Source organism: Leguminivora glycinivorella, chromosome 26 (assembly GCF_023078275.1).
Source record: "Leguminivora glycinivorella isolate SPB_JAAS2020 chromosome 26, LegGlyc_1.1, whole genome shotgun sequence".
Taxonomy (NCBI): Eukaryota; Metazoa; Arthropoda; class Insecta; order Lepidoptera; family Tortricidae; genus Leguminivora; species Leguminivora glycinivorella.
Genome location: NC_062996.1, coordinates 9,408,246 through 9,518,774, shown reverse-complemented (window position 1 = coordinate 9,518,774; position 110,529 = coordinate 9,408,246). Strand labels below are relative to the sequence as shown.

At 38.6% G+C, this 110,529-nt stretch overlaps 5 protein-coding genes across 8 annotated transcripts; 2 read left to right on the top strand and 3 right to left on the bottom strand.

Annotated features, from left to right (window-relative positions):
- Nucleotides 1-15,734: 15,734 nt before the first annotated feature.
- Nucleotides 15,735-28,563, bottom strand: LOC125239972. The gene is made up of 3 exons (XM_048147766.1): nt 28,425-28,563; nt 17,803-17,893; nt 15,735-16,089 (listed from the first exon to the last, which is right to left on the bottom strand). Exons 1-3 carry the CDS (start codon nt 28,450-28,452, stop codon nt 15,762-15,764), a joined length of 447 nt encoding a protein of 148 aa, XP_048003723.1. The 5' UTR covers nt 28,453-28,563; the 3' UTR covers nt 15,735-15,761.
- A 13,935-nt stretch (nt 28,564-42,498) lies between these two features.
- LOC125239899 lies at nt 42,499-62,754 on the bottom strand. Of its 2 annotated transcripts, XM_048147664.1 has the most exons (10): nt 62,636-62,754; nt 60,844-60,935; nt 58,783-58,815; nt 54,353-54,491; nt 52,895-52,963; nt 49,582-49,692; nt 47,856-48,034; nt 45,589-45,728; nt 43,683-43,817; nt 42,499-42,813 (listed from the first exon to the last, which is right to left on the bottom strand). In XM_048147664.1, exons 1-10 carry the CDS (start codon nt 62,641-62,643, stop codon nt 42,685-42,687), a joined length of 1,035 nt encoding a protein of 344 aa, XP_048003621.1. In that variant the 5' UTR covers nt 62,644-62,754; the 3' UTR covers nt 42,499-42,684. The 2 variants fall into 2 exon arrangements, with proteins under 2 accessions (XP_048003621.1, XP_048003623.1); XM_048147666.1 differs by lacking the exon at nt 58,783-58,815 and having other exon boundaries at nt 42,503-42,813.
- A 1,174-nt stretch (nt 62,755-63,928) lies between these two features.
- On the top strand, nt 63,929-80,331 carry LOC125239862 (trypsin-like). The gene is made up of 10 exons (XM_048147585.1): nt 63,929-64,032; nt 65,288-65,391; nt 69,350-69,447; nt 72,325-72,458; nt 73,223-73,374; nt 75,075-75,184; nt 77,358-77,510; nt 78,610-78,739; nt 79,293-79,424; nt 80,143-80,331. Exons 1-10 carry the CDS (start codon nt 63,978-63,980, stop codon nt 80,308-80,310), a joined length of 1,236 nt encoding a protein of 411 aa, XP_048003542.1. The 5' UTR covers nt 63,929-63,977; the 3' UTR covers nt 80,311-80,331.
- A 9,009-nt stretch (nt 80,332-89,340) lies between these two features.
- On the bottom strand, nt 89,341-97,488 carry LOC125239820. Of its 2 annotated transcripts, XM_048147527.1 has the most exons (6): nt 97,388-97,488; nt 96,133-96,408; nt 95,090-95,230; nt 93,437-93,628; nt 92,041-92,262; nt 89,341-89,685 (listed from the first exon to the last, which is right to left on the bottom strand). In XM_048147527.1, the coding sequence occupies exons 1-6, from the start codon at nt 97,437-97,439 to the stop codon at nt 89,519-89,521; spliced, it is 1,050 nt and encodes a 349-aa protein (XP_048003484.1). In that variant the 5' UTR covers nt 97,440-97,488; the 3' UTR covers nt 89,341-89,518. The 2 variants fall into 2 exon arrangements, with proteins under 2 accessions (XP_048003484.1, XP_048003485.1); XM_048147528.1 differs by lacking the exon at nt 93,437-93,628.
- Nucleotides 97,489-99,384: 1,896 nt separating this feature from the next.
- On the top strand, nt 99,385-108,511 carry LOC125240025 (tetranectin-like). Of its 2 annotated transcripts, XM_048147844.1 has the most exons (7): nt 99,385-99,531; nt 100,695-100,772; nt 103,738-103,869; nt 104,547-104,687; nt 106,590-106,790; nt 107,574-107,795; nt 108,263-108,511. In XM_048147844.1, the coding sequence occupies exons 1-7, from the start codon at nt 99,468-99,470 to the stop codon at nt 108,427-108,429; spliced, it is 1,005 nt and encodes a 334-aa protein (XP_048003801.1). In that variant the 5' UTR covers nt 99,385-99,467; the 3' UTR covers nt 108,430-108,511. The 2 variants fall into 2 exon arrangements, with proteins under 2 accessions (XP_048003801.1, XP_048003802.1); XM_048147845.1 differs by lacking the exons at nt 99,385-99,531; nt 100,695-100,772 and adding an exon at nt 102,733-102,850.
- Nucleotides 108,512-110,529: the final 2,018 nt, after the last annotated feature.

The following is a 110,529-nucleotide window of genomic DNA, read 5'->3' as shown; positions in this document are numbered from 1 at the left end:
CGCCACCGCCACCGCCTGGGGCCCGTTTCTCGAAAGGTACAAGCCTTGTATTACAAGTGGGCGAACTGTCAAATCGTATGGGTTGTCATGGAAACACACTTGTAATACAAGGCTTGTACCTTTCGAGAAACGGGCCCCAGGAGGCGCGTCTTCCGTCCTTCCTATACAAAATGTACTGAGGAGACGTTTTTTGAATTACATTCGGGCGGCGTGCGGAGACGTCCGTTGCGCGCCGCAAGACATGCGTCTCATGAGTGTGGATGGTCCCTACGTTGTCGACCTGCCTTTCATTCGCACGAAGAGGTTTGCCTCTTTTCCTAATGCGAACTGCTGAAGAATGGAACCGTGGTGACCACCTTCGGGAAATCGAAAGAAGTTCCGGAGTTTTGTCGCATTCGCTCATAAACAAAACGTGATAGTGTGTTGTGAGTAAGATTCATGTCACCATGCTCTTATTTTAGCATGGCTTCCATGCTTTAGTTATACTTCCGTGGAATGGAACATGCTCCCCTCATCTGTATTCCTGGCTGAATACAATCTGGGTGTATTCAAGTCAAGAGTGAATAGGCTATTACTGAACCAGTGAGCTACAACTTCGGCCTTGTCGACACTTTCCATCAGGTGCGACTAAGATCAATCACTGGCCAGTTTATAATAATAAAAAAACCTCATATTATCTTTTAATCACAGACCAACCCCTATAGACATCCATTACAAGACGACTCGCGGTCGCCAGCCTTCCTAGTATTTGCACTGATATAAGCGCGGGCGCTCGCCGTGCCCGATCAGTAGCGACCAAGTAACAGACCCGAAAGCAGCGCGTGTTTTTCGCAGTAAAAAAATTGAAAAAGGGTATTTTGATGTCTTAAAGATGTCCACCTGTAGTGTGAAATGGTGTGGAAAGGTAACAAAAAGCTCAAATTTAAAAACAGACCTCATTACATTCCACATAAAAGTCATATTTATAATTTATTCAGAGCCGGCATAGGTCAACTTACATTGGCCACTTACGCGTCAGTAGAGGGACAGTCCCTTTCATCTGGCGCGACTGCCCGCCGTCCTTGAAACGGCCAATCACAGCGCGCTTAACACATTCCCCGCCCGCTCCTCGCACCCCAAACACTGGTGACTCGTATCGCGAACAAAATATACAAGAATGCTACTCTATAGGAGGTTCTCTGTGCTTTTAATGTATGCAAAAATCTGTATTTTATTTCAACGACATACACTAGAAATTGTATGGCATGATGCTACTTTTTTATAACCCTCGACGCAAAAGGGTGTTTTTCATAAAAAAATCCCGAATATCGAATTTCACCAGATCTGGACGTGTTTGGGCTCATTCTTCTCAGAATTACGAGCTGATTCGACCCCGAAGATAGAAAATGTCCCAAATTTTCCATACAAAATTTGAGTTTCCAATATAACCTAACCACAAAATTAAAATTTTGAAAAAACCCCCGACTGCGACATAGTAGTCCGATTTTCATGAAACATGGCTAATAACACTCCCGACTAACTCAGCTTTCAGACAAAAAAAACTAAATCTAAATCGGTTCATCCGTTCGGGAGCTACGATGCCACAGACAGACACACACACTGGCAGACAGACAAACAGACAGACAGACAGACACGTCAAACTTATACCACCCCTCGTTTTTGCGTCGAGGGTTAAAAATGGTGACGTAAAGGAAAAAAATGAGAATACGTTTTTTATCGTCGAGATCGAATCAGCTCATGATTCTGAGAGGAATGAGCCCAAACACGTCCAGCCGGCCTACCATGCTTACAATTTTATCACTTATCCACGTGGATAAGACATCTGTCACTCTCACACTGACATACTTGCTAAAGCGTGACAGATGTCTTATCCACGTGGATAAGTGATAAAATTAGAAGCATGATACGCCGGCAGGGTATTTAATATTCGGGATTTTTTTTTTAAAACACCCAAAAACGACGACTGTCTCTCTGTCTGTCAGTCTGCCTGTCTGTGGCATTTGGTAGCTTTCAAACAGATGCACAGATGTAGATTCAGTTTTTTTTTGTTTGAAAGCTGAGTTAGTCGGGAGTCGGGAATGTTCTTAGTCATGTTTGATGAAAATCACTCCACTATGTCGGGGTTTTTTTCAAAATTTATTTTTTTATCATGGCTACTGTTTAATTTAATAATAATAAATCATTTTATTGATCAAAAGGTACATGGTACATGGTACAATGGCGCCCTGGAGACTGCGTTAGTTTACACTGTGTTGCAGTCCCAGTGGATGCCCGAATTACATGCTCGATTAGATAGGTATTGAAAAGAACAATTTGACTTCATTTGTAACAAAGAAACGGAAATTAACATATATTACTAGGTTGGTACAACAGCATGCATAATTGTGTGAGAGTGTGTGTGTGAGTGTGTGTGTGAGTGTGTGTGTTTTTTTTTTTTTTTTTATAGAGGTAGAAAAATACATTTGCGTATCATCAGGCTTGCGCCCGGTATGTCGGACTCAGATGTTCAATACCGACTAAAAAACCTCCTCTGTCTTCGGCCTCTGTTTCCCCCGCGGCACTGCCGTTAGGTATTACTTCGCGGGGGGAGGATCTAGTAATGATACTCTTCCTTCGAGTTTATTCTTAAGTGCCTGTTCTACTAGCTGCTCGATCCCTTTCTAAGCAGCGGAGTTTCTTGAGGACTTCAGTCGCAAAAGAGCTTGTCTCTTCCCAGGCGGTCTCCGATGACAGCATGATGCTCACCAAGGTCTCTGGACGAAGCTTCTGATTTAACGCATCTTCCCAAGTACTGCGGGAGGACTCAAAACGAGGGCACACAAAAAATACATGTTCCGCATCTTCGTTTACGCCGGCGCAGGATGGGCACTCCGGAGACGTGTCGTGCTTAAAACGATACAGATACTCCCGGAAGCACCCATGACCTGATATCATCTGCGTCAGGTAGTAATTAACTTCTCCATGCTCACGGTTCACCCAGGTGTCTATTCGTGGAATAAGACGGTAAGTCCATCGGCCATTTTCCGAGGAATTCCACTCTTTTTGCCATCGTTGTAGGCTGATTTTCCTTTCTTCATCCGTGAGTTCAGCTTGGCTTAATTCGGTAGAACGTTTTCTCCGGTAGAGGGCCTTTCTCTCTTCAGCAAGTAAGCTTATAGGCAGCATACCGGCTATAACGCACACTGCGTGTGTGTGTGTGTGTGTGTGTGTGTGTGTGTGTGTGTGTGTGTGTGTGTGTGTGTGTGTGTGTGTGTGTGTGTGTGTGTGTGTGTGTGTGTGTGTGTGTGTGTGTGTGTGTGTGTGTGTGTGTGTGTGTTTGTGTGTATATGTATGTATGTGTGTTGTGAGTACGTTTTTGCTTAATATCTAGTAGTTGTGTGCCTATAATCGTACTAATCCTAACACCCGAATAAACCTTCACTCAATAGTTTTTCAGTCTCATCGTAGTTCATACTACATATCCATGTCCAGATTGTCTTTTTAAAATCGTAGCCAGTTAATGTTTTTATACTCTTGTGTTTTAATTTTAGTTTATTATAAATTAACGGTGCGTTATAATTAATGTTCCGTCTTGCAAATTTAGTTTTGTATTTCGGTATGGGAACGCGTTCAATGCGCTTGTTTGATGTTGGTAACAACGGGACTATTTTATGGTGGTATCTTTTTAGGCATTGCATGATATATAATTTACGGACGGAGGGAACCATAGCTATGTTATATAATTCAGTAGTGGGATATCGAAAGGGTAGGTATAGCATGACTTTTAAAAGTGCACGCTGCGCTCTTTCTACCTCTATCATGTGGGTCTTAGCAGCACCACCCCAAGAACAAATACAGTAATTCACAATGCATTGAACTAGTGCTTTGTATGTATTGATCAGCATTTCCTTACTTGCCACAGTTCGTAGATTTCTAAAAGCGTATATGAGTTTCCGAACCCTGGATGCGACAACATGTATGTGATTATTCCATTTTAGGTGTTCATCGATCTGTACACCTAAATATTTAAGATGATCTGTACGTTTTAGAAGTGTACATGTACAATCCGTGACGTTATTCCTATTACATGGGAAGGTGTGTATTCTAAGATCAAGATCTATTCCCGGTTTGGAGGCTCCTGTCTTGCTAAAGCAAATGTAATTCGTTTTGGAGATATTGAGTGAGAGCAAGGAATCTTCCAGCCAGGAAGTGACAAGTCTAAGGCCATTTTCTGCAAGCGCACGTACTCTGTCCCAACTCTTATCATGGAATAGCAGCACAGTGTCGTCTGCAAACATGAGTGTTTCGCAGCCTACTATATTATTTTTGCATAGTCCGTTTACATATATAAGAAAAAGAGTAGGAGCCAAGGTACTGCCCTGTGGGACACCATATTGTAAATAAATAAATAAATATTGGGGACACCTTACACAGATCAACTTAGCCCCAAACTAAGCAAAGCTTGTACTATGGGTGTTAAGCGACGACATACACAGAGAAAATACAACCAGTTTTCATGTTCGTTCAACAAGTTTTTTGGTTAAAATAGCGCCTACGTGCTCTTTGGTTCAAACAAGCTACTTGTCATTTGAATCGGCAATATATTTGAATCAACAAGTGGATTTTATAAAAACAACCTGACACATATTGTTTTAAACATACGTTTGGCTGATTCAAACGGATAAACCGCAACAAGTCGAACTTGTTAAATTCACAATGCAAATTTCTCTCAGTGATATACTTGAATAGACTATAAACTATAATTAAAGATAAACTCGTACTGATTTGATAGCAACCTCGCAACGGTATCAAATAAGATAACATATACACTTTAGAGGTCAAGAAATTGCTTGAGGAAAACGGTCAGAATAATATTAAACACATTTTTGTAGTCACTGCCACTGTTACCAGGGTATGTATCCGAATGGCACAAACGCTCACGAACTGACGAAACGAAACGCTCGTAGATATCTCTCTCTATCGCTCTTGCGTATTGGCGCGACAGAGCCAGACTACATTTCTGCTGCGTTTCGGTTTAGTTTCGCGTCGGAGATATGCCATTCGGCTTCCATTTGGATAGCCAAATGGCACTTCTGCGACGCAAAACGCCACCGAAACGCAGCAGAAATGTAGTCTGGCTCTGTCGCGCCAATACGAAAGAGTGATAGAGATAGCTATGAAAAAGATATTATCGTGGACGTTTGTGCATTCGGTTACGCACACTCATTCCAATAAGTCTCTGTCTTTTATTTTTGTATAAGGACCTCATTATTTATCATTATCACGCAGAAACGTCTCTGACACGGTGTTTTCAGTCAAAGGAAATAGTAAATCCGATGTACTTAGGATATGTTTAGGAAGCTCAACGATAGAGGGCGTGAAAAACAATTATATGCCGTAGTGCAAGTTGTTCGCTAGATGTCACTGTTACCCCCGCAAACTGGCTAACGACATTCTATGGTTAATTTATTTTATGTAATTAAATTGTAAATTTTATTATTGTCATCGTTTTTGGCAAATAAGACCGTGTAAGAAATAGTTATTTATGTGACTAGTTGGTGAATGATTACATCAAACCTATTTAAAAATCCCGAAGGAGTGAATTTAACCCAATTTTTCCTTTAAATCTAAAATATGTATGAACCTCTTCCTCTTTTGTGAAAAAAAAATGTATTTGGCATTTTTGACTTGTTTTTGACATAGAAGTCATATTATATTATTGAATCCCTTCGGTTTCTCTTAATTACTAGATTTTGTTGCTTTTAGAATATCATAATGAAATAAGTATTACTTTTTGTAGATATGATGAAATAAACAAAAATGTGACTTAAGTACTTACCTTACATTGTTCCGTAAGTTTTAGTTTTTTTGTATATAAAATTGCATTTTGGGCACGTTATAAAACCCTGTGAAAGTATTGTTTTATGAGTGCTCTCTGTAAGTTTATTTACTATTGAGTTATTGATTGGAGATGTATATAACCAACTTTATAGGTTAATATTATATATCTGGGCGACCGAGCTTCGCTCGGTTCTATTTTAATATATCACGTCTTTAGATTAAAAAAAAACTCTTATAAATACAAAAACAAAAAAAAAGCCAAAAAACAAAAACTTAATTTCTGGCCGGGATTCGAAACCCTGACACCTACGATCTATCTGCGTACATTAGACCGACCTCGTACGACTGAGCTAAGCGGAATCGATGCGCGCGCGGCGAAATTAAGGAACATATTTTACGTTTACAAACGCGAAAGAAAAACTCATGAAAACTCTAACATTCACGTTTTCCGGGATCTAAGGCTACGCTAGATCGATTTTTCACCCCCGAAAACCCCCACATAACAAATTTCAGCGAAATCGTTAGAGCGGTTTCCGAGATCGTCGGTCATATATAAATAAATAAATAAATAAATATACAAGAATTGCTCGTTTAATAGTATAAGATTTATATTTATATTTATTTATATTTATATTTATTTATTTGGAGATCCAACAGCTATGACATAAGTATATAAAATAAAACACAGTAGACACATGAAGCCAATTACAGGAACTCACTGGTAGTGACAATTTGTATAAAATAGGTACTAAAGTTGCGCACTATCGCAACCACAAGTGAACAAAACTGTCGTACATATCAAATTATACACTAGTCAACATAATAAAGTATTGAACTATAAAATGAGATCAAACTGTCGTACATATTAACTTATAAGGTAAAATACCCCATAATGGACGGTGATGCCATTATGGACAAAAAAACACAAATCCTTAAAAATAAGTATCTAGAATAAGTTTCTAAAAACTGACGGCTATGTACCATAAACTAGAGTTGTAGAGCTGGTTCATTTTGAAGTTTCAATTAATTCGGTTATTTCTGAAGGATTTGGAGACAAGATAAAATTCACCAGTTTACTGAAAAAAATATCAAGACGAATTCTTAGTAATGTTGCTAAGAGAGATGAGTTCATGTATAAAATAATAAAAAAATAACGCACGGTGTAATCTAGAATCCGTTTTACTTACTGCATTAAGCATGAGATAAGGTATAAAACATACTAGTTTGTTGCTCCAAAGATATAAAGAAATGACGTTATTTTGCGAGTGTCCATTACTGGACCCGAAAAACTGCCTACCTCCTATGATGGACAAGGAACAATTTACAAAACCAAAATTTACAAGAAACAATCCTATGTTAAAACAACCCAAACTAATTCTATTTATGGTGTATAAAATTGACTCATTGCGTATCAGTTGGCTTTAAAAGTAAAATTTTAAACTTATTTCACTGTCCATAATGGGGGATCCATTACTGGAGAAGTGCCGTCCATAATTGGAGAAAAAACACCTAGTTTTAATTTGTTAACTATGAAGAAACCAATAGGAGTATCTATTCTGCAATACGCTTGAAATGTAGAAGAAGGATAGGACATTCAAGATTTAACACGCTTGGCGGTAGAATTTTTACATTTATCAGTGAAATATCAAAAATAGGCGAATTTTTTTCTTAAACTGTCCATGATTGGGTCCGTCACCTTACACTAACTTAAACATAATTATAACATTTCGTCACTACTTTTAATAAATCTCGTATCTCACGCTGCTCCTCAAAGTTAAAACGCAGTAAGTCTATACGCATTCCATACATACTTGCTACAATTTTCTTTTCATTGACAGACGAAGATACAAGTTTTTTTTAAAGTAGTGACGATTTATTTTAGGCAACCTATATGTAACCTGTAGTTTCAGAATCTATAACTGCCAAGACAGGCCAAGAGAACCCAAGGGCACTTAGTTATCTTTTGTAGAAACGTTTTGGCGTTTTTTAGGGTTCCGTAGTCAACTAGGAACCCTTATAGTTTCGCCATGTCTGTCTGTCCGTCCGTCCGTCCGTCCGTCCGTCCGTCCGTCCGCGGATAATCTCAGTAACCGTTAGCACTAGAAAGCTGAAATTTGGTACCAATATGTATTTCAATCACGCCGACAAAGTGCAAAAATAAAAAATGGAAAAAAATGTTTTATTAGGGTACTCCCCCTACATGTAAAGTGGGGGCTGATATTTTTTTTCATTCCAACCCCAACGTGTGATATATTGTTGGGTAGGTATTTAAAAATGAATAAGGGTTTTCTAAGATGGTTTTTTGATAATATTAGTATTTTCGGAAATAATTGTTCCTAAAGGAAAAAAAAGTGCGTCCCCCCCCCTCTAACTTTTGAACCGTAAGTTTAAAAAATATGAAAAAAATCACAAAAGTAGAACTTTATAAAGACTTTCTAGGAAAATTGTTTTGAACTTAATAGGTTCAGTAGTTTTTGAGAAAAATACGGAAAACTACGGAACCCTACACTGAGCGTGGCCCGACACGCTCTTGGCCGGTTTTTTTGATGACTTGTTCATGAATAACTTACGATTTATCGACTTCTGCCGGCAACCTTCAAATCTAGGGTGAACAGGGTTCAGTCAACCAATTGGAACCCTAGGCCACTCTACATTCTACAACCATGTCAAAATGACAAGCAGTAAGAGATTTCATACAATCTGATCTAGAACGTCACTGTGACATAGTTCTACAGTGGCCTAGGGTTCCAATTGGTTGACTGGACCGAATGGCACAAATGCTCAAGAAACGAAACGCTCGTACATATCTATCTCTATCGCTCTTGCGTATGGGCGCGACAGGGCCAGGCCCCGTAGCCGAATGGCATTTCTCCGACGCCAAACGAAAGCGATACGCCGCTGGCTCTGTCGCGCCAATACGCAAGCGCGATAGAGATAGATATCTACTAGCGCTTCGTTTCGTGAGCGTTTCGTGAGCAATTGTGCCATTCGGCTAGCCACCCAGACTACATGTCGTCGTTTCGTTTTCGATTCGCGTCGTAGAAATGCCATTTGGCTACAGGGCCAGGCATCTTCTGGGCGAATCACTCCATCGTAGGTCACGTCTTTGCCTTTGGCTAGTCTGTGGCGAAGAATAATGCCATTTATAAATAATAAAAAAAAGAACTAGGGAACAATATGGTAGATGGCAGCACCATCTCTCTTGTTATATCGTGATCCTGCAAATGATTAATATTTAGGAAGTGCAAGCACATATTGATCGCCCTTGGAGTTGGTCAAAGGCGCCTAGCTTCAGAGATAAGATACACTAGAGAAATTTCGACGGGTACCTCGGTAGAGGTGGTGTAGCGGTTTAGATCGTCAGCCGCGATAGCTGTAGACTTGGGTTATTTTCCCGGCTTCGTCACCAGTGGATTTGATCGCTTTTATTGTACCTATGGTATCTATTTTTTTAATACTACGTCGGTAGCAAACAAGCACACGGTCCGCCTGATGTAAAGCGGTCACCGTAACCTATGGACGCCTGCAACTCAAACAGTGTCACAACGTTGCCACCCCATTAGAAACTTGTACACTCCCTTTTACTGTGTTAAGTAACAGCCAAAATGAGTGTACAAGTTCTAAGGAGGGTTCGGGTTGCCAACGACGCAAAGGATAATAGACGGAACAAGTTCGTTCCGTAAGTCCTCCCGTCATCAGCACACATACCCTCGTTGAGCTCTGTCAGCCTTCAGTTTACAACCTTCAATTTATTTTATTTTTATTTTTTCAGACCTCACCTTTCCACATGAATCCAAAATGAAGAACTCATGATGACCCCAACATTCTCAGCTGATCTCGCAGTTTTCTCGACTTGACTGTACCTATATAATAACCAAAATATTATTAAAACCGGTAAGTCATTACATTTTTTCTCGTAACTGAGGGAAAAGAATCATTTCATTCTTGAGTTCGCGAGTATAGAACGACAGATTAAAAATGGCGGAGAATTTTAAAAACGTAGGGTTCACTTGTCAATTGGGTAAAGTCGCCGTCAATAGAATTTGTGAACAATGTAAACAAACCTTGTAGTCAAAATGTCTTTAATTTCCATTCTAACTCATCAGATACTGGCTAAATCCATGTGTTATTTTATCAATTCATCTCACATGATGATACTCAACCTTTAAAATAATAAAATTGTGCAAAAATATTGATATTTATATATAATGGTTTGTTTACATTATTGATAATTTCTATTGACAGCGATTTTAGGTAGTTTTTGAAGATAGGCAAATAATATATTTTTCTGATAGAATACATTATAACGATCACGGAAAGGTGGCTATTTTATTTTTATTTCGTATAGTTTATCCATACTAATATTATAAATGGGAAAGTGTGTGTGTTGTTTGTCCGTCTTTCACGGCCAAACGGAGCGACGAATTGGCGTGATTTTTTAAGTGGATATAGTTGAAGGGATGGAGAGTGACATAGGTTACTTTTTGTCTCTTTCTAACGCGTGCGAAGCCGCGGGCAAAAGCTAGTTTATTATCTTTTTAAAAATGACCGAAATTACGTTTGACGTTTATGGCAGATGAGGTGACAATGCCTTTGCGCGTGCTGAACGTTTAAAATTAGAAAAAAAAGCGATGTCAACTGTCAGTGTCACTTAGCTGTCATTTTGTCACGACGACCGGTCTGGCGCAGTCGGTAGTGACCCTGCCTGCTGCGCCGCGGTCCCGGGTTCGAATCCCGGTAAGGGCATTTATTTGTGTGATGAGCACAGATATTTGTTCCTGAGTCATGGATGTTTTCTATGTATATAAGTATTTATATATTATATATATCGTTGTCTGAGTACCCACAACACAAGCCTTCTTGAGCTTACCGTGGGCCTCAGTCAATCTGTGTAAGAATGTCCTATATTTTTTTTTTCTGAATGAATGAAATGAATGGATATTTCAGACCTCTGGATATCAGTTAGAGTTTAGCTACTGTAATAAAGAGTACTATCGTACAGTATGGCCACTCCCGCTCCCCGCTGAAAGCGCCGCTCACCCCCTCTCGGTTACCTCACAGTAACCGCCTGTCAAGAATTCGAACAGTCGACCTGTAATATTTCACTCATACAAGCATAGTACGCGTTCACCTACACGAGCTTAGACTGTGTGCTAGGAATGCGCTTCTTTCATATATTTGATCACCAGTGTCCAGTGTCCGAAGTGTGGTTCAGCGGTATCTTTAGCCACATTCTTATGTTTTTTCAGAAATAAATATGTTAAAATACAAGATAGACCCTAAGTCCCCAAAATCGACGCCAATATCAGCGACCCTATCTTATTCGCACCCTGGAGTAACCCTTTCTGCTGTAAACCCTGTATCATACGGGAATATATCTCCTGAACAAATTGTAGAATACACTGATGTATATCTATTAAAGAAACATCAAGCGAATAAGAAAGAAGAATAAAAATAATCGAGTGGCCTTAATTTTTATGGAGTAACCCTTTTTGGTGCTGTGAATATTGTATTGTATGAAAATCTATCTACTGTACACTTCTAAAACAATAACAAGCTAATAGGAAGATTATAAGTAATGGACCTACATTATCTTGGAGCTACGCTTTCTGCTGTCAAACCGGTATCATATAGAAATATATCTGAGAAAATTGTAGAGGATAATACTATTCCTTTACTAAATAAACATAAACGAAGAAAGAAGACTAAGAATAATGGAGTGACCCAATCATATTGTTATGGAGTAACCCTTTCTTCTGTCAGCCATGTGTCATATGGAAATATTTCTATTGAACAAATTCTAGATAATACTGATGTACATTCGCTAAAAAAACATCGAGCGAATAAGAAAGAACATTAAAATAAATGTATTACAACACTCTCAATATATTTTATTACAAGCTTCTATTCAACTTGCCTTGTTAGTATGTCAGTTTGGGTCAAAACGTAGAAGCTAAATTTGACCCACTTCCCGGTTTCTGAATGAACTGAAATTTTACACACATGTAAATCACGTGACAATACAATATTATGGTATCATGGAGCTGAACTGATGTTGTAATAGAAAGGTGATCATAGGAACTCTGTTTTGAAACGTCGTATCCTTATAGAGTAAGGGGTTTTTACTGCTTTAGCTGACTATTGAAAGAAAGGTGCAGTCGGTGATAAAAGACATACATATTTCCAATCACAAGAGTAAGTAACAAAGTAACAACTTCAGTACAAAATCTGACACGCTCGGGTCCAACGCTCGGGCCCTATATAAATGAACATATTTCTTCTATATAAATATAATATAGTCCTGTGGAGGCAACAACCTTTATGTTGGACGGTAACCTGTTATAAACGCGCGGGCCTTTGATCGTGAAGAAGTTAGTTACCTGTTTAAGCAAGTCTATATACCTTGGTAATAAACTAGGTAACAAGCTTAGTCCGACTAGTAACTAGTAATCATCATCATCAGCATTGCTTTATACCGGCACTTGCCGCGGCTCATAGGAGCCTGGGGTGCGTTATGACAACTAATCCCAAGATTTGGCATGGGCACTAGCTGTTACGAAAGCCATCGCCTTCTTCTTCCAACTCGAAGGGTAACTAGGCCTTATTGGAATTAATCCAGTTTCCTCACGATGTTTTCATTCACCGACAAGCGATTGGCAAATATCAAATGACATTTCGCACATAAGAAACTCCGAGAAAGTCATTGGTACGAGCCGGGGTTTGAACACTTTGAACCCGCGACCTCCGGGTAAAAAGTCGCACTCTCTTACCGCTGGACCATAAGCACCAGCGCCAGGGGCGGCTCACTCCGTGATTCTATCGCCGCGCTACAAGTACATCCTGGCGGCCGCGAGTTCGCGGCCTACTCAGGGGTGGCGCGCGTTCTCACGGAATGCACGTTCGCACTTTCTATTGTTACTTTACGTCGTCAGGTTTTTTAAGCGATGTCCGCGTGTGGAATGGCTAATAATACTTACTTAAATAGACATATATTAAATAAGATAGACCATACCAAACCATAAGACATTCTTACACAGATCTACTTCCCACGGAAAAGTTCAATAATTAAGGCTTGTGATGTTGGAACTTGAACAAAAATATATAAATACAGTATAATTATATAACTAGAAAATACCCAAGACTTGAATATAATAGTATAACATTTTATGTGAGTATTAATTCGTTTGGATCCATTGGTAACCCTATCACCGGACGCCGCGCACGTGCGGCTCGTTTCTTTGTAAGAATTTTGTAGGTATTTAAAAAGGCGGCATTTCGTGAACATCAAAGCAGTGGGCCTTCTGTACTTGTACTATTATATATTCTGTGCCAGCGCTTCATAACCATCATCATATCAGCTCTTCATCGCCCATTGTTGAGCATAGGCCTCTCCTCTAGTACGCCACTTCTCCCGGTCCTGGGCTAGTCTCATCCAGTTGTGACCCGCAGTTTTCCGAATATCGTCGACCCAATGGATGCCAGGCACTTCTTACATTTGTTAGCGGCCATTAATCCGTTAAGATTTTAGTCCGCCTGCCATCACTCTGCTCAGCAACATGTTATGCCCAACTCCATTTTATGATTTTAGATTAGCAAACTAGTAATACATAGTAAGTAGTAGTGAAGCGCTGGTATTCTAGCGGTAAGTACATGCGACTTTCGTTTCGGAGGTCGCGGGTCGGAATTTATGTGCGAAATGTCAATTGATATTTGCCAGTCGCTTTTCAGTGAAGGAAATCATCGTGAGGAAACCGGACTAATTCCAAAAAGGTCTAGTTTACCCTCCGGGTTGGAAGGTTAGATGGCAGTCGCTTTCGTAGAAACTAGTGCCTACGCTAAATCTTGGGAATAGTTGTCAAAATGGACCCCAGGCTCCCATGATGCCGAGGCAATGCCGGGATAATGAACTATTAATACATAGTATTTTGCACGCACTTTGGAAAACTAACCATTTTCATAACAGTATCGAAGCTATTTGGATAACGACCAACACAGCTTACCCATTACTCCCATCTAGGTAATGGCAGCGCCATCTATAGCGTTTAAGTGTTATTAACACTCAGAAAACTATGTTTTTGTGGTATGAAATTGTATTGACCTTTGAGAATATGTTTAGGAAAAATCATTAAGTCAATAATGTGCGTAGGCAGTAAAATTACAATTTGCAAAACATTCTCAAGATTTCCGAAAATTAAATTGTAAGTTGTAAGTAGGTAATATAATAGTAATAAAATCCGTTAAGTATGGGCAAATAATCCATACTAATATTATAAATGGGAAAGTGTGTGTGTCTGTTTGTTTGTCCGTCTTTCACGGCAAAACGGAGCGACGAATTGACGTGTTTTTTTTAAGTGGAGATAGTTGAAGGGATGGAGAGTGACATAGGCTACTTTTTGTCTCTTTCTAACGCGAGCGAAGCCGCGGGCAAAAGCTAGTATTCCATAAAAATAATTGCCATCACTACAAATAATATGATTTGCCATTTGATTCTGGTCAGGCGTTTTATTTATTTCGTTATACCGGGTGCCCGGTAATTTGGCAGGCGACTTTTACTAAACCTTAATGTTGATTTTCTGGACCAGTATAAGGTGCCCTCTTGGTGGTTAAAAGGCACGTCGCCTGGTTTTCGAGATTTTCACACTTTTTAAAATTTTAATACTACCTAAAATTTTAAAAAGTGTGAAAATCTCGAAAACCAGGCGACTTTTACTAAACCTTAATGTCGATTTTCTGGACCAGTATAAGGTGCCCTCTTGGTGATTAAAAGGTTGTCCATTAATATCCATTGAAATTTTAAAAAGTGTGAAAATCTCGAAAACCAGGCGACTTTTACTAAACCTTAAAGTCGATTTTCTGGACCAGTATAAGGTGGCTCTTGGTGGATAAAAGGTTGTCCATTAATTACCGGGCACCCTGTATATACGGCTCCAATAATTTTCGATCACGGTATGACGATTATGGTTATAGTGACCCTGCCTGCTAAGCCGCGGTCCCGGGTTCGAATCCCAGTAAGGGCATTTGTTTATGTGACGAACACAGAATTTTGTTCCAGAGTCATAGTTTTCTATGTGTTTAAGAATAGTTATTTGTTATACAAGGGGGCAAAGTTGTATTTTAACGCCGAGTGTGGAATTGAAAAACGAGCAAGTGAAAGGAGTCTATAGTTGAACCACGAGCGAAGCGAGTGGTTCGAGAATAGAATCCTGAACTTGCGAGTTTTTTAACACACGAGAAGTAAAATACATTTGCACCCGAGTGTAACACAAAACTTTTCCCCTCACTATAGCGAGGAAAACACAACGCAAAAAATGCGTTTATCACTGCTTCCAGTAGTTCCACAGGTGGTATATCATCTTTATTACTAGACTCACCTACTTTTATCAATTTAAAAGCAGTTAATTTGACTTTATTCAAGGTCAAATTACTTTACCCACTAGTGGATAAAATGCGTTTTTACCCACTGGTATTAAAGGACAAAACACGTGTTTCCGAGCTAGTGAGGGGAAAATTGTATATTTTAAGTATCGTTTTATAAGTACCCACAACACAAGCCTTCTTGAGCTTACCGTGGGGCTCAGTCAATATGTGTAAGAAGTCCAATAATATTTTTCATCACACCCGCACTTTAAATGTGCTATTGCACGCAGGCGGAGCGTGAGTTATAGAAAATCGTTCTCCCAAGGGAATAATGAAATTTCTTGTACCGTACTTAACTTTTTTACATCTATTTACATATTTTTTACATTGCGAGTGTGATAAAAAACATTGTGTGTAACTCGGGGAGTATGAATATTACTAACTCGAGTCTTTAAATCGCTCCGGCAAGCCGTCGCGATTTAACTTACTCTCGTTAGTAATATTCAATTTCCTCCCCTTGTTGCACAATGTACTATTATCTATTAGTTTGGTATTAAGGCATAGGTATCAATAAAACAAATGTATCAAATCTTAGACCTTAAGGTATATTTATAAAAATGTTTCCTCCCATTTTCCTTAACAGTTGTCAATAATACATAATCGTAGTGCGTAAAATCTTCATTACCCTTAAAAATACTTAAAAAATCAGTCTTATTTTTATTTTCTTTCCTTTTCTTTGCAATTAATAGTCCATTCACAATAAATTCGTGGAGTGTTGGTTTTTCTGTACTTGGCTGTGTTTTTACAAAGTTTTCAAGACTTGGCTGTGTTTCGTGCGTGTTTTGAGTTTTCTGTTCCTTGGAGCAGTTTTGGCATCTTTCCTGGTCGTTTTCTTGACGTTTCGAATGTGATCTGTAAAGATAATCGAATATGTTATGTCTTTCCTATCACGGAACAATGGTGTTCCGGGCCTTTGGGAGGCGTGCGCGGGGCCGAAGCCAACGCGTAGAGGCCCTTTTGACACTTTAATGAAATTGAAGGGGTACACCGAGCGGATGTTGCCCTTGCCCGTATCATGGGATGGGACACACGCAGAGGCAACACCCGCCAGGGTGTAAGGACTATTTGAGAGTTAATGGAATCTAAAATGAACTCGGGCTAATTGGATGAAAGTGATGGACTAAATACTGGGATATGGGATAAAAAAAACCGGACGCCTGCCTAATATAACCACAAAATTAAAAGTTTGAAAAAACCCCCGACTGCGACATAGTGGACCGATTTTCATGAAACATGGCTAAGAACACTCCCGACTAACTCAGCTTTCAGACAAAAAAACTAAATCTAAATCGGTTCATCCGTTCGGGAGCTACGATGCCACAAATACACACACACACACAGACAGACAGACAAACAGACAAACAGATAAACAGACAAACAGACAGACAGACAGACACGTCAAACTTATGGTGTACCTTTGTTTCGCCGACAAACTTTTCATCGAATAATCATTTCATCGACAACAAATCATCGAAACTTTAGTTCGAGTAAAATTGTTTCGAGTAATTTTGTTTCAACTTCTATTTATTTGAATTTTTCTTATTTATCATAAATACTATTCAACTAATATTTCTTCATCGCTGATTCGTTTCAAAGTACTTCAAATAGCAGAATTACAAAACGTCGCAATTCATTAATTAGACGTATTATTACAAAACTTTCTCATTTGTCGTACTACACATTTATAGTTATTTGTTATACAAGGGGGCAAAGTTGTATTTTAACGCCGAGTGTGGAATTGAAAAACGAGCAAGTGAAAGGATTCTATAGTTGAACCACGAGCGAAGCGAGTGGTTCGAGAATAGAATCCTGAACTTGCGAGTTTTTTAACACACGAGAAGTAAAATACATTTGCACCCGAGTGTAACACAAAACTTTTCCCCTCACTATAGCGAGGAAACAACAACGCAAAAAATGCGTTTATCACTTCTTCTAGTAGTTCCACAGGTGGTAAATCATCTTTATTACTAGATTCACCTACTTTTATCAATTTTAAAGCAGTTAATTTGACTTTATTCAAGGTCAAATCACTTTACCAACTAGTGGATAAAATGCGTTTTTACCCGCTGGTATTAAAGGACAAAACACGTGTTTCCGAGCTAGTGAGGGGAAAAAGATGTTTCTATTCTAGGAAACTTAAAATTATCGATTTTATCGTGACATATCACATACGTCCATAATTAAACTGTGACCATTGGCACACATCACACAGAAACAAACGGCTTACCGAGTAGGTTTAGGTTAGGTTATTTCCGATAGGAGCGATTATTTCCGAAAATATTCATTTTTAAATACCTATCCAACAATATATCACACGTTGGGGTTGGAATGATAAAAAAAAATCAGTCCCCACTTTACATGTAAGGGGGGGGGGTACCCTAACAAAACATTTTTTTCCACTTTTTATTTTACCACTTTGTCGGCGTGATTGATATACATATTGGTACCAAATTTCAGCTTTCTAGTGCTAACTGTTACTAAGATTATCCGCGGACGGACGGACAGACAGACATGGCGAAACTATAAGGGTTCCTAGTTGACTACGGAACCCTAAAAACGAAGTACCTTGACAAACGGACGCTGGCATTGAACCTGCATTCCCAGCCGTCGAAGTCTGTGTGCCAGTCCTGTAGACCTTCTGGTGAAGACAGCGTATCTGGAAAAAAAAATACGTTAATGTTTTATACACCGTGCTTTTTCTATTTCTGTTAAACAGGCTCATTAACATTAAGCTAACTGTGACCAATTTCACAATAGTGACAATAGGCTAGTTTCCTACTAGTCAAATCAGCTTCTTTTTTAGGGTTCCGTAGTCAACTAGGAACCCTTATAGTTTCGCCATGTCTGTCTGTCCGTCCGTCCGTCCGTCCGTCCGTCCGTCCGTCCGTCCGTCCGTCCGTCCGTCCGTCCGTCCGTCCGTCCGCGGATAATCTCAGTAACCGTTAGCACTATAAAGCTGAAATTTGGTATCAATATGCTTACTTTTGAACTATATTTGTTTTTAACCCCCGACGCAAAAACGACGGGGTGTTATAAGTTTGACGTGTCTGTCTGTCTGTCTGTCTGTCTGTTTGTCTGTCTGTGTGTGTGTCTGTCTGTGGCATCGTAGCTCCTGAACGGATGAACCGATTTCGATTTAGTTTTTTTTATTTGAAAGCTGTGTTAGTCGGGAGTGTTCTTAGCCATGTTTCATGAAAATCGGTCCACTAGGTCGCGGTCGGGGGTTTTTTCAAAATTTTAATTTTGTGGTTATTTATCATGCAGAAACGTCTGCGAGCGATATTACATATTTTTAAATTAAAGGAAAAATTCACACCTCCGGCAGGACCTGCGACCTTTGGCCCCGGCAAGGCCAAAGGTCGCAGGTTCGAGTCCTGCCGGAGGTGTGAATTTTTCCATTTTTCCTTTAATTTAAAAATATGTTTTGAACTATATGTTTAAAAAATATGAAAAAAATCACAAAAGTAGAACTTTATAAACACTTTCTAGGAAAATTGTTTTGAACTTGATAGGTTCAGTAGTTTTTGAGAAAAATACGGAAAACTACGGAACCCTACACTGAGCGTGGCCCGACACGCTCTTGGACGGTTTTTATGAACTGTCAAAACGATTTGCTAATATGGAATTAATTCTACAACCACGTCAAAATGACAAGCAGTAAGAGATTTATTACAATCTGATTTAAAACGTCACTGTGACATATACTCTGTCAAACAAGTCAAACAAAGAAAACTATATGCATCCTTCTCTTTAGGGTGCTAAAGAAAAGGATACCTATAGTTTTCTTTGTTCTTATTTACTGACAGACTTGTTTGACAGAGTTTAGTTCTACAGTGGCCTAGGGTTCCAATTGGTTGACTGTACTCTCGTGACATGATTATATTATTTCCGACAACAAACTTCAAAGTGGTAACATTGTAGTAAATTGTGCAACAAGGGAAGGAAGTTGAATATTACTAACGAGAGTAAGTTAAATCGCGACGGCTTGCGGGAGCGATTTAAAGACTTGAGTTAGTAATATTGGTAATATTCATACTCCCCGAGTTACACACAATGTTTTTCATCACACTCGCAATGTAAAAAATGTGTAAATAGATGTAAAAAAGTTAAGTACCTACAGTACAAGAAATTTCATTATTCCCTTGGGAAAACGATTTTTCTATAACTCACGCTCCGCCTGCGTGCAATAGCACATTTAAAGTGCAGGTGTGATGAAATAGTACATTACGATACAAGTGCGTAAAAAAGGAAGTTCGAAACGAGTGGCGATAAATTAAAACACGACCGAAGGGAGTGTTTTAAATCGACACGAGTTACGAATTTCCTTTTCGCACGTGTATCGTACGACGTTTTTCAGTAGGTACAGATGAGCCTCCGAAGTTTCGACCTGGCATATAATGAACCACTTCTCGCACTAGTGCGTAAAAAAACCACCATCTGTACTGAAAAACGTCGTACTCGTAATGTACTATTACGTTATTTCAACATTCATGAATGCTTATCGAACGTGATTCTAACAAATCTTTATATCGGCATGACTTCAATATAATAAAGATAAAGAATTATTTAAAAAATACCTGAACACTGATACGGAGGTAACATTTTTATTCTGTGATTTCAAACAAGGCTAAAGTAAGGTACAGCGGGGCAAATCTCGACTGGGGGGGCAATTGTAACTGGTCCATTTTTTCCATGTTTTACAATATTTACATTATTAAATAGAGTGTAATATGTATATGGTAGGCATGTTCAGTGGATACATATAGAACTCAAAATCATAGTGTAATATCAATGGAAAAAACCGGCCAAGAGCGTGTCGGGCCACGCTCAGTGTAGGGTTCCGTAGTATTCCGTATTTTTCTCAAAAACTACTAAACCTATCAAGTTCAAAACAATTTTCCTAGAAATTCTTTATAAAGTTCTACTTTTGTGATTTTTTTCATATTTTCAAACATATGGTTCAAAAGTTAGAGGGGTGGGGGGACGCACTTTTTTTCCCTTAAGAGCGATTATTTCCGAAAATATTAATATTATCAAAAAACTATCTTAGTAAACCCTTATTCATTTTTAAATACCTATCCAACAATATATCACACGTTGGGGTTGGAATGAAAAAAAATATCAGCCCCCACTTTACATGTAGGGGGGGTACCCTAATAAAACATTTTTTTCCATTTTTTGTTTTTGCACTTTGTTGGCGTGATTGATATACATATTGGTACCAAATTTCAGCTTTCTAGTGCTAACGGTTACTGAGATTATCCGCGGACGGACGGACGGACGGACGGATGGACGGACGGACGCACGGACAGACAGACATGGCGAAACTATAAGGGTTCCTAGTTGACTACGGAACCCTAAAAATGGATCAGTTACAATTGCCCTCCAGTCGAGATTTGACCCGCTATACCTTATAAACTACTTACTTAAAATAGATACCATACACCAAAAAAGTGATCAAGCTGGCACTGGTAGCAAAACCGGGAATCGAACCCTGTTATCCAGCTATCGCGGCTGACATGCTTACCGATACACCACCTCGACCACCGTGGTACCGGACGAAAATTGACATTCAAAAAACATTTGCACCGGCAAGACTGTTAAAATCGTTGCTAACTTATATTAGACTGACTTTCTAAACCTAAGGTCAGTGTGGAGAAGACCGTCTACCCAAAAAGACCTGACTATAATAACTTTTGTGTTTATATATCTACGCCTCTCACACCTTCGAAGGTATACCAGTTTATCATCCTTAATCCATTGGTCTTCGATATACAATATTCAATATACCTACCTACAACTTGATTCGTGTTTCAAACGCAAAAAATTACGCAAAAAATTAAATTAAAATAGAAGCAGTTGGAATATTTGTGCATTATGTATGTAACGTAGTAATTTAATAATCGTTCTTCCTGTCTAGTACAATTAACGCTCTTAAAACGCGTTCAATTTATTGTTTCATGTTCTAATATATGTAACTTCGAAATTGTGCCTAGTCGGAAAGACGCATATAAGAGTAAGCACCTTTTTTAGGCTTTATGGGAAATAAGTCGAGTTTAAAAGGGTGTTGTAGGTTATGTTTAATTATAAGTTTCGACTTTGCTTTTGTCTGGAACTGAAAAAAGAAGGTTAGATAACCTCATTTACGGGACATATGACGGTCTTGCCTTATACATAGAAAAATGCTGATATGTTGAAAATATCAACGTTATTTGTTTTAATATCTATCACATTACTCCCTGTTATTACAGAATATAACAATGAACATGATTTTGATACTTATTTCCATATGAAATTACGCGACAACGAGCACTAGACGGTCTTGCCTTAGCGCTTGGGAACGGTCAACCCGCCGAGCCATAAAAAAAGTGATGTTTATCACATAAGTTTACTTTAATTCACCAAAGTATTATAAAAGCTGTGTAGAATATAAAATTCGCTAGCCCATAGGATCACGCGGATCACTCCAGACTACTTTAATAGTCTAGTTTTATCCACTCAAACTTTATTTCAAATAAAGTATGCCGGTCTTGCCCGCACTGACCTTACCTATTTAAATTTGGAAAATATATAAAACCGACTTGGTAGAGTTGGTAGTCGCTTTCGTAAAAATTAGTGCCAACGCCAAATCTTGGGATTAGTTGTCACAGCGGACCCCAGGCTCCCATGAGCCATGGCAAATACCGGCATAACGCGAGGATAATGATGATGATATAAAATCGACATATTAAAAACCGGAAACTAGCTTCATAATTATGTTATTCGATACAGTAACACAGATAAAAACAATAATAAATTGTCTGATAACCTTGTTTTTCTTTGTCATGAAAAAGATAAATAAAATATATACAGGGTGGAACTTTTCTGCGATCTTTCCTGAAAGTGTTGTGTTATCCAATTGATGTTCAATCAAATTATTAAGGTTATAATCGAGGTTAAGTAACACAATAAACAATAATAAATAAAATCAGTTTGAGTTTGGTGACAACCCTGCCGCTTTATTTACATTTTTCAATGACACATGTCAATACTCAAGAAACACATTAACCCTATTTAGAATTTTTAGAATTTTACATTACACTCGATGTTCACCCGTTCCACCCGGTATAGGTAAAATTATGCCCATTTAGGATTGTAATCAGTAAAATAATTCTAATAATAAGATATTGGATTTTAGGGACCAACATGATATGAAACATAGTTTCTGTGTCGATAAATCCAAATATTTTTTTCCATAATATCATCATCCTCCTTGCGTTATCCCGGCATTTGCCACGGCTCATGGGAGCCTGGGGTCCGCTCTGTTAACTAATTCCAAGATTTGGCGTAGGCACTAGTTTTACGAAAGCGACTGCCATCTGACCTTCCAACCCGAAGGGTAAGTAGGCCTTATTGGAATTAGTCCGGTTTCCTCACGATGTTTTCCTTCATCGAAAAGCGATTGGCAAACATCAAATGACATAAATTATTTTCCATAATATAATCATCATTTAAAAAAAAATCATGTATTAGTTGTTGCATCCCGTTTTATTTGGATTTCTATGTCAATAGAAAAACAAAATATAAAATATTTTAATTAATTAAGGATCAATATTACGCCCTAGGTAATATTTAATTTTGTCACAGGTTGTTGGTTTAACATTTATTTATTTATTTAAACTTTATTGCACAGTAAAAATATACAGTTACAAAAGGCGGACTTAATGCTGCATGGCATTCTCTACCAGTCAACCTTTAGGCCAAACAGAGAAGACCAAAAAAAGGTGCGGGATATCTAAAGAACACTAAAGACTTGAGTTTGCCACGAGCCTTAAATTAACGAGGTACAGTCAGCAGCAGAAGTAGCGTAGCGGGCAAGGTGTTCAAAATGAACTTGACACGATCTTATTTTTAAGACAATAAGAGCGTGTTAGGATCATTGTGAACACCTTGCCCGCTACCGAACTTCTGCTGCTGACTGTAAAGACAACTTTATATTACTTAGCTACAATTTTACATATATTATTTTATTGAAAAAATGGATGGTTTAATAGTAGGTATTTTGAACACAAGAAGTTAATGAAGATCGTTTTAACGAAGTTTTTTTTTAATTGTTAACGAAGAGCCTCCGCTAGACATAAAGCGTTTTGATAGCGTAGCGTTAGCGGAGCGCAATGATAGCAGTGCGCCGGCGGAGCGCCGAACTAACGAGCGCGATGCGCTCGCAATCCGCGCGCATTCCGCTCGCAATTCGTTAGTTCCCGCCGGCGTCCGCTGGGCGCAACGCCAGCGTTCGTCCGGCGCAACGCTATCGTTGCGCTCCGCTGACGCTCCGCTACCGCTCCGCCTACGCTATCAAAACGCGCATTTGTGGCCGAGCTTTAAGATTGTAAAAATTATTAAGATTGAAGTACAAATAACAAAATAAATAAATTTGGTTAGCAGGTAGAAGCACTAGATTTTTTTCAAAAACCTAAAGAAAACTATTCCTTACTAGGAATTTCCTCGTGATTTAGTAGGTACGTAATACCTAATTCGCACACTCGTTGCTTTGTTAAACAAGTTTTTATGCAAAATCTTACTTATTTTAAAAACTTGTATATATTATAACTGAGGTCACAAAGTCCTCTCCAAGGTCAAATATAATTAAAATCCGCAAGTCGCTGTTCAAAATGCCACTCATTTCCTGCTTCCATTTAAGGGCGTTGAGAATGAATGTCTTGGATTAAGTAAGAGTTATTTATGATTTTATATGACTTTCTTACATTTTTTAAATTCTAGCCTACTTATACTTAATCTTAAGAGGACATGTTTTTGTTTACTGTTTTTAAGTAACAAAATTATGCAAATATTCCTAATGAAGTATTTTTTGTATATTGTAATAAATTTACTTGTTACTGGTACCAGTTAGACGACCGATCTTGCGTAGGTAATTAGACTCCACGTATGAAGGTAATACTTAGACCTAGGTTTGAATCCCAGGGAGAACATTTATTTGTGTGATGAGCGGTGTTCCCGAGTCTTTGTTTTTTTTATACCGAACCGAAAACTAAGAACGTATTTTATTGCATTTTAACTGAGATATTTGATATTTCTAAATAGGAGTTTTCTATTCGAATATTTTCGTATCATATCGACAAGTCAAAGAATCGATTGTCTATCTCTGAAAAACCATTTCTAGCGATCTTTTTAGGGTTCCGTAGTCAACTAGGAACCCTTATAGTTTCGCCATGTCTGTCTGTCCGTCCGTCCGTCCGTCCGTCCGTCCGTCCGTCCGCGGATAATCTCAGTAACCGTTAGCACTAGAAAGCTGAAATTTGGTACCAATATTTATATCAATCACGCCAACAAAGTGCAAAAATAAAAAATGGAAAAAAATGTTTTATTAGAGTACCCCCCCTACATGTAAAGTGGGGGCTGATATTTTTTTTCATTCCAACCCCAACGTGTGATATATTGTTGGATAGGTATTCAAAAATGAATAAGGGTTTACTAAGATCGTTTTTTGATAATATTAACATTTTCGGAAATAATCGCCCCTAAAGAAAAAAAAGTGCGTCCCCCCCCCTCTAACTTTTGAACCATATGTTTAAAAAATATGAAAAAAATCACAAAAGTAGAACTTTGTAAATACTTTCTAGGAAAATTATTTTGAACTTGATAGGTTCAGTAGTTTTTGAGAAAAATACGGAAAACTACGGAACCCTACACTGAGCGTGGCCCGACACGCTCTTGGCCGGTTTTTTTTCCTGCTTCACGTATCATAGCCCAGTTTGAACCCACAGTTCTACTGCCACAAAATATTGATCAAAGGTAGTAAGTAACGATATAGCCACGAAATCCGAAATGATTTTTAAACTCGTTTAAAACTGGTTGTTTAATAACCCCGTGAAGGCCTGCGTGTTGCAACTATTTACGATGCAACTACGGAGCTGCGCTATCATGCAAACAGATAGGCTTGTGCCGTTTCGTTCGTTGATCGGAGCGCTCCGATCTCGTTCAATCGCTCCCACGAACTAGTTCGCTCTTTTAGGTCTTTTGCTCATTTAGTTCAGCCAGACCAGCGACCACTGCGGTCGGAAAGATCGGAACGAATGGGACCGAATAGTGTCAAAATGATACGAATAGTCCACAGATAGTAACATTCCGGGCCGAAAGGTTGTAAGTAAACGAAGTTCAATATGAAAACTTGACGTTTTTTGTTGCTCTGCTAAGTAGCTCTCGCTTTCGGTCGGCGCAGTCACACACTCGTTCTCGATCCAAACCGCTCGCGCTCGCCGATCCTATACTGAACTAAATGAGCAAAGACCGATTTTCAGAGCACGGAAAGATTCAGTTCATTTCGGTCATTGATGGGATTTTATTCCTAACAGTTCATAGTTCGTGAACGACACAAGCCTACAAACAGATCTAAAGATCAAACTGGCATGTCTTAATGGAACTGGTATTTAACTGTGTTACTTAATCGTTTTCCGATTTAGTCATCATCATCATACTATCATATATGATGTTTTATGCATTGCACAGTGCCTTAGTGTCTGACTGTAATACTGTGTAATTTGTTTTGAAAAAAAAAAATATCGTCCACTGCTGAGCACCACTCTTCTAGTAGGTTAGGTACGCCACTTGTCCCGGTAATATTGAAAAAAAAAATAGGCACATCCAGTTGTGAGATCATAGAGATAGAGAGATAGATTTATTGGTACTAACCATACACTGTCAAACATTGTTACAATTTTATTATGTAAAAAATAAACAATAAATCATATTATTCATATAGATAAGCAAACTTTGTACTCTGAATATGTATAGTGGGTTTCTCTCATAATTTTGTTTCACGCACATTTTCGTTACGGAACCTTTTCAGAGCATTTGTAGGACAAATACTCAAACGTATGACGTCAAAGGTCATTGTCGCCAAGTTTTTTTTTCAATTGCGTCGTTGCCAGATAAAGTCAATAACAAAAACAAGATATTTTTTACCGATTAGCGAAATATTGATAATATTGATAAAGGTTTTCTATTGATGATTGTATTTAAGAATAGAATAGAATAGAAAACGTTTATTTGGTGAAAATATACAAGTAAAACAACAATAGCCTTAATCTATATACATCTTAAACTAAAGTCACCAAAAAACCGGCCAAGAGCGTGTCGGGCCACGCTCAGTGTAGGGTTCCGTAGTTTTCCGTATTTTTCTCAAAAACTACAGAACCTATCAAGTTCAAAACAATTTTCCTAGGAAGTCTTTATAAAGTTCTACTTTTGTGATTTTTTTCATATTTTTTGAACATGTGGTTCAAAAGTTAGAGGGGGGGGGACGCACTTTTTTTTCCTTTAGGAGCGATTATTTCCGAAAATATTAATATTATCAAAAAACGATCTTAGTAAACCCTTATTCATTTTTAAATACCTATCCAACAATATATCACACGTTGGGGTTCGAATGAAAAAAAAAAATCTGCCCCCACTTTACATGTATGGGGGGTACCCTACTAAAACATTTATTCCCATTTTTTATTTTTGCACTTTGTCGGCGTGATTGATATACATATTGGTACCAAATTTCAGCTTTCTAGTGCTAACGGTTACTGAGATTATCCGCGGACGGACGGACGGACGGACGGACAGACAGACATGGCGAAACTATAAGGGTTCCTAGTTGACTACGGAACCCTAAAAAGGATGCCACTCAGCATAATTATGCCAATGGCTAATTGGTATTAGCCACGGCGCTGGTTTTCAGGGCAACCAAGAAAACAGGATGGGATTGTTATTGGGATGGTTAGTTGTGTTTAATTCTAAATGTATTGCCAATTTTACAAAAGACGAACCAAAAGGCGTTCTCAGTTAACTTTATGCGTATGTTTGTTTGTTTTTACGGGTTGAAGTTGCAAGAATTTTTATGATTTTGATAAAATATTTCTAGTCATAACTTTTTTAAATTCAATAGTATTTCATTGTCATTTTCTGCGAATGACCCTTTGTATTTATTGTTTAACAATTTTTTCAGTACAGATGGTGCTTTTTTTACGCACTAGTTCGAGAAGTGGTTCATTATATGTCAGGTCGAAACTTCGGAGGCTCATCTGTACTGAATAACGTCGTACGATACACGTGCGAAAAGGAAATTCGTAACTCGTGTCGATTTAAAACACTCCCTTCGGTCGTGTTTTAATTTATCGCCACTCGTTTCGGACTTCCTTTTTTACGCACTTGTATCGTAATGTACTATTTCTCAAACATGCAATGAAATATTGTCTTTACGTTCCTTAAAATGGGCTGGGAAGTATCGCTTTTTGGGCGCAACAACTCGAGAGGACTGTAAAGAGATTTCATATTATTTTTTAGGCCTAGGCCTGCAAAGTAACTTTTTTTTTATAAAATATTGTCCTTTAGAGCATTTTTTTTTATTTCATTGTATGTTTGAGAAAAACACTATACATGCCTCGGCGTGAAAACGGATTCCCGGCCTCGTATCCCTATCCGGCCTCGCTCGCACGCTCGCTCGGCCGTATATACCCACTTGGCCGGAAATCCTCATTTTCCCGGCCTCTGATGTAATGTACTATTTTATTGAGTAGGAACTTTTAAAGCCTACAACAGTGCCCTGCTGCTGCGCAAATTCCTTCCACTTTTCCGATATGTAGGTTCAATAGTTAACTATATCATAATACATATATGTTCCTTATAATGTCATTATAACATTCTTACATGTATAGTTGTCGACATGGAAGTATGTGTATCTGTCTGTCCAGATTATGTAATGTTTACAAAAACAAAACATCGTTCACAACATTCATTCGTTAAATATATTGAATCATGCATATAATTAAAAAAAGCGAAATATTTTATGAGCAAATTACACACATATAGTAAAATAAATACAAGTCAAAGTAAGCCTAAAACAAATATATGAAAACAAATGTATTTTTCAGTACAGATGGTGTTTTTTTTACGCACTAGTGCGAGAAGTGGTTCATTATATGCCAGGTCGAAACTTCGGAGTGCCATCTGTACTGAAAAACGTCGTACGGTACACGTGCGAAAAGGAAATTCGTAACTCGTGTCGATTCAAAACACTCCCTTCGGTCGTGTTTTAATTTATCGCCACTCGTTTCGGACTTCCTTTTTTACGCACTTGTATCGTAATGTACTATTTTCTTTAAATAAAAGCACTTATTATAAAAAAATATAATAATACTTACTGCACATATCCATGTCCATTTCACGCATCACAGTCACAATAATGAATATATTATTATTATTGAGCAATTACCGTTAACAATTGTTATGATAACAATGTGCGTTCGTCCCTCTAGATATAAACAAACTGAGCGTACGATAACCAGAGTTCACCGATTAATCGCTAGTGATGTCGATATATCGATAATTATAAACAAAGTGTTGTGAAAGCTGTTGACATTTTTTTAAATAAAATTTTAAATAGGTTTTAGTCAAAGTAAAACAAGTTGCATAAACTGATTTTTGATTTACTATATTATGAATAAAATGTTCTCAGAGTGATTGTAACAATAATTAAAGAGATGAGAATCTCGTGAAAGCTGAGAAGGACAAGTCCAGTAAGTACCTAGACTTGGCTCACGAGATAACCGTCATGTGGACATTTATTTGTAATTTTTAATTTTTTAATTGGTAGAATTATGTGTAATTGCTAGTAATTAAGAATTTATTGTATTAATTTTTAATAAATTGTTCAACCAGCTTATTTATTTAGGATTTTTTTAGGCCTGAGAATAGTTGATACTTGGAACCCATTGTAACGCCAAGTTCGATTCAATTTTAATTAATTATATTTTATTGTAATTATTTTAAATTACATTTTAATTGTAAATGTATCACATGTGCTCACCATTAAAAAAAAGCCTTATATTTCTTACAACTTATAGAACGATAAAATACAATTTAAACTTATTTCTACATAATCTAATCTAATACATTTTACATATTAATACTTTTAACTATTGTGGTTTGTAAGAGCCGCTCGCTACTCGAAGGTGAAGGCCTCCTCTAGTGATCTCCAAGCGTCTCTATTGTTTGCTTTATGCATCCATTGATCACCAGCAAGTCTTACTATGTCGTCAGTCCATCGGGCTTTGGGTTTGCCTTGCTTTCTCGTACCTGACCATTATATCAATTGATTATTTCGTCACCATACAAATTGTTATAAAGTAGTACGTAAGGTTGAACTGTTAGTGCTAATTATTATTGTTATAAAGATTTCTAAAAAAATACTAAAAAAGCCCAATGACATTTGACGTTCACACTTAATTACTACTTACAAAAAAATTAACTGTCATACAAATCATCAAATCAGCGACGACTCTAGTAATTCATAGAGGAATACATACATCAGTAAATGCGGGTTATTTGTATTTGTGTTGCTAGATGGCACTTAAATATGCCTATACAAATAACCCGCATTTACGTATGTATGGAGTTACAATTATTCCTCTATAGTTTAATCGATAACTTATCGACATCACGTGCAGCCCTATCTCTCGTAACAGCCGTGTTGCAGTTGCGTGCGATCGACTCCCGCGCTGCCGTCACATGGCAAAACAATATAAGGCAAAAAAAAACATTCAGTCGAATTGAGAACCTCCTCCTTTTTTGAAGTCGGTTAAAATGCGATTACTATCCTAGTTATATTTGATTGTGTTTTTAATATGAATCATATCCTTTGTTCATAATTTCTTTTGTTTGAAAGTAGGTGTATTTCAATATATTATAAGTACGATATAAAAACGTTCGTTTTATTGTCTCTTACGTTTTTAATTTTCTTTATACATAATATAAGGTCCTAATTTATTAGTTGCAGATATTTTAACACATGATACTTTACATTAAAATAATTATCTTTAAATATAAATTAAGAAATCTTTTCATGTAACTTTTTTGATTTCATTTTCCTAACAAAAAAAATAATTATAATTTCGTCTAAAAAAAAATCATCATGTGCATTATCACATGTCACAATAACACTGTCTGTCATGTCAACAATTGTTTGTTGTAAATGTCGTAAAGGTTCGGCGGGAAAACTGCACATGTCATTGAAGTGGCCAGTTACAGTTAAGTGGTACGTAAAAGAGGTACTAGAATCTGTTCAATGAGTTTTCATTTACATACATACATATAATTACGCCTGTATCCCATAAAGAGGTAGGCAGAGCACGTGAACACTAAGTTTCAGTGCCACTCTTGGCAAAAAGGGGTTGAAAGAAATCCAAATTGTGACATTGCAGTGACAGGTTGCCAGCCTCTCGCCTACGCCACAATTTAACCCATATCCCACAGTCGACTTCTACGACACCCAGGGGAAGAAAGGGGGTGGTGAAATTCTTAACCCGTCACCACACGGGTCGGGTAGTTTTCATTTAATAATCACATAAACAGGGTGTTTTTACGTAGCAAATTTGTTTTTCCGTTTTCGCCAAAAAACATCGTAAAAGCTATAATGTTTCACGGTTTAATATACTCCAGAGACCGAGTACTAAAGTAGCAGCTGTAAAAATATCTGCATCTAATAAATTAGGACCTTATATATATATTTATACCTGTGTCTTATCTATACTAATATTATAAATGGGAAAGTGTGTGTCTGTTTGTTTGTCCGTCTTTCACGGCAAAACAGAGCGACAAATTGACGTGATTTTTTAAGTGGAGATAGTTGAAGGGGTGGAGAGTGACATAGGCTACTTTTTGTCTCTTTCTAACGCGAGCGAAGCCGCGGGCAGAAGCTAGTAATATATATTTTATTTTATCACATAAGTACAAACTATGAAAAATCTTTTGAATGTTCAATACCACCTGACATCAATTTGTCCTGCAGTTTAAAAATTACAGATTTGAGTCGGACTCGACTGGAGGTTTCATACAAATTGCTAATATTTTATTTTTCTTTCATTTACGTTTACTTATTGCGTTATCTTTCGAGCCCACGGATGCCCGGCACTTTTTACACTTTTTAGGGTTCCGTAGTCAACTAGGAACCCTTATAGTTTCGCCATGTCTGTCTGTCCGTCCGTCCGTCCGTCCGTCCGTCCGTCCGTCCGTCCGTCCGTCCGTCCGTCCGTCCGTCCGTCCGTCCGTCCGTCCGTCCGTCCGCGGATAATCTCAGTAACTGTTAGCACTAGAAAGCTGAAATTTGGTACCAATATGTATATCAATCACGCCAACAAAGTGCAAAAATAAAAAATTGAAAAAAATGTTTTATTAGGGTAACCCCCCTACATGTAAAGTGGGGGCTGATATTTTTTTTTATTCCAACCCCAACGTGTGATATATTGTTGGATAGGTATTCAAAAATTAATAAGGGTTTACTAAGATCGTTTTTTGATAATATTAATATTTTCGGAAATAATCGCTCCTAAAGGAAAAAAAGTGCGTCCCCCCCCCTCTAACTTTTGAACCATATGTTTAAAAAATATGAAAAAAATCACAAAAGTAGAACTTTATAAATACTTTCTAGGAAAATTGTTTTGAACTTGATAGGTTCAGTAGTTTTTGAGAAAAATACGGAAAACTACGGAACCCTACACTGAGCGTGGCCCGACACGCTCTTGGCCGGTTTTTTTTGTCCACCTGTCATATCACTCTGCCACAGTATAATAAAGAGTATAGTACAGTATGGCCACTCCCGCTCCCCGCTAAAAGTGCCGCCCACCCCCTTTCGGTTACCTCACAGTTACCGCCTGTCAATAATTCGAACAGTCGACCTGTCATATTTCACTCATACAAGCATAGTACGCGTTCACCTACACGAGCTTAGACTGTGCTAGGAACGCGCCTCTTTCATATATTTGATCGCCAGTGTCGGAGGTGTGACTCTGCTTAGCAAGCTATACCTACCTACGTTATAAGATTTCTAAGTACAATAATGAAAAGGTAAATTAGATGTCTTGGAAATGGTAATTCCGTTTTTATGTTAATTACAGAAATAATTGCGTTTAAGCGGTTAATTGTCTTTTGACCGCACTACATTCAAATTACGGTAATTACCTTAGTTTTCTTGTGAGCGTCAACAAAAGAACTTAGGTTAGATTTACCTTTATACTGATGTCATTTATTTTGTTTCGTTTTATTTTATTTACCTACTAGCTTTCCCGCAGCGTCAAGAAGAAAGAGACAAAAAGTAGCTTGATATCACTCTCTATCCCTTCAACTATCTCCACTTAAAAAATCACATCAATTCGTTGGTTCGTTTTGCCGTGAAAGACGGACAAACAAACAGACACACACTTTCCCATTTATAATATTAAAAATACGACGACGATCCTTATTGGGAGAAACTATTCATTTTATTATTTTCAATTCATAATGTAATTTTTGACGATCATGATGAGAAGATAAACATAACTTTGGCATGTAACAAATTTATAGTGTAATTTTTATCATGAAATAAAGAAATCTAATCTAATCTAATCTAATCTAAGTATACAGAGTGTAACAAAAATGGTGGTGATCCGTTTAAGGGCGTACTCAGTATCGTATTCTTATCAGGAAAAAGTAGAAGAAATTTTTTTTTGCTAAAAAAATTTTCACTTTTGTATGAGCCGGGCCGCGCGAATCGGTCGAATCTCCATACAAAGATAAAAATTTTTTTTGCGAAAAAAATTTTTTATCCTACTTTTTCCTGATGAGAATACGATACTGAATACGCCCTTAAACGGATCACCACCATTTTTGTTACACCCTGTATAAGTATAAGTATGGACTATCGTATTTGTAAAGATTTTTAATCTAGGTAACCTATTATTGAAATTAAAACACAAAATAATCCGTTTCTAGCAAGTACTAAGCCTCACGACTCCGCTGGCTCGGCCACCTGGGGCCCGTTTCTCGAAAGGTACAAGCCTTGTATTACAAGTGCGCGAACTGTCCAATCGTATGGGTTGTCATGGAAACACACTTGTAATACAAGGCTTGTACCTTTCGAGAAACGGCCACCTGGAAAGGATGGGAGAGGATCGAGGCGTGAGAAGAGCTATGGGAAACCCGGGTGGAAAACGTCCGCGTGAGCATCCCAGATGTCGCTGGTACGAGGAAGCCCCCTGAAAGACCTGTTCGCACTTTGAGCACCCAACTGGCGTGAAGTGGCGCAGGATAGGACAGAGAGGCGATCTCTTGTGTCGGAGGCCATGATCCTTTTCGGGTCGCTGAGCCAGTGAAGTTTTTTTTTTTTTTTTTTCAATTTATTTATTTAAAGGTAACATACATTTTATATTTTTAAAGTTCCTCGCCAAACTGCTCATGCAGTTTGTTGGCGAGACAGCGAACAGTAAGTAAGTACTAAAAATACAATAATTCAAGTTACAGAATTTTGCTATTTGACCATAGGCGCTTGTACATTTGCGCAATGGACACAGCTCAAAACAGTTACGACACTTTCTATAACACAATGAATTATACAGAATCATCTTACCATAAGTAGGAACAATCTAAAAAGCATACTTCAATAGGGAACTTGCCTGTACTTGAAATAAAATATTATATGCCATACACAAAATAAAGCACGAAAAACATGAACAGTAGTCATTTTTAAAGCCAATTCCATGCCCGCGACGGCCACAACATCACTCGAGTCTCGACACAATTTTACATTATTTCCATATTCGCAAATCAAATTCGTTTTGAAAGTTCTTAAAAAGAAGCTGATTTGACTAGAAGGAAAGTAGGTATAACACTTTAAGTTCTCGCGCTTTGTACACATATTTAAAGTCAAGAATGTCTTCCGCGACTACGGCCAGTGCAACCTGGCCGAAACGTTGGGAAAAAAGCTAAAATAATGTTCATTAATCGCGTTCGACCTGTATGTGACTTTAAATAGAAGGAAAGTAGCCTATTGGCAATTTTTGTCAACTCATCTTGGCCTGTTTCAACTTTTATTGCAATACCTTTTTATAATTCAGATAATTTTATCGACAATATGGAAATCACTATAACAATGTATTTTGTATGTCTATATGTTAATATAATGTTTAGTAGGTTTTTTATCTTCTTTGTAAAATTGTAAATAAATTATAATTAATTTGTAAAACCTTTAGCCTCGTTTGGAAGCAATTAGCAAATTCTCGAAATAAAAATATTTAACCCAAATGTGAAAATTGAAAAAAAAAATCTTTTGACGCCAGATGTTTACAGTATTAACAATACTGTAAATACAATTAGTTTGTTTATAAATACATTTTATGAATAATTACTAATAATACGGAATAACTGAAGAATAACATTGAGCTCATTCTTTCCAGAAGTATTTAAGTTGTATTACATTCATTTAATAATACTCGTGTATTGTAAAAAACCCTATTAAATACGATGAAAATCTAAATTAATAAAAAATAATGCACTCTTCCATATATTATATACTCTTATGGTTACCGAGTTATTAAAAAAGTAAAATGACGTGTGTGACACGTGGCCTTCACAACGTCCTAATGTTATTTGTTTCTTTTTTGCCATGTGCTGTCAATCAACACTACCTTGAATGTTGTCCGTAAGGGTCTCTCACACTGATTAATTCACAGAACTAAAATTTAATTCTGTGGATTAATTCATATATTATGTACTAGCTTATGCCCGCTTCGCTCGCGTTAGAAAGAGACAAAAGTAGCCTATGTCACTCTCTATCCCTTCAACTATCTCCACCTAAAAAATCACGACGATTCTTCGCTCCGTTTTGCCGTGAAAAACGGACAAACAAACAGACACACACTTTCCCATTTATAATATTAGTATGGATGAAAATGAAGAAATTTTTATTTGCGAATTAACTAAAAGTGATATACAGGATGGTTCCTGATAATGAACCTATAACAACGTGTCGAATTTAACGGAAAACAAAAAAAACACGGTGTATAATATTTATATGGATGCTTCTGATCCACCAATCAGCTTAGTCGAATCCGTTCCCACTAGCACCATGCTTTGTGGAACAATGAACATGATTGGTGGATATCAAACACATCCACGAAGCGAATCTCTGGTGGAAAGGCACCCTTAATCTCACTACAGACGAAAGGTACACTATAAAAAACCGGGAAAGCTAAAAAGAAAAAGAAATCTTCGTAGAAAACTGCATAAAATAATAGTATTCTATGAGGGAAAAAATCCCATTTTAAAACCGGGTAAGCTGAGAAGAAAAAAAAATCTTAATAGAAAATTACAAAAAAAAAAATAATGGTTTTCTACGACGAAAAAGAAATCCCATTTCATAACCGGGTAAGCAAAGAAGAAAAAAAATCTTCGTAGAAAACTGCAAAAAATAATGGTTATCTACGAAGAAATAAAAAATCCTGTTTCACCCAGTTAGCTAAGAAGAATTATTTTTCCTCATACAAAACCAGTTATCAAACTTGGTTATCTACGAGGAACAAGGGTATAAAACACAAACATTTGTAGGAGGTAGGGCATAGCGAATGATATTCCGCTTTGTGTGGTAGGGCACAGCACAGCGGATATCGTCTCGCTCGAATCTAGAGCAGAGCCCAACTGGGGAAGTACCTCCGCCTTACAGAAGACCGCAGCCAAATAGCACTAGACCCTACTCATAGTGTTGTGTTCCTGCCGGTGAGTAAGGCTGCCAGAGCTCAACGAGGGTGCGGTGTGCTGATGACGGGAGGACTTACGGACCTAACTTGTTCCGTCTATATTGTCCTTTGAGTCGTCGGCAACCCGAACCCTCCTTAGAACTTGTACACTCCTTTTTGCTGTGTACTTAACACAGCAAAAGGGAATGAATAAGTTTCTAATGGGGTGGCAACGCGCATGTGACACTATTTGAGTTGCAGGCGTCCATAGGTTACGGTGACCGCTTTACATCAGGCGGGCCGTATGCTTGTTTGCCACCGACGTAGTATATAAAAAAAAACATACTATATGAAAAGTGGAGAAGCTGATCTACTCTGTGCTAGTTACGAAACGCAGTATTGCAGTGGATTCCATCCGTAATGGCCGCGTTTAGGGCTTCCTTGTGTGTTATATGTAACTATTTGGCTTGTACATATATATTTATTTAAGAGCTTTCCTTTTTTTTGGCACTTTTATAAAATGTGATCTTTTTGAAAAAAAAAATGCAATTTTTACTTAGAATCACTAGCTTTTTCAATCCTAGTAGTTAAAAAAAATGTCCCATAAGATTTTTTCTTATTTTCTTATTATTTTCGGTACATGTTGTGTAGGGTAACAAACGAGGAAAGTAACAAAAATGTATGAAAATTCTGGGACACTTTTTGTCTCCCAGTGAGATTGAAAGTACTCGTGACTCTGAGTACAATTGACCTAAAATTCCCTAAAAAAATCAAAATAAAAAATTGGTTGTCTGTAAAGTCGGTTTACGGACGGTAGTTTGACGTGACAACGTCAAACATTACCGTAGTATACCGTTTAATCTATTAAACGATGAGATTTTCAAATGCAAGAATTACACTTACCTACCTCTATATTGCCGCAATTGTATTGAACAAACATGAAAATCACAATAACATTTCACTTCACTTTATAAACATTTAAGTTCACGTGTATCTTTTATGCTAGGCTGATCGAGTGGAAGGGAGATAGATGCAGCACGAACCGAAATCACGCCTCTCTTTCGTTCGTGCCGCGCTCTCGCTTGCGGAACGGGACAATGACGTCATCTTTTTCGTGCATGCAGCCCGTAGTAACGAAATATTAGACGTTTTCACGTCAAAAAATGGCAAAAAAATAAGAAATGCTCTTAAAATCTCTTACCCTTACATAATCCTCTTTTAAGCACACAATCTCTTTCTACACATTGCCTACATACCTTATAAAACCTGTCCCCCGCCGCGTCTGTCTGTGTGTCTGTGCGTGTATGTGTGTTCGCGATAAACTCAAAAACTGCTTCACGGATTTTCGTGCAGTTTTCACCTGGGCCATTTTTTTTTAAAGTTGTCCACCCCACTTTTTTTGGAATATGGGTATATTTTACGCGATTCATACTCAGAATCGAGAGCTCTTTCGATCCTGATAGGAGAAAAAAAATGTCCCAAGATTTCCATACATTTTTTCGAACCTTCCATTCCGTTACCGCCATACAAAATGTATGAAAAAGTGGTAAAACCTTGGGACATTTTTTTTCTCCTATTAGGATTGAAAGAGCTCGCGATTCTGAGTGGAAAACACATAAAAATTTCCAAATCTAAAAAAAAAGTGGGGTGGACAACTTTGAAAAAAATGGCCCACCTATGAATAGTTCTGTGGGCCTAGTGAAAAAGGGTATAACTCAAATTGACTCGGTGAAAAAGGTCACAAGTCCGAGGTGGGACTTGTGCCCTTTTTCACCGAGTCAATTTGAGTTATACCCTTTTTCACTAGGCCCACAGAGTTATTCTTAAGAAAGGGTTGGGTAATTTGTTAAAACTTTCTGTAAATTGGTTGAAATACGACGAGTCAGGTATTTGCTAATCGAGTCGGGCAAAATCCCGCTGATTAAGGGCCACTTGCACCAACGAAAATGGAGGGTTAACCCGCCATTTTAGTAGTAATAGTAGTAGTAGTAGTAGTAACCTCTTTATTGTTTTTTTTTTTTAATTATAAATGGGCTTACTCTTGACCACAGACTAGCCAAAGGCAAAGACGGCCTACGATGGAGTGAGCTCGCCCAGAAGATGCCTGTTCACTCTTGATTTGAAGGTTGCCGTACAATTAATAACAAAAAACACAGTTATTACAGTAAAGAACAGTACAAAGGCGAACTTATCCCTTTGAGGGATTTCTTCCAGTTAACCTTTGAGTGAATGAGAGGATAAAAAGAGATGAGGGTGGCAAATGCAGCAACATGTACAACAAGCAACATTTTATATGGAATTTGACGGATGGCAGCCCACTAACCCTGAGTTAAGTGGTTGGTGCAAGTAGGACTAAGAGTTTAAAAAAAACCGGCCAAGAGCGTGTCGGGCCACGCTCAGTGTAGGGTTCCGTAGTTTTCCGTATTTTTCTCACAAACTACTGAACCTATCAAGTTCAAAATAATTTTCCTAGAAATTCTGTATAAAGTTCTACTTTTGTGATTTTTTTCATATTTTTTAAACATATGGTTCAAAAGTTAGGGGGGGGGCGCACTTTTTTTTCCTTTAGGAGCGATTATTTCCGAAAATATTAATATTATCAAAAAACGATCTTAGTAAACCCTTATTCATTTTTAAATACCTATCCAACAATATATCACACGTTGGGGTTGGAATGAAAAAAAAAATCAGCCCCTACTTTACATGTAAGGGGGTTTACCCTAATAAAACATTTTTTTTTCCATTTTTTATTTTTGCACTTTGTTGGCGTGATTGATATACATATTGGTACTAAATTTCAGCTTTCTAGTGCTTACGGTTACTGAGATTATCCGCGGACGGACGGACGGACAGACAGACATGGCGAAGCTATAAGGGTTCCTAGTTGACTACGGAACCCTAAAAATAATGAAGAAAAATGAATTCATTCATAATTTCTCCATGCAATTTTGCAGCTCACTGTACATACAAACCTTTTGAGCTTCATAGATTCAGGTATATTTTATGGCATATGTCTATCTTTTAAGAAAAAGTAACAATAGGGACTTACTCATTTTTTTTAATTCTTTACTTCCCCATGCAAAGCCAGGGCGGATCGCTAGTGAAGTCAAGAAAAGGTATTACTTAATAAATAAATAAATATTATAGGACATTCTTACACAGATTTACTGAGTCCCACGGTAAGCTCAAGAAGGCTTGTGTTGTGGGTACTCAGACAACGATATATATAATATATAAATATATACTTACATAGAAAACATCCATGACTCAGGAACAAATATCTGTGCTCAGCACACAAATAAATGCCTTTACCGGAATTCGAACCCGGGACCGCGGCGTAGCAGGCAGGGTCACTACCCGCTAGGCCAGACCGGTCGTCAAATCGCAAAAATCGTAATCGATCGGTTATTTTTTTTTTTTGGGATAGGAGGCAAACGAGCAGACAGGTCGCCTGATGGTAAGCGATCACCGCCGCCCATGGACACCCGAAACACCAGAGGTGTTGGAGGTGCGTTGCCGGCCTTTAAGATGCCGCCGGTTAATGCGCAGTAAAAACAAAAAAATCGTGTCATAAATGTAAATTACCATACAGTGCGATGTCAAAGTCCATCGCATATCAAAAAAAAGTATCGGTTGAGTAGGTTAAAATCAACATAATTACTTATTAAATTTGTTTTTTATCATGCAGAAACGTCTGCGAGCGATATTACATAATTTTAAATTAAAGGAAAAATGGAAAAATTCACACCTCCGGCAGGACTCGAACCTGCGACCTCTGGCTTGGCGGGGCCGGGGGGGGGGGGGGGGGGGCGAATTTTCCCATTTTTCCTTTAATTTAAAATTATATAATTACTTTGTATGTCTTTCCCATCACGGAACAATGGTATTCCGGACCTTTGGGAGGCGTGCGCGGGGCCGAAGCCAACGCGTAGAGGCCCTTTCGACACTTTAATGAAATGTAAGGGGTACACCGAGCGGATGTTGCCCTTGCCCGTATCATGGGACACACGCAGAGGCAACACCCGCCAGGGTGTAAGGACTATTTGAGAGTTAATGGCATCTAAAATGAACTGGTTTATTTTGATGAAAGTGATGGACTAAATACTGGGCTATGGATAAAAAACCGGACGCCTGCCTAATAAAACGGTATCCAAATATCTTATACTATTAAACGAGCAATTCTTGTATATTTATTTATTTATTTATTTATCTATTTATTTATTTATACCGACGATCTCGGAAACCGCTCTAACGATTTCGCTGAAATTTGTTATGTGGGGGTTTTAGTGGGTGAAAAATCGATCTAACATATCCTTAGGTCCCGGAAAACGCGAATTTTCGAGTTTTCACGCGTTTTTCTTCGCGCGCCATCTCGTGTGGAGTAGTTGTACTGTTGAGACAGAAGTCTTTCGGTCGATGTAAGTATTATTTACTTCAAAGACTAGATGGCGACACAGGTCAAGGCTAACACGAATAGAAAAATACACTGAGCTTTTGTGACGAAACGCGCGCCATCTCGTGTGGAGTAGCTGTGTTGTTAAGACTGAGAGTTCTTTCGATTGATCGATGTAGGTACTATTTATTTTCGAACTAGATGGCGACACACTACACAGGTCAAGGATACGAAACAGAACCGAGCGAAGCTCGGTCGCCCAGATATTAATTACTTATTATTATATAAGTTTGTTTATAAACAACTGGTTACGTAACGTAGCATTGTTATGTTACTTGCCATGCGGTATCTTTGGAGAATATTATTTGACGACCGGTCTGGCGCAGTCGGTAGTCACCCTGCCTGCTACGCCGCGGTCCCGGGTTCAAATCCCGGTAAGGGCATTTATTTGTGTGATGAACACAGATATTTGTTCCTTAGTCATGGATGTTTTCTATGTATATAAGTATTTATATATTATATATATCGTTGTCTGAGTACCCACAACACAAGCCTTCTTGAGCTTACCGTGGGCCTGTCAATCTGTGTAAGATTGTCCTATAATATTTATTTATATTTATTATTTATTTTATTTAAAGGCACTCACAGGTCGAACGCGATTAATTAACACTATTTTACCGTTTCCTCCAGCGTTTCACCTTTTCAGTACAGATGGCGCTTTAGCTGCGTGCTGGAAATTGATAATAGGAGGGGGCATGGCAGTGCCCCAGCCAAGTCGAGCGCAAAGCAAACACTGCCGTACCATCCTTTAGGGCCAGGCCCCTATTTGAGAACCTCTGGATAAGACCAGAACGCAGAAATTTTCGTCATCCAGTAAGCTATAATCACATAGTTAAAATCCAATTTCAAGTCTATAGGTCATTTAGTTCCAAAGTTAAGAGAAAAGTTTCGCATTTATGACACTCACTCGTTCACTCACTTATGAATATGATCATCAAAATACAACTAGTACTTCAAAAACCTCAGACAGCTGAAATTTGGTACAGAGTTAGGGTTTAATGGCCACATAAAGCGAAAACTATAAAAACTAGGATAATCGAAGATCTGGAGTACCTGGTGACCCTGATTAGAAAATACAAGAGCCCGACCAAACTATTAGAGATCGACATACCGCCTTTACAAAAAATATTCAACTTGGTGGGTCGCTTCATTTCATGCCCACGTTTCTACAAAAACATTCTGTAAAAAACTAGCCAAGTCTCATTTTCATTTCCATTTTCATTTTATGTATTTGGAAAGCAAACAGAAATAAACGAGCAGGAGACAATGTTTCAAACACACAGTAAAACATTCTCTGATTTCCTAAACAGGGTGGCTAGCCGAATGGCACAATCGCTCACGAAACGCTCACGAAACGAAGCGCTAAGTAGATATCTATCTCTATCGCGCTTGCGTATTGGCGCGACAGAGCCAGCGGCGTATCGCTTTCGTTTGGCGTCGGAGAAATGCCATTCGGCTACGGGGCCTGGCGCTTCGTTTCGTGAGCGTTTCGTGAGCGATTGTGCCATTCGGCTAGCCACCCTGGCCCCGTAGCCGAATGGCATTTCTCCGACGCCAAACGAAAGCGATACGCCGCTGGCTCTGTCGCGCCAATACGCAAGCGCGATAGAGATAGATATCTATCTACTAGCGATTCGTTTCGTGAGCGTTTCGTGAGCGATTGTGCCATTCGGCTAGCCACCCTGTTGAGAAAAAGAAAGGCTACTCGAATCTCTTTGATATGCAGCACTGTCTTTACTGACTTTATAGGGGGCTCTTATAACAATAAGTATTCGGTTCTACTTTTTGTTTATTTTTCCCCTCACTAGCTCGGAAACACGTGTTTTGTCCTTTAATACCAGCGGGTAAAAACGCATTTTATCCACTCGTGGGTAAAGTAATTTGACCTTGAATAAAGTCAAATTAACTGCTTTAAAATTGATAAAAGTAGGTGAATCTAGTAATTAAAGATGATTTATCACCTGTGGAAATACTGGAAGCAGTGATAAACGCATTTTTTGCGTTGTAGTTTCCTCGCTATAGTGAGGGGAAAAGTTTTGTGTTCCACTCGGGTGCAAATGTATTTTACTTCTCGTGTGTTAAAAAACTCGCAAGTTCAGGATTCTATTCTCGAACCACTCGCTTCGCTCATGGTTCAACTATAGAATCCTTTCACTTGCTCGTTTTTCAATTCCACACTCGGCGTTAAAATACAACTTTGCCCCCTTGTATAACAAATAACTATTTTACCCCCTTACGAGTAAGTAGTATAAACAAGTATTAATAAAAAATAAGGTATGTAATAACATACAAACATTTATATAAAATGAGAATGTAATCGTTAAAATAACAAGATATTTATTCACAGTATAGTCGTGACAGAGACTAGTAATTCAGAAAACTGATAATTTTCTTTCCATCCAAGCATTTTTATTTTATTTTAATATTGCCATTATTTTAATTATTAATAAAAGATCTTAAACTAATTTAGTGAGATATCCCAAGCTGGTTCTTGATCCAATCAGTGAAATGCCACACGTTCACGTATGTAGTCACGGAGTCATCCTGTTTAGATATGGCCAGACCGTGCAGGATGTATAACGGAGTTGTCACGTGCTGAAACGAACGACCAGGTTAAAGTTTTGTCCTTTAATTACCAGCAGGTAAAAACGCATTTTATCCACTAGTGGGTAAAGTAATTTGACCTTGAATAGAGGCGGATTGTCTGCTTTAAAATTGATAAAAGTAGGTGAATCTTAGTAATTAAGATGATTTACCACCTGTGGAACTACTGGAAGCAGTGATAAACCCATTTTTTTGCGTTTTAGTTCCCTCGCTATAGTGAGGGGAAAAGTTTTGTGTTACCCTCGGGTGCAAATGTATTTTACTTCTCGTGTGTTCAAAAACTCGTTTGTGTTTTTGAACACACGAGAAGAAAAATACAAGTGTTTAATTGAATTGGAATATATTGGTTCGAACTTCGAACCCCGGCTCGTACCAATGAGTTTTTCGGAACTTCCTCCCACGAACGCTCCGGCTGTGGAATGAGCTCCCTGACGAGGTATTCCCGATGAACAGTATGGGGTTCTTCAAAAAAGGAGTGTACAAGTTTATAATGGGTCGGCAACGCGCACGTAACACCCCTTGAGTTGCAGGCGTCCATAGGTTACGGTGACTGCTTTCCAACAGGCGGGCCGTATACCTGTGTGCCACCGACGAAAAAACTTATATGCGAAATGTCGTTTGATATTTGCCAATCGCTTTTCGGTGAAAGAAAACACCGTGAGGAAACTGGACTAATCCCAATAAGGCCTAGTTACTCTTCGGGTTGGAAGGTCGTCAGTCGCTTTTGTAAAACTAGTTCATACGCCAAATCTTGGGATTAGTTGTCAAAGGCTGCGGGTTGGACCCAGGTTCCCATGAGCCTTGTCAAATGCCGCGTAACGCGAGGAGGATGATGAGAGTATATTCTAATTCAAATATACCTGTTCTTTACAGAAGAGGCCTGCAGCCTTCTCTGGTTGATAATCCTTGGGTGGTGCCACGGCACATGTCAGGGAATCCGGTGGGGCTTCGTGAGCCTCCGTGCATGCTGTACGGAGGGGTATTATTGTGTTTAACTGAAATTTAGAATAAGTGTTTGGTTAGTTTTTACTTTAAAGTGATTTCTGTCCAGTGTACGGCAGATATTATCCATACTTCCATCCATCCATACTAATATTATAAATGCGAAAGTAACTCTGTCTGTCTGTCTGTTACGCTTTCCCGCTTAAACCACGCAACCGATTTTGATGAAATTTGGAACAGACAATCTTTAGACCCTGAGACAGAACATAGGCTACTTTTTATTTCGAAAAAAAGGGATGAAGGGGTTGAAAAAGAGGTTGAAAGTTTGTATGGGATTTCTTAATTTTAAATGATAAAACCATGAAACTTTATATTTTAGCACTTGATAAGAAATCATTAAACATATATTTAAAGTCACATACAGGTCGAACGCGATTAATTAACATTATTTTTACCTTTAAAATAAACATGGTGGGAAATAAACATTAACTAAAAGCGGGTAGATTATATTTATTTGTCTACCCCGAACATTTATATAAATGAATATCGGGTAGTTTTGTGTTGTTTACATCTCCGGTGACATTTTGCTGGGACGTCAGTCTTCCGCGACCACGGCCAGTGCAACCTGGCCGAAACGTTGGGAAAAAAGGTAAAAATAATGTTAATTAATCGCGTTCGACCTGTATGTGACTTTAAATATGTGTACAAACAAAGCGCGAGAACTTAAAGTGTTATATCATTAAACATCTTGATAAGGGATAGGGATAGGGATAGGGATAGGGATAGGGATAGGGATAGCGATAGGGATAGCGATAGGGAAAGCGATAGGGATAGCGATAGGGATAGCGATAGGGATAGCGATAGCGATAGCGATAGCGATACGGATACGGATACGGATACGGATACGGATACGGATACGGATAATATGGGTATCGTTAGAGGGATACGGATAATCGGTCGGCGGTCTCTTACAATCAATGTGCTCTAAGACGATCGTTGTTTGCTTGCTTGAAGATTACGTTTACGATAAGTATAAGCAAAATGTAAAAAATTGTAAGGGATAATAGAAAAAAGTACTTTTTTACCCACCGATCATAGTGGTCGATGTGTAATATTTCTACAATCATTGCAAGCAAAAGTATTATGTGCAATCGAAATAATCGCAGATAAATATACCTACAGAGAAACCTACGGTCCCTACGGATCCAAATGAAAATCTTAAGGAATACTTTTATTACGCGGGCGAAGCCGCGGGTAAAAGCTAGTAGAGGAATAAGTATGGGAAAATTTATAACTCCATACATCAGTAAATGTGAGTTATTTGTATAAGTATAGTTAAATGACATCTAGCGACAATCACGCGTCAAATAGCGTGAATTATCTTATCATTTTTGACATAGATTTATGGCTCGAAAGTGACACAACGCCAATCTGCAAATAATCTATGGCAGCAAGGCATTTTTTGCGGCGCCATTTACGTGCGCGTTCTTAGGCCGTTTTCACATTATCCGATCCGATATCGGATGTCGGAAGGATTTCAATAGAAAAAATCCAAGATGGCGCCTGTAATGTATGGGATATCGTTCCGACATCCGATATCGGATCGGATAATGTGAAAACGCACTTAGGCGGTCGCATTTTAATGTATGGGATGGTATGATCCTAGTGAGTATTATATTCTTTGGGTATGATCTTCTTATGTCTATGTCTATGTCTATGTCTATATTTAATCTATGTAGATACGCACAAATGTATCTATCAGAAGTAATGTCAGTAGCATCCACTTTAAAACATGGACGCCATAAATCCAGCAGCAATACTTACCCGTATGTCCCTGTCAGAAGTAGTGATGCAGGACGCAGCATGAGACGGAGGGGTCAGCGGCAGACAGGCTGGGGAGGCCCACGCCGGTGTCGATTCTAGCGACCGCAGCTTCAAGATTGCTATATTGTTGGTCTCCTGACCTGAAACAATCAAAGTAACGTTACATTAGTAATGCTTCCTCTTCTTTCGGATATCCCGGCATTCTGCACGGGAGAAATTTGCATTGTGAATTTAACAAGCTCAACTTGTTGCGGGTTTAAAAGTATTTAGTAATTAGTAAACGGAATAAATCACAATATTGATGGTACAAGTTGAATTTGTTCGAACAACAAGGTCAAACTTGTTAAAAGATATTTGATTGAATCAGCCAAACATATGTTTAAAACAATATGTGTCATGTTGCTTTTATAAAATCGACTTGTTGATTCAAATAAATAAATAATAAATATTATAGGACATTCTTACACAGATTGACTGAGTTCCACGGTAAGCTCAAGAAGGCTTGTGTTGTGGGTATTCAGACAACGATATATATAATACATAGAAAACATCCATGACTCAGGAACAAATATCTGTACTCATCACACAAATAAATGCCCTTACCAGGATTCGAACCCGGGACCGCGGCTTAGCAGGCAGGGTCACTACCCGCTAGGCCAGACCGGTCGTCACATGACATGTAACTTGTAAAATGTACTACTTATAGTTACACTTAACAAAATCTAACTTGTTGTTTGAACCAAAGAGCACGTAGGCGCTATTTTAACCAAAAAACTTGTTGAACGAACATGAAAACTGGTTGGTTTTTCTCTCAGTGTGGGGTCCGCTCTGACAACAATTCCTAAGATTTGGCGAAGGCACTAGTTTTTATGAAAGCGACTGCCATCCGACCTTCCAACCTAAAGGGGTAACTAGGCCTCATTGGGAATAGTCCGGTTTCCTCACGATGTTTTCTTTCACCGAAAAGCGAGTAGAAAATATCAAATGACATTTCGTACATAAATTTCAAAAAACTCATTGGTGCGAACCGGGGTTACTTTAAGAACGCCATCTCTATATCCTCAGGAGAATGACAGTGGAAGGACCGACCAAAGTTTGAGTGCCATGATAGATAAGTCAAGTTAGGCTTCTTTGGCTATTTGACCAAACGAGATCTTAACAGCCTTGAGAAGGCGCTGATCGTCGGACCAATGGAGGTCCATCGTAGAACAGGATTACCCACTGGTTCAGCACAACCAAGAAAGTCATACGCGTTGAGCTCCAGGGATCTTTTAGAAAGGCAGTCCCCGTAGCTGAATGGCATTTCTACGACGCGAAACGAAAAAAAAACGCCGCGAAAGGTAGTCTGGCTCTGTCGCGCCAATACGCAAGTGCGATAGAGATAGATATTTACGAGCGTTTCGTGAGCGCTTGTTCCATTCGGCTACGCACACAGAAAAGATCGGCCTGAGTGGAGGGCACTTGTACGTACTTATGGTGGTCATGAGTGTCACGACCCTTTCTATCAAACCTTTTTGTCTTTTTCTATCAGACCAATACGTCGGAAAGGGACAAACGAACTTTATCGGCTTGATAACTTTACACTGAGAGAAATTTGCATTGTGAATTTAACAAGTTCGACTTGTTGCGGTTTATCCGTTTGAATCAGCCAAACGTATGTTTAAAACAATTTGTGTCAGGTTGTTTTTATAAAATCGACTTGTTGTTTCAAATATATTGCCGATTCAAATGTCAAGTAGCTTGTTTGAACCAAAGAGCACGTAGGCGCTATTTTAACCAAAAAACTTGTTGAACGAACATGAAAACTGGTTGTATTTTCTCTCAGTGTACATTTATAAATAAGGGTGATAGTATTTATTTTACTAGAGTTTACTGTTTGTTATTGTTTATAAGAAATATAATTACTCACCTTGCTCTCCTTAATAGCAGTATATAATAGATAGCCTTAAGCCAAAATTCTAAAACGATGTACTTTAGTTAAGTTAGATACATACATCGATCCCAGCGCGCCCTCACTAACGGCAAAGAGGATGGAACGCCGGAGTGGGTTTAGTGGGTAGGGCCAAGTTTCCCTCCTCTCGCTAGGAGAGGGGAAAGAAACGGCGAGTCCCACACATCGTGCGTAACAGCATCCCCACTCCGTCAAAAAAAAAAGGGTTTCATAGCTGAACAAACCTTGTACTACCTATGGAAGCAATAAAGATTACTGATTACTGACCCTGAGTCATGAGGTTTTGACGGAGAAGAAGAAGATCAAGTTGCCTTACCAGTTTTATAACCACTGTGCACAACAACTTTGGCAACAGCAGCTTTTTGCCCGGCCTTCACGAAGGCCACCTCAAGGCCTTCAGCAGACAGGCCCTGGACGCAAGAAGCGAGGGTCAGGAGAGCCATGGTGTCTTCATGGACGAATGAGGCGGCACAGAGAGGAGTGCGGGAGTTTTTTCTAGAAACAAAAATGTATCGATGTACAATGTATCACTTATGTGACAGGAATTAAAGAAACAGTTTAACAGCGTTAATGCACAACGGTAGTCTAAGAGATTTGGGTTCAATGTCGAGCTGTAGATTTCTATCGACGACCGGTTTGGCTCAGTCGGTAGTGACCGTACCTGCTAAGCCCCGGTCCTGGGTTCGAATCTCGGTAAGGGCATTTATTTGTGTGATGAGCACAGATATTTGTTCCTGAGTCATGGTCCATGACTCATGGATGTTTTCTATGTATATATGTATGTTACATATTTATCTATTTAAGTATATATATCGTCGCTTAGCACCCCAAGGACAAGCTTTGCTTAGTTCGGGGCTAAGTTTATCTGTGTAAGGTGTCCCTGGTATTTATAAATATTTATTATTATTATCAGCTGAGATGATTTCACATGATTGAACAGTAAACTACCAGGTTTCTCCATAGCCTTCTACTCTTCACTAAGGCCATGAACCCGAAGACAGATGTAACTTATAATTTTAGAACAAAACGGGACTTAATCGCGTAAACACTTACATTTATATTAGGCCCGACGTTTCGAACATCACACTATGTTCGTGGTCACGGGTAGACTGGCAATGAATTATGATGATTTATGGGAATTATGAGTGCAAATCGTGTTAGTCTAAATCAATATATAGATGTAACTTATTTAGGTATTTATAAAGCTCACGACCCTGGAACGCCAAGGGATCTCTTTTTGTAGCATGGCGTGCGGAGTGGAACGCCACATACGAGGCTAACCCTCAGGGTGGCTAGCCGAATGGCACAATCGCTCACGAAACGCTCACGAAACGAAGCGCTAGTAGATATCTATCTCTATCGCGCTTGCGTATTGGCGCGACAGAGCCAGCGGCGTATCGCTTTCGTTTGGCGTCGGAGAAATGCCATTCGGCTACGGGGCCTGGACTGCTTATAGTTGGTCAGGTAAATGCTAGGCTAGAGGGATTACGTCAGACCAACTTACTAATTGTTAAAGATATACATACTTACTTACTTCCAGCTGTAAAAGGGTTTCTGTTCCTTTAAAATAGGCTTGTGTCGTTCACGTTAACTGTTAGGAATAAAATCCCATCAATGACCGAAATAAACTGAATCTTTCCGTGCTCTGAGAATCGGTCTTTGCTCATTTAGTTCAGTATAGGATCGGCGAGCGCGAGCGGTTTGGATCGAGAACGAGTGTGTGACTGCGCCGACCGAGATCGAGAGCTATTTAGCAGAGCAACAAAAAAAAGTCAAGTTTTCATATTGAATTTCGGTTCCTTACAACCTTTCGGCCCAAAATGTTACTATCTGTGGACTATTCGTATCATTTTGACACTATTCGGTCCCATTCGTTCTGATCTTTCCGACCGCAGTGGTCGCTGGTCTGGCTGAACTAAATGAGCAAAAGACCTAAAAGAGCGAACTAGTTCGTGGGAGCGATTGAACGAGATCGGAGCGCTCCGATCAACGAACGAAACGGCACAAGCCTACTTTGAAACATGGATAAAAGATATACGTACTTGTAAACCCAGGCTCTCCAAGGGAACTCCCCTTGTAGCACGGCGCGTGGCGCAGAGCGCCGCTTACGAGGCTTCCCGTCCGGGTTGTTTATACCACACGCGTCGCTCAATCTGAAAAACAATATTTTTTTTTTTTTTTTTAATTTATTGAGAAACAAACAGTCTTATAAAACATGTATGTAAATATGCTAAAAGCTAGAATTTCTTATAGAATAGACCTATAGTTTCATATATGTAAATATGATGATGTCCTCCCAGACGTATCCGTCGACGGCGACACCTGGACAATTCAGGTATTTTATAAGTTCTGACGTGCATGGGCTCGAACGTGACTTGCGAAGCCGAGTTTTGTTTTAAACTTCCGGTCGCAAGTCATGCAGTAAAGCTCACCATTTGCGTCATAGGTGTATGTGTAGGAGGGCTTAGGCCGAGATTTTCGGATCTGGCGTTTAGCGTCAAGATCTTCGAGGCGTGCACTTTCGAAGTCGTTGAGACCACTGTTGATCGCAGTTCGCCAGTCCGATCTCTGAGTTGCAAGCTCCTCCCATGATTCACACGATATACCGATGGCCGACAGGTGGCGCTTTAGGACATCCTTGTACCTCAGATATTGCCCACCAGCCTTGCGTTTACCCGAAGCTAGTTCAGAGTAAAACACAATTTTGGGCAATCTTGATGGTGGCATGCGCACAAGGTGTCCACACCAACGCAGTTGACCTTTGATGAGTAGGCATTCCATACCCGTCATACCAGTACGACGCAGAACCTCCGAGTTTGGAACACGATCCTGCCATCTCACCCGAAGAATTGCTCGGAGACACTTTATGTGGAAGGTGTCGAGACGTTTGATGTCTCCCTTGTACAGACACCAGGTCTCCGAAGCATAAAGCAACACAGGCAGAACTATTGCTTTGTAAACGGCGAGTTTAGTGTGAAGGCTGAGATCGCCTCGAGTCTGACATATCCTCCAGGATAGCAAAAGCTGCAGCAGCCTTTGGCGGACTCAACCAACGAGTTTGGAAATCATGTAAATATACTTTTTTATAAACTTAATACTATGAATAGATATATAACGATGCATGGTAATTCTGATGTACCTCATTTTAAAATGTATCATATATATTAATTAAGTTAGTGAATAAGTAACATATCCTATATTGTATGCCCTAGCAGGGTATCATGTACCTACTAAGATCTATGTAAGACCTTTATTGTACTGATGAACATGATAACAATGGATTAAATGAATATGAATATGAATACTGTGAATATTAGTTACATGACAACTGCAAAAAATCTAATACATAATAAATCAGGTTAATTCATAACAATAATAAGTATACCTAGATATTTTTCTAGCGCGGACGAAGTGACACTAGTGACTTCCTTCTGATATTTAGTTCATCGATAACTTACATAATATGTCATTAATTTATAATTATGTCAATAATTATTGCAGTGGTACTGGATCTTGAGTAGTTTCATGAACTCTGCCTACCCCGTTTAGAGAATATAGGCTTGAATTTAGGTGTATATAACATTAATGTTTATACAAATGTTACACGTTTGAAAAAAAATGGATAATAATAATAAAACGAACCATATTTTAATAGTTTACATATGTTCTTACATTATTATTCAAGATTTCAGAGGTTATTATTAGGGGTAAGTATCAGTGGTGGAGCGTCGATACAACTCGATTCCCTACGGGTTCCCTAAAATTCTCTAGTATCTGTAGAAGTCCAAAACAGATGCCAAAAACCCCTCCGGCTTTACCAACGAAAATTTTCACGCCCCGCCACTGGTAAGTATTAACCTTATGTAAGGCTATTTTATCGATGTTTTTATTTTGTCAAGTACTTACAACTTCACGTTCGTGCCAGAAAAATATCTAGGTATAATAATAAGAAACGCTGGTGGCCTAGCGGTAAGAGCGTGCGACTTTCAATCCAGAGGTCGCGGGCTCAAACCCCGGCTCGTACCAATGAGTTTTTCGGAACTTACGTGCGAAATGTCAATTGATATTTGCCAGTTTGTTTTCGGTGACGGAAAACATCATAAGGAAACCGGACTAATTCCAATGAGGCCTCGTTACCCTTCGGGTTGGAAGGTCAGATGGCAGTCGCATTCGTAACACACTAGTACAAAGCGAACCCCAGGCTCCCATGAGCCGTGGCAAATGCCGAGAAAACGAAATGAGGATGATGAATAAGAATGGTATAAATATAACTAAATAAATAAATAAATATTATAAGACATTCTTACACAGATTGACTGAGCCCCACGGTAAGCTCAAGAAGGCTTGTATTGTGGGTACTCAGACTACGATATACATAATATACAAATACTTATATACAAAGCAAACGTCCATGACGCAGGAACAAATGTCTGTGCTCGTCACACAAATAAATGCCCTTACCGGGATTCGAACCCAGGACCGTGGCTCAGCAGGCAGTGTCACTACCGACTGAGCCAAACCGGTCGTCAAAACAAATATAACAAATGTGTGAGTGAAAATTTGCATGTTGGTGACAGATTATCAGAGTAATTTTTTTCTGACAATATCGCCATAGGTATTTCAGCCAAATTACACAAAAAATAACAATACAAGTAAATAATAATGTCTTAGGAAAATACAGCGGTCTCGGCGCCGAATATATTTTTATTCCATTCGGCGTCGAGACCCTTGGTCCGTGGGGCCCTGGCGCTCTGAGTCTCTTCAAGGACTTATCAAAGAGACTAAGAGACGCCACCGGCGACCGAAGAGCTGGCAGCTTCCTCGCTCAGCGTATTAGCTTGACAATCCAGCGAGGAAATGCTGCCAGCGTCTTCGGTACTATGCCACACGGGCCATTTTTAGATTTACTTTAGTTTAATTTTAGATTTATTTAGTTTAATTTAATTTTAATTTTAATTTTAATTTAAGTTTAATTTTAGATTTAATAGTTTAGTTTTATTGTAAGATAATTTTATGTCCCTGATGTTTTATTATAATGTATTTTTATTATACAAATAAATATTTATTATTAAAAAAAACATAAAAAAAATACAAGTAATAAAAGTAGGTACCTGAACCTTCCTAAGATGTAGTGATTTGACGTTTTCCATTAGAAGTGCGCTTGTGGCGCATCAATCAAATACCTTGATAAGTAACGTTCAACGCCATCTAACGAGCTTGTTGGGTACTTTCGTTTATATGTCTGAATATTTTCATGTCTTAAAATTAATTAATGTTCTGAATAAAAATGCATTTTATATTTGAAAATTAAGTTTGTTCTTATTACGAATCTTCATATCAGTTATCCGACTGTACCTGTAATTGACGAGATCTTGTTGTTGCACGCAGCATATCTGAGTGGTGGCACATGATGAGTCTTTCAGTCTGGAAATTGAGAACGATGAAGTTATAGTTATGTGGTTATATCATTCGGACTTAGTATCAGAGGAAGGTGATGGACAGACGGATGGACAATTGGACATAGATTAAATTTAAGTTTAAATAACAGCAAAGACACATGTAACTCTGTAGGTACCTCAGAACTATAGAGAAAAAGGTACGATGGCCTAGATGGCGTTACACCTGTGGGGAACGCTCGGCTAGATGGCGCTAATATTTCTTAGCAAATAAATGTGATTACTTACACACTCTGTAGGAAGTAGGAACCTAATAGAGGAAAATTGTTCAGAGGTATTACAGGAGTTGCTTACTGAAGTTCCACATGCCCTCCTCTGATCCTGCTATCCTGGATGAGGCTGTGGTTACAGAAGTAGCATTCTTGGCATCCTCGCCCTGAGCCTTCAAGGTCATTGCTGCCAGGGAGACCCACTTTACTGTCATCCTCGACCAGGATTTAAGTGTGCCTCTGAAGATTATGATCATCGATTTAAATGATTATGATACTTAATTGCTGTCCAGTTTTGATATAGAAAGGTAGGTTGAAGACGTTTATAAGATTGACTGTAGCTGTGGTAGTTCTTATATTGGAGAAACCAAACGCACCATAGCGGAAAGGATCAAAGAACATATCGCGGCGGTCAAAAAACGACAAATAAATAAGTCTGCGGTTGCCGAGCATTTGCTAGAGTCAGGACCGAACCACTGGATTGAACTGCATAATCCCAAAGTCCTTTCAGCTGAACGTCTTTACTATAGCAGGAAAGTACGTGAAGCGATTGAAATCAGGGTGGCTAGCCGAATGGCACAATCGCTCACGAAACGCTCACGAAACGAAGCGCTAGTAGATATCTATCTCTATCGCGCTTGCGTATTGGCGCGACAGAGCCAGCGGCGTATCGCTTTCGTTTGGCGTCGGAGAAATGCCATTCGGCTACGGGGCCAGGAAACATCGTAATTTCAATCAAAATGAAGGGCAAGGGATTTCATCTTCGTGGAATCCAGTGATTAGCAAGTGTAAACGTGAGAAAACTTCCCGTCTCATACCATCGGATGTCGTGAGTGTTGTATGTAGGCAGAGTGGCAACACTAGCGTAAAAGTGACTGATGACAATCAAGTGCGGGTAGTTCGAAAAACTCGTACAGCTAGAAGATGTTGATACAACTCCCAGCCAGTCTACCCGTGACCACGGACGTAATGTCATGTCCGAAACGTCGGGTTAAATATAAAACGTAAGTTTTACGCGATTAAGTCCCGTTTTAATTTAATAATATGAGTGAAGATCGTGTTAGTTTAAATCAATATATACTAGTAGCTTGTTGGTATCTGGAACTAAACTGAACATAAGTTCTAGGATATTTTCAAGAGTTGCTTACTGAAGTTCCACATGCCCTCCTCTGATCCTGCTATCCTGGATGAGGCTGTGGTTACAGAAGTAGCATTCTTGGCATCCTCGCCCTGAGCCTTCCAGGTCGTTGCAGCCTGGGAGACCCACTTTACTGTCATCTTCGCTTTCTGAAAACGATACAAAGGCCAATCAAAAGATTTCAATGGCAGTCATAAATTTTTACACATCACCATTTCAGAAAGTGTTTTACCGCCCTGATATTAGGTAGCAAATTTATACTTTTCCGTTTAAGGACACATTTTTACATAAAAAAAATTTATGTTTGTATAACATACATACATACATTCAATCACGCCTGTGTCCAGGCAGATCACATGAAACTACTCAAGTTTCAGTGCCACTCTTGGCAAATAAGGGTTTGAAAGAAAACGAAACTGTGACATTGCAGTGACAGGTTGCCAGCCTCTCGCCTGCGCCACAATTTAACCCATGTCCCACAGTCGCCTTCTACGACACCCACGGGAAGAAAGGGGGTGGTGAAATTCTTAACCCGTCACCACACGGATAACATATTATTATTATATATAAATTTCCTCAAAGTTGATGTGAATAACCCAACCACAAAATTAAAATTTTCAAAAAACCCCCGACCGCGACATAGTGGACCGATTTTCATGAAACATGGCTAAGAACACTCCCGACTAACTCAGCTTTCAGACAAAAGAAAACTAAAACTAAATCGGTTCATCCGTTCGGGAGCTACGATGCTACAGACAGACACACACAGAGAGAGACAGACAGACAAACAGACAGACAGGCAGACAGACAAACACACAGACAGACACGTCAAACTTATAACACCCCTTCGGTTTTGCATCGGGGGTTAAAAATAATATGTATAACATGGTAGCAAAATTATTTCCACCTTGGGCTACTTGAATACTTGAATCCCTTACTACGCTCAGGATTCTATTTTTGAATCCTAATTATAGAATCCTTTGCTTCGTTCAGGATTCAATAAATGCCCTCGCCGTAAGTATCTCATTTTGCTCTCTTGTTATACAATCAACTTTTTCATACTCCCGTACTGTTATTCGTCATTTATAGGGTCATGCATAGATCTTTAAAACCCTACATAATAGTACATTGTGCAACAAGGGGAGGAAGTTGAATATTACTAACGAGAGTAAGTTAAATCGCGACGGCTTGCCGGAGCGATTTAAAGACTCGAGTTTGTAATATTCATACTCCCCGAGTTACACACAATGTTTTTCATCACACTCGCAATGTAAAAAATATGTAAATATGTAGATGTAAAAAAGTTAAGTACGGTACAAGAAATTTCATTATTCCCTTGGGAGAATGATTTTTCTATAACTCACGCTCCGCCTGCGTGCAATAGCACATTTAAAGTGCGGGTGTGATGAAAAATATATTAAGATAAGTCTCTAGTCTATTCCCCAAAAACGCATGCAAGCTATAGGGTTTCAATGAAGGAAAAGTGTGGAGAGCGTGTGGCCTTTGCGTCAAAATCTAGGGAAAAGTGCGTGGAAAGTTGTTCTAGAAAAGTATTAAGAAAGCAAGTGCATGGTCGTAGAAATAGTTATTTGTTATACAAGGGGGCAAAGTTGTATTTTAACGCCGAGTGGGGAATTGAAAAACGAGCAAGTGAAAGGATTCTATAGTTGAACCACGAGCGAAGCGAGTGGTTCGAGAATAGAATCCTGAACTTGCGAGTTTTTTAACACATGAGAAGTAAAATACATTTGCACCCGAGTGTAACACAAAACTTTTCCCCTCACTATAGCGAGGAAACTACAACGCAAAAAATGCGTTTATCACTGCTTCCAGTAGTTCCACAGGTGGTAAATCATCTTTATTACTAGATTGACCTACTTTTATCAATTTTAAAGCAGTTAATTTGACTTTATTCAAGGTCAAATTACTTTACCCACTAGTGGATAAAATGCGTTTTTACCCGCTGGTATTAAAGGACAAAACACGTGTTTCCGAGTTAGTGAGGGGAAAAAGTATTGTATGCAACGGTGTTTAACTGAGTGAAAAAATACTCATGCCGTGTTTATTAAAAATTGTCGGCTTCGCCTCAAATTGTTACCCACGCCACTCGCCTTTTTAGGGTTCCGTAGTCAACTAGGAACCCTTATAGTTTCGCCATGTCTGTCTGTCCGTCCGTCCGTCCGCGGATAATCTCAGTAACCGTTAGCACTAGAAAGCTGAAATTTGGTACCAATATGTATATCAATCACGCCAACAAAGTGCAAAAATAAAAAATGGAAAAAAATGTTTTATTAGGGTACCCCCCCTACATGTAAAGTGGGGGGCTGATATTTTTTTTCATTTCAACCCCAACGTGTGATATATTGTTGGATAGGTATTTAAAAATGAATAAGGGTTTACTAAGATCGTTTTTTAATAATATTTATATTTTCGGAAATAATCGCTCCTAAAGGAAAAAAAAGTGCGTCCCCCCCGTCCCCCCCCCCCCCCTCTAACTTTTGAACCATATGTTTAAAAAAAATCACAAAAGTAGAACTTTATAAAGACTTTCTAGGAAAATTGTTTTGAACTTGATAGGTTCAGTAGTTTTTGAGAAAAATACGGAAAACTACGGAACCCTACACTGAGCGTGGCCCGACACGCTCTTGGCCGGTTTTTTTTATCTCTTTTAACCACTAGTTGCAAAATACTTAGTTGTTTTGCAAGGTGGCAATAGTTATTTGTTTTACAAGGGGGCAAAGTTGTCGTTTAACCGCACGTGCCAAAATTGATACACGAGCAAGCGAAAGATTCCAATATTGAACCGCGAGCGTAGCGAGTGGTTCAGAATTTGGAATCTTGAGCGTTGCGAGGGTTTCAAGGCACGTAGGTTAAACAAAATTTGCCACCGAGTGAAACACAAAATTTTTCACCTCACCAACACTAAGAAAATATTCACTGTAAAACATCAAACTAAATCAAATCCATCAACTTATTTAACATTTATGATTCAAAATCATCATTTATACGTGAATTTCTACAGAAAGTTTTGGACATCACATTAAAATATGTATGAAATTACTTTGCACTCTTGTGAATAAAATGCAATTTTGCTATCTGTTTTCGAATAGCAAAGCCTTTACCAGTTGGTGTGGTGAAAAGTTGTTTACCTAACCGTACGTGCCAATATTGATACCCGAGCAAGCGAAAAATTCCAATATTAAACTGCGAGCGTAGCGAGTGGTTCAGTATGTGTCATCTTGACCGTTGCGGGGGTTTCATTTCAAGGTACGATGGTTAAACAAACTTTGAAACACAAAATTTTTCACCACACAAATACAAGGAGAATACCACTGTAAAACATCAAATTAAATCGAATTTATCAATTAATTAAATATTTATGATCCAAAATTATCATTTTCATATAGGTAAATTCTAAAATATTCTAAAATTTGTATGAAAATACTTTTTCTACTCGTCGACTGTAATCTGTCAATTAGGACACCACAGACTAAACTATAAGTGCTAACTTTTCAGTGTTGGATATACTCTATGGCAGTTCCAACTCAACTATAATAATCTCATTATAGTTGACTTTTAGTTAAGTGTAATAATTTCAAAAATAGAATTTCATACAATTTCTATACTAATTTGCGATACCTGGCAATTTTTTCTGCATTTGAAACACAATTTTTTTTATCTGTCGCATTATCGGCCAATCAGAGACGGTTATTACAAACAATTGGTTGCTAGGTAATTCGATGTTGATACAACGGTGAACGACGCTATTAACATTAATTTTAACTTGCATGAATGATGATATTTCTGTCCATTGATGATGAAGATGATGACTCGTAGAAAAAGTATTGTATACAATAGTGATATAATTAAGTTTTTCACTCTCGTACCTTACTATTAGGCAACTCAGCAAGCTTCGTGGCCTAAACATGGTACTCGACTGAAAAGCTTTGTATTATATCACGATTGTATAATAGCGTATTTTATTTATAGTTGAGTTGGAACTGCCATAGAGTATCCAACACTGAAAAGTTAGCACTTATAGTTTAGTCTGTGGTGTCCTAATTGACAGATTACAGTCGACGAGTAGAAAAAATACTATTGCAATCTTGTGTATGAAATGTAACTTTGCTATCCGTTTTTGAAGAATCAAGAGAACTTTTACCAGTTGGTGTGGTGAAAAGTACTGTTTTTAATGGTGCTTTTTTACACAGATTGATATAGTACGTTTTTTTTTAATTATAAATGGGCTTACTCTTGGCCACAGACTCGCCAAAGGCAAAGACGTGGCCTACGATGGAGTGAGCTCGCCCAGAGATGCCTGTTCACCCTTGATTTGAAGGTTGCCGGGTTATATGAGCTCGAAAATATAGAAAATTAGAAATATATATTATTAACTTCATGCAACTATTTTAGAGGACTACCAGCAAAACAAATAAATACCTGGTATCCCGAAGATTTCGCTCAGGGAGGGTTCTGTGACAGTGTCAGCATTGGCAATTATAAATTTTATAAGGGTAAGGGTAAGGGTAATTCCGAAAGTCGTCTAATTACGAAAGTCGCATAAAAATCACCATTATTTCCATCATATCAAGATTCTCCTTTCGGAATTACCAGAGCATTTCTGTCATTCGGAATGACCCTAATGCACCTTACAATTTTTACACATATTGAAATAGTAATTTTATTATTTGTATGTCTTTCTCATCACGGCACTATGGTGTTCCGGACCTTTTGAAGGCGTGCGCGAAGCCGAAACTAACACGTAAAGACCCTTTTAACACTTTTCCCCTCACTAGCTCGGAAACACGTGTTTTGTCCTTTAATACCAGCGGGTAAAAACGTATTTTATCCACTAGTGGGTAAAGTAATTTGACCTTGAATAAAGTCAAATTAACTGCTTTAAAATTGATAAAAGTAGGTGAATCTAGTAATAAAGATGATTTACCACCTGTGGAACTACTGGAAGCAGTTATAAACTCATTTTTTGCGTTGTAGTTTCCTCGCTATAGTGAGGGGAAAAGTTTTGTGTTACACTCGGGTGCAAATGTATTTTACTTCTCGTGTGTTAAAATACAACTTTGCCCCCTTGTATAACAAATTAATGAAATGTAAGAGGTACAACGAGCGGATGGTACCCTTGCCCTTGTGCGTGTCATGGGACGCACGCAGAGGCGGCAGCCGCCAGGGTATAAGGACTATTTGAAAGTTAATGGAATCTAATGGTTAAGGGGCTGACAACACCCAATTGCGTAAAATTGATGTTACTTGCGCAGTTTTTTAAGACAAACTATTAGTCTTAGTAAGGCAAGTAAATTATATGTTATTATTCATTATATTTCAAAGAACATAGCCGTACTCGATACACGATTTAATGAAATCGGCTCGATAGAAAAAAATGGCAAAGATTGGTCTCGAGTTCGTCATTAAACGGTTGTATGTCGTTCAATTATTCACTTAGTTTTCTTTAGTTAATATTATAATAACAAATATATACATATCTAAAACACTAACGAAACATTTTGCACAAATAATGCATCTTTCTATTTTATTTCGACCGGTCTGGCGCAGTCGGTAGTGACCCTGCCTGCTACGCCGCGGTCCCGGGTTCGAATCCCGGTAAGGGCATTTATTTGTGTGATGAGCACAGATATTTGTTCCTGAGTCATGGATGTCTTCTATGTATATAAGTATTTATATATTATATATATCGTTGTCTGAGTACCTGCAACACAAGCCTTCTTGAGCTTACCGTGGGACTCAGTCAATCTGTGTAACAATGTCCTATAATATTTATTTATTTATTTATTTATTTTAATATTTTTCCGCACTTTCCGTACCTATCCGCCCCCTTTTAGTGACATCGCGCTCTCACTTACTCCCATACGATTAGACAGTGTACGCTAGCGTCAAGGCCATTGGGTGCTGTCAGCGTCTTAAACAAACTTGAGTGAAACACAAAATTTTTCACCAAACCGACATAAACAAAATACAGACTATAAAACATCAAACTAAGTGGAATCCATCAATTTATTCAATACTAGCTTTTGCCCGCGGCTTCGCTCGCGTTAGAAAGAGACAAAAAGTAGTCTATGTCACTCTCCGTCCCTTCAACTATCACCACCTAAAAAATCACGTCGATTCGTTGCTGCGTTTTTCCGTGAAAGACGGACAAACAAACAGACACACACACTTTCCCATTTATAATATTAGTATGGATTTACAATACAATACAATACAATAATTTATTTATAACATCGAGTTACAGGTCAATATACATTTATGTACATGTTCTAATAACAATACAGTACATTAAGTACGTACTTAAATTAAATTTAATAATCAAAATCATTAGTTATAGGTAAATTTTACCAGCCAGCTCAAGATATCAAGTTAATTTGTATGAAATTACTTTGCACTCTTGTGGATAAAATGCAATTCTGTTATCTGTTTTCGAATAGTAAAAAGCCTTTACCAGTTGGTGTGGTAAAAATAAGTAATTACCTGATATCCCAAAGATTTCGTTTATAATCTCATCCAGTGATGGTTCTGTCACGGCCACAGTACACTGGGCAATCGCCAGCACGACTAGTAACCTGCAAATCATAATACTTCGTTATATTAAAAAAAACTATTAATTTTCCCATTAATGGGCCATTTTTAGGGTTCCGTAGTCAACTAGGAACCCTTATAGTTTCGCCATGTCTGTCTGTCCGTCCGTCCGCGGATAATCTCAGTAACCGTAAGCACTAGAAAGCTGAAATTTGGTACCAATATGTATATCAATCACGCCAACAAAGTGCAAAAATAAAAAATGGAAAAAAATGTTTTATTAGGGTACCCCCCTACATGTAAAGTGGGGGCTGATATTTTTTTTCATTCCAACCCCAACGTGTGATATATTGTTGGATAGGTATTGAAAAATGAATAAGGGTTTACTAAGATCGTTTTTTGATAATATTAGTATTTTCGGAAATAATCGCTCCTAAAGGAAAAAAAGTGCGTCCCCCCCCCCCCCTCTAACTTTTGAACCATATGTTTAAAAAATATGAAAAAAATCACAAAAGTAGAACTTTATAAAGACTTTCTAGGAAAATTGTTTTGAACTTGATAGGTTCAGTAGTTTTTGAGAAAAATACGAAAAACTACGGAACCCTACACTGAGCGTGGCCCGACACGCTCTTGGCCGGTTTTTTTTTTTAAAGTTGTCCACCCATTTTTTTTGGTAACATGGGTATTCTTTACGCGATTCATACTCAGAATCGCTAGGTCGTTCGATCCTGATAGGAGAAAAAAATGTCCCAAGACTTCCATACATTTTTCAAACCTTCCATTCCGTTACCGCCTTACAAAATGTATGGAAAAATAGTAACGGAATGGGAAAAAAAACCATAGGACTCTATTTTTCTCCTACTTATTAGGATTGAAAGAGCTCGCAATTCTGAATGGAAACCACAAAAATTTCCAAATACAAAAAAAAACCGGCCAAGAGCGTGTCGGGCCACGCTCAGTGTAGGGTTCCGTAGTTTTTCGTATTTTTCTCAAAAACTACTGAACCTATCAAGTTCAAAACAATTTTCCTAGAAAGTCTTTATAAAGTTCTATTTTTGTGGTTTTTTTTCATATTTTTTGAACATATGGTTCAAAAGTTAGAGGGGGGGGGGGAGACACACTTTTTTTTCCTTTAGGAGCAATTATTTCCGAAAATATTAATATTATCAAAAAACGATTTTAGTAAACCCTTATTCATTTTTAAATACCTATCCAACAATATATCACACGTTGGGTTTGGAATGAAAAAAAAAATCAGTCCCCACTTTACATGTAGGGGGGGTACCCTAACAAAACATTTTTTTTTTCACTTTTTATTTTACCACTTTGTCGGCGTGATTGATATACATATTGGTACCAAATTTCAGCTTTCTAATGCTAACGGTCACTGAGATTATCCGCGGACGGACGGACAGACAGACATGGCGAAACTATAAGGGTTCCTAGTTGACTACGGAACCCTAAAAATCACGTCAATTCGTCGCTCCGTTTTGCCGTGAAAGACAGACAAACAAACAGACACACACTTTCCCATTTATATTATTAAATAAGTATATTAAGTATTATGGATAAAAAAACCTACATACGTATACACAGGTATACATATAAAACAGATACAGTTTTGTAAATATCGTGGCATACATTAAAATAATTATATCTGTTCGGTATTTCCCTAACAATTTTCATACAGATGTTTCCTGTTATATTTGAGGTTATGATTCTTTTAGACAAATTATCATCTTACCTTATCATTTCTTACTTTTCTTACACTAATCTATATAAAAGCAATTTAAATGACACTAATATTGACCACTTTAACCATTACAGACTTATTACTCTTAAAAATGAAGCTAAAATAACAAATTATTTGTTTTGTTTTCCCTGTATAACACAAACTTATTTGCTAACACTTATAATAACATACCTTCATTCTTATTTCTTCAAAAATAAGGTGGTTTTAAGCTTAAATAATTATTTATGGATGTAAAAGTGAAACTGGTTACATATTTCTGGTTTGAGACTTGTTCGCAATGCTGCCAACTTAATGAACTTTTTATCGGCTTCAAGCAGTTTTCAATTTTATTGTCAACACTTATAGGATAATTTGGAATGCATTTTTACTTCTTTATAAGTGCAAGAGATGAGCATTTATATTCTGTCAAACAAGTCTATCAGTAAATAAGAACTAAGAAAACTATAGGTATCCTTTTCTCTAGCACCCTAAAGAAAAGGATGCATATAGTTTTCTTTGTTCTTATTTACTGACAGACTTGGTTGACAGAGTATAGTACCGGTTTACCGAGTTCAGATTAGAGTAGGTAATGATTTTAGAATTAGGATTTGTATGGATAAATGGGCCGTTTTTTTTTTCAATGTTGTCCACTCCACTTTTTTATAACATGGGTATTTTTTTACGCTATTCATACTCAGAATCGCGAGGTCTTTCCATATTGATAGGAGAAAAATAAAATGTCCCAAGATTTCCATAAATTTTTTCAAACTTTCCATTCCGTTACCGCCATACAAAATGTATGAAAAAATGGTAACGGAATGGGAAAAAAACCTTGGGACACTTTTTTTCTGCTATTAGAATTGAAACACAGCAAAAGGGAATGTACAAGTTTCTTATGGGGTGGCAACGCGCATGTGACACTGTTTGAGTTGCAGGCGTCTATAGGTTACGGTGACCGCTTTACATCAGGCGGGCCGTATGCTTGTTTGCCACCGACGTAGTATAAAAAAAAGAGCTAGCGATTCTGCGTGGAAGCCACATAAAAATTTCCAAATCAAAAAAAAGTGGGGTGGACAACTCTGAAAACAGACGCACGAGCTTTAAAATACCTATATCAATTACTAACATAATAATTGATAATGAACTAGAAAAATGTGAAACTTCCTCAAACTAAAACATTATATTCGACACCGACAAATCCGATATAGCTTCTAGAGCCAATTCCTAACGTATATTAAACCTCGAATCAGGCTACACCCCACAAAGGACATAATATGTCGGTCGCCGCTGGATCAGGTCTGATATTATCAGACCTGATCCAGCGGCGAGGTCAGTCGCACAGGATCTCGCAAACATGTTCGTCGTCTTAATGTGTTTGTGTTTGTTTGTGGGACATGGACTCGCTCAAGGTACCTACTTGTTTTTAAAATGTTTAGTTTTGATAAGTATAAATTATAAATTTAAATAGATATCATACACGAAAGAAAAAAATGACAGGGCCCACTGGTGGCCGAGCCGGGAATCGAACCCGGGTCTTCAGCTTACGCGGCTAATATAGGACCTAATAAATAGGCCCTGTCGTTTTTTCTTTCGTGTATGATATCTATTTAAATTTATTATTTATGTATAGTAGTGTGACTACTTGAAAAAAGAACAAATCGAAAAATATTCAATAAAATAATTTGATTTGTTCCCTAGTTGTAAGTATACATTAATTAAATGATGGATAGATAAAGAATTTACTTAGACGTATTGAGATAAAATATTGATTCAAAATACAGGAAAAATAATAAAGAACTCAAGTTACAAAACACGAGTTATTTATAGTGCTCGGAAAATTTTAAAAATAACTTATGAACATATACACACCTACCTTAGGCATCTTCTGGGCGAGCTCACTCCATCGTAGGCCACGTCTTTGCCTTTGGCTAGTCTGTGGCCAAGAGTAAGCCCGTTTATAATTAATAAAAGATAAAAATAAAAAAAATTAAAAAAAATGCGGTGGTTTATACCACGTCGGTGAAATGAAATGAAATATTTATTTTTCCAAGTAGGCATATTACAATGCGCATATGAACGTCAAATAAAGCTACGCCGGCTCTAACCCTACGCCTCAGCCTTGAGAAGATTTCAGTCCCCCGTCAGTTGGGGTATCCACTATGGGACCGGCAAGAAACTCGGCGGGCCACTTCTGGTGGCAAACAGGTATACCGTCCGCCTGATGGAAAGCGGTCACCGTAACCTATGGATGCCTGCAACTCAAGGGGTGTCACATGCGCGTTGCCGACCCATTAGAAACTTGTACACTCCCTTTTGCTGTGTTAAGTACACAGCCAAAAGTGTACAAGTTCCAAGGAGGGTTCGGGTTGCCGATGACTCAAAGGACAATAGAAGGAACAAATTCATTCCGTAGATCCGTCACCAGCAAACCGCACCCTCGTTGAGCTCTGGCAGCCTTACTCAGCGGCAGACAACAACACTATGAGTAGGGTCTAGTGCTATTCGGCTGCGGTCTTCTGCAAGGCGGAGGTACTACCCCAGTTGGGCTCTGCTCTAGATTCGAGCGAGATGATATCCGCTGTGCTGTGACCTACCACACAAAGCGGAATATCATTCGCTATGCCCCACCTCTTACAAATCTTAGTCTTGTCTTATGTATTTCAGGTTTAGGTGACAACTGCAACCACAATGGCGTCCCGGGTATCTGCGTATTGACAAACAGCTGTCCCTCCGTGCTGGCAGACCGATGGAAACTGAGAAATGCGAAGGTACCTAATAGCATAGATTAAATATAACAAGATCATACCATCCCATACATTAAAATGCGACCGCCTAAGACCGCGCTTACACTCCACCACACATAGATGGCGCCACAAAAAAAATGTCTTGTAGCTTTCGATTATACTTGTAGATGGCGTTAAGTGTCACTTTTGACATAGATTTACGGCTCGGAATTGACACTTAATGCCAATCTACAAATAATCGGTGGCAACAAGGCATTTTTTTGTGGCGCCATCTATGTGTGGTGGAGTGTAAGCGCGTTCGTAGGCGGTCGCATTTTAATGTATGGGATGGTATGATCTTGTTATATTTAATTTATGCTAATAAGGAACTCGACTGTACTTATAACCTAACCACAAAATTAAAATTTTGAAAAAACCCCGACATAGTGGATTTTCATGAAACATGGCTAAGAACACTCCCGACTAACTCAGCTTTGAAACAAAAAAAGTCTTTTCACCACACCAACGGATAAAGGCTTTCTTTGCTATTCGGAAACAGATAGCAAAATTGCATTTTATCCACAAGAGTGCAAAGTAATTTCATACAAATTTTAACTTGATGTCTAAAGCTGGGTGTTGGAATTCACGTATAAATGATGAATTTGAATCATAAACGTTAAATAAATTGATTTTTTTTATTTATTTTGATGTTTTACAATTCATATTTTCATAGTCTTGGTGTGGTGAAAAATTTTGTGTTTCACTCGGTGGCAAAGTTTGTTTAACCTTCGTGCTTTGATACCCTCGCAACGCTCAAGATTCCACTTTTTGAACCACTCGCTACGCTCGCGGTTCAATATTGGAATCTTTCGCTTGCTCAGGTATCAATATTGGCACGTGCGGTTAAACAACTACTTTGCCCCCTTGTAAAACAAATAACTATTGCCTTTGGCTAGTCTGTGGTCAAGAGTAAGCCCATGCATAATAAAATAAAAAAGAGCTAAATCTAAATCGGTTCATCCGTTCGGGAGCTACGATGCCACAGACAGACACATAAACAAACAGACAGACAGGCATGTCAAACTTATAACGTTTACTTTAAAAATTAAATATTTTTTATCGTGCACGAAATAAATCATCAGATAATTATAAGATAAACATGAACATAAGTTATTTTTAAATCCAATATATATTTTACTAGCTTTTGCCCGCGGCTTCGCTCGCGTTAGAAAGAGACAAAATGTGGCATATGTCACTCTCCATCCCTTCAACTATCTCCACTTAAAAAATCACGTCAATGGTCGCTCCGTTTTGCCGTGAAAGACGGACAAACAAACAGACACACACACTTTCCCATTTATAATATTAGTATGGATATTATCAGATACAAATACCTCTATATAAAGTAAGATCTGATTTAGTCGGCGTGCGAATTCGCATGCGATTTTAGTTACATTGCGGGCTGTTGAGGGTACATACAATTTAGCACAGCCATCAAATACCGCAATGTAATAAAACTCGTATGCGAGTTCTCGTACTGTCTAAATGGGCCCTACCTAAATCAGTTGACCCTGACGTCACTCAACTCGATTTCATATTAATTCCATATTAGCAAGTCGTTCAAATTCGTTTTGACAGTTCTTAAAAAGAAGCTGATTGACTATTGTCCCGGATTTGTAAGTTCACATTTTTGACACATTTGTTTTGAAGTATGTTGCGATGTGGCTAAGACGTATCGTTTGCCAATACTAACGATTAATTTCGAATTGGTTGAATCGATTAGGCCCTATGTACAAGGAGGCGCTTAATAGTTATTTGTTATACAAGGGGGCAAAGTTGTATTTTAACGCCGAGTGTGGAGTTGAAAAACGAGCAAGTGAAAGTATTCTATAGTTGAACCACGAGCGAAGCGAGTGGTTCGAGAATAGAATCCTGAACTTGCGAGTTTTTTACCACACGAGAAGTAAAATACATTTGCACCCGAGTGTAACACAAAACTTTTCCCCTCACTATAGCGAGCAAACTACAACGCAAAAAATGCGTTTATCACTGCTTCCAGTAGTTCCACAGGTGGTAAATCACCTTATTACTAGATTCACCTACTTTTATAAATTTTAAAGCAGTTAATTTGACTTTATTCAAGGTCAAATTACTTTACCCACTAGTGGATAAAATGCGTTTTTACCCGCTGGTATTAAAGGACAAAACACGTGTTTCCGAGCTAGTGAGGGGAAAACAAATATACGATTTCTATCAACTTACTGAAATGTCATTTGAATCGAAATGACAGACTGCCACAGCCCTAGTTTAAAAATAAAAATGAATGATAAATATCATAATAAGTAAATCCTGCGTGATAAATTAATATCGTAAAATACTCACTAACGAAGATCCGCAAAAATGTAACATGTGCTAGATTATGTTTAAAGTAAGCGAAATACTGTTTTTAAGTACTTGATTTTTTAAAATATTATTACATGATTTTATTTAAAATTTCATTAGGTTGCGCGAGTTTACGTATTGTTATTTTACGTTTTAAGTTAGGTACTTTCGTATACAGTCTGAAAAAAAATGGGCTCATAATCCTTGTGTTATCTAGGCATTCGCCACGGCTCATCGGAGCCTGGGGTCCGCTTTGACAACTACTCCCAAGATTTGGCGAAGGTACTAGTTTTACGCTGAGTCCCATAGTAAGCTCAAGAAGGCTTGTGTTGTGTAGTAGCACACATCGGGCACTGGCGGTCAAATACATGAAAGAGGCGCGTTCGTAGCACAAGCACACAGGGGGGAGGGGCACTTTTACCGGGGAGCGGGAGTGGCCATACTGTACGGTAGTAGGTACTCTTTATCATACTGTGGTATTAGTAGACTGGAAGGCAAAAATGGCGTCATTAATTTTTTTAAATCCTAAAACATTAAAACCAAACTTATCAAAAACGAAAAAAAAACTAATCGAACTGGTTATACGAATAAAATCCACTAAAAACACATAAAACTAGTTTTTAATCAGTTTATAAATTGGTTATTATTTTTATGCGTTAAATTATTTGACATTCTGTTTTTTTTTCGGTGTTTTTTAAAATAATATTGGGATAGGTTTGAAAATGGACAAGTCTGAGTTGGACTCGGCTAGAGAAGGTTCAGTTACTAACGATTAACGATTTTAAACATTAACGATTTTACATGTCAAATTTTGTATTTATAGGACTTCCAGGTCAGCAGGGATTACTAAATTAATATTCGCCCATTGAGTGTCAAAATAAACATATTTGGGGGGCAGACGCGCCCACACAAAGTTATTTGTTATACAAGGGGGCAAAGTTGTATTTTAACACCGAGTGTGGAATTGAAAAACGAGCAAGTGAAAGGATTCTATAGTTGAACCATGAGCGAAGCGAGTGGTTCAAGAATAGAATCCTGAACTTGCGAGTTTTTTAACACACGAGAAGTAAAATACATTTGCACCCGAGTGTAACACAAAACTTTTCCCCTCATTATAGCGAGGAAACTACAACGCAAAAAATGCGTTTGTCATTGCTTCCAGTATTTCCACAGGTGGTAAATCATCTTTATTACTAGATTCACCTACTTTTATCAATTTTAAAGCAGTTAATTTGACTTTATTCAAGGTCAAATTACTTTACCCACTAGTGGATAAAATGCGTTTTTACCCGCTGGTATTAAAGGACAAAACACGTGTTTCCGAGCTAGTGAGAGGAAAAATATTTTATGCAGTGAACGAAATAAAGCACCACATAATTAGAAGAAAAATATGGACAGTAGTTATGTTTGAACATAATTTCTACATATTTAATAAGCCAAAGAGAAAGATACAAAGTACCTAAATGAATTGACCGTGACGTCACTCCTCAGTATTTCATAGTAATTCCATATTAGCAAATCGTTTTGACAGTTCTTAAAAAGAAGCTGATTTGACTAGTAGGAAACTAACCTATTATTTTCCAAGGCCTTAAGAAATGTATTGTTTGTCATTCGTTTCCAGCGATGCGGATTTCGAGGTCATGAAGCCATAATATGCTGCACAGATCGGAATGTTGGCGGGACAGATGACCGGTTCGTGGCTACCACGCCTTTTATCCGGTAAATAAACTGATAAATACATAGTAAATACGTCTTACCGGTAATACATATGTACTGTTTGATAAATACATACCTGTTGCTTATATGCCATTTCCGCAAACTTCTCTTGTCAGTCCTGCGCGCTGCGGTAGACTATGTCGGTCTAGCATCGGTCTAATAAAAGTCATCAGAAAAGGTGCTCCTCGAATATTACACTATAAATCGTCTGCAACAGACGTTAAGGCCAATGATGATGATTGCCTATAGATAGTTGGGCTATGTTTTTCAAAATTGACCAGACTTTTTTTGTAACATGGGTATTTTTTACGCGATTAATACTCAGAATCGCGAGCTCTTTCGATCCTGATATAGGAGGAAAAAAATGTCCCAAGATTTCCATACATTTTTTCGAACCTTCCATTCCGTTACCGCCATACAAAATGTATGAAAAAATGGTAACGGAATGGGTAAAGAAAACTTGGGTCACTTTTTTTTTCTCCTACTAGAATTAAAAAAACTCGCGATTCTGAGTGGAAAGTTGGAAACCACATAAAAATTTCAAAATTCAAAAATAGTGGGGTGAACAACTTTGAAAAAAAAAATGGCCCAGGGGGCCGATTTTTGAGTCTCACGGCGTTCGAATTCAGAAAATTGTCACTGAAAATAATAGGCAATTCACCGTTTTCAACCGGTATTTTAGTGACAGTGAGACTCAAAAATCGGCCCCCAGTTACGAGTATAATACTTCTAATAGCGCGGGTTCATAGGTCAAACTATGATGTAATAATAATGTTGTGCACAGATTATATGAAATACACAACACAGCGTTCAGCTCTAACGCCGTGTCTTGCGTGGGCGACGGTCGCGCGACCGTCGCCGTCGCGTCTCATCGCATCGTCTACTTCCATATCGATAAGGTTTGATTCCGCATGCGTCGCATCGCCGTCGCGCGACCATCGCGCGACCGTCGCCCACGCAAGCCACAGCGTAACTCCTGAGGCGGTATTGCTCTTGCTCTATCTTAGATGTAGCTTTTTATGACGTCCAATATTGTCAGGGCGAGTCAGCTTTTGACGACAGTAAAATTGAACACAGGTTCATTCTAAACCAGTCGTCCATTTCTCAAAGCTGAAAGTTACAAGTTACAAGTCTCTTTTCAACTTGTCATATTAGACAGTGACTGCTAGGTTTACACGGGCTCAGTATTTGTCAATAATATTAGCGATTAGGGGCTTGTCAGCAAAGTGACAAGTGGCAAGTAGCCGTCTACTCAGAGAATAGTATTAGTTACAAGATATTGCCATGGTAACGAATTAAACTAATCACTGGAGTAGTTGAACTTCACTTGTCAGTAATGTTTACACCACTTGAAATGTGACATTTTTTTGCCGGAGATACTTGTCGCTTAGTAAATAGAACTGACTTCATTCACTTGCACTCACAGTTGCACTAATGCTAAGCACTTGTACAATGTGTTTACACGCATGTGACAAGTATTAGTGACACGCACTAAGCAATAGCTACTAAGCCCGTGTAAAGCCAGCATACCACTTGTAGTAAATTGTAACTTGCAGCTTCGAGAAATGGGCCATAAGTTCAGTAATTTTATGAAGATTCTTCAACTCACAATACGGTTCTTACACCCAATGGGGTGCTACTTCTGCGTGCGTCCCATGACACAAGCAAGAGCAGCATCCGCACTTCAGTCCTCAACTGTGCGTTTCTCTGCATACTTCCTGGGGCCCATTTCTCAAAATTGAAAGTTACAAATTACAAGTGGAAGTCGCTTTCCAACTTGTCATACGTGGCATTGCAACCACTTGTAAAATGTAACTTGTAGCTTCGAGAAATGGGCCCCTGCCCTTCTATATTAGCTAACCTGTAGAATGAAGTGCCGCCTTGGGTGCCCTTGTGTTCCCGGACTGATTCGATCATCAAGAAAAGGGCGTAATCTTTAAAGGCATTTCCATTCGGTCTTGCAAGACCATGAGAGGTGGTAATAGGCCAGGTGGTAATTACCAGAAGGCCATTCGTATGTACATTTCTCTCTTAGCCTTCGGAGAGATGTTGGCTCTCTGTGCTTGTTCTACCGTCTGTACAACGGGGAATGTTTTTTTTTTTTTTTTATACTACGTCGGTGGCAAACAAGCATACGGTCCGCCTGATGGAAAGCGGTCACCGTAACCTATGAACGCATACAACGCAAACAGTGTCACATGCGCGTTGCCACCCCATTAGAAACTTGTACATTCCCTTTTGCTGTGTTAAGTACACAGCAAAAAGGAGTGTACAAGTTCCAAGGAGGGTTCGGGTTGCCGACGACTCTAAAGGACAATATACGGAACAAGTTAGTTCCGTAAGTCCTCCCGTCATCAGCACACCGCACCCTCGTTGAGCTCTGGCAGCCTTACTCACCGGCAGGAACACAACACTATGAGTAGGGTCTAGTGCTATTTGGCTGCGGTCTTCTGTAAGGCGGAGGTACTACCCCAGTTGGGCTCTGCTCTAGATTCGAGCGAGACGATATCCGCTGTGCTGTGAAATGTTCTGATGAACTCTTTGACTTGATGCCACCGTCGCCGTCGCGCTTCTATCACCGCACCTCCCGCCAAAGAAACAAAGTGCATCCTCACTTTCTCGACACGTGGCAAACCAAGAACAAACGGGCCTCCCGCTCGTTTTCGACAGAGTGCAAGCTGTCGATTGAGCTACCTTCTGAGGTGTTTTCCTTGCGCTATGACATGGAATTCTTAAAGAAGCATGTATTTAAAGTTCTCAAAGATCGGCAACGCATAAGTGGCTCCCCTGATGTTGCTTATGTCCATGGGCAGCGATGACTGCTTCCCATCGGGAGACTGTCATATAGAAGTATGTCATAAAGAATCATCGTGTTGACAGGTCCACAACCACAGAGTATACACCACCCATCGCTGACTACAAGGAGCTGATTCCTGGAGCTATTGGTGATGGCAAATGCGCTCCCGTGCCTGCAAAAAATACTGCTGCTAAAACTGGGAAGAAGGCTTTTGACAGTAAGTGTTTCTATATTCTTCTATTTAACATTATCCGGAAATTATGCCGTGGCTCACGAGAGATCCGCTTTGGGATTTTTTTCCAATAATAGTCCTAGACACTAGTTTTCACGAAACGACTGCCATATTGACACTGCCATTACACCTTCCAACCCAGAGGGTGACTAGGCCCTATTAAACCCATACAAAAAAGTATACCCTTGAGATGTATCTGTGGGTATTTTAGGGATAAAACTAGATGGCGCTGTTTCCCAGCCTGGAAGGGCAAAAATCATTATAATTATTTTCCCCAAATATTTTTGCGTGTTCTTATGTTTTATAAGAACAAATGACATATTTCCTTATTTTTAACCGACTTCAAAAAAGGAGGAGGTTCTCAATTCGACTGAATGAATGAATATCATAATATTATATCACGTCAATGCACATTTCGAAAAAAATAAATTTGTAGGCCTCATCATATTTGTAGGCGTTCTTGTATGTGATTTGTATTTCTTCTGTCTGTTACCCTCCGTGAATCTTTCTCACTTTATGGTCTCATCGGAAGATCAGCGCTGGAAGTCACCAGCAACACGCTGAGATGAGGCCATTTCGTGGCACTTCATTACTTTCTGTCTTGTTGTTATTATGTGTATTTTGTCTTGCCTGTGTTCACGAATAAATGTTTATTCTATTCTATTCTATCAGTGTAGTAATAGGTGGTGCTAAAAAACGGAGGTACGATTCTTAGTATGCCTTTATAAATTGGTGATTTGTTTTTTCAGAGTGCATTGAATACCAAGAGCAGCTAGTCTACCCTTGTGAGCGCGGCGTGGACTACACAGGCAAGAAAAGTAGAGGCAACTACTGCTCCCACAACGCGGATGAGCTGATCGTTGGAGGAATAGACGCTAAACGCGACGAGTTCCCACACATGGTGAGTGACAGAGATGACACTACTTCTCAGTTGAGAGTGACAGAGATGGTGCTACTGCCGTGCTGAAGAAGCAGATGGAACTACTGCTCCTACAACGCGAGTTGATCGTTGGAGGAATAGACGCTTAGCGTGACGAGTTCCCATGGTGAGTGACAGAGATGACACTACTTCCCAGTTGAGAGTTATAGAGATGGTGCTATTGCCCAGCTGAAGAGTAGAGGGAACTACTGGGTGGCTAGCCGAATGGCACAATCGCTCACGAAACGCTCACGAAACGAAGCGCTAGTAGTTATCTATCTCTATCGCGCTTGCGTATTGGCGCGACAGAGCCAGCGGCGTATCGCTTTCGTTTGGCGTCGGAGAAATGCCATTCGGCTACGGGGCCTGCTCCTACAACGCGAGTTGATCGTTGGAGGAATAGACGCTAAACGCGACGAGTTCCCACACATGGTGAGTGACAGAGATGACACTACTGCCCAAATTTCTGCTAGGCAATACTAAGCCAAAAGAAAACTAACTTTACATTAGGTACTTAACTAGTAATCAATTTTAGGCAAGCCTGTGGGAGGTGGGAGTCGGCTTGTATGGATCAGCCGCTGCTGATAAATACATACTTATATACATAGAAAACATCCATGACTCAGGAACAAATGTTGATGTTCATCACACAAATAAATGCCCTTACCGGGATTCGAACGCGGGCTTAGCAGGCAGGGTCACTACGCGCTAGGCCAGACCGGTCGTCTTATATTATTAATACTTGCAAATAAAAATTGGCCTGAATACTGTTCGTTAGATTAGGCTTTAAACCAAGGATTGGGGTTTAAACCAAGAACAAACGGGCCTCCCGCTCGTTTTTGCCCAGAACGTGCAAGTTGTGGAATGAGCTACCTTCTGAGGTGTTTCCCTTGCGCTATGACATGGGGTTCTTCAAGAAGCAGGTATTTAGGGTTCTCAAAGGTCGGCAACGCATAAGTGGCTCCCCTGATGTTGCTTATGTCCATGGGCGGCGATGACTGCTTACCATCAGGCGGCTCGTCTGCTCGTTTGCTGCCTATTTCATAAAAAAAAAAAGGCTATCCCCGCAGCCAAGTGGCGTAATTGCATTTTTCCCGTCCTCAACAAAAAAGAAGCAGCATTGCCCCATAGTAGATCAACAGTAGATCATCATTTATACTTCACGCTGAGCAAATATCGGCCAGCCCTTTTGTCACCAAAAGAATCTAAAAGGCGCTTAGATAATCCTCATAGTTTCCTCACCAATTTAAGTTTCACAACGCACAGGTAGACTGATCTTTGAAAGTAAACACGAAAGAAAAAGATTCATTACTTTCATTTTCTTCAACTGCTTATCACTTTTGACAGAGTGGTCGTGGTGATCCTGAGATTCCTGAGTTCTGAGTCAGTGGGTTAACAATTTTCCGCCATTTTACCCTGACGGCGGCCCTGCGAGTGCCCACATGTAATGGTAATGGTGCCGCCAAGAAGTGGAATGCCCTGCCTGAGTCTGTGTTTCCGCATGAGTACAATCCAGGTCTCTTCAAAGCAAGAGTAAATAGGTATCTCATAGGTAGGCGTGCTCTACCGTAGACCGCATCATCACTTACCATCATGTGTGATCGTGGTCAAGCGTCTACCTATCTATTCATACTAAAAAAAACAGTTTTGTGCTAACGTAGGTATTATTTGCGTGATTACAGGCGTTGCTGAGTTATGGGGACGGTTCGTTCACATCGACAGTATGCGGTGGAACTATCATCAGCGAGAACTTTATTCTAACAGCTGGACATTGCACTTCTGCACCTAAAATGTGAGTGTGCGTGCCTTATTCAGATATCGTGGGTATGTTCTAGTAAAATCGATAACCACTGTGCCTACGCTAAGAATTATATCAAAAGGAAGTTTTAAGGATTTGCTATAACAATTGATGAGTTATAGCAACTATGGAAACGGATTAAATCGCGTATAATGAATAAAAATTCATTATACGCGATTTAATCCGTTTCCATAGTTTTATTTCATGTGTACCTAACTATCGCGGTAACCGAAGACAATATTATGAGTTATAGCAAGTTATAATTAGTAAAGTTATTATTTATCTGTAGCTACTTTTCCAAAAGATAAGATTATCGTTAATGAAAAATCCTCTGTATTATGTTTAGGCAATTATTTTTCATTCGATTTATTGTTATTAAATAAATCAAGTACTGTACTAATGTGTAGCCTTGGTAAGATCAGTTTTATTTACCTGATATAAATTACAGTCACAAATTAACTCCAGAGAATGAATTATGAAAGGAGTTTTTGGTCTGGGGCCATAATGTCAAAACTGGGGCAATAAAATTGGGGGCATAAACAAAAACCGGCCAAGAGCGTGTAGGGGCAACGCTGAGTGTAGGGTTCCGTAGTTTTCCGTATTTTTCTCAAAAACTACTGAACCTATCAAGTTCAAAACAATTTTCCTAAAAACTCTTTATAAAATTCTACTTTTGTGATTTTTTTCATATTTTTTAAACATATGGTTCAAAAGTTAGAGGGGTGGGGGGGGGGGGCACAATTTTTTTTTCCTTTAGGAGCGATATTATTTCCGAAAATATTAATATTATCAAAAAACGATTTTAGTAAACCCTTATTCATTTTTAAATACCTATCGAACAATATATCACACGTCGGGGTTGGAATGAAAAAAAATCAGTCCCCACTTTACATGTAAGGGGGGGGGGGGTACACTTTGTCGGCGTGATTTTTTTATTTTTATTTTTATTTTCTTTATTGGAGAAATAAACAGGAATAAATGTACATAAAACATAACATTCGAGTGGGTATAGGTAAACATACATCTACCCCTTAAAAGTTCTCACTAAAACATATGGGTTATAAAATACTTAACACTACACTAACATTAACAGTAGGTGTTCTAAACTAAAATTAAATTTAAATCATGCTTAGTTTGAATGACGAAGTTTATATTGGTATCAGTAGGGTACTTTCCTGATCTTAAAATAAAATAATTTTCATCATGCACGAAATACAGAACCAGAAAATTATAAGAGAAGAAAAAGTAGTTAAATTTTAAGGTCAATATCTATTTAGTTTTATAAAGGAAATAGGTTGACCGTGACTTCATTACATCAAATTTTGTGTGTGTGTGGATTGAGTGAGCACCCTCCGAAAATAAAAAAAAATACGCTGATCATTCAGTAAAAGTTCCAAAACAATTGCAAAACGAATCTCTGAATCTGCAAAAAGACAAATCAAAAGATACAGCCACCAACATGCGCCCACTCAGCTCTCACAAACCACCAACGAAAACAGCGAATACATTCATCCAACATATAACATTTATATACCAACATTTAGCAAAAAATAGGCCAACCCACCTCCATAAACACTAGATCACCCAGTGACGCATTAAATTTCTCACAAATAGTCTCCTATGCTCACCCAATCCACACACCCTTGAAAAGCCGAATTTCGATGAAAAACATAAGATTCAGACCGCTACCACATGTGTATAGTTTAGTAAAAGCGAAATGGGAATTCGTAAAATACAAAACGAACCACTAACGTGTCAGGTCTTTTCACAATAAATGTTTGCAAGTGCCCACTCAGTCCACACGCTCCGAGAAAGTTAAAAATGTAAATATCCCACGATTTGTAGCACCCAAGACACTCGAAAGCACTTCAACATTTAGTAAAAATTTCTACCAAATATCCACCATCCAATATTTTATACTCGTTGTCTGGCCTCAAAGATACGATTGATATACATATTGGTACCAAATTTCAGCTTTCTAGTGCTAACGGTTACTGAGATTATCCGCGGACGGACGGACATGGCGAAACTATAAGGATTCCTAGTTGACTACGGAACCCTAAAAACTGAGACTGTACAGGGACTCTTCAGGGAGCGACCCACAAATCGAAAAACACTATGTTAACATTGATTTTGCTAAAATATGGATTGCTTTAATATTTTTCAGTGGAAAAGTATCAACGGTGAAGGTAGGGCTTCTCCGTATGACGGAAGATGTACCTGCGCGTCGCATACATCGTGTCAAGAATATAATCAAGCATCCGCAATACAAGCCACCTTCGAAGTACAACGACATCGCTCTGTTGGAGGTTGAACCACCGTGAGTTGTTTTCTCTTTAGTATGAATATGTAGGTAGACGTTTGAACACGACGGTTTCTCTCGTTATAATCATTAATTCTCGTTATAATTCATTAATCTCGTTATAATAAATGTTGCAAAATAAAAAACTCTGTAACGACTGTAACTATAAACTAACTCATTAACTTAACTATAAGATAAAAAGATGTACCTAACTCACTAATTGGGCCTAGCAATATACTAGTCTGTTTAGTTAATAAGAATTATTTATTATTGGAGTGACATGTAAAATTACTTATAATTTTATCAATAAAAATCTCATTTCTCATTTCATTTCTCAATGATAAATGACATAATAAGTAAATCCTGCGTGATAAATTAATATCGTAAAATACTCACTAACGAAGATCCGCAAAATGTAACATGTGCTAGATTATGTTTAAAGTAAGCGAAATATTGTTTTTAAGTACTTGATTTTTTAAATAAGGCCTAATCGATTCCATTAATTCGAAATTAATCGTTAGATTTGGCAAACGATACGTCTTAGCCACATCGCAACATACTTCAAAACAAATGTGTCAAAAATGTGAACTTACAAATTCGGGAAGTCACACACTGGTATTTATTATAAACTCAAGAAATTCCATAAAAATCAAACTTACAGCTTTGTCATAATTTATGTGCGAAAAACTTGAAAAACAATATCACGAATTTTCCATAATAATTTTCCATTCGCAATTTAGGAAACTTCTCTTCCATGAAATGAAATGAAATATTTATTTTCCAAGTAGGCGTATTACAATGCGCTTATGAACGTCAAATAAAACTACGCCGGCTCTAACCCTACGCCTCAGCCTCGAGAAAATTTCAGTCCCCCCTCAGTTGGAGGGGGGTATCCACTATGGGACCGGCAAGAAACTCGGCGGGCCACTTCTTTTCAAAACATTACATCTTATAATTAACATGCATTAAAAAGAACAAGATACAATTTAATAAGCAAAAGTACCTATTCATAAAAAAAAATTAACAGACTAAGTACTTACTCTATGGAAATTAATTTCAATAAATTATACATGCACTGCTATGCTGTCCTTATATTTGTGTTTTATCTAAATTCCAGGATAAATCTAGGCCCCAACGCGATACCAGCTTGCCTGGACATTGGAGAAGTTGTGGATGACTCACGCGCCTCTGCCACGGGCTGGGGACATAACAAGAGTTTGGGAGAAGTCCTTGATGTCCTGCAGAAGGTCTGTGGGTTTACCATGAAGTACTAAAGGGGTTCAGTTTAGGTTGAGAGAAAGGAACACATCTATACCAGTTCTATAGCCCCGTCTTTCTCTTTCAACCAAACGGTCTCAGTACTTCATGGTAACCCCCCTGTTCTTATCTGCCTTAAGCATTTCTAAATTTTTATGAGGTTTTCTCGCATTGACTGTTTATTTCGTCTGAGACGATAGGATTTTTTTTAATAGTAGTAAGTCACTTGTGCACAACAGGTTTAAACACAATTGACAGGAATAGAAGTACAAATGCGAGCTTACTCCTATAAGGGATCTCTTCCAGCTTACCTTAGAGTAGACGGCTAATTTGTAGATGATTATTATTACCACACCAAACCACCATACCACTTTGCAACACTTTGCGGCCAGTTGGGATTTTAACTCATGCCCTTTGGTTTAAAAACTGCACCAGTGAGTCAATCGTGTCGAATTCGAATTAAATATGTATCAAATTCACACGCCATCTATAATGGCACGAACTATCCCGAAAGTAGAGAAACAATATTGGGTCTAATTTCAGGTAACACTGCAAAAATTCACCCCACAAGAGTGCACAGAAAAGTTTCGAAACGTCCGGCATCTTACTCAAGGTTACCACGAACCCACGCAGATCTGCTACGGAGACCATGAGGAGAAGAAGGACACCTGTCAGGTAATACAACCCGGTTTTATTACAAGCTTTTATTCAACTTGCCTTGTTAGTATGTTAGTTTGGGCATAGATAGTGGAATTCCTTGCCGGCGGCTATATTTCCGAGCTCATATAACCCGGCAACCTTCAAATCAAGAGTGAACAGGCATCTTCTGGGCGAGCTCACTCCATCGTAGGCCACGTCTTTGCCTTTGGCTAGTCTGTGGTCAAGAGTAAGCCCATTTATAATTAAAAAAAAAAAAAAAGATTAAATATAAGAAAATAATACCATCCCATACATTAAAATGCGACCGCCTAAGAACGCGCATACACCACACATAGATGGAAGCCTGATGGTATGGAAGATACCTTTCGCGACGTTTCGTTTTCGTTGCCCGTCGTAGAAATGCCATTTGGCTACGGGGTCAGCAATTCAGTGTATAGACCACATGGTCTTCATCTCGTTTAATTTTTTGAAGCGATCAACTGACAGCGTTAAACGCTTAACGCTCAGTGTTGCCAACTCCAATTTTGAAAAAAATGCTAGACTGATGCCAGTAATATGACAATTTTTGAAGTGAAAATCTTGAACTTGCTGCATTTTATGAGTTTATGTCTGTTTTTTAGCAATTAGAAACACGCTAAAACGTGACAGTCACTTCACAGATTGTTTTTAAGGTTACGAAGTTTCACTTCTTCCGCGCGGAGGGACTCCACGCACTATTTTTTTTATTTTCCAGGGAGACAGCGGCGGCCCTCTCCAAATCAACAACCCCCGTATCCACTGCATGTACACCGTTATTGGTGTGACCTCATTCGGGAAATACTGCGGACAAGTCGGCAGGCCCGGCATGTATACCCGGGTCTCCCATTACACTAAATGGATCGAGAACGTTGTGTGGCCTTGAATAAAATAATATTGAATTGAACATTTTTGTTTCTCTACTTCCATATACTACATACATACATACATACAATCACGCCTGCATCCCATAAAGGGGTAGGCAGAGCACACGAAATTACTAAAGCTTCAGTGCCACTCTTGGCAAGTAAGGGGTTGAAAGAAAATGAAACTGTGACATTGCAGTGACAGGTTGCCAGCCTCTCGCCTACGCCACAATTTACCCCCATATCCCACAGTCGCCTTCTACGACACCCACGGGAAGAAAGGGGGTGGTGAAATTCTTAACCCGTCACCACACAGGCATACTGTTACTGTGTGTGTTCCATATACTGTTATTCGTTATTACAGGGTCGTGCATAGATGTTTAAAATCCTATATAAAAGATCTCAGGATAAGTCTATAGTCGATGCCCTAAAAACGCATTTTTATCAGTGTGTAATTTGGATTTTAACGTACTACGTTACATTGCTACCAACTCACTTTCTCGTATTGTCTATAACGACTGAGACAAAAGTTTTGTTAGTTTGTAGATGCCCTTATGATTATACCACAGCAAACCATACAAATTAATGGAAGAAGTAAACTTTTAAGTCACACTTTGCGGCCAGTTGGGATTTTACTTAATGCATTTCGGCCTGAAAGCGGCACCATCTGTAGAGATCGTTTCATAGACGCATGCCTCGGTTTGTATATTATACAGTCAACCAATTACAATCCTAGGCCACTCTAGAACCCTATCCTAGTGACACCGTGCTTTATTTGCTATAGATGTCAGTTTGACTTTTACTGTGAAAGGGTTCTACAGTGGCCTAGGATTCAGATTGGTTGACTGCACACCATTATTGGTGTGTCGTCATTCGGAAAGTACTGCGGAGCATTTCTTTTTTTTTTGCCACTTTTATATTTTGTGATATTTTTGAAAAAAAAATATGCTATTTCTACTCAGAATTACTAGCTTTTTCAATCCTAGTAGTTAAAAAAATTGTCCTATACGATTTTTTCTTATTTTGTTACCATTTTCCGTACATGTTTTATGGGGTAACAAAAGAGGAAAGTAACAAAAATGTATGGAAATTCTGGGACACTTTTTTTCTCCCAGTGAGATTGAAAGTACTCGTGATTCTGAGTACAATTGACCTAAAATTCCCTAAAACAATCAAAATTTTTTTATTGGCAAAAAAAAAAGAAATGCTCTGCCAACAAGTCCCCTACTACACTAGATAGATCGAAAGCGTTGTGTCACCTTGAATAATAAACTATATTGAAATATTAAGTGTTTTTTTTATCCCTCCTATTCAGAAATCCCGCATAAGGGACCGCCCCCACTCAACAGACGCATGTCCTGAGGCGCGGAACGGACGTCCGCGCCACGCCGCATGAATGTAATTTAAAAAACGTCTCCTACATTTTGTATAGGAAGGACGCGCAAGGGACGCTTGGCGCGCGCCGCGTCGCCTGGGGGCACGTCATACGTCTTTCCTATACAAAATGTACTGAAGAGACGTTTTTTAAATTACATTCAGGCGGAGTGGTGACGGCGTCCGTTCCGCGCCTCAGGACATGCGTCTCTTGAGTGGGGACGGTCCCTTATAGACCCATTTTCACACCTAGGACAGTTGGCGATCAAATATATGAAAGAAGCGCCTACGCACACAGTCTAAACACAGAATATAATAATAGTTGGTCTAACTCACGGGGTGTCACATGCGCACTCAAGGGGTGTCATATGCGTGTTGCCGACCCATTAGAAACTTGTACACTCCTTTTTAGGGTTCCGTAGCTCAAACAGGAAAAACGGAACCCTTATATAGGATCATTCGTGGTGCGTCTGTCTGTCCGTCTGTTACAACCAATTTTCTCCGAAACTACTGAACCGATTAACTTGAAATATGGCACACATATGTAAACCTATAACCCAAAGACGGGCATGTAATTCAAATTAAGAAAATTTAATTATAGAGGCCACTTTTGGGGGGTGAAAGTGAAAATTAAAAATCAAAGTTTCTAGAACTATATTGTGTTACATATCAAATGAAAGAGGTTTTTATAAGTATTTCAAAAATATTTTTTTAATAATTTTTAGTAAGGTGATTTTCAAGTTATTTAAGAAAATAGGCAAAAAATGACCATTCGCCCCTTATCTCCGAAGTTACTAAGCGTAAAATTTTCAAAAAAATACACGAGATAGTTTTCCATCTATAGATTACAGCAGGAAAACCTATTAGAAATATACAGTAAAGCGTAAGTCGGACTTAAAAGAAAAAAACTAAAATTACGAATTTCACTCACTGCCGCTGCAAGGAGTTACCAAATCTCTTGAAATTGTGTGAACGCGTTTGAATATTACATATAAACATTTCTGGTTCGTTTTGTTCAAAATATCGATTATTCGCAAAAATGACTTAAGTTCCTACTAAAAAGGAGGCGCTCAAGCCCTTCTTGTACTGTACGGAACCCTTATAACGCGAGTAGGTACAACTCGCACTTGGCCGGTTTTTTTTAAGGACCCCATACTGTATTTCATCGGGAATATTCGGCAAGGTCCTAATTGATTTAGATATACTCCGGTCTTTTGACCTTGTAGCCTTTTGGCACATGCACTAGCCTTGAGCACCATATTCATATTCATATTCAAATTTATTGATATTGTACATATACATATATTGTATTGTTATATTATTATATATGTATATATTTGATTTTGTTACCATGTGTATACAAAATTTGCATTTAATTCTTTTAGTGGTTGTACACTTTTGAATTGGTCACTCATCGTTAATTCGCTTCTACTCATTTCCTCAAAGGTTGACTGGAAGAGATCCCATTAAGGGATAAGTCCGCCTACATTGTATATTACTGACTCCACTCGGCCCCTATACAAATATATGAATTTGTTTCTTCTATCTAAATTAAGTTCTGTGACTGACTCTGTAACTGTGTCTCTTTTGTTTCCTTTATGTACAATAAAGCTTATACATACATACATACATATACATTACACGTCAGAAACATAAACATTCATTAAAGTAATTCCTATTACTCTAAGAATTAACTTATAAAATTTATAAATGTGTTCTATATATTTACATACACATTATCGCGCTAAATATTACATTTCAAGGAGTTCATTAATGTCATAGAAGGCATTATCAATAAGCCATTTTTTAAATTTATTGTAAAGGTCATTTCTCAAAATTTTGCCACCCCCACCTGTCAATACGTTTATGTTAGAACTTTTTTTTTAGTATACAATATCTTCATAAATAAATTATCAATACATATTAAAAGACAGTTTTTACATAGAGGCCTGATGCTTTGAAATCGATTTATTTTATATTAATGAAATAAATAATAATTGTAACTAAGTTTTGTCGTTCACCTTCCGTGTCCCAACGCGGAGTACTCATGTTTCGAGTTGTTAAAAGTACACAAATTATTAACTTTACTTAACTTTATTGCTGTATTTTATTTGCATATATCCTTAACTTTTAAAACTAGACTATCTGATAATAATATTACACTTATGTTCCAAGTTATTTGGCTTTAAAGTTTGTCCACGGCCGTTTTTGTCGTTGACCTGTCGAGACAAACTCGCAAGCACTGTGCGATCCCTACTCCACCTCTGCCGCCCCACCCCGCATGAATCGAAGCCGCCAGTATCGGCCATCACCTGCAAGCAACGGCACGTGCTCACTACGCCTTGATTAGAAAATAGAAAATTTTAATTACCTCGAACGGGAGTTTGTAACGGGTAAGTAGTCGTTATTCTGTCAATCATAATTTGGTTATTGTTTGAGATACTGCATTAACTGTAACATATGTTTCGTATTTTGTTGCTTAATTTTTAGGCACCTAAATATTTAGTTCGTTCGGCAAATACTTCTTGAGTTTTGGCGAAATAACTGGCATTTTGTCGGTCACCTGTGCATCGTTCACCTGGCTAAAATAGGCAAGTGAACGACATTTTGGGGCAGGGTGACGACAATAATGATAAATTTACCAATCGTAATAATACTTTTTTTACACCTTCAATATTTGTTTTGTGCGTTAAATGAGAAAAGTATTACTGTTATATCGGTTTAGGCTGCATTTCTCAAAGGATTGTTGCTTTTTTACGGTGTGTGTCCTTCACCTGTGCGATAAAGCCAGGTGAATGACTCAGTGACAGGAAACCGACACGTCGATCACTTGTCATAAGCCAGATGAACCATTACGAGGGGCGATCAATCGGATCAATAAGTAATGATAATGAGTATTAAAACATAATCTAGAATATGAGTATCCTTATATTTTTATAATTAAAAGTAACTTTATTTACATATTTTAACTTTTTCATTTGTTTTTTGCCCACTTTAAAAAATGAAATCTTAATTATAGTCTAAATACCATGTCAGTAAGCAAGTGCTTGCTTGAAGTGAAGTCACTTCATTATACTTCAGAGTAGCTATTATATTTCAATTTTATTTAAAGGTCGGGTATAAAATATTAATGGCCCTTATATTGCCTTCAATATGAGGTATGTCACTTTTAGCTTTAAATACACCAATTAAGCAGCACCCTCGGCAATTTGAGGGTTCGGCCAATTTTTATTTGATTGTTTAAAATTTTGTTATTTTAACTAATCAATTTTTTTATATAAAAAAAATTATATTCTTCTTTAATACTTGCTGATGGGCAGGTGAATGACGTCCATATCAGGTGAATGACCACCAAACTACAGGTGATCGACTACGGACGCAGGTTAGCGACGCTTGTCGTTAACTTGTCAAATGTGTCATACAAATTTGTACTAATTTGTCGTTAACCTGCTGCTGTTGTCGATAACCTGTGTATATTTATCCTTCACCTGATCATGATGTCGTTCACCTGAATTTTAATCGATCATAACTTCTAAAATAATTAATTGATATCGGTGCCTTTGACATTTTTGAAATGTTTGAGACGCATTCAAACGATCCCTTCAAAAAAAATTTAAAAATACGACATTTAAAAAAAAAACAAATCTTTCACCTGTCGGTGCCAAAATTTTGAGAAATGGCCTAAAATACATTATCATTGGATATAGCAGTTATTTGTTCGGGGATACAATTATAAATTTTAGGGCCAATAGCATAGGTCGTTTTGGTAGATGTTTCGAGCACACCCCTGTTCCTGTTCCTTAAGCATCTCAAGTTACCAACTCTGTGTGGGAATGTGTCAATGTGGGTTCTTACGAACTTTACAATGTATAAAATATAAATAAATAAATATTGGGGGACACCTTACACAGATCAACTTTGCCCCAAACTAAGCAAAGCTTGTACTATGGGTGCTAAGCGACGATATACATACTTAAATAGATAAATACATACTTATATACATAGAAAACATCCATGACTCGGGAACAAATATCTGTGCTCATCACACAAATAAATGCCCTTACCGGGATTCGAACCCAGGACCGCGGCTCAGCAGGCAGGGTCACTACCGACTGAGCCAGACCGGTCGTCAAATGTTAAAAATATATTGCGATGGTAATGTCATAATTCGTAATGATATAAATAGCTGTCGGGCTGGCGAGCCAGAAGGCACGTTGGCTATTATTCTTACCGCTCGCTTCTGCAACACGAAGACACGACGCCAGTCAGCGGCGACCCCCCAAAATTCTAGACTGTAGCTGACTGTAGTTTAGCGCAGAATGGAAAAGGGCAAAATAACTATTCCGCACTTGTGCTTGAGGAAGAACAAAAGACAATCTTTTAAGTGCAAAACAGATTCCTGTCAACTTAGTGCATACTAATTGAATTTGGGTGTCCCATTTTAGCGACTGGTCGAGTGTAACGCCCAAAAATTTGGCAGAGTTGACTTGCGGAAGGATTGTGTTGTTAATGGTAACCACTAGCGGTCTTGGCGGTCTCCCTCCTAGGTTAAAGTGGAGAACCTGAGTTTTTGACACATTGAGGACGAGCCCATTAACAGAAAACCAATGTAGGACTTATATTGACCGGGATATAGACCGTGATTACCTTTTTGATTTTTGTCGCTCCCGATATTTGAGCTCCCGATATTTCGACGCAGTTGCATGCATCATGATCACGGAAAACTGACGAAATATCGGGAGCTCGACAAAAATCAAAAAGGTAATCACGGTCTATATCCCGGTCAATATAAGTCTAATGAAAATAACCGTGAATCATTCAAAACTCTTAACCAATGTAGGAGTTTATGTACGTCACGGGTGATTGACGTCTCTAAGCTGTCTATGTTCGGAGCGGTTATTATGTCGCAAGCGTCGTCATCAAAAACGTACATATTGCCGTCTACGGCGTCCGGTAAGTCATTTACTTGTAATAAAAAACATAGTTATCATAAATGTCTAATATAACTTGACCTCCAGACATACGGCAATTACTGGTCTTTGCGAATTTTCAAGGTCAAGGCAAGGTGGCAATGCTCGGCGATGTAAACAAACTGATAGACTGTAAATCTAAATTAAATTCAACTTTAGTACAAATTATTAAAGCATAAACTACCAAACGGTATTCTTAAAAGAACTTCTATTAATAGTTAACATTGAAATATTTACTCTAATACATTAAGGGCCAGTTGCATCAACCATATTTGACAGACACATCATCGTCACGCAGCAGAGGTCTATGGAAAACTCACCATACAATAAAATTTAACGAACCCTTTAACGATGACAGACGGTTTGGTGCAATTGACCCTAAGTGAGAGTTTAAATTGCTAATAATAGTTCTGGATTTCCCCACCTCTCATCAAAATAATCGTTGCGTAGTTTCCGATTCGGTTTTTCGGAGAAAGGCTTGCAAAAAGTACCTAATGTATGAAGGGTAACTGTAGATATAATTTCCTTTTAGATATAGAAAGGGACTCTATTTCCTACCTCAGTATGAAATGGAGCACAACTGGTAAAATAATGAGGAGATAATAAATAAGATTTAGGCTTCAAGCAAGCGCTTAACGTGGTACGGTCATGTGATGAGGAGGGCAAGCGCGGATCCAGCTTCGTGCCCAGGGGGGGGGGGGGTCACGTGGTAAAGGCACGGGGCCCCAGGGGGGGGGGTGGTAGTCATGTTACGAAACTAGTATTACGGAAGAGTGTGGAAGAAGAAAAGTGGATGGACTGTGTGATATGTGATATGAAGCGACTGCAAGTGACTGATGAGCATACATCGGGGTTTTGGGAGCGGGAATGATTTACACTAGCCCAAAAAGGGTGAAAACGATGAACAACAGACATTACTATAACATTTCTAGGTACATTTGGAGCCAGATACATAGTCTAATCATATACATAGACACATAGACTGTGTGATATGTGATATGAAGCGACTGCAAGTGACTGATGAGCATACATCGGGGTTTTGGGAGCGGGAATGATTTACACTAGCCCAAAAAGGGTGAAAACGATGAACAACAGACATTACTATAACATTTCTAGGTACATTTGGAGCCAGATACATAGTTTAATCTATATTTCAGTAATTCAAGTTAGGTAGTATACCTAAACAGAGTTATAAATACACAAATTCATTCCCGCTCCCAAAACCCCGATGTATGCTGATGAGATGACGTCCGATAGAGAGGTACCTATACTACCTATGGAAGAAAAAGACATGCTGCGCCGACCTCAAGTAATTGGGATAAGGGCAAGCGAATAGTTAATGATGAGACTTCAAGAATAAAAAAGATTCCGCCTTACAGAATACCGCAGCCAAATAGCACTAGACTTGGCGTAAGTAACACAAAACTTATCCCCTCACTATAGCGAGGAAACTACAACGCAAAAAATGCGTTTATCACTGCTTCCAGGGTGGCTAGCCGAATGGCACAATCGCTCACGAAACGCTCACGAAACGAAGCGCTAGTAGATATCTATCTCTATCGCGCTTGCGTATTGGCGCGACAGAGCCAGCGGCGTATCGCTTTCGTTTGGCGTCGGAGAAATGCCATTCGGCTACGGGGCCAGTAGTTCCACAGGTGGTAAATCATCTTTATTACTAGATTCACCTACTTTTATCAATTTTAAAGCAGTTAATTTGACTTTATTCAAGGTCAAATTACTTTACCCACTAGTGGATAAAATGCGTTTTTACCCGCTGGTATTAAAGGACAAAACACGTGTTTCCGAGCTAGTGAGGGGAAAAATTAATTACATAGAACTAGATTTTTCACAAATGAACGGCCTCGCGTGGTCCACACAGTCGATATCGACTAACGCGTGTTCGGCGGTGCCCAGGCCCCGTAGCCGAATGGCATTTCTCCGACGCCAAACGAAAGCGATACGCCGCTGGCTCTGTCGCGCCAATACGCAAGCGCGATAGAGATAGATATCTACTAGCGCTTCGTTTCGTGAGCGTTTCGTGAGCGATTGTGCCATTCGGCTAGCCACCCAGGCTCCCGCAACGCTCCTCGTTCCAATCGTTGGGCTCCCCTGGCGCCCAGGAGTCGCCAGCGCGGACTTAACTCATCAAAAGAGCTATTTTTAAACAATAGTTATTTGTGACAGTTTCAGTAGTGATGTCACAGTTTCGTTTTCTTTCAACCCCTTATTTGCCAAGAGTGGCACTGAAACCTGAGTAGTTTCATGTGCTCTGCCTACCCCTTCATGGGACACAGGCGTGATTGTATGTATGTATGTATGTATGTATGTAGTTATTTGTGAAGCGGACCACAAGCTCCGATGAACAGTGGCAAATGCCGGGATAACGCAAAGAAGAGGATGATGAGTTATTTGTTCAAGAGAGCAAAGTTGATATTATCATAGAGTGACAATTTTGCTTTTAGTAGCTCTAGTTACCAGCTGTCACCTTTATTTTACTTGACAATAGAGGCCATTGAAAATTTTTGAGCAATTGAGTGGAAGCGAAAGATTCTATAATCAAGAACAAAGCGAGTGGTTTTAATAAATCTTGAGCAAAATAATCTTTAAAATAATTTACTAAAAGTCACGAAATGTAAATGAGTTTGGTCTCTTGGCGCACATACATCTTTTCACCTCAACAGGGCAAACAAGAAGGAACAAACGTAATGCAAAGAGAGGAAATCATTTTATTACAAATACTTAAATGAGAATTGTAACAAGCTGAATATGTACATTTGAATCACGTTCCAAGGATTGACTAAATGACTATGTGTCTCTATATAGTTTTCACGCAATCACGATTTCACGCAATAAAGTACCCTTATTCCATCTGATGTGGAAATAATTACATAGAGCTAGATTTTTCACATATAAACGGTCTCGCGTGGTCCACACAATCAATGTCGACTAATGCGTGCCCGTCGGCGGCGAGGCTCCCGCAACGCTCCTCGTTCCAATCGTTGGGCTCCCCTGGCGCCCAGGAGTCGTAACCAGCTTGGGCCAGCGTTTCACCTGGTTCAAAAAAAATATTAATAACAACACTGGCTTTTCTAAATAGTGTGCCTCACGATTCGCTCACGCTTCATCCACGACGCGTTTATGCATTCTACTACGCACACTTTTTCTAAGTAAATTACAATTGGTCATTTCTCAAAATTTTGCCACCCCCACCTGTCACTACGTTTATGTTAGAACTTTTTTTTTAGTATACAATATCTTCATAAATAAATTATCAATACATATTAAAAGACAGTTTTTACATAGAGGCCTGATGCTTTGAAATCGATTTATTTTATATTAATGAAATAAATAACAATTGTAACTAAGTTTGGTCGTTCACCTTCCGTGTCCCAACGCGGAGTACTCATGTTTCGAGTTGTGTAAAGTACACAAACTATTAACTTTACTTACTTTTATTGCTGTATTTTATTTGCATATATCCTTAACTTTTAAAACTAGAGTATCTGATAATAATATTACACTTATATTCCAAGTTATTTGGCTTTAAAGTTTGTCCACGGCCGTTTTTGTCGTTGACCTGTCGAGACAAACTCGCAAGCACTGTGCGATCCCTACTCCACCTCTGCCGCCCCACCCCGCATGAATCGAAGCCGCCAGTATCGGCCATCACCTGCAAGCAACGGCACGTGCTCACTGCGCCTTGATTAGAAAATAGAAATTTTTAATTATCTCGAACGGGAGTTTGTAACGGGTAAGTAGTCGTTATTCTGTCAATCATAAACTGGTTATTGTTTGAGATAATGCATTAACTGTAACATATGTTTCGTATTTTGTTGCTTATTTTTAGGCACCTAAATATTTAGTTCGTTCGGCAAATACTTTTTGAGTTTTGGCGAAATAACTGCCATTTTGTCGGTCACCTGTGCATCGTTCACCTGGCTAAAATAGGCAAGTGAACGACATTTTGGGACAGGGTGATGACAATAATGATAAATTTACCAATCGTAATAATACTTTTTTTACACCTTCAATATTTTTTTTGTGCGTTAAATGAGAAATTAAGTATTACTTTTATATCGGTTTAGGCTGCATTTCTCAAAGGATTGTTGCTTTTTTGTGGTGTGTGTCCTTCACCTGTGCGATAAAGCCAGGTGAACGACTCAGTGACAGGAAACCGACACGTCGATCACTTGTCATAAGCCAGATGAACCATTACGAGGGGCGATCAATCGGATCAATAAGTAATGATAATGAGTATTAAAACATAATCTAGAATATGAGTATTATAATAATAATAATGAGTATCCTTATATTTTTATAATTATAAGTAACTCTTCTGTGATTTATTTGCATATTTTAATTTTTTCATTTGTTTTTTGCCCCCCTTTAAAAAATGAAATCTTAATTATAGTTTAAATACCGTGTCAGTAAGCAAGTGGTTGCTTGAAGTGAAGTCACTTCATTATACTTCAGAGTAACTATTATATTATAATTTTATTTAAAGGTCGGGTATAAAATATTAATGACCCCTTCCTTGAGATTTGGGCGGCGGTTAAAAACTATTATAATGCTGATGGGCAGGTGAATGACGTCCATATCAGGTGAATGACCACCAAACTACAGGTGATCGACTACGGACGCAGGTTAGCGACGCTTGTCGTTAACTTGTCAAATGTGTCATACAAATTTGTACTAATTTGTCGTTAACCTGCTGCCGTTGTCGATAACCTGTGTATATTTATCCTTCACCTGATCATGATGTCGTTCACCTGAATTTTAATCGATCATAACTTCTAAAATAATTAATTGATATCGGTGCCTTTGACATTTTTGAAATGTTTGAGACGCATTCAAACGATCCCTACAAATCTTTTTTTTAAAATGCGACATTTAAAAAAAAGCAAATCTTTCACCTGTCGGTGCCAAAATTTTGAGAAATGGCCAATTTAATTATTAACAACCCTCAATTAGGCACTTCAGTTTGCTGGATTCAGGACCAAAGCACTGGATTGAACTGCAAAGTCCTTTCAACTGAACGTCTTTACTATAGCAAGAAAGTACGTGAAGCGATTGAAATCGGGAAACATCGTAATTTCAATCAAAATGAAGGGCAAGGGATTTCATCTTCGTGGAATCCAATGATTAGCAAGTGTACCTAAACGTGAGAAAACTTCCCGTCCCATACCATCTGATGTTGTGAGTGTTGTATGTAGGCAGATTGGCAACCCTAGCGTAAAAGTGACTAATGACAATCAAGTGCGGGTAGTTCGAAAAACTCGTACAGCTAGAAGATGTTGATACAACTCCCAGCCAGTCTCCCCTTGACCACGGATGTAATGTCAAATATAAACGTAAGTTTTACGCGATTAAGTCCCGTTTTAATTTAATAATATAAATTACACCTACCGTGAATAGTCACCCACAAGCCCTTCCTCCAATAGCTGAACCCCACATGGGCCCAGATCCACTCACTCTTGATCATCCTCGCCAGGGTCTGAGCTTCATACTCGCTGTTCAGGATAGCCAGGTACCCTCCTTCGCGGGCACAGGTGGCGTATGCCGTCTGCCAGGGTACAAATTCTGTATGGAGCTTGTGGCATGACTTAGTGTGTTTGTTGAATATGTATTCTGTGAAAAGAACAGCTTTCAAGACTAAATCATGGAAGTTGGGCACTATTGATCTTCAAAATTCCCATCCTTCAACATCATGAAAGGCACGTTAGATTGCAGGATAGAATGTTTAAGACCAGCGTGCGTAGCCGAATGGCATTTCTCCGACGCGAAACGAAAACGAAACACGCGTCTGGCTCTGTCGCGCCAATACGCAAGAGCGATAGAGATAGATATCTACAAGCGTTTCGTTTCGTGAGCAATTCGTGAACGTTTGTGTCATTCGGCTACGTACCCTGAGCCTATCATCATCATCCCCCCCTCCAACTGAGGGGTGACTGAAATCTTCTCGAGTCTGAGGCGTAGGGTTAGAGCCGGCGTAGCTCTATTTGACGTTCATAAGCGCATTGTAATATGCCTACTTGGAAAATAAATATTTCATTTCACTTCATTTAATTTCATTGTGTTATCCCGGCATTTGCCACGACTCATGGGAGCCTGGGGTCCTTGGCAACTAATCCCAAGATTTGGTACGCACTAGCTTTTACGAAAGCGATCTGCCAACCCGAAAGGTAAACTAGACCTTATTGGAATTAGTCCGGTTTCCTCACGATGTTTTCCTTCACCGAGAAGCGACTGGCAAATATCAAATGACATTTCGCACATATATTCCGAAAAACTCATTGATACGAGCTGGAACGAAAGTCGCATGTACTTACCGCTAGGCTACACTGAGAGAAAATACAACCAGTTTTCATGTTCGTTCAACAAGTTTTTTGGTTAAAATAGCGCCTACGTGCTCTTTGGTTCAAACAACAAGCTACTTGTCATTTGAATCGGCAATATATTTGAATCAACAAGTCATATTTATAAAAACAACCTGACACATATTGTTTTAAACATACGTTTGGCTGATTCAAACGGATAAACCGCAACAAGTCGAACTTGTTAAATTCACAATGCAAATTTCTCTCAGTGTACCAGCTCTTCTAAGACCTGGGTGGCTAGCCGAATGGCACAAACGCTCACGAAACGCTCACGAAACGAAGCGCTAGTAGATATCTATCTCTATCGCGCTTGCGTATTGGCGCGACAGAGCCAGCGGCGTATCGCTTTCGTTTGGCGTCGGAGAAATGCCATTCGGCTACGGGGCCTGAGCCTATCCTATTAGTTGAGAATCTATACCAGATACCTGTATCAGTAGTTCCACAGAGATTGATTTGGCCCTTCTGCTGTCTCTTATAACAGATATAAGGGTAGACATCATCGCATTTGCTATCAAGCAATAGGCCGTTGCGTTGCATGACGAGACAGTTGTTTCCGTGGTTCACGTTGTCAGGTTCATCAGGCGCCCAGTGTGCTGGCATACATGATATGGGGATACCTAGACATAAAGAGAGTTAGGGGTTGTACACTTTACTTCTGTAATATCTGGGCGACCGAGCTTCGCTCGGTTCTGTTTTGTATCCTTGACATGTGTCGCCATCTAGTTCAAAAATCGACCGAAAGAATTCTGTCTTAACAGTACAACTACTGCACACGAGATGGCGCGCGAAGAAAAACGCATGAAAACTCGAAAATTCGCGTTTTCCGGGACCTAAGGATAAGTTAGACCGATTTTTCACCTCCAAAAACCCCCACATAACAAATTTCAGCGAAATCGTTAGAGCGGTTTCCGAGATCGTCAGTGTAAATAAATATATAAATAAATAAATAAATAAATATACAAGAATTGCTCGTTTAAAAGTATAAGATTACCATAGACTCTATGTCATCTATTGGCAAGTAGCAATACTGATAATTTACGCTAGTTAACGCGTGATTGACGCTAGATATGCAAATAACTTGCATTTACTGTAGGCTTGTGTCGTTCACGAACTATGAACTGTTAGGAATAAAATCCCATCAATGACCGAAATGAACTGAATCTTTCCGTGGTCTGAAAATCGGTCTTTGCTCATTTAGTTCAGTATAGGATCGGCGAGCGCGAGCGGTTTGGATCGAGAACGAATGTGTGACTGCGCCGACCGAGAGCGAGAGCTACTTAGCAAGCAACAAAAAAAGTCAAGTTTTCATATTAAACTTCGGTTACATACAACCTGGAGTGTTACTATCTGTGGACTATTCGTATCATTTTGACACTATTCGGTCCCATTCGTTCTGATCTTTCCGACCGCAGTGGTCGCTGGTCTGGCTGAACTAAATGAGCAAAAGACCTAAAAGAGCGAACTAGTTCGTGGGAGCGATTGAACGAGATCGGAGCGCTCCGATCAACGAACGAAACGGCACAAACCTAATTTACTGATGTATGGAGTTACAACTCTTTCCTTAGTTATGGTATTACTTCGCTAAAATATGCAGGTTTCTTCCTTAGCCACAATGACTTGTCTTGTCACAGACACTAAAAAGAGGCGTTAAATTTGAGAAATGTAGGGCTCAAAGGCCTTTTGTCTCTTTGACGTTCGCAAAACCATCGACGAGTCATAACACTTCAAAATTGATTGAAAATGTAGGGTCGAAGATTTAATTTCCATAGAAAAATTTCGCACCTTTTTTAGTTGCCAAGATTACGTTGACGAAACGTAATTTAAAATTGCAAACGGGACTTAATCGCGTATTTACTATGTTTTAAACACTAACCTCCGCGATTAAGTCCCGTTTGCAATTTTAAATATGTGTAAAAATCGTGAAAGTTTGAATCAGTGAAACGTAATTTATTACGATGTGTGGAAGAAATGAATAAATTCAGAGATTTTATCACGCAACAATTACTATTAAATAGGACAAGTACATACGACATTTTGTCATTGATGGCGCTACAAAATTGGTGGAGAAGCTGGGATACCTTTTATAGAAGTAAAGAATCCTTTAGAGTATAAATCATTGATGCCGGTGAAGATATGCAGCGGTGGCTGACTGCTCGTCAACAAAAGTTGGCTCATTGTTGCTAGTAGGGCATCGTTCTCTGGAGAAGCTAGTTCCGCACCTGTGACAAAATAATATATTTTGTTACATGTAATATTGGCAGCGAGGGCCCAAATTTTAAAAGATAATCTTAAGCGTAGTGATTCAAGTGTTAACGCCCTAGGTGGAAATAATACCATGTGACACATAGGTAATGCTTTTCACATCATGACATCACGTATGGGGAAATTATAAAGTATGAATTATTTTAATTATAAAATAGATTGTATTATGAGCAAACTCATCGGCGACATTCTTGAACAGAAAAATGTTACAGGGAAGAAAGGTACTCTTTGGTGATGGTGATGGGAAAAGTGTATTTTTTAAGGTTCTGTACCTCAAAATAGAAAAACGGAATCCTTATATCACTCGTGCGTCTGTCTGTCCGTCTGTCACAGCCAGTTTCCTCCGAAACTTCTGAACCGATTAGCTATAGACACTTGACATGCTATAGATGTTGGAAAAATCAGCATGCTTTGTAAACTAAAGAAAATGTTAGGTAGCCACATAAACGCACTTAGAACATAATTTAAATGTTTAAATAAAAAGTCAGATGAATGTTCTGGTGCGTTGGGAATTCATTCTTGTTTCGATCCTGCTACTATTAACATCCTAAATTGTATCAGTGTCTTCAGTTCTCCGTTCAAGTAATAAACCATCTTCATAACCAAGTCATCGTTTCCTTCCATCAATAGACACTTGACATGCTATAGACACTTGACATGCTATAGACACTTGACATGCTATAGACACTTGACATGCTACAGATACTTGACATGCTATAGAACCTTGACGTGCTATAGACACTTGACATGCTATAGACACTTGACATGCTATAGACACTTGACGTGCTATAGACACTTGACATGCTATAGACACTTGACATGCTATAGACACGTGACATGATATAGACACTTGACATACCTTCGTCGTAGCAGACCAGACGAGCGACCGCCCAGTTGGAAGGAGTACTATGAAGCTTGAACGATCCGTTTGCATTCTGGTAGAACACATAGTCTTCATCATGTCCTATCATTTTGTCTTTTTCTGTCATGTTCTCTTTTATTGGTGAATCAGATAGTTCATAGTTCTCATGGTTTCTGGTCTTTCGCTGCTGAGGTTTCTCCGTGTCTTGTATTTCTTTGATTTTCTGTATATCTGATAAAGATTCATCTTTTAATTGGTCGACTGGGGAGGCATCTGAAATACATTCATTAATGATGTTAAAATTGCCAAAATTCTAAAATATGCTTGTCAACCGCTTCATTTCAATACAGAAATATTAGAAGGTCCTGACTTGGTTGTTCACTTACCTGTACATACATACATACATACATATAATCACGCCTGTATCCCATAAAGGGGTAGACAGAGCACATGAAAACTACTAAAGTTTCAGTGCAATAACAGGTTGCCAGCCTCTCGCCTACGTCACAATTTAACCCATATTCCACAGTCGCCTTCTACGACACCCACGGGAAGAAAAGGGGTGGTGAAATTCTTAACCCGTCACCACACAGGGTTATTTTACCTAATACAGATACCTATGTATTAGGTAAAATAACAAAAAAAAATATAAAGTCAGGTAAATGATTTAAATAGTGTGATCAAATCATCATCAAAGTCATCCTCCTTGCGTTTTCCCTGGCCTGGAGCCTGGAGTCCGCTTTGACAACCAATCCCAAGATTTGGCGTAGGTACGAGTTTTACGAAAGCGACTGCCATCTGACCTTCCAACCCGAAGGGTAACTAAACTAGGCCTTATTGAAATTAGTCCGGTTTCTCACGATGTTATAGGAAACAACTTTTATTATGGGAACAACCTAAAATTGCGACAATAATAAGGACTTAGTTGGGAAACCGGACCAATGAGGTCCAGGTAATAGCCCTTAGTGACAGTTGTTAACAAAAATTAACTTGATGTCAGTTTTATGACGACAAATTAAGAATCAAATTTGTCTAAAAACCAAGTTTTTTCATGTTCTAAATATAGATTATTGCTTATAGTTTATGTAATTAACACAAAAGCAATATTTTTATTGAAATTTCATGCTTAAAACTGGCATCGAGTTAATTTTTGTTAACAACTTTCACTAATTTTCAGTCCCAATTTATGAAAATACCCCTATGCAAAATTTGAACGGTAGTTTTTTCTTTCAACCTGTATTTAAATACATACCTGCAGTGGCAATAAGGATAACCACAGACAGACAAACAGTAATTGTAAACATGTCTACACCACACGAGACAAAAACACCAAATGCGATAAGAATGTTCAAAGGCGTCTGATAAAGTCTGATTCTCCTTTATTAGCATATTTTCCTTAATAACGAGTTGATGAAGGAAAAAAACATACGTAACGTTGGAGGTCAGTTTAATATGTAGTTATACGCGATTAAGTCCCGATTTAATAGTTATTTGTTATACAAGGGGGCAAAGTTGTATTTTAACGCCGAGTGTGGAATTGAAAAACGAGCTAGTGGAAGGATTCTATAGTTGAACCACGAGCGAAGCGAGTGGTTCGAGAATAGAATGCTGAACTTGCGAATTTTTTAACACACGAGAAGTAAAATACATTTGCACCCGAGTGAAACACAAAACTTTTCCCCTCACTATAGCGAGGAAACTACAACGCAAAAAATGCGTTTAACACTGCTTCCAGTAGTTCCACAGGTGGTAAATCATCTTTATTACTAGATTCACCTACTTTTATCAACTTTAAAGCAGTTAATTTGACTTTATTCAAGGTCAAATTACTTTACCCACTAGTCGATAAAATGCGTTTTTACCCGCTGGTATTGAAGGACAAAATACGTGTTTCCGAGCTAGTGAGGGGAAAAAATAATTGTGTAATAATCGTGAAAGTTTAAGGGCTGGTTGCATCAAACTGTCTGTCACCGTTAAATCGTTCGTTAAATTTTATTGTATGGGAAGTTCCATAGCCATCTGCTGCGTGACGATGATGTGTCTGTTAAATGTGGTTGATGCAACTGGCCCTAAATCAGTGATATGTGCAATCGGACGATAACTAGTTAATATTTGCATTTATTGATATTCAGTTTAATAGATTTGACGACCGGTCTGGCCTAGCGCGTAGTGACCCTGCCTGCTACGCCGCGGTCCCGGGTTCGAATCCCGGTAAGGGCGTTTATTTGTGTGATGAGCACAGATATTTGTTCCTGAGTCATGGATGTTTTCTATGTATGTAAGTATGTATTTATCTATTTAAGTATGCATATCGTCGCTTAGCACCCATAGTACAAGCTTTGCTTAGTTTGGGGCTAAGTTGATCTGTGTAAGGTGTCCCCAATATTTATTTATTACTTATTTATTTATTATTATTTAATGTATGGGGGTTGTATGATCTTCTTATGTCTACATACATACATACATACATACAATCATGCCTGTATCTTTATGGGATACAGAGGTAGGCAGAGCACATGAAACTACTCGTTTCAGTGCCACTCTTGGCAAATAAGGGGTTGAAAGAAAACGAAACTGTGACATTGTAGTGACAGGTTGCCAGCCTCTCGCCTACGCCACAATTTAACCCATATCCCACAGTCGCCTTCTACGACACCCACGGGAAGAAAGGGGGGGGCCGGGGGGAGGGGGGGTCTTATGTCTATTCTATGCTTATACTATGTGGGTGCTAGGCTACGATATTTATTTACACTATATTAACACCCGAAAACGTGCGAAACCGAGCCGTATAGTATCCAATATTTCTAGTTGTTACTTTTCTTAATTCCTCAGTATTTTGATATCCCCTTATTCATAAACGTACTCTAAAGTTATCAAACAGATAAAGTTCGTTTGTCCTTTTCTATCACACCAATACGTCGGAAAGGGACAAACGAACTTTATCGGCTTGAACACTTTAGAGTACGTTTATGAATAAGGGGGATAGTATATCTATTAGAATTCACGAATATTATTTTAAACAATCTATTGTATAATTGTCTAAATTTAAATAACAAACATTATACAAGGATGTGACGTCCCAAATTTCATGCCATTTATAGTTCTGAAGATTCTTAAACATAGTCATTGTCTAGGATTAAGTCTACGATCTACGTCTATTCATCTTCAAACTCAATGCTTCATTTGAAAATAATATTTTAAATAAGTCAAAAAACCTTAGTCGAATTTGAAGATCTTGAAAAGTTTTGACTAGAATTCTGTTCTACTCGATTCACCGTGCAACGTGTTTTAATACTTTTAATATTCGCGAAACGAGTGTTTTTTTTATCAAAATGAAAGTGTTTGTGTGTTTTGTGCTAATTTTGTTTGTGACATGTGTTTATAGCATACACGAAGGTAACTTTTACCAGACGCTTTTAAGTCTCTCTAACTTACCCTAATTTCTTAAGAGGGGGTCGTACGAAATCCTCAAAAATTCATTCGGCGTTTAACAAATGCTGCTCACATCTCTCAATAAAATGAAACAAAATAAATGTAGTTATTATCTTAAAGAGTGTGTCTACAACAACTATTCAGAATCTCCAATTCTTAACGGTATCCATACTAATATTATAAATGAGAAAGTGTGTGTGTCTGTTTGTGTGTCCGTCTTTCACGGCAAAACGGAGCGACGAATAGACGTGATTTTTTTGAGTGGAGATAGTTGAAGGGATGGAGAGTGACATAGGCTACTTTTTATTTCTTTCTAACGCGAGCGAAGCCGCGGGAAAAAACTAGTAATAAATAAACCCACGCAAAGTTGACCTAAAATGAGAAAAACGGATGTCGGCGTTTAGTAAACTTTGTAAAAAAAATCAATACTTTGGTTATAACATTAAGTGATTCTGAAAGCCAGATAAATGGACTACAAGTTATGGGGTTTTTTATATTTTCCCTCTTAAAGGATTAGGGAATGATGATTATCAAATCCTTCGTCTATCACATATATAAGAATCACCCTTGAGAATTAAAATTTAAAGAAAGCTAGTGTTTTTTAAAAAACCTTATGGGAAAAAAATGGCCGACGGGCCGAACTAGGTAATAAGCAGACATAAACGTCGATACCAAGTAATACCAACTCTACATTATGCCAATGTTTCATCCTTGAGACTAACCTAACCACAAAATGAAAATAATATTGTCTTCGGTTACCGCGATAGTTACTCATGAAATAAAACTATGGAAACGGATTAAATCGCGTATAATGAACTTAAAATACACGTCGGGATGTATTTTAAGTTCATTATACGCGATTTAATCCGTTTCCATAGTTTTATTTCATGCACAAAATGAAAATTTGAACCCCCGACCGCGACATAGTAGACCGATTTTCATGAAACATGATAAGAACACTTCCGACTTACTCAGCTTTCAGACAAATAAAACTAAATCCAAATCGGTTCATCCGTTCGGGAGCTACGATGCCACAGACAGACACACACACAAAATTTGCTTATATTGTTTACACATTACCTATTAGAGTACGTAAATAATCTACATTTTTTTTTCTTTTTGCACAGACCGGATACCCCGTAAAAAACCCGACGGTAAACCTGAGGCACTGAAGACAGTTATGAAAAATTTGGAGAGAGTCCTGGGTATGTAGTCAAATGCACAAATGCTTACGTTAAATATCGTTTTCGGTGCCCGATTGATATTCCGAAATAAAATACGCCGATTTTCGTTACGCCGACAACGATTCGCCGACGTCTGTTTTGGCCGAATAACGATTGGAAGATTCTCATTTCGCATAATATTCGTTCGTAAACGAAGTCGGTAGGCAGAAATTTGATACGCCGATTTACTTTTCGACGAATAATCATTTAGTGATTGTAAAAATTGGCCGACACAGAATTGGTCGAAACACAATAGGTCGAGTGATCATTTGTTTTTTTTTTGGTGAGTTGACTGGAGCCTGGAATTTGCGTACAAAGTGTTCTGCGGATTCAAAAATCTAGTTGTTAGATCGTTTATAAGATTAATTCACATTTATTTGTCGTAGAAGTCGACTGTGAGGTATGGGTTAAATTGTGGCGTTGCCACTGCAATGTCACAATCTGGACTTCTTTCAACTTCTTTTGCCAAGATTGGCACTGAAACTTAGTAGTTAATGTGCTCTAGCTACCCCTTTATGGGCTACAGGCGTGATTATATGTATGTATATGTACGTAAGAAAAAAAGTGTCTATTAAGTGCGTAATTTTTTTTACAACAGCGACAATTTATTCGTCCGAAAATATTTTAACAATGTATAAAATGTGAAACGTTATTCGACTAAACGTGGCCTAAACGAACATATTACTTTGCTAAATGAAAAATGTCCAATAATAGTTCGGATAATTTGCACAGAAGCGAACTGAACTGTATGCGAACCAAGATTCTACGTAACGTTATTCGACCAAAAGTGACAGCGATAGTTTGATTATTCGGCTAAATGGCATTCGGCGAATCGTTGTCGGCGAATCAATAATCGGCTAAAAAATTGTCGGAGAATCATTAGGTAGCCATCGTTTTCACATCACCATTTCGAAAAGGGTTCTTTTTCTCTGCTAGGAGGGGTGCAAAGTGGGACTTTTCTTCCCAGCTATGAGGGAGCAAAGTAATACTTTTCTGTTCATGGACTCATTTTTAGGGTTCCGTAGTCAACTAGGAACCCTTATAGTTTCGCCATGTCTGTCTGTCCGTCCGTCCGCGGATAATCTCAGTAACCGTTAGCACTAGAAAGCTGAAATTTGGTACCAATATGTATATCAATCACGCCAACAAAGTGCAAAAATAAAAAAATGGAAAAAAATGTTTTATTAGGGTACCCCCCCTACATGTAAAGTGGGGGCTGATATTTTTTTTCATTCCAACCCCAACATGTGATATATTGTTGGATAGGTATTTAAAAATGAATAAGGGTTTACTAAGATCGTTTTTTGATAATATTAATATTTTCGGAAATAATCGCTCCTAAACGAAAAAAAGTGCGTTCCCCCCCCCCCCTCCAACTTTTGAACCATATGTTAAAAAAATATGAAAAAATCACAAAAGTAGAACTTTATAAAGACTTCCTAGGAAAACTGTTTTGAACTTGATAGGTTCAGTAGTTTTTGAGAAAAATACGGAAAACTACGGAACCCTACACTGAGCGTGGCCCGACACGCTCTTGGCCGGTTTTTTTCTCTGCTAGGAGGGGTGCAAAGTGGGACTTTTCTTCCCAGCTATGAGGGAGCAAAGTAATACTTTTCTGTTCATGGACTCATTTTTTTAATGTTTACATACAATTTTATTATGTTAATATAACATTCATACTAATATTATAAATGGGAAAGTGTGTGTGTGTCTGTTTGTTTGCCCGTCCTTCACGGCAAAATGTTGAAGGGATGGAGAGTGACATAGGCTACATTTTGTCTCTTTCTAACGTGAGCGAAGCCGCGGGCAAAAACTAGTATGTATATGACATGTAAAACAATTGACATGTAAAATTTGTAATTTTATGAATAAACGGATATGAATATGAATATAATCTACTTCTTAGGTACCTACATACTCGTTTTGTTTTTGCACAGACCAGATACCCCGCAAAAAGCTAAAGAAAACTGGACCACTGAAGATGGTTATCAAACCTACGGAAAGAGTCCTGAAGCCTTCGACGGGAATTGTGGATATGCTAATATCTATGGGAAATAAAGGTAATATTATATACTGTATCAAAATCACTGAAAATGACGCGAAATTCAAAATTTCTTTACGAATGAAGTGCGTTTTCACATTATCCGATCCGATATCAGACCGATATCCGGTGTACCCTCGTTTCGCCGACAAACTTGTCATCGAATATCATTTCATCGACAACAAATCATCGAAAGTTTAGTTCGAGTAAAATTGTTTTGAGTAATTTTGTTTCAACCACTATTTATTTGAAATTTTCTTAGTTATTATAAATACTATTCAACTAATATTTCTTCATCGCTGATTCGTTACTTCAAATAGCAGAACTACAAAACATCGCAATTCATTTATTCGACGTATTATTACAACATAGAAATAAGTTCCCCGTGTGGTGACGGGTTAAGAATTTCACCACCCCCTTTCTTCCCGTGGGTGTCGTAGAAATCTACTGTAGGATATGGGTTAAATTGTGGCGTAGACGAGAGGCTGGCAACCTGTCACTGCAATGTCACCGTGAATTGTCAAAAGTGGCACTGAAAATTGACTAGTTGCATGTGCTCTACCTACCCCTTTTGTCATACCTACAAGCGTGATTTAAATTTAAATTTCAATAAACTAACCACAAAATTAAAATTTTGATAAAATCCCCGACCGCGACATAGTAGACCGATTTTCATGAAACATTGCCTAAGACCACTCCCGACTAACTCAGCTTTCAAACAAAAAAAATCTAAATCGGTTCATCCGTTTGGGAGCTATGCCACAGACAGACACACACACAAATAGACAGACAGACACTTCAAACTTATAACACCCCGTCGTTTTTGCGTCAGGGGTTAAATACAAAACTAAACTTATTGGGTTTGATCACTCACCCCTCGATCATATCTTGTTTTATACGTTCCAGAACCTCAACCACAGAACCTGACTCCAGCTCAAGAGTACATCTCTTACGAGTACGTGGCGGCAAATGGGTCTATGAAGCTACATCGCACTCCCGCCACCTGGAATGACGCTCGACTGAAGTGCTACGATGAAGGTAGGACTTTACCTTCCATATTTTAAACTTTAAAGCATTTTTTTTAACCGCCGCACCCAAATCTCAAGGAAGGTGGTTCTCAATTCGTCTGTATGTTTTTTTTTTTATTTTTTTTTTTTATGTTTGTTCCACTATATCTCCGTCGTTAATGGACCGATTTTGAAAATGTGTTTTTGATCGAACAGATTGGTCCCATTTTTATCAGAATCCAGTTCTGATGATGGGATGCTGGAGAAATCGAGGGAACTCCTCAAATCAGAAAGGCATACATATGGTGATTTTTGTGTTTTTATAAAAACAGCATGCATTTAGCTATTTACGTACAGAACAGTGACATTTGGTGCAGTGGAACTGCTGATGATGGTCAGAACAGAACTCCTCAAATCTGAACGGCACACTTATAGTGACTTTGGTATTTTTATAAGAACAGCATGCACTTACGTCCAGAACAGTGACATTTGGTGCAGTGGAACTGCTAATGATGATATCTACGAGCGTTTCGTGAGCGTTTCATTTCGGCTACGTAGACAGCGGTGTTTCGGTGGCGTTTCGCGTCGCAGAAATGCCATTCTACTTCGGGGCCAGTCCCATTTTAACTTGGCCGCAATATTGAAGCGTAGCTTAGCTTTAGAACACCGCTTAAATAAAGCTAAATTTGGAAACTAATTTTGCCCCAGGAGCAGAACTGGCGTCCCCAGAGACCGAAGCCTTAGTAACGACCATGAGTAGAATACTCCGGACCAGCAAACCGCCGATACTACAAGTGTTCACAGGCGTCAACGACTTGTTCAGCAAGGGATACTTTACTTCTCTGAAAGGTAAGGCTGTTGAATTAAGACGTTCTCAATCTATTGCCTCTTTTAAATCAAACCTTAAAGAATACTATCTTTCCCTTTCTTAGATTTAATTAGAATAATAATAATAAAATACTTTATTGCACACTACAGAAGAAAAAAGAAACATAATTCAGAACAGATACAACGTGGTAGGTAACAACAGGCGGTCTTATCGCTAAAACAGCGGTCTCTTACAGACAACCTTCAGATAGTCGAGTGGCGATCGAAATAAAATTTACGGGTGGTGCAAAAAAAAAAGAATAACAGAAGGCTAGACCTAACTAGAGATAAACCTTTTTATATATGTATTTATGTGTGTATGGAATCGACAACTTGCAAACCTTATTAAGATAGTTGCTCAATTAGTTTATATTTGGTACAGTTTTGTAATCCATCCTCATTATCACGTCACATTGTTAAATCTGTTGTCTTGTGTCAATTGTCATCTTTAGTTCATGTAACGTCCGTTGGCGCTAGTACACGAGCGTTTAATGTCACGCCACGCTATATCCGACCGGACTGATTCAGGTTCGGTCGCTATCAAAACATAAAGTCCGTCTAGCCATGTTTTTATTCTTGTCATGTTTTTTATTTTTAAATTATGCTTTTTTTGTTCCTTTTGTTTCTTCTTTTGTATGTTATGTTACCTTCCGTGATTTTTCTCACTTAATGGTCTCACCGGAAGACCAGCGCTGGAAGTCGCCAGCAATATGCTGAGGTGAAGCCATTTCGTGGCACTTTATTACTATTTTATGTCAGTGTAAAATTGTTTATTATCTGTGTGCTTTCGAATAAAAATATTCTATTCTATTCTATTCTATTCTTATGTTTAAGGTTATACTTATTTATGTATGTCTATTTGAATGAGTGTTTTGTGTTGTTTGGTTGTATTTAAATTCTACTTCTCATATTTTTTAGAGCCACCTACCATATATTCTGATTATATTAACTCCAGTACCCAAAGGTTGTCTGGAAGAGATCGCTCTTAAGCGATAAGACCGCCTGTTGTTATTACCTCTGTTTAATTTGTTTTGTTTCTTGTGTATTACTTGTAAACTATGTGAGGTGTGCAATAAAGAGTATTGTATTGTATTGTATTGTATTGTAAAGGTAAGTTTCTATCATAGAGGAATAACTAAGGGAAGAGTTGTAATTGTGACATCTAGCGATAATCACGCGTCAAATAGCGTAAATTATCAGTACCACTACTCGACACTTAAAGCACAGTATAAGAGTACTTTCGTACAGTATGGCCACTCCCGCTCCCCGCTGAAAGCGCCGCCCACTCCCTCTCGGTTACCTCACAGTTACCGCCTGTCAAAAACGCGAACAGTCGACCTGTCATATCTCACTCATACAAGCATGGTACGCTTTCACCTACACGAGTTTAGACTGTGTTAAGAACGCGCCTTTTTCATATATTTGATCGCCAGTGTCCGAGATGTGCTTAAAGTTTGTAACATGGTACAAATTTAAATGATTTGACGTAAAAATTTCTTGTTTAAGTTATTTTTCATCACACCCGCACTTTAAATGTGCTAGTGCACGCAGGCGGAGCGTGAGTTACAGAAAAATCGTTCTCCCAAAGGAATAATGAAATTTCTCGTACCGTACTTAACTTTTTTACATCTATTACATATTTTTTACATTACGAGTGTGATGAAAAACATTGTGTGTAACTCGGGGAGTATGAATATTACTAACAAGCCGTCGCGATTTAACTTACTCTCGTTAGTAATATTCAACTTCCTCCCCTTGTTGCACAATGTACTACAATATTATGAGTTATGACTACCCAAAAGCTCATTGTGAGGGGTTTTACTAAACTAGTCAACTTTACAAAAGAAACGTCGCAAGTTTTTTTACAATTCTTGTCATCCGCAGGCATTCCGCTGAAAAAAATGCCGCCAATTTGGATACCCAGAGATCCAAGCAATGTCAACCAGTTCGGCAACTGTCTGGCCATGCAGCGCAGCGGTCGTGGGCGGACGCTGCTTGACAGCAGATGTGAGGAGAAGTTACCTTTCATCTGCTATAAGAGAGATCCGCCTAGCCAGTTCAAATTGTGTGGGACTATGGACACAGGTGAGTCAGGCTAGGGTACCTAACCATAGAGGAATAACTATCAGAAGAGTTGTAGAAAGGAGCGAAGAGCCGAGTAGTGACAATGACAGCAAAGCGATCCGTGTGATCCGATCGCAACCGAACTAAAACCGACTGACTCGGACCGAGAGCGCGCGAAAACGGCCGATGACCTCTCGGCTAGTACGAGCGAGCGTTACTCTACGCCATATGCACAATTTGTCTCTCGCTCTCTCGGTGTACTACTGTCCTAAATGTCCTAAAAGAACGAACTAGTACACTTCGGAGATCATACTACTTGGGAGCGATCTTTTCAGGGAACGAGCAGGCACAATACACCACACATAGATGGCGCCAAAAAAAATGTCTTGTAGCTTTCGATTATACTTGTAGATGGCGTTAAGTGTCACTTTTGACAAAACTAGATTTATAGCTCGAGAGACATCAAATGTGAGATTTCACGAGAACATTTGGCACTGGTCCCACCGCGAGCTAGTAAGCTATGAGCTATCAGCTATAAAAGCAAACAAAAGATAATCACTCCCGTGCAAATAAAAGAGACACGGCGATGTTTATAGTTACTCGCCCAGCGGTGAGCTATTAAAATCGCCGTGTCTCTTTTATTTGCACGGGGCTGCTAATCTTTTGTTCGTTTTTATAGCCAATAGCTCATAGCTTACTAGCTCGCGATGGGACCAGTGCCTTTAGCATAAATGGTGCAGCACCCTCTATGTAACAGTGGTCTATTTTGACTTATTGAAAACTAATTTACTACACATTTTACAGAATACATCTACGACAAACTCACGAAGACCTGCCACAAGATTCACAAACAACTCGTGTCCTGGCATGTAGCATACGCCACTTGTGTTGCTGAGGGATCGTACCTGGCTATCATAAACAGCGGACATGAAGCTGTGACGTTAGCTCGACGGTTCAAGAGCTTCTCCAAAACAGCCCATGTGGGGTTCAGTTATTGGAGGAAGGATTTATGGATGACTATCCATGGTATGTTGTTCGCCTCATCATCATCCTCCTTGCGTTATCCCGGCATTTTCCACGGCTCATGGGAGCTTGGGGTCCGCTTTGACAACTAATCCCAAGATTTGGCGTAGGCACTAGTTTTTACGGAAGCGACTGCCATCTGACCTTCCAACCCGTAGGGACAAAAAAAAAACTAAATCTAAATCGGTTCATCCGTTCAGACAGACATACACCCCGTCTTATAACACCCCGTCGTTTTTGCGTCGGGGGTTAAAAAAGGGGTGTTATAAGTTTGACGTGTCTGTCTGTGTGTGTGTCTGTCTGTGGCATCGTAGCTCCCGAACGGATGAACCGATTTAGATTTAGTTTTTTTTATCTGAAAGCTGAGTTAGTCGGGAGTGCTCTTAGCCATGTTTCATGAAAATCGGTCAACTATGTCGCGGTCGGGGGTTTTTCCAAAATTTTAATTTTGCGGTTATTTATGTAACCAGGTGAAAGTATAGAGGAAGCTGGCTACGCTTCTTGGGCGTCTGGTGAGCCGAGCGACGATGGCAGCGAGGAGCCTTGCGGGGACCTCGCGTCGGACGGCGAGGGGTTAGTCGGTGCCCACTGTGCACACAAGAACCCGTTTATTTGTGAACGAGATGGTTCTATGTAATATTAAGATAGTAAAAACTGTTTTTGTTCATGATTCTTTTATTTATGCGTCCTAAAACCCATAGGATCTAAGTTGTAGTAAGAGCCTGACTCAGCTAAGTACTGGCCCCGTAGCCGAATGGCATTTCTCCGACGCCAAACGAAAGCGATACGCCGCTGGCTCTGTCGCGCCAATACGCAAGCGCGATAGAGATAGATATCTACTAGCGCTTCGTTTCGTGAGCGTTTCGTGAGCGTTTCGTGAGCGATTGTGCCATTCGGCTAGCCACCCTGGTGTGCCGACGGAAAGATTCCAAAATTCTGAAATTTTCACATAGTAAAACTTCGGAAACTTTCCATACTTTGTATGGACAATTGTATGGATGGAAACTTTCCATTTCATAAATTTAAATTCCCTTTATTTTTCGTACAAGTTTAGTGAATTTCTCAAGAAATTTAGATTTTTGTTCGAAAGTTTCCGCAACTTGCACATCAGTATCCTAATATCGTGAAATAGTTATTTGTTTTACAAGAGGGCAAAGTTGTTGGTTAACCGCACGTGTCAATATTGATACCCGAGCAAGCGAAAGATTCCAATATTGAACCGTAGCGAGTGGTTCAAAATGTGTGCTTGAGCGTTGCGAGGGTTTCAAGACACGAAGGTTAAACTTTGCCGCCGAGTGAGACACAAAATTTTTCACCACACCAACACGAACAAAATACTGACTAATAAAGCATCAAACTGAATCAAATCCATCAATTTATTCAATATTTATGATTCAAAATCATCATTAAAGGTAAAATCTACCAGCCAGCATAAGACATCAAAGTTTGTATGAAATTATTTTGCACTCTTGTGGATAAAATGCAATATTACTATCTGCTTTCGAATAGCAAAAAAAGCCATTATCAGTTGGTGTGGTGAAAAATGTTTTTTTCAGTACAGATGGTGTTTTTAGGGTTCCGTACCTCAAAAGGAAAAAACGGAACCCTTATAGGATCACTTTGTTGTCCGTCTGTCCGTCCGTCCGTCTGTCAAGACCCTTTTTCTCAGGAACGCGTGGAGGTATGAAGCTGAAATTTATATCAATTACTCAGGTCTACTGTCCCTTGAAGCTGTGAAAAAATCAAACTTCTAAGCCAACGCAATCAAAAGATACAGCCGTTTATGCCGCAAATTTTCGACACTTGCAAGGGAATCAAAACCTACAGGGTGCTTCCCGTGAACTCAGAATCTTGAAATTTGGTACGAAGCAACGTCTTATAGCATAGATAAAGGAAAAATTACGAAAACCATAAATTTTTAGTTACATCACATAATATATTTTTTTTTAATAATTTTAATGTTTGTACGGAACCCTCGGTGCGCGAGTCCGACTCGCACTTGGCCGGTTTTTTTTCATGCACTAGAGCGCGAAGTGGCTCATTTCTTGTCGGCTCGAAACTTCGGGAGACCATCTGTACTGATAAACGTCGTACGATACACGTGCGAAAAGGAAATTCGTAACTCGTGTCGATTTAAAACACTTTCGGTCGTGTTTCAATTTATCGCCACTCGTTTCGAACTTCCTTTTTTCCAGACTTGTATCATAATGTACTGTTGTTGACGAACTTATTTAGTTGTAATGTACTTAATCTAAGTAATTACTTGTTCACATAAAAAAGTTTTTTTTTGTTTTTAATAAATAAATATTATAGGTCATTATTACACAGATTGCCTGAGCCTCACGGTAAGCTCAAGAAGGCTTGTGTTTCAGGTACTCAGACAACGATAAATATAACATACAAATACTTAGAAAACTTCCATGACTCAGGAGGATCTGTGCTCATCACACAAATAAATCATCACAAACAATATTAGACACACACACACAAATAAATCATCACAAACAATATTAGAAATATAAAAAACCTTAACTCATTCTCATCAAAATTAAAAACACTTTTAATATCAAAGGCATATTATTCCGTCCAAGAGTATATGGAGGACAAATGTTCAAGTTCATAACTAGATATACTTAAGATACTACTAATAACTATTATTTTCCCAACCTATATGTGCTCTCTTGAGTATACCTAAATATTATAAATAGTATTATGAAAATGAAAATGTTTTTTCCCC

What these genes read in the sequence shown, in the direction of transcription:
- LOC125239972 (XM_048147766.1), bottom strand. Translation starts at nt 28,452, where the DNA reads ATGCGTGAAATGGACATGGATATGTGCA. An exon ending in AATGGACATGGATATGTGCA is followed by an intron (nt 17,894 to 28,424) that starts GTAAGTATTATT and finishes TTTTTTTTCCAG; the next exon opens with ATACGCTGTCTTCACCAGAA. An exon ending in GCCAGCGTCCGTTTGTCAAG is followed by an intron (nt 16,090 to 17,802) that starts GTACTTCGTTTT and finishes TTATCTTTACAG; the next exon opens with ATCACATTCGAAACGTCAAG.
- LOC125239862 (XM_048147585.1), top strand. Translation starts at nt 63,978, where the DNA reads ATGTTCGTCGTCTTAATGTGTTTGTGTTTGTTTGTGGGACATGGACTC. An exon ending in TGGGAAGAAGGCTTTTGACA is followed by an intron (nt 72,459 to 73,222) that starts GTAAGTGTTTCT and finishes TTGTTTTTTCAG; the next exon opens with AGTGCATTGAATACCAAGAG. An exon ending in GCGACGAGTTCCCACACATG is followed by an intron (nt 73,375 to 75,074) that starts GTGAGTGACAGA and finishes GCGTGATTACAG; the next exon opens with GCGTTGCTGAGTTATGGGGA.
- LOC125239820 (XM_048147527.1), bottom strand. Translation starts at nt 97,439, where the DNA reads ATGTTTACAATTACTGTTTGTCTGTCTGTGGTTATCCTTATTGCCACT. An exon ending in TATCCTTATTGCCACTGCAG is followed by an intron (nt 96,409 to 97,387) that starts GTATGTATTTAA and finishes AATGTATTTCAG; the next exon opens with ATGCCTCCCCAGTCGACCAA. An exon ending in CTGTGGAACTACTGATACAG is followed by an intron (nt 92,263 to 93,436) that starts GTATCTGGTATA and finishes TTCTTTTCACAG; the next exon opens with AATACATATTCAACAAACAC.
- LOC125240025 (XM_048147844.1), top strand. Translation starts at nt 99,468, where the DNA reads ATGAAAGTGTTTGTGTGTTTTGTGCTAATTTTGTTTGTGACATGTGTT. An exon ending in TGTTTATAGCATACACGAAG is followed by an intron (nt 99,532 to 100,694) that starts GTAACTTTTACC and finishes CTTTTTGCACAG; the next exon opens with ACCGGATACCCCGTAAAAAA. An exon ending in GTGTGGGACTATGGACACAG is followed by an intron (nt 106,791 to 107,573) that starts GTGAGTCAGGCT and finishes CACATTTTACAG; the next exon opens with AATACATCTACGACAAACTC.
- LOC125239899 (XM_048147664.1), bottom strand. An exon ending in GCACAGTGGTTATAAAACTG is followed by an intron (nt 45,729 to 47,855) that starts GTAAGGCAACTT and finishes TGATTGTTTCAG; the next exon opens with GTCAGGAGACCAACAATATA. An exon ending in GCCTCTTCTGTAAAGAACAG is followed by an intron (nt 42,814 to 43,682) that starts GTATATTTGAAT and finishes CGTTCGTTTCAG; the next exon opens with CACGTGACAACTCCGTTATA.